Here is a 119,799-nt window from a genome sequence, read left to right as displayed (position 1 = left end):
CTCAAACTTATATCCCCGAGACAGAGCAGCTCACTCCACTGACTGAGCCAGCCAGGCACTCCTACGTATTATCATTTTGATTGTTTTGTTCCTCTCTAAATCTTTGTTATCCCCAATTTCTTTTTCTCCATAAAGTAGGAACTGGTGCTGTAAGTCTTCTGCCCTGTTTAGGTTGACCAATTTTTAAAACGTTTGAAAATCGCTGGTAAATGAGTAACAATTGCTCACAACTCCCTGTCTGGGGTTTAGCACAAATCAGGCAGGACTAGCCTTGCTTCTACTTCACTTCGCCATCAGCCTTTGCCCTCCTGGGTCAGGAAACCTGAAAATAGGGAACACTAGAGTCACTTTTCAAGAGTTCTCACTCAAGAGGCGGTGTTGGTTCTAAGACTCGCTAGAGACTGTTAAGATAATGGAAGGATGTGGTCCTCAAACAGAAATAGAGTGAACCATGGAGAAAGCGGGCCTGGCAGGTCTCGGTTTCTAGTCCGTTGACCCTGGCATATTTCAATGTCAATATGTTGTTATATACTCCCCCAGCAATTTTTTCTCTCTACTAGGAGTGGCACAAAGGTAAAAAAATTTTCGAATGAGCATGATTCATTTCAAAAAGAATATTTCTGAGCAACACCAGTTTCAACATTGAAATGAGTTAATGAAGAAAGTGGAGAGAGATCTTTAAATGAACAGAAACTGGGGCACCTGGGTGGCTCAGTTGTTAAGCGTCTGCTTTTGGCTCAGGTCATAACCCCAAGGTCCTGTGATGGAGCCCTGCATCGGGCTCCCTGCTCAGTGGGAAGTCCGCTTCTCCCTCTGCCACCACCCTGCTCGTGCTTTCACTTGCTCCCTCTTCTCTCAAGTAAATAAATAAATAAAATTTTTAAAAACAATTAATAGGCATAGTTCCCTTTAACCACAGGGGTGAGGAACCTATTGACATTTTTGATCTCTTTTAAATTTCTGAAAGAGAAGGAAAGAACAAGAGGAGGGGGCACCTGGGTGGCTCAGTGGGTTAAAGCCTCTGCCTTCGGCTCAGGTCATGATCCCAGGGTCCTGGGATTGAGCCCCGCATCAGACTCTCTGCTCAGCGGGGAGATTGCTTCCTCCTCTCTCTCTGCCTGCCTCTCTGCCTACTTGTGATTTCTGTCTGTCAAATAAATAAATAAAATCTTTTAAAGAAAAGGACAAGTGGAATCAACTACACAAATTATAGTTTTGCTAAAACTGGAACAATTCAAGCCACAAAGTGAATAAGGATGGTACTGGATTTTAACCCAAAGAATGAAATATATTCACAAATCCATGCTAATAAAATAAATAAATAATCAAGTAAGTGAATGGGAGGAAAAGGACAGCTCTTCTCTACAGTAGAATTCTAATTAACAAAAGTAGAAGGAAAGCAAGAAACAGAAACTCACCACTAGACAAACCCCACTGTAATCCTTGTTGGAGACAAGATCCACCGATGACTGCTAAAATGAATGGGTGAGAAGTTTACATAGTCTCGAAGCATCTCCTCTAAGATATTTATTAGCTACAAAGAGAGAGTCACTTCATGGTGGAGACGTCAGACAGAGACCACCATAACCAAGTGACCCAGGCCAACATCTCTGGTAATAAGACATACCGCTATCCATATCACGAACCGAAGAAATGATGTACTAAGAAAAACACAACCACGCTCCTGCCAAAAATGCAGTTTTAGTCATGAGGAAACCTAAGACAAAGCCAGAGGGGGACACTGGACAAAATAACTGACAAGGAGACAGAGACTGTTTTAGGCCGCAGGAGACCGAGGGGAAGTAACATTCACATATCCCCTGGGATCCTCCCAAGGGTCCTAGACTGGATGCTAGAACATAAAAGGGCCACTGACCAGTGTCAAAACCGGTGCCATGTACAGAAGGCCTTCAGGCTAATGGCGCTCCGCCCACGCTGGGTTCCTGTTCTGACAATCGTGGTCTGGTTGGATAAGATGGTGACTTGGGGGGTGTACGGAAACTGTACTATTTTTGCAACATTTCCTTCAGTCTAAAATTAATTTAAAATAAAAAAGGCTTTTTTTTCATGGTTTGCTCCCTGACCATTGCTGTCCAAGCATTGGATCCCGCTGGGGAAATCCCTGGGACCACAGGCGTCCTGAACACGCGGAAGTCCGTTCTCAGGTGCTGGGTTGGATTCCAGGGAGGATAGCCTGAATTCTCGAAGCCCAAGGTCTTAAAGAAATAAAACTTGGGACGAAGAATGTCAACATGAGTCGTCGCCGTTCTTCATTTTATTGGGCGCTTCCAACGTGCCAGGCGCTGTGCTGAGGGCTACATGCGTGCCATCTAATTTTATCCTCAGAATAAACCTCTGAAACAGATGTAGATGTCACTTTTGGGCAAGAGGCTTGAATGATGGGAACCCCCACAGAGCCCCCAACCACTCTGGCTGAATACAGACAGGCCCATCGGGTGACCCACCTCAAGATACCCATAAGCCCCAGCTGACCAATGGGTTACTTACACCCGGACCAGAAAAGGAGAATTCCATATGTTCCCATACCTCCTCACCCTCTCCCCTTAAATTCAGCCCCGACCCGCTGCCTCGTACCACACCACCCCTCCTCTGGTATTCTGCCCTCAGCTCCCTTGCGCTGTCTTCAATAAACCTTCAACTTCTTTGTTCTGCCTCCAGTGAATTCTCTCACCTCCCATGCTGCTGGCTTCCCCCCAAGCGGGTGCCCCCACATTTGGGGGCCCCCATCTGTTCAGGAGAGATAAAGAGATTGCTAGTATGACTTCTTAAAAAAATGAGACCCAGTGGGGCGCCGGGGTGGCTCAGTTGTTAAGCCTCTGCCTTCCGCTCAGGTCGTGATCCCAGACCCAGATTCCTGGGATGGAGCCCCACATCAGGCTCTTTGCTCAGCAGGAAGCCTGCCTCTCCCTCTCCCACTCCCCCTGCTTGTGTTCCCTTTCTCACTGTTTCTCTCTGTCAAATAAATAAATAAAAACTTTAAAAAAGAGAGAGACACAGTAAATTAGTTAATCAATTAATTAAATACCCAGAAAGGAGATGACTTTCTTAAGGTCATTTAACTAAAAATCGTTAGAGGCAGAATTTGAACTCGGGCTTGTGAGATTTCAAAGTCCACTACTTATAGCTACCAGGCTACACTTTAACTCCAGGAGGAAAAAAAAAGACAGGAAAAAGGCTACAGAGCACAGCTCTGGCTCTGTGTTTGTTTGGGCTATCGCTGGCCCAGGGGATTAAACAGAGCTCTCTTAGGAGAGAGGTGGATAATGAAATGACAAGAAAAAAATACTCCTTTCACCGAAAACTTCATCAGACCTGAACTAATTTAACAATCTAATTAGAGGCAAGTCTCCTATCCAGCTGTGTGTACAATCGTCCCCCACTGCTCTACCTTCCCGAGCAAAGAAGGAAAAATTGTAACTTTCTTCTTTAACTCCAGAAAATTGTTCTTTTCCAATCGTATCCAGTTTCTTCTGATCCCCGTTTCCCAGGTTTCTCATCGGATCCTCAGAATACACAGAGGAGAGTTTGCAACATTTAGGTAACTAGCCTCAGCAGGAAACTCCTGGCTGATGAACGGTGAGCGATAAGGGGCTCTGACTGAATGGAGGAATTCTCAACATAGCTTCGACACCCTCACACGATAGCCCAGAGCCACGGTGAGAGATTAGGGTAGAGGGACCACGTGTAGAAAGAACAATTTCAACCTCTGCACAGTCTTTTATGCTGAACATTTTTCCACAGTACTGCAGGCGTTTATTTGTGATGGGCAAGGGCGTACATCAATGCCCTGATCACTTAGCCGATGAATATGGAACTAGAGACGCGCCCATGATCTCACCTCTCACAGCTGAGGACTTTTTCTTCATCCAGAGAGGGAGAGGGAACCCAAAAGAGTTTGCTCTCAGAGGCCGTGGCCCCAGCTTCTCACTTGCCCTTTCCCCTGTTCTCAAGCCTCCAAACAAGTAGCCCTACCCCAGCCTTCACTCTTGTTACATCTCACTCCAACTCCCCCCATTAAGAAAAAGGAAAAAGAAATTTCTAGAATAGACTGACATCATTTGGCCATTTTCCTCTCAATTCTTCTAAGATTCAATATGTAAAATCTTCTGAATCAGAAATCACAAAGCATTACCAGAGAGTCTGGAGGACAGCTTGTTTCCATGGGCCTTGTATCAGCTAGGAAAGAAAGGATTAAGAGAGGATGACCTCCCTAAAGGGGTTTCTGCAAATTCTTCTTTGACACTAAGAACTCAACCACTCTAGGAGGTTGTCAGCTTGTTAGAATGTTTACCACTGTGGCCCACAGCCATGTGTGTAAGAATCTGGTCCATGCACTCCTGCCAACCTTGCTTCCCTCTCCTTTCAAACACGGTCCTCCCCTCCCATCAAATGCTTTTTCTCAAAGTCTCGCCTGGTCTACTTTCCCACATTCACTCCAGATACTACCTGCTCTTCAAGACCAGCTCAAATCCCACACTTTCCATGAAGTGTTCCTCAGAACTGGACTTCTGTGGCAGCCTATACCATTTAAAGATTTATATATTTGAGCGCGAGGAAGAGTGAGAGAGTGCGAGAAAGAGCACGAGTGGGAGGGGCAGAGGGAGAGCGGGAGATCCAAGCAGACTCCCCACTGAGCGCAGAGCCTGATGGGGGGATGGATCTCAAGATCCTGAGATGGGGACCTGAGCTGAAACCAAGAGTCAGACAGTTAACCGACTGCGCCCCCTAGGCGCCCCCAGCTGTCCTTACCATTTAATTCAACAATCTCTTGTGTGTGTGTTTCCTAATCAGTTTCAGCGCAAGAGTTTGTGAAGTCCTTAAGTGGGAAGAAGAACTTCTTTTTCTCTATTCTCAAAGAATACATAGTGTTAGGCACGCGGGAGGTTCTTGATGCCTACCTGCTGGCTGATCCACTTCAGGGAAGCAGGTGTGTAACTGGGAAAGGAGGCAACCGGAGGTGGATGGAGATTTCTTCCCAGGTGCACAGCCCGGGGTGTTTTTCAAGGCAAACTTAATGCCATCAAAATCTGCAGTGTCTTTCCCACAGCAGATGTTCATGAGAGGTGGAAATCAGGAGGATGTGATCCTTCCCTAGAAAGTGATTCCTCCTGGAAAAAAAAAAAAAAAAAGTGATTCCCAGCACTGACTGTACATCAGAATCACCCATAGGGCTATATGAATTTAAATATAGCTATATTTAACTACATAGATATAAATAGATATATAGATATCAATCTATCTAGCTATATACACATATTATATATGTAATATACATATATACATAATATACATGTAATAATATACATATTATCTATAACATATATAAATTTATAGTCAGGGTCCCATCTAAGAGATTTTGATTTGTTCTTCTGAATGGGGTGCGTTCCAGATAGTTCTGTATTTTTAAAGCTGTACAATGTGATCCTATTGTGCACTGACCCTGATTCTCACAAAGATGATCTTGATTGAGAACTACTGCATCTGAAGAAGGCTACCCCATCAAAACCTACCTCTAAGGGATATAGAGACGGACAGGCAGACAGACAGATAGATGTAGATACAGACAGATTCCTGTGCAGATGTATCTACCTATCTATCTACACCCCAAGAAGCTAAGCTACATATGCAAACCATTTCTAAATAGGAAGACCACACACTCAGAGTCCCCTCTCAAATCACATCAGTCTTAGCAGGTAAGGACCCATTATCTTCACTCTTAACCTTGTTTGCCCATTGGAATCACTTGGGAAACATTTTTAAAATTGCTGACGCTTGGTTCCCAACTCTAGATTCTCATTTCATTGTTCTGAAGTACAGCTTGGCCATTGACTTTTTTTTTTTTTTTTTTAGATTTTATTTATTTGAAAGAGAGTGAGAACTCAAGTGCACATGAACAGGGGGAGGGGCAGAGAGAGAGAGGGAAAAGCAGGTTCCCCGCTGAGCAGGGATTCCGACTTAGGGCTCGGTCCCAGGACCTGAGATCACAACCTGAGCCAAAGTCAGACCCAGCTGAGCCACCCAGTCACCCCTTGGCCATTGACTTTTTTTTCTTTAAAGCTCCCCGGATGATTTTTTTTTTAATTAATTTATTTATTTATTTGACAGACAGATCACAAGTAGGCAGAGAGGCAGGCAGAGAGAGAGAGGGAAGCAGGCTCCCTGCTGAGCAGAGAGCCTGATGTGGGGCTTGATCCCAGGACCCTGGGATCATGACCTGAGCCGAAGGCAGAGGCTTTAACCCACTGAGCCACCCAGGCGCCCTCCCCGGATGATTCTAATGGGCAGCACAAGCTGAAAACCTCTGTAGCCAAAATCCTCTCGCTGCAGCGATCTTATTTCTCATTCCACCCTCAAGAAAGATGTTCTGCAGCTGGCCTTATATTTGAAATCTTTTTGAAAGCCATCCTCAGCCCTTTCTTCTCCAAGATAAATAACCCCAAATCCTTTCATCTTTTCCAAGAGCTCTCCTTCCTTACTCCACCCACTGTTTTCACTGCTGTCCTCTGGAAGCTCTCCAGGCTCATAACATCTCCATGAAGCTGAAGTGCCCCAAGTGTCCCCGTGATTCCACCATGCCCTATTGCCATTGACCCATTCGGGTTGTGTTTGCGTCAACAGTGGCTCAGTTCTTGGTTTCCACCAAACGAGAAATCCAGCAATGGAGGAACTCCACATACACACCCGCAAACTGAGGAGCAGAAGCCCAAAGAAGTGACTGTTGAAATCAGGTGGTAAGTCCTACCAGGTGATCAATGGCAGGTGCATTAAGGAGGCAAAAGGAAAGGCCATAAAGGCAGAAGGAGGGAAGAGCAAATTTCAGTGCGATGGAAGAAATGGATAACCTGGAAGGCAGAAGTCCAAGATCTCTGCAAAGCAGAGGAGGCACAGATATAGCTATGGAAAAACACAGCTTAACAGAGAAACACCTTCAAACCTGGCGATTTCATGTGAACTCAAGCCAGCATCTCCTTCTCCCTCCACCTGTCCATTCATCATCCCCCATAGTCTCAACACACCCCACAAACCAGACAAAGCTTTGCTTGGTAAACAAATATTTATTGTACAATGGTGTTTAATTAGTAACATTAGAAAAAATAAGGTGGAACTAGGCTGTTTATACATATTTCCCTGACACATTTTTCATGCAAGCATTAGCCATGTTTTAGAACTGTTTAGAACATGTTTAGAAATGATTTAGATGCTATTGTATTAGCACTAGAAGCATGGAAAAGTTGACATTTGGATGCCTGGAAATGTTAGGGCTATGTCATTCTCAGACATGATTTAGGATATATGTATATATGTGTATGTATGCATAGAACTTAAAGCAGAATATTAAGTATATCCCAGAAAAGAACTGCAAAACAACACAGAAAGCCAGCACTGACTCATGCCCTTGCTGAGGTATTAAAAAGCTCTCCAGGTGATTCCTATAAAGGAATCACCCATCAGTAGCACAGATGGAAATCTTACTACCTTCAAAAGAAATTACTATTAATTTACAAACTTGGGATGGGAACTTTTAAAAGTCTGAATTCTTCTAGTCCCTTGTCTCTTATCTTTTATTACCACACTTCAAGAAGCCAGTTTACAAGAAACTCCCAACTAAACCATCCCTAGGAACAAAATAGAAACTCTCAGGGTATTTAGGAAAGATAGGAGTGTAATTACAATGATGAGGGAATCCTCACATTTCCATATTTGTGAATGAAAATTAGGAATGGAAAGTACAGCAATTATTGCTCACAGCCTCCGAAAGCACGAGGCTACAGAAGACAAGAAAATGCATGGAGAGGAGGCAAATTTGCAAAGACTCTTAGCTATGCATCCTGTGAATCTTATGAATTAAGAAATCCAAGGAGATTTGACTCCTTCCTCCAGAATTACAGCTTAAAGATTAAAGAAAATGCTTTGCGTAGACATTAAAAAGGATAGGAACAATCTGGAATGTGTTCAGAAGAGAACTACCAGGAGGGTCAAGGAACTCAGAACACATAGGAATAGATGTGATGTGATCTGGAGATTTTTACTGCTCTAAGAAGCGGAAAAGATTTGTTCCACTGAATGCAGGAGGAGATTGGCCAAAGGGTAATTATAATTACTTCAAATTGCAGCAGTCTTATAGAAGTTAAGCCCAAGTGAAAAAACTACTGCTTTTCTTTCTCATGAACATTAGAAAAACAAAGCCATTATGCTTTTCTTTTTCAATCTAACTTGAATAGGAAAGTACGGAAACTGTGAATGTTGCTAAGCCTAAGGAAGTCAGTTTCTTTTCTCAGGCATGTCAGTCTTAAGCTGATGCAGCAAATTACTCACCCTCAGTGTGTGTGTGTGTGTGTGTGTGTGTGTGTGTGTGTGTGTGTGTGATAGACAGATGTAAGGTGCCCCCCACACAATCACTGCCTCTCCCCTTGAGCAGGAGCTGGACCTCTTAGTTCTAACCAACAGATCACAGCAAAGGTGACGGGACATATGTGATTAGGTGTACATGATTACATAAGACTAACATCTGCGGGGTGCCTGCATGACTCAGATGGTTAAGCATCTGCCTTCAGCTCGGGTCATGATCCCAGGGTCCTGGGATTGAGTCCCACATGAGGCTCCCTGCCCAGGAGGGAGCCTGTTTCTCCTTCTGCCTGCTTGTGCTCTCTCTCTCTCTCTCTCTCTGACAAATAAATAAATAAACTCTTTAAAAGAAAGAAAAGAAATGCAAAGCCAATGCTCAAGTATTTTGAAGAGTGAATGAGTATGCAGTAAGAAACTTAAGAAATGTAGTTGACAGAGGAATAATCTAAAGAAATTTGTCATTTCTCACACCAATTAATTCAGGATGGAACAAAAATTTAGTATAGACAATAAAACTAGAAATGTAGTAAGCAAAATCACAGAGGTATTTTTATTATCTTGTAGAAGTCATTCTAAGCATGTCAGGAAAACCAGGAATTATAAAACTAAAGAAGTTTACATCATAAAGTAATAACTTTTATAAAGTAAAAAATAGTAAGACTAAAAGACTAATAACAAAGTCATCAAAAATTTGCAACACAAGACAAAGAAATAGTGTCCTCAATATACATAACTCTTAAAAATCATTAAGATTCCATATGATGCAAAACTATACAGCCATTAAAAAGAATACAAATCTGGGGGTGCCTGGGTAGCTCAGTGAGTTAAGCCTCTGCCTTCAGCTCAGGTCGTGATCTCAGGGTCCTGGGATCGAGCCCTGCATCGGGCTCTCTGCTCGGCGGGGAGCCTGCTTCCTCCTCTCTCTCTGTCTGCCTCTCTGCCTACTTGTGATCTCTCTCTCTCTCTGTCAAATAAATAAATAAAAAATCTTAAAAAAAAAAACGAAAAAAGAATACAAATCTGTATTTTAGTCTTATACGAATGCTCTTATTAAGTAAAAGAAGCAGTTACAAAGCAGCAGAGTGTGACCTCATTTATGTAAAGCTGTACATATTTGTGTATATCCCTATATAAATATGCACAGATAACTGTCAGAAAGTAAATTTGGTTAAATCTTAACAGTAGTCATTTTTTGGTGGAGGATCATTTTTCATTAATTCTTAATATTTTTCTTAAACAAATGTGCATGTACCATTTTTAATGTTTTTAAAATTTTTATAAAGATTTGGGGTTCCTGAGTCACTCAGTCATTAAGTGTCTGCCTTCAGCTCAGGTCATGATCTCAGAGCCCCAGGATCCAGCCCTCCATCGGGCTCTCTGCTCAGTGGGAAGCCTGCTTCTCCCTCTCCCACTCCCCCTGCTTGTGTTCCCTCTCTCGCTCTCTCTGTGTGTCAAATAAATAAATAAAATCTTTAAAAATAATAACAAAATAAAATTTTTGTAAAGATTTTATTTGTTTGTTTATTGGAGAGAGAGGAGTGGGGAGGAGCATAGAGAAAAGGACAAGCAGACTCCACGCCGAGGGCAGAGCCCAGTGCAGGGCTTGATCTCATGACCCTGAGATCATGCATGGCCTGAGCCATAATCAAGAGTCAGACACTTAACTGAGCCACCCAGGCACCTCTGTGCTATTAGGAAAAAAAAAAAAAAAAAAAAAACACACACACACAAAACAAAAATAAAATAAAAAACGGAAACACATTTTCTTCAAAACATTTTTGGAAGTACTAGTGCAAAAATCTATATTGGGCAGAGAAGTTAAACAGAAAACATTTCGTGAAAAAAAACACCAATGTGAAAGACACTGAAAGGAAAACAAGTTCATGGATGGGATCAATAGCAGTATGTTTTAGTCATTTCTGGAGACTACATTATCTCAGGGAGAATGCTCCTGAGATCACCTCTGTCACTGGTAATTTACAAGCAAAAGGGAGAAAAGCAGACTAGACATGTTTTAAAATAGCTTGGGGGAAAGCATGGGAATCAATTTTATTTTTTTTTTAAGATTTATTTATTTATTTATTTGCCAGAATGAGAGAGGGAGAGAGAGAGCACAGGCAGGGGGAGCGGCAGGCAGAGGCAGAGGGAGAAGCAGGCTCCCGGCTAAGCAAGCAGCCCAATGGGAGCTCAATCCCAGGACCCTGGGATTATGACCTGAGCCAAAGGCAGATGTTTAACCAACTGAGCCACCCAGGTATCCCAGCAATTTTAATTATGATTCTAAGAAGTATAAAAGGAAAATAATAGAATGGTCTATTAAGTTCCATTCAAATTAATGATCTTGTCATACTAGTGATGGGTGAATACACTGGCATAGGTGGGAGACACACACATGAAAACATGTGAACTATTCTTATTATACACAGCCCTTAAAAATCATTAAGACTCCCTATAATGCATTTAGAAATGTGGTTCTGAACCTTTGGCTGCATAATTAAAATCACCTGGAAACTTTTTTTTTTTTTTTTTTTTTTAATCCTAATGCTTGAGTTTAGAAAAGGCAAAGTTATGGAGACATAAGTAGACTGGCGACTGCCGGGAGTTGAGAGAGGAAATGGGATGACTTTGAAGAGGCATTAAGTTTCTTTTTGGGGTGATGGAAACATTCTAAAGTTAGACTGTGGTGATGGTTGCACAATACTGTAAATTTATTAAGAGTCTTTGACTTATATAAAATAAAACAAGTGAATTTCATGGTATTCTATCTCAAAGAATCTGTTCCAAAAAATACTGGCGCCTGGGTTCTACTCTAAGACACTCTGATTCAACTGGTTTGGGGTGGGAGTGGCAGGGATGGTTTTCTAAAGCTCTCCGGATGATTCCAGTGTGCTACCAGGGCTGAGAACCACCAACTCAGTTCTAGGAGACCACTTTAGAGAATTACTTTCCTGTTACCAAGGCCAGATTCTTTGAGATAAGGAACAGACAGAGCTTCGGACCACCTCTGGTTTCCAGTGTACGTGTCCAACTGTGCAAACGGAATGTTAGTCATATCCATCACAAAGTCCACTATGTTGGGGTGACACTACACATCTAGTTTCACCTTTAGAATTGTAGCTTGAAAGCTAAAAGGATGCTCTGAATATGTATTTAAGATGGATACGAAGTCGGACTTCGTTCAGATAAATCCAATGAGTTTGAGTTTGAAGAGACTCAAAGTCATAGCACATGAGAAAGAATTAATATTAAGCCAGAAGATTGACAATGAGGGGTGGGGAGGTAAAAATAACGGTCATTGTCAAATATTGAAATGCTGCCAAAACAGAGGCAGTCAAACTAATTTTTCATATCCTTAAAGGAATCAGGATTAAAGTATGAAGCTACAGGAAGATGGATTTTAGTTCTTTATAAGGAAGATCTTTTAAAGATTCCCTTTATTTTTTTTAAAGATTTTATTCATTTATTTGACAGAAAGAGAGAGATAGCAAGAGAGGGAACACAAGCAGGGGGAGTGGGAGAGGGAGAAGCAGGCTTCCAGGGAGCCCGATGTGGGGCTCGAATCCAGGATCCTGGGATCATGACCTGAGCAGAAAGCAGCTGCTTCATGACTGAGCCACCCAGGCGCCCCTATAAGGAAAATCTTTACAATAAACTTTTTCTAAGCATTGTGCTAGAAGCTGGAGATACAAATATAATGACTATGATGCAGTTTAGTGGTTCTCAAATTTTGGCAAACATCACAACAACCTGGAGGGCTTGTTAAGATGCAGGTTTGGGGCCCTGCCCCCAGGGTTTTGATTCAAAATGTCTGGGGTAGGGCCCAAGAATGTGCATTTCTAAACACATTCCCAAGTGTTGCTGATACTGCTGGTCCAAAGACCACAATTTGTGAACCACTATATAATCTAAAATGCTATCAGCTCCATGAAAGGACACCTAAATCAGATTAGGAGGAAAGGATTAATCTGAAAGACTCCTCAAAAGAGTTTTGGGGATGAGCTGAATTTCAAAGAATGAGGACTTTTCAAAAGACAACCATAGGTCCAACATGGAGTCTCTTGTGTCAGGCCAAATCACCGAACTGGGACTTAATACCTAACCTAATGCAGTTTCAGCCTCCATCAGAGAAGTAGTCATAATCAGTCAGTCGGGAGTTTTCTGGTGAGCATCAGTGAAGTAATCTGTCACATGGGCCCTCTCTATCCCCCACTCCCCAACAGAAGATATAGTAGTCAGCTTGAGACCTCCTGATCTTCCTCCTAAGGGAAACTGTTTGACCTTCTCTGAAATGCTCCTTTCTTTTCTTTTGCTAATAACATCATTGCCCCACCCTCCTTCCTATAGAAAAATTTCCATTTTGTACAGGTCCTCGGAGCTTCCCTCTAACTTGGCTAGATAGGATGCTGTCCTCATGAATCATTTAATAAGCCAATCAGATCTTCACATTTACTCAGTTGAATTTTTGTTCTTTAATGGGAGGCAATGTGGATGAGGGCATGGCAGCTCAAACATAGAGTTCGGTATACTGAGAGATAACAATATATACGGAGGAACAAAGGCACAAAACAACATTCACTCAAGTCATTTATTGAATGCTTGCCATATGCAGGGGGTTCTTCTAGTTGCTGGGTACAAAGAGATGAAGGAAACAAAGCTTCTGGCCTCACAGAACTCATAAGCAAATATAATACATATTGCCAAGTCCCATAAGGGAGTAGGACAAGCTGTTGTGAGAGAACAAGGGGCCTCTGAAGAGGTAGCGTTTAAACTGGCATCTTGAGAATGAGAGAGCTAGAAGAGCATTCCAGAAAAGGCTTAGGAAACCAACATCTGTGTCTGAAGCAGTGACTTAGGGTGTGTGCGGAAAGAGATGAGCTTAGAAAGGCAAATGGGCAGATTCCATAGGACAATGTAGGTTCTTTTTTAGTTTTTTTGTTTGTTTTTTTCATAGGACAATGTGTTGAACAGACTGGCTCTTTAGATAATTCATTCTAGTAATTTGCAAGATTAAACTAGCTTGACCAGACTAAAGACTAGTGCAGAAATCCAGGTGAAAATGGAGGAGAGCTTGAGTAAATGCATCACAATGGGAACAGAGGAGATAATTGTGTAGAGGAAGGGAGGGGTCAGAAAGAATATAGGATGGTTTACAGAATTTTGGCTTGGGCACGGAGCTTTCTTTTGGAGGGAATAAAGAAACAGAAACTGATTCGGGAGTGGGAAGAAAAGTTTGGTTTTTGACACAATGAGTTTAAAGTGATTGAAATAATACAAATAAAAACGCTTACCAGACAGTTAAGGAGCAAAAGAAGGCAAGCATGGGCAGGTGATACTGATTTGGGAAAAATCCAAATAAAAGTAGTAAGGGGTAACTGGAAGTGAACTAGGGCAACCGAAAAGGGTATACATAGAAGAGCCTCTGATGAAACTACTTTAAGATGTTGATGATATAGGTGACTAGGGAGACTCAGAGCTCTCCTTAGCTTCCATTTGCTCAAGTAGGTGTTAGGAGGGCAGGCCTCTGCTGAGGGAGGAGGTGGTGGGTGGAGATTTGACCACAGTTAAAGTTGGAAGTAGTCTTTAAAAATGGAAGGGCTGCTGGACCACTGGGGCTTGGAGAGCCCACCTACGTGAGTCCATTTGTGGTGTTACCAATCAGTGGTGTGTACTCGGTAGTATTCAGCAGCCCATGAGGGCAAAGTCAGATGGCTGAAACGATCCAGAAATCGGTTCTACAGGGCCAGAGTGATGGGGAAACACCATGAGAAGATAGGCCACGCAGCCTAGGCTAAATGGAGAAGATAGAGGGTGGGATATTCAAAATAGTCTGAATATTCCCTCATCAGAGTGAACTGAAGATTGGAAAGAGAAGAGCGACTGGGGGTTTCTCGAAGTCATAGAGTAAATATACCAAGAGGAAGAGATCAAAGGACAAGATGTTAAAAATCAGACTAGTATTGTAAGGACCTATTTAGAAACTGTCCCTGCTCCCCTTTCCCCAAGGGATTTACTTGGAGACAAGTCCCAGAAACCAGCTTCAGGTAATAAAGCCCAGATACAAAGGTGGGTCAGGCCAGGTGGAGACATCTTATCAGTGGGGGGGATGCATACTGTCTCCCTGGTTACCAAGGAGTATGGGCCCCGCCCTTTGGGCGCCAATCCCAATCAAGGTGTAATACGCTGGTTCAAATGTCTACTAGGGTAAATTGTAACTCAATTGGTCACCTAGCATCACTGTGGAGTTTCCTGTGTGTGTTACAATCTCATTGGCCACCTGTGCGTGGCGAGGCCCGACCAAATGGCCTTTGCCCTTAAAAGCTAGTCTGTGAAACAGAGAAGGGTCACCCTCTCTTGTAAGAGGTGCGGCCCCAAACGTTCGGTTAGATTCTTGATGCTTGGCACGAAATAAAGCTTTGCTTGACCTTCGCTTTGTGTCAGTCTCGCTCCTTTAATCACGGACCCATTTATTGGGGCATAACAGTATGACTAAGATCCTAGACATTAACATTTCAGAAGTAAGGCTTTTAAAATTGTTTTATTTTTAGAGAGAGGGAGAGAGAAAGAGGGAAGGGGGAATGGGAGAGAATCTTAAGCAGGCTCCGCAGCCAGCATGGAGCCCAATGTAGGATTCGATCTCAGAAACCTGAGATCATGACCTGAAGGGAAATGAAGAGTCAGATGTTTAACTGACTGGGCTACTCAGGCCCCCCAAAAATAAATTTTTGAGAGTCCAAGCTATGGCCTTAGAATTTGTTTGCTAAATGGAGTAAAAATGATTATTGGAGGTGGAGGTCCAGAAATGGTGAAGTCATCCATGATCAATGATACTGCCCAGAATAATGGTAGGGATGAAGGCAGAGAGGCACTTGAACCATCAAAGTCCTCCATAAATGTAAAAGAATAACCAGTGATGACAGTAATGAGGATAGATGGTGGTACAGCTGAATATCAGAGGCCTCAATGTGTGGCAGTGGCAATCAGTAACAACGTAAGCGCAACAGCCCTTATAATCTACCAGTTCACACCTTGTAGTAGTAAAGTGAGAAAATGAGCACCCTCAACTTGAAATAGCCCTAAGGTAATGTAGCTGAGAGCCAAGTTCCACTTAATGAAAAAGTAGGGAAGTTCACAAAATAGGGAAACCAGAGTCTCTATTTTATATTATATATATATATACACACACACATATATACATATATAATATATAAAATCTCCATTTATATATATATAATCTCTGCACCTAACATAGGGCTTGAACTCACAACCCCAAGAGAGCCACATGCTCTACCAACTGAGCTAGCCAGGTGTCCCTCTATAATGCAAGAAATTGGAAGAAATGGCCACAATGGGAACATGAATTGGGGATAGTAGGTAACAGCAATGGAATACAAGGAGAGAGGACTGATGACTGGATAGGCTTCTATCATTTCTTTCCTTCTTCCTTTGTTTTCTTTTATTGTAAGTAGGCTCCACACCCACATGGGGCTTGAACTTAAAACCCTGAGATCAATACTTGAGCTGAGATCGAGAGTCAGACACTTAACCAACTGAACCACCCCAGCACCCGCCCCCTCCGGACACCAATTTTAGATGGCAGTAATGAATTACAAGGATGAGAAGCCAAGTGTGTTAAACCAGCCTTAATGTTCCAACTGGAACTCTGATGTGTCTATGACAAAATAAATAGAAGCACTGAGCCCTGATCAAGACGAGGTGTGAACGGTTGTTCTGGGTTCCAAAGAGTATTAGTGATAACCATCTTGTGTCTCAACAAAGCTTAGCCCCCAACTCAAGAGGATGGCAAGGTTAGGCCAGAAAGAAGACTAAAGTAGCGTACCAAGACTGAAGACCAGTGAGTGACCTACTGGTTTCAGCACAGTGCAGCCTAGTAGGGAGAGGGAAGAGGCCTTTGCTTTGAGTGGTGGAAAAAATATTACTAAGACCAAATACCAATTCAGGAGGAGGAGTGGCACACTTAGGTCCGTCAAAACGTACCTGATACTCTCACCTTCCCTCCGCAGAGTTGGGCACTGGATAGAACAGTGAGGTGCCAGTCTTGGTGCTTACAAAAAAGTGCCTGATAAGCTCTGCAAAATTCAGACCCAAGTGAAGACTATGGGTAAGCTCTAATATGTAAGTGACTAAGTATGTAATATTTACATTTTCTAAAGGAATACTCACTGTAGTCTGTATATTCCCTCATCAGAAGTACTGAATAGATCTATCATTAAATAGGGATTTGGACATGTCCAAAGTCCATCTGCCTCTTGAAATTCTGTAAAAAGTTTTAGTAGGAAACATCCTTAAAAACCGTCATCTGTCTCATCCTCTCTTAAGGGGAGGAGCTATAACTTAAATGTCTTTCTATTCACACAAACTAGCCTGCACATGGTAGAAAACCCAGTCTCAAAAAACACTAATAGAAGGGCGCCTGGGTGGCTCAGTTGGTTGGCCCACTGCCTTTGGCTCAGGTCATGACCCTGAAGTCCCAGGGTCCTGCATCAGGCTCCCTGCTCAGCAGGGAGTCTGCTTCTTCCTCTGACCCTCCCCCCTCTGATGCTTTCTCAATCTCTCTCAAATAAAAATTTTTTTTAATTTTTTAAAAGATTTTATTTATTTGACAGAGATCACAAGTAGGCAGAGAGGCAGGCAAAGAGAAAGGAGGAAGCAGGCTCGCTGCTGAGCAGAGATCCCGATGTGGGGCTTGATCCCAGGATCCCAGGATCATGACCTGAGCCGAATGCAGAGGCTTCAACCCACTGAGCCACCCAGGCGCCCCTCAAATAAAATCTTTTTTAAAAAGCTAATATAAAGTCATATACAGAGCTAAAACCCATTATTTATTTGACTCCTAAATCTTTGTTCTTTACTTTATGTAATTCTAAAGTCCTCATCTTTTTGAAGTTTTTGTTCATTTGTTTTTGTAAACTACAAACAATTCTGACTTCATATTCTGAGGAACCCACCAGGGTTCCTTAACACAAGGTTTACGAGCTGGATCCATTAAGCCATTTTCTAGACTTCCTGTGGTGCCTTGTTTCCCATTAATAAGATATTCAACCTAGCTCCAAAGAAAAGGTTAGGAAAAATCTTTGGTAAAGAAATTTCATGGAACTTTACTATATGGAAATGTGAATTAAATCTTTCTTCCTACTAAAAGTAGTGCAGAAATATATTTCAAAGAATAAGTAGGCAAAAAGGAATAAATTCCAAAATCATTCTAAATTCATTCATATAATATAGTTTTTCCTGTGTTCTCTTTTCTCTCCTTGTATCAAGTGCTGACTTCCCAATTAATGACTAATGGCCAAGATTCAGGCTCTTCAACTTATTCATATCAACCACAACGCTAAGGTCCCATGAAATATTTGCTACACCGGGAGGATCCCACATAATTCTTAAACAAAATTTGTCACTGTATGGAATTTCAGGGGTCCTCTTTTGTTGGTAAGAAAAATATTTTCCAATTTAAGAGATAACCAGATTTTTCCCCCTCCTTCCCACCAATTTTCCTCACCAATACATACATATACACAGTCACATACTTCATATTTGAGGCCAATTTCACAGAAAGCAGAAACATTTTCAGCAACGCCTGCATGACCTGGTAACGTCAGCAATGAGTAAAAAATGCAATCTCTAAAGTCAGCTGCAGTTTGAACTAGTTTAGAGCATTAGGAGACCAAAATATAGTACTTCCTCATTTTCCCTCTATTACTGGTTTGCTGCAAGGAACAAACTGCTCAAGAATCACGGGCCGGAAAATGTCCGTTGGTCATCGCTGGATTCTTGCTGAAAACAGAGGAGAACTGAAATCTTCTGGAATCACTTCTTCCACTTCACACTTTCTGAAAACACTGTTCTCAGGAATAGGGTAAACACACCACTGATCAAATTATTTGAGGCCAGTATTTTATTTTATAGAGAGCAATTGCAATATTAGAAACTGCTTTGGCACAGGTTGAAAGTGGCTCTCGTATACTTGCCAGTTTTCCCCAGGTTCAATACTCATGACCAAAATTGACCTTTACTTGGTTACCATTTAGAGTTGCCACCAATGTAAATGACAGAGTAGGGGGGAACCTGAGCACACACACAAAACTTTTTATTTTTTCAGATGTAATGCAAATAACCGTATCTAATACTCTTTCAGAAAACAAAAGAAATGGAAAACATGCTCAAAAAACAAGAAATCAAGTTATACTTTTCATAAGGCACCACCAAAAACCCTGGTAAATTAGAGTCCGTATTATATTTAAGTGTCTCACTAACAGGTAAATAAATATGTAAGAGGATAATCAATAGAGGGTCTTGAGGTTTACAAAAGACATTCCTGTTCAGACATCTTGGAGTATTGCAAAAGTAAGAATAAGCAGGCTCCATCTGAACCCGGCATCTCCTTTCCCAGTGCACATTATTCATTGCATAGAGGTGACTGGATATGATCCAGGCCAAGAGAAGACTGCAATTCCAAAACATATTCACATCCCATTCCTTCCTTCTCATGTTTTGAGTATCACTTGGCACATCCATATCCAAAGAAGTAATGATATGATTTAATTTTAAAAAGGGGGGCAGGGTTCAAAAGGTAAAAGACAAATCAGTTGCCTGCTTTTTAAAATTTAGCTTAACAGACCTACTGCAAAAGCAACTTTCTACACGCATATGAAGCTAGTTCCATATGTAAACCTTTATTGAACCTGGTTTATGTGGGACTTTAACAGCTTAATTCTTTCACAATTCACAATTTTTAAATCCCACTCCAAATTGTCACTTTCTCCTTTAAAAAGTAGATAGTCCCATCGTTTGAAAGAAGGGGTTTCTCAATTTCTCCTTTCATCTTCCCATTTTAAGTACTGGCTGATGATCTCACAAATGTACTACAGAATTAAAATATCGACAAGCAGGGAGTTTCTTTTATGTGAACTGAAACTGTATCCAGGATCTTAAAATTAAGAAAAGCAAATAAACTGACATTTTATTGGACACCAAAGACAAAAGCAGAGAAGAACAGAAGTGAAGCACAGGTAAAATTATTCTAATCTTACAGGTCTGCTAGCCTTTGCTAAGATTTTGATTATTAAATAAGTACATGGTAGGCAATCACAGATTTAATGCTTGTCTTCTCAATTATTCAAAGTATGACATACAGTAATTTGTAATTTTATTGAGGCACAAATTTGAATCATGCAGTGCAAAGGTGGTTTGCAGCAACTCAGGAAGGGAGCCTTAGCATCTAAATCTCAACATGGCTTTGTTGCAGTAACTATCAGTAAGTAAAATAAACATTCGTGGGAAGAAAATGTCCCCACTTCTGCCAACAAGAAAGCAAACTACTAATGCTATAGTTGTAAACTTGGGGATTTGCATAGCTCCAATGACCTACCCCTTTTGAGAACGTTAAAGACTTACATAGCATTTTTTTCATTTTTCTTTCTATAACCTTCCCCAACATAGTTATAATGAAGGTAGTAAGAAATACCTTTGATAGAATTAATATAGAAGTTAAAATACCAATGGTGGAAATTTGCAACTTTGGAGAGAAGGATAAAGGAACATTTTAAATCAAGTTTTAATATAAAATGTTATAACATTGAAGAATGGAGTAAGTTGTAAGTAAGTAATTTCCTCTAACTGAAAACAATGTTTTATATCAGGACATCAGCATGCCTTTAAATAGATGAGTCTTAGTTCATGAATTCCAAAATTACAGACTTGTGTATGTTCATTTTTCTTCCTCCCTCCCTCTCTCTCCCTTTTTAAATTTTTTTAAATTAATTTCTCTTATCTGTTCTTCTCAGCCTTGGTCAAGAGTCAGACCAAATCCTTTGTGACTTAAAAATAAATACAGAAACGCTCATAGTATCAACTAAATGATATATTTAAGTTTCAAAATACCAGAAGGTAAACAAGGAACTACTCATGGGGGAAGACTGCCTAGCATCTCTCTCTCACATCTCCAGCAGGTGAATACCACATTAAGGACATAAATTATTCCCTAAATAGCCACCTATATCCATCCACCATACTCCAGAAGCAGAGCACCTTAGCCATCTTTCTCAGCATCTTCATGCCCCTCCACTGATGGCTGAGTAAAGCTAACAGGTGACTATGAAGAAAAATTAAATATTTTTAAATGTAGTCTACCCAGGCAGCCATCACTTAAAACTGCAATTTTTTTACTCACAAGTATTTGAAGATCTTTACAGAGAGGATGAAAAGGCAAACAATATTGTGCTTTCTTTTATAACCAGATGAAATTTTTAACTAAGTAATATCTTCATACAGATTGGCAAAATGAAAACTTATGAAATTGGTTAACAGTTACTTTGCAATATCCACTGAAATCTTAAATCATATACACACTTAAGATGAGATCATGCACAGTGACACTTATGAACCTCTTAATAGGTCAAAATACTAAAAATGTTATATAAGATTAAGGGAAGAAAGACTAAAAATTAGGTAGTATGAACCACAGAGAATGCATTTACAGAAACTGGGTTTTACAGGAAAGCTTTTGCTTTTTTATAGTAAGATGCCTTTTGAGTTAAATCTCATACCCACTCAAACTGTAACTGGACAGTACATTTCACTTCTAGTTACTAGAAGACATTTCTTTAAAAGAGATTAGGGCCAAAAGGGAAAAGCTGTTCTCTAGGCCCACCTTGCTCCTCCCTTTTAAAAAGAAAATCAATGAATTAAGTCAAACCACAGATTTTTAACCAAAATAAAGGGACACAGGATAGTGAAGACCAAACACTTCTTTCAGGGTTTTTCTTTTCTTTTCTTTTTTTTTTGTCCTTTAAAAAAAGATGAGTCCCCCTCTAATAAACATTTCCATACAGCTTACCTAACACCTTAACAAGAATAGAGAACACAACAGGAGGAAAGAGGACACAGCACCATAGTTTCAAACATTCACATACAAAAACAAAACAAAACAGCCACCACAGAAATAGTAGGACCAAGTTTCCCAACAGATAGGGACAAGTTCTAACACACAAAGGAAATGTAATTATCTATTTGAACAAAACAACATGGAAAATCTGGTCAGGCTAGGACGGATAAGGAAGTGCTAACTCCTTGTACTACAAGGAAGGAATGGGATTTCTTTATTGAAAAGCAAAAAAGAGAAAGCAAGCCCCCAAATGGATTTTTGATGCTGAAACTCTGTCATATGCTGCTGGTAACAGTAAATATATATATTTATATATTCATATATGTGTATTAAAAAAGGAAAAATAATCTATTTATAGAACAGTCAGTAGTCAGAGACATTTAGAAAAAAGTAAAAACAAGTCCTTTTTTCTTTTTTTAAAAATGGATTTACTAAAACAACTTTATCACCCAGAGGTGCTACAACCCCACATTCTCTGATGAAGCCATGGTGTTATTCAACAGCATCTGCTGTGGGCCACAATCAGAAATTGCCAGTGTTGGAAATAGCAGACATTGGGGTCAGGGCTGCAAGGCAAAAAGCTGTTATTTGCTGGTCTTGCTCATGGCCATGCCTGAAGCCTGGTGGTATCTGGTATACTTGTGAATGAAGGTTTCCCCGAAAAGCATGCATCACTGTGTCTCAGTAAAACATTCTGACTTGTCTTCTCTTCTTTAGCAGGAGCCTGGATCCATGTACCTGCTCGTCTCTAAAATGCAGACCCAAGATAGCAAGACTTCTCAAAGCCAAAAAAGGGCTCCTTGACTTGAAATGAGAAAAGCTCTTCTTTGCAGAATCCAATCTAGTCAGATTTCTGAACTAGAGGACATACTCCTCTCCTTGGGAAGATAAGGGGATCTGCCTCTCACTTAGGGTTTTCTTCTTGGTACAAACACACAAGTAGCTCGGATTTAGACTCTGGCTACTATCCCATGATTAACAGGAGTAACTCTGGCCCTGTTGCTCCCATCGTTGTATCAGTAGGGCATTATATGCCAGGTAACAGCAGAAGGGGAGTGGTACTCTCACTCCTCTCCAACTGTCCTAAGGAGGGCCAAGTCATTGGCACTTGTAGATGGTGCTGCCGCTAGGCTGTACTCCACTAACTAATACCAACTGGCCATGAGCCACATCCTACATGCCCTGCTAGCATCCCAGTGTATTAATGCCAACAAGCATTCCAGAGCTCAATCACATGTCTGGCTGTAAAGTAACAAACCATACTCAGAGGAGACAAATTGAAATATTGGCTGCTGTACCAAAGACACCCTCTGCATAGATGTGTTGAAGAGAATGTACATCACACAGTCCATGCAAAGAGGAAGTAAGCTAAAAGGACTTCCTCTGAAGGCCATTCGTCTTTGGAAGCAACATTCTGAGTGGATCTAAACCACTCTACTTGATGACTAAGGTCTCAATGTGGTCCATTTCTCCCCATGTCCCAAACTAACCCAGCAACTGCTAACTGGTCTCCTTAAGATCCTCCATTGGTAGTTTGTAGCTCATTATGTAGGAAGGAGGTGGTGCTTGACCTGGGCTATCTGGCCCTTGCTTCTTTGCACAGTTTATACAGATGTAATCTTCATTTTCAGCCATTTCTGGAGATACACCCACACAAACTTGATGAAACCACTCATCACAGCCACCATCACATTGTACCCAGTCTACCTGTAGGAGACAAGATTGGGGAATGTTTAGGTTACATAAACATTAAGCCTAGGGGAAAAAAAAAAACAACAAACAAAAAACAAAGAGCTTTCTTGGCTTAAATGATAGCAAATAATTGGGATATTTAGAGACAGACAATGACTTCTTATGGGGCTACTTTTTAAAGATAGAAATTGGGAAGTTAATACCCCCAAATTCTATTTTACCATAATATGTCCACAAAATTGGGCCTCTTAGGTACTCCATTACCTCATAATTACCCGGGGCTCCTTTTGAGGCAGAAACATATTTGAGAAAAACTTGACAAAAAAGGAACTTCTAATAGAGCAGCCAAGTAGTTTTAGCTAATATTAACAATTTCTAGGCTCTAAGACAATGCAATTATCGATCAAGAAAGGAAGAATACAACAATGTGAAGGCAATCCTGTGTATTAGCTTTATTTCAAAGAGATAAGCCAAAGTACTAAGAGCATTAAATACCTTTTTAGAAAAGCAGTCACATAGGCCACTTTTAAAACTAATATTTTTTATTCTTCTCTTCTTCCGTTACAAATACAACTCCCTATAAAAAGTTAGCAAATATCAGAGGTCAAATCTTACAAATTATCCAATTAAAACAGTCAAAGTCACAGGTCAATAGATTACTCTGGGGTTTCAAATTAGAGTCTGTATTACTGATAGGTCAGTAGTGGACACTAAGCAAACTTTGACCCTCCAGAGAATATTGTGATTATAGGAGGCTAGACAGAGACTGTAGTTTGGTGACTTTAAGCCTTGGGCCTAGAGATAACAAGAAGGTGATCTGGGTCTTTTGTATTTGGAGGGTGATTGTTGGTAGTTTTTATAGCTGATGTCACAGCAGATGAGAACATTTAAGATTAAAAGAGCTACTCCTCAGTATGAAGTGGATCGTCTCACTAGCAACTTACAAAGCCACTTACAACACTGAGCTCCGCCAGTTTTCAGAACAAAGAGGCATGAAAGGGTATAATAGGTACCTCAGTGCAGCTTATGAGAAAGAAGAGGAAGGAGGTTTTGGCTAGGTAAATAAGTGTCAGGGAAAGGGAGTAGTTTCCAAAATTAGATAAGAATTATCAAAATGATGATATTCATATTAGTGGTTTTATGGTTGTGATATAGCATGGGAAAAATCATTGGTCAAAATAATCTTTCTGCTTCTATTGTTCCTATTCTAGAGTTCCAGATCTTAAGCGATGGTGTTGTGCCAAATGAAGACTACTGAATTTAGTCACAAGTTTTGAGTTCTGATATGTATGGTTTGAGGCTAATAATTTAATCTCATTAAGGCTCAATTTCTTCATCTGTAAAATGGAGATAACATCTTGTTTACAGGATTACTTAGAGAAAGAAATGAAATAGTATATGGCAAAACAGCAGTTCACTGCCTAGGGTACTGGAGGCATTTTTTAAGATCATGGTTTCATGGCTCTCTCATTACCTTATCTTACACAAAAAGCATTTTGCACCTTGAATTACTGCCTACAACACTGTTTCTCAAAATGTGTAGAGCACTTGCATAGAATTACCTATTGTGTTTGTTAGAAGTGTGGCTGAGACCCATCCCAAACCTACAGCCTCAGAATATCTTAGGGGTACAAGCCAGAAGACTACATTTTCAGTCAGATTCTAGGTAATTATATATCCTAAATCTGATCTTCCCTGGCACTCTGTGATACTGTTTGCTAGTAAATTCACAGCCATTTAACAACTTGTCCTAAAATAAATTCTTTTTTTGTTCTGAAGTTGTTTATGTAATATTTAGCTTCTGAAGTCTGTGTAGTAAAGAAAATTGATCAAAATGTTCCTATTGCAGCAAACTAGTATGTGCAAGACAGAAAGGGGAGATAAACGACTTCTGGGCAACAAACTAAAAATACAGGTAGTACAGCTATGAAGATTTACAAAATGCCAATCTGACGGTAAGTGCTCTGGCTCTTTGAGCTGGTCAAGAGAACTGGGAAGATGATCCGTTTCTCTGAGCTGCCCAAATTTCAGATACTGCCCTCTTTATGATGCCACCCTGAACCAAGAGACAACTCTACTCCTACCTTCAACCCTCTTACTCCAGTCCAGTCCTCAGTCATGCTAATCCACAGAATAAGAAATCTCCTAATTTATCACTTATCTGCTGCCAAGAAAAGCGGTTCCATGTTTCTTAAAATCTAATTCTTCACTACACTTACTGGCTTCCAGGTTTTCTCAAATTAAATCTGCCAACCTCTCTCTCGCAAGTAAGGAAGACATGCTCTCTTTTGTGATTTTGGCTAGAGATCCATTCCTAAGCCTAGCTCTCCCACCATTCCAAAAAAGTATAAACTTTTCTTGAGATATTCACCAGTACACAGATTCTACCCCAGCCTACGGATTACGTAACAGTTCACTTCAATAATCGAGCAGGGGGAAAAAAAAACAGTCCTTCCAAGTATCTTTTTTTTTTTTAATCACATTCACATACTAACAACCAAATCCAGTGCTATTTTTGTTTGAAAAGGCCCACTGGATCATAAAGCAAACTAAAGTCTGGAATGTCAACGGAATCCACTGATGATTCTGACACAGGGGCAACAGAGTATGCAGTGGCCTGAAGACACAAGAACACAGAATGTGGCTGACTGCATATTGAGTTCTAACAGTCACTTCCCCTTTCATTATTTTTGAAAGATCTACTTACCAAATCACAAAAATAATTATTAAAAAACTTCAAAGCTATAAGCTGTTCAAATCTCAAAGGATAAGAGATTTATAAGTATAGTACAAACAGGCTACCAGCTCGATTTGGGGAAATTTTAAAAAAGAAGTATGTTAAATACAAGAAATAATGTTAATTTGGCATGTTTTGCTATATGGTTTGGAATTTACCCTTAAAAATATCTTGTTCACTTTGCAGAGCATACTACTGCACTGGGGAAAAAAAGAAAGCCTGGAGATGTAGTGATATTCTTAGCTTAGTTCCCCTTACTGAGCTTTTATTATTTTGGAATTCAACTCTACTTCACCAAGATTCCTTGCAAAAAACAGATACAAAAAACTAAAACAATTTACTCAAAGTACAATATAATAATGTTCAGAATCCCTGTGTTTATTTTTTTGGTGCTCTCAACATTAAGGGACCAAGCTTCCTAGCCAGCCCAAGATTGCTATTTCCCAAGACACAGGAATTTCACTGCTAAAATTAAGAAAATCCAGGCAAATTGGAACAAATGGTTAGCCTATTTCCACATCACCATAATTTCTGTGTGTGTGTGTGTGTGTGTGTGTGTGTATTACACACTCACTCAGGGTAACCCAACCTTTGATTATCTGTGCTTTTATTTTTTTTTAAGAGTTTTTTATTATTTATTTGACAGAGATCACAAGTAGGCAGAGAGGCAGGCAGAGTGTGAGAGGGAAGGAGGATCCCCAATGAGTAGAGAGCCCGATGCGGGACTTGATCCCAGGACCCTGGGATCATGACCTGAGCTGAAGGCAGAGGCTTTAACCCACTGAGCCACCCAGGTGCCCCATGATTATTTGTGCTTTTAAAAAGAGATATGAGGGCGCCTGGGTGGCTCAGTGGGTTAAGCCGCTGCCTTCAGCTCAGGTCATGATCTCAGGGTCCTGGGATCGAGTCCCGCATCGGGCTCTCTGCTCAACAGGGAGCCTACTTCCCTCTCTCTCTCTCTCTCTCTCTGCCTGCCTCTCTGTCTACTTGTGATCTCTCTCTGTCAAATAAATAAATAAAATCTTTAAAAAATAAAAATAAAAAATAAAAAATAAAAAGAGATATGAACTAGTAACACAAACACTATAGCTGAGACATCACCATGAAAATCTTTTAAAATGAAAATGACTAACAATAAATGTGAGAGACACAGGCTTATAAACTTAATCTCTATTTACCATCCCAAACTTCTTATGGAAGTGGTAATGGGTATGGAAAAGGCCCACAGGAAGAGTTTGGTTTAAAAAAAAAAAAAGGAAAAAAGTCTATTTTCCTAAATAAGATGATTAAGTATTTACTCTAATACAGAAAAAAAGTTACCTAAATGTTAGCTTGAAAGAGTTTGTTCCTTCAAGTTAACTTGTTTTACTCTTGGTAACAGTTAAGACTGAATGAAAGGGGCAGACCTCAGGGAGAAAAAGATTCTGAACCTTAAAAACTAATTTTTTGAAAATACTCCTTATCATTTTATTTTTTTTTAATTAATTTCACCTTGAGGTTAATTTGACAATGATGGAAGAGACAGTTTTGTTTTGTTTTTTTTTTTTTAAAGCCCTTTACAGTATTATTCTGATAATGTTTTTCTTTTCTCTTTCTAAAACATCCTGAAATTGAGCCTACATATATTCAGGTAGCCCTTCAAAGTCTTCTCAGTCTGCACGTTTTGGGGTAAAAGTAATAGTAATTACTGGTTAGAAAAATGGTAAATGTACATTTACCTAAATATGAATAAACTCAATTAGTTATTTTTGCTGCATGACATTTAAAGAGCATAGACTTCTCTCAAAACATTCTTATCATTTTGTTCTGAAGATATGTGTCATGCATGTTTTCTTAGAGAAATACTATACTTCACACTGAGAAAGTTGTAAGATTCTTTTACAAAGCAGTTAAAGAAATACACCTTTTATTTAGTGAAACTAGTGCTGAGAACAAACCTAGAGAACCATAAATATTGCAAAACAGCAACAATAGGCAGAATGTTTACAATTTGAAATAATTTGTTTAAAATTAAACACATTATAGAAATACAACATTTACTAAGTTTCTTTTATGTAGGATGATGACAGGTTAAGATATACCTTTCTCACTTTTGTATGTGTTTTAACAGTTTGAAACAGACATTTTATCTGAATGTTCAGCTAAGTCTCCCTTTGTTCTATTAAGAAAACTTTGTAGGTTTTTAAAAGAATACCTTTAATGTTAGGAGCAAATCTTAAGGCTCATTTAAAAATAACCATCACATTTTAACACTGCATTTTGTTAGCAAGTACTTTCATAGAGATTATCTCCTCTTATTCTCAAAACCCTGAGAATATGCAGGGCATGTGTTAACAATTTCATAGCAGATGAGGAAAAAAAACTTCCTGTAGTGTTTATATGCTACAGGAAGATAACAGATGACCTGAGCGATATTTAAAATGCTGAGCAGAGGAGAGGGAAAAGATTACTAAGTGAAAAGGTGAAAAAAGAGAGAGCAAAAGGTTCATGATGGATATAAATATTGTAGGAAGGATGACAGGAAAACTTGAAAAAGAAACACCACTTCTTGCTGCCAGTCTGATACTACCACAAAATCAGTTAGAAGAGAAACAATGGGAGAAGGTTCTGCCAACACTAAGCTGCCAATACTTCAGCACCCAAAGAGAAAACAGCCTTTCATCAGCCTCTTTACTGAACAAATTCAGATGAGAATAAATTTAAAATGAAAGAAAAATACAAACACATATATAATGTAGCTACTAAAATACTTTAAAAATGTTTATAAAATAGAAACATATTTATGAAATCAATAAAGACACAAAAGTGAAAGACAGTATGACATGATATAAAATAAACTATATGGAAAAAGGACTAGAAGAAAACACACTAAAGTATGTATAGGTATTGTCCCTGGAAGGTTAGACTATGGGGATATGCTTCTTACCAAAATATATTCATTTTCCAAAAATAAGTGGAAAACATTTAGTAAGTATAATTTAAATCTAAGTGTCATTTAGTTTTGGAATGTGTTTTTGTACTTACATCTTAATTATCGGTAGGGTGGGGATATTAGTGAAGAAAACCTGGTCTGGGAGCCAGGAAACCTCGGTTCTACTTTTGGCTTTGTACTACTTAGCACTGTGACTTTGGTCACATCATTTATCTTCACTGAGTCCTGGTTTCATCATTTGTAAAATGAAGACCCTGAACAAGGTGACCTCGTCAAGCTCTAACAAGTATTTGACTGAGGAGGGAAGTAAGGGAGTACCGATGCAGTTATATTTATTCTGTTCATATATTCAAATTGAGGAGGTAATAAAATTTTAAATATCAAGTGGTAAAATGGGCAAAATAAAATTAAAACTATGAATTACTAATCTTGATGGGAACCATAACAGATGTCTCCAGTCATTCAATGAACTGGGATTTTTCATAAAATCTATCCATCTTTCTCAGAAATTCTTAACATCAGTACTACCTAAAGAACGGCCATCATGTAGTAACTATACTTAAAATTTAGGGCCGAAACTTTTAAAATAATATCTTCAAAGGTCTTAATTATTTTTTGCAAGGTGTCTGGAAAAAATCTCATTCCATTTTAGAAGAATGCAGATAGGCCTGAGTGTGTGTAAGACACAGACCAAAAGTGAAGCTTTAACCCCTTAGTTTTAGGTCTTTAGAACAAAAATTTTAACACAATTTGCCAGAGCTCTTAAAACACTGGCTCAGAATGTTTTGAGGCCACCGTGACGAACTAACTGACAAGGTATTTAGTTCTCTGAGTCACCCTACAGGGAAGGCGAAAGGACTCAAGGACTACACTGAACCCCGCTATGCCAACCACACATGAAATGCACGGCCACCCAGGGTTATCACTCAGCTTCTCTCTGCTCTGGTCTTCTTATGTTCGCCAGGTACATGATTTTTAAAGCACAACATTTCTACCATTAAGCACACTGACCTAAGAGCCTCATAATGAAAAACAGTTTATAGAAACTGTAGAAAACATATTCTGCTGGAAGCCCAAATCCTGGAATCAAAACCAGATTTTCATGACATCAGGCTTCTGTCTTGCGACTGCTGCTCCTTGGCCTCTCCCCCAGGGGGTGGATACAGTTAGAGCTCACCTTGTCCTTGCAGGGCCGCTGGCAGTTCTGTGCGGCACACACGGCATTTTCGTCATCGGACTCCTCCGCTCCAGACCAGTCGTACTTTGAGGGGATGTCCAGCACCTTTTTCTCTCTCTTCTTCTCAGTAGTTTCTTTCACAAGGTCAACTTTGGCTGCAGCAGCCTTCTCCTTCTTTTTCTTTCTCTCTTCTTCCTTTGCCAATTTCTTGGCCAGTTTATTCAGCTCCTTTGATTTTTCTGCACTTAGTTTTAATTTCTTCTTTTTAGGTTTATCCATTTTCTTTAACTCCTTGGACTTCTGTTTTCCTTCTCCAAAAAGTTGTTCTACTTTTTCTAACTTCCGTTTCCGTTTCTTCTCTGAAGAGTCTTTTCCTTTTATTTTTAATGGTTTCTCTTCCATGCTGTCATCCTTCAACAATATCAAATTAGAAGGAATTTTAAAGCAAGACATTTAAAAAAGTTTTATTCTCTTGTAGGAGGTACCTTGAATAGACAACTTCATAGAGACAGAAAGGACAAGAGAGGTTACCAAGGGCTGAAGGAAGGAGAAATGGGACTTATTGTTTAATGAGTGTAGGGGTTCTGTTTGGGATGATTCAAAAGTTCTGGAAATGGACAACTGCAATAGTGTAACACTGTAAATGCCATTAGTGACAAGTGAACTGTATATTTAAAATGGATTAAAATGGTAGATTTTATGTTGGGTACATTAGAACACAATAAATGTTATAAAGATATTTTAAAGACATTTTAAGAAAACAAATGTAATAGGGGTGCCTGGGTGGCTCAGTGGGTTAAGCTGCTGCCTTCGGCTCAGGTCATGATCTCAGGGTCCTAGGATCGAGTCCCGCATCGGGCTCTCTGCTCAGCAGGGAGCCTGCTTCCCTCCCTCTCTCTCTCTCTGCCTGCCTCTCTGCCTACTTGTGATCTCTCTCTGTCAAATAAATAAATAAAATCTTAAAAAAAAAAAAAAGAAAACAAATGTAATATTCAATAAAAACAGAAAATAAAGAAAAGCCTGTAGAAAACATGTGACTTTAGCTTAACAGGGAAAAAAGATCATTGTTAGCCTATATCAGTATATGTGTAGCACCTCTAATTGAGATAAAACATACATATAAAGCTAAAAGTATTAAATGTAATAATTTTCTTGGTCTTCAATTAGCATTACGACAGTTCTTTATTAACTCATAATTCCCAATGGCTAAGAAGTTATTAAAATTGTTGGCAAGACAAAAAACTGTATCCATGATCTCACTACATATAGTGACTCTGGCAAGGGCTAGAGATGTTGACGTGACAAAGCAAAAAAAACCCTTATTTTTCAATTTTCTAACATTGTTCCAATTTCTACTATCTGCTGATGTAATACACATTAAAATTTAAAAAATTTTTGAAGATTCTATATTTATTTGAGGAGGGGAGAGAGGGAGTGCATGAGATTGGGGGAAGGGGCAAAGGGAAAGAACCCCACACAGATTCCCTGCTGAGCAGAGCCCAGTGCAGTGCTGGATCCCATAACCCTGCGATCACAACCTGAGCTGAAAACAAGAGTCAGGATGCTTAACTGACTGAGCCACCCAGGTGCCCCAGCATTAAAAATTTTTCATAGTGAAAGTGTGTCTAGCACACTTTCAGAAGAACAGGAGGAGGTAGAAAAAGAAATACTGAAACATGCAAGCTTGATAATTAAATACCACTTGAGAATTCATTTTGTGACATATTTGAGACTGAAAAATCTTTGACGAGAACCTAAGAAACTGCAGAATGCAGAACCCTGCATTATAAATGTCTTAAGTCAACCACATCTCGAACTACGTATTTACCTTCTCAATAGTCTGTGTTTGCTTATGTGTAAAATAAAGAGGATCAGATGAGATAATGGATGTGAAGAAAACCCTTGGTATTTTGGAAAACAGTATCTAAATCAGGCTACCTTTAGTCTGAATTCCAAACCAAAACCTAACTATCATCTGCCAAGTGTATCTGTATCAACTGTTGGTGACACTGTATCATTCCACTGCATCAAAATAAGAAATGGAAAAGAATAATGAAAAGAATACTTGAAGTGAAATGCCCGAGTTGGAATCCAGGTCTTTCTGTTTTTAATAAATGTGTGGCCTAGGCAAGTTTCCACATCTCTGACCCTTTATTTCTTAATATGTAGAAAGAGGTCTATCCTTTTCTCTCACCCACTCAGGATTATTTACACTGAGGATAGAATGAGATCATGGATATAAGAACACTGTATAAACTGCAAACTGCTCTTTAAGTATTAATATATGAATGCAGACTTTCTTTCCCACCCCAATCTGCTGTTTAACCCTCCCCTCTTGTTCCCTTGTGCCTCCCCTATTTAGCCCTCCTCTTGCCTTTTTTTTTTTTTTTTTTTTTTTTTAAAAAACACTGAATTTTCTTCCACCTTCTTTTTTGGGCCTTTCAACAGTGGGAGTATGGGCTAAGGAAGTTGTTCCTTCCTTAGGAGAAAAACTAAGAGTTTTCAGTATCCTCCATTCTTTTTAGTGGAAATGGTGTTTGGTTTCCCCCCCCAAAATATTACATAAAATTGCAATTAGACCATAAAGCAGAATTACATTTGGCTTAATAGGAAAGGAGGACAGCCATAGCACTACCCACTCAGCCATCCCCATCCTGGCTAATGTGGCACCTCCAAAGAACCAAGGCATTCTAAAAAATTTTAAAACCACTATTTAAGTAAGCTTTAACTCCTTGCCTCCATGATATGCAGGAATCTGTCTTCAGAGGGTGGGTGTGTGGCCTGCAAAATCCGCCAAATGTGTTGAGTCTCATCCAGAGATACTTCTAGGAGATCTCCAACCATCATAAGTTCTTCTAGCTGGGCTTTAGCTCCAGGTGACAACTCTAATACTGGAGGTTCCAAACTTCGGGGCACCAAAGGGCTCTTCCGAGGTTGTTTCCTTGGGGTGCTAGAACCTTTCCAATAAGACAAAACAAAATAAGACAAAACAAAAAATGAAAACCATGGAAAAAAATGTCATGTTTCGAAAGTAAGTATTTAAGAGAATGGTCCCTCCTCCTCTAGTACTTACTTTAGATATCTGAATTCACTATATCCATATGAAAGTGAAAATGAAATCTTCAAAAAAAAACAAAACAAAAAGATCCAGAATTCTAATGCCCACTCTAAAAAATTAGTTAAGAGTAAAAAATTGGGGGGCGCCTGGGTGGCTCGGTGGGTTGAAGCCTCTGCCTTCGACTTGGGTCATGATCCCAGGGTCCTGGGATCGAGCCCTGCATCAGGCTCTCTGCTCAGCAGGGAGCCTGCTTGCCCCCCTCTCTCTGCCTGCCTCTCTGCCTACCTGTGATCTCTGTCTGTCAAATAAATAAATAAAAATCTTTAAAAAAAAAAAAAATTGGTCCCTTACTGATTCTTTAGTCTGTGACTAACAGTGGAAGGAGAATGGGAAAGAATATCTTATTTTCTCTCCACTTTAGAGGGATCCTAAATTTTACTATGAAAAGAGAAACGCCCTTTACTTCCCAGACATGTGACGTAAAGCAGTGTGATATATTTTCAATGGGGAAAAGCAAAGTAGACATATGAGGGCAATTATCTACCAAGGAAAAGAGGACCTCTCTAACACTTGAAACTTTCCAAAACAAGAATGAATATTCTCAAAAAGCAACAAGTTCCTCGACAAGTGGTAATGAACAAATAGAGGCCTATCAGAGATTTTATATAAATAGAGATGGCATTAGAAGGCCTCTAAAGTTCTTACTAGGATTCAATAATTCCATGTAACTTTTTTTAGGTTACCACCTAGTAACATAAAATGAACACAGAGACTTAGCTTTTCTTTTTTTTTTTTTTTTAAGATTTTATTTATTTGACAGACAGAGATCACAAGTAGGGGGAGAGGCAAGCCAAGAGAGAGAGGGGGAAACAGGCTCCTGGCTGAGCAGAGAGCTCGATGGGGGCTGGATCCCAGGACCCTGGGGTCATGACTTGAGCTGAAGGCAGAGGCTTAACCCACTGAGCTGCCCAGCACCCCAAGACTTAGCTTTTCTTAATCAAAATTGCATTTTCAGGTTTTACAAGCATTTCATGGCCAGGATGTACATTTAAGAGGGATTCACAGTCTGGAGCGCCTGGGTGGCAAAGCTGCTTAAGCATCCAACTCTTGATTTTGGTTCAGGTCATGATCTCAGGGTTGCTGAGATCGCGCCCGGAGTCAGGCTCTGCCCTTGGCATGAAGTCTGCTTGAAATTCTCTCTCCCTCTTCCTCTAGCCCCTCCTGCTCCCTCTTTCTAAAATAAATAACCTTAAAAAAAAATTTAAAAAGAGGGATTCATAGCATTGATTAATAGAATGTTTTCTCTCCTTGGTTTCAGGTATATCTTTTTTTTTTTTTTTAAGATTTTATTTATTTGAGAGAGAGACAGAGATAGCAAGAGAGAATAAGAGCAGGTAGGAGAAGGAGAAGCAGGCTCCCTGTTGAGCAAGGAGCCCAATGCACGGCTCGATCCCAGGACCCCGGGATCATGACCGGAGCTGAAGGCAGACGCTTAACCGACTGAACCACCTAGGTCAGGTATATCTTCTTTACACTGTTTGAAAGGGTAATACCTTGAGAACAACTCTTAGAAGCTGAAGAATAAGCATGTTCCGCACAGAATGAAGGTGCTGTCCACATGTGAGTGACCACCTCTTCAGACTTGATGGGAATTTCTTCATCACAAAAAAGATTGGGCTCCAGACTACTGGAGGACTTCACGCTGGCTGTGTCCTGAAGAAGAAACAAAGAAGGAAAAAAAAGGGGAAAAAAAAAAAAAGAGGAAACGAAGAGGGGTATTCAGAATTAGAAACACTTCATTTACCCTGTGACAAGGCCCTAACTGCAGGCTTTCAGGCTTGTAATATACTAAAAATATGACCTTAATGGAATACTACCAGCCATCAAAAAACTGAAATCTTGCCATTTGCAATGACATGGATAGAACCAAAGAGAATTATGCTAAGCAAAAATAAGTCAATCAAAGAAAGACAGTTATCATATAATCTCACTCATATATGGAATTTAAGAAACAATGCAGAGGATCATAGGGAAAGAGAAGAAAAAATAAGACATGACAAAATCAGAGAGGGAGACAAACCACAACAGACTCTTTTTTTTTTTTTAAGATTTTATTTATTTATTTGACAAAGAGAGATCACAAGTAGACAGAGAGGCAGGTAGAGAGAGGGAGGGAAGCAGGCTCCCTGCTGAGCAGAGAGCCCGATGTGGGACTCGATCCCAGGACCATGAGATCACAACCTGAGCTGAAGGCTTAACCCACTGAGCCACCCAGGCGCCCACCACAACAGACTCTTAATCATAAGAAACAAATAGGGTAGCCTGAGTGGGTGGAATGGATGGGGTAAGTGGGTGATGGACATTAGGAGGGCACGTGATGTAATGAGCACTGGGTATTATTTAAGACTGATGAATCACTGAACTCTACCTCTAAAACCAATACATTATATGTTAAATAACTGAATTTATATTAAAAAATTAAATTAAAAAATTTTAAAAATATGACCTTAAAATTAAATGCACAGTATTAAATAAGACAGAAAATGCCCACAGTGGGGGGGAATGGTGGAGGGGGTCAATAATGACTACAGTTTAAGTCAAAATGGAAATAGTAAACCTCAAAAACAATCCAGAGATAATAAACCTATAAGAAAATTACTACTAAATAATCTACCTTCTACAGTCTACAACTAAAAAAAACTTCTATACTCCCAAGTTAGAGAACCTTGACACTTTTCGGACTTAGGAAGGGAAGAAAGGTTTAGATGTGACATCTGAAAGACACAAATCATTTAATCCTCTCTAAAGGTTTTCAAGCCTAGAGGCTTATCAATTGCTCTTACAGACTTTTCTTTCTTAATACAATGAAAAGCCTAACTGACAATATTCAAATTATATACTTCTGACAGCTTTAATTAGTTCTCAGATGATTCTCCCCTACAGTTAGTTTCCAGAAGCTCACATGTAGAGTTTTAATGGTGGAGCGCAATCAGGAAGACAGAAATCACCGGCCTTTCAACAAGGTTAATTTAATGAACTGGTTAGATGTATATTAAAGGCTTGAAAAGACAAAAATAGCACCGAGCTAACACCAAGAAAAAGTTGTCAACCCTAGAGTTTGAGGTAACAAAGGGAAGAAGTGGGGTTATTAGAACCTACAAGCTCAGAGAAGAGGCACTGCAGAGATGGGAGCCAGATCTCTAAGAAGGAAGTGTTGGCCAGTTCGTTCTGCTCTAACGGAACGTGATGTGGTTGGTTTCAGGGATGTGAAAAAACAACTACAAATTGGACCCAGTTCCCACTGCCAGAGCAAAACAAAAAGAAAAAGGAAAAAAAAAAAAACCAAAACATGCAGTTCAGATGATGACACAAATAGAGAAAAATAAAACATGGGAAAGATCACGTCCCTTCTCACTATTCAGGCGTTTTAAATATTTTCTAATGTCCTCTACTGGCAGAAGACAGGCAGCAGGCAGAAAACAAATGTGGAGAGCAGAGTTGGTTGGCATAGTGCAACCCAGGTGGCAGCTCATTTTTTGTATGGCGTATAAGGTAAGAATAGTCTATGTTTTTAAAGAGTTGTGGGGAAAAAAAAGATATCCACTAGGGACCATATGTGGCTTACAAAACCTAAAATATGGGGCATATGTAGGCTCAGTGGGTTAAGGCCTCTGCCTTCGGCTCAGGTCATGATCTCAGGGTCCTGGGATCGAGCCCCACTGTCAGGCTCTCTGCTCGGCGGGGAGCAGGCTTCCTTCTCTCTCTCTGCCTACTTGTGATCTTGGTCTGTCAAATAAATAAACAAAATCTTAAAAAAACAAAACAAAACAAAACCTAAAATATTTACTAAGCTGTGTGTGTGTGTGTGTGTGTGAGAGAGAGAGAGAGAGAAAGAGAGAGAGAGAATATACATGCACATACATATACACTATAAAAATATATTACTGCATATTAATGTGTATTGACATATATACATTACTTCACAGAAAAAGTTTACCAGCCCATGGTGTAGAGCCCCAGTACCAGCATCATAAAGCAAAGTACAGAAGTCTGAGTAAGGAGAGGAGCCAACACCTTCATGACTAACAAGACACCTGATTCTCTTCGTGGGGTGCAGAAGAAGATCTGCTATTGTGAGATGATCCTTAATTAAATAGGATACTTAAAAGGTTTTATAAGAAGATTCTGGAAGACAATGCCACTCACTGAGAATAGCAGTTCCCAGTCTTCTTCCCTATTTAAGAACTTAAGCCCTAAAAAGCAAGAGATGGAAGAGTACTTCAGTTCTGTCCTACTTTCGTTCCATAGCTTTTTCTCAGCGACTACAAGTGTCTCTTCTGACTTTGACTCTACTCATTTCGTTGTTACTCATACAGGGAACTTTCTGTTAAACTTCCAAAACAGAACAGACTGTGATCAAAAAATAACGATGGAAAATAATGATAGCTAAAGAGAGATTTGTTAAAAAAAAAAAAAAAAAATTACTTCCCCAACGTGAAGCTTGAAAAGTGAACATGTACAATACTGACTTTGGTAAGTTAAGACACACCGTTAACCAGTTAACCATCCATGACGTGAATGGAACTAAAGAGTATTATGCTAAGCGAAATAAGTCAGAGAAAGACAGTTACCATAGGATCTCTCTCAAATGTGGAATTTAAGAAATAAGGCAGAGGATCATAGGGAAAGAGAAGAAAATATAAGACATGACAAAATCACTGAAGCAATCACTGAAAACACATAAACAAAAAGAGCTATAAGGCAAGAAGTCAATAAAGGAAATGAAATCAAACATTACATTTTTTTTTCAGGTAACCCAAAGAAGTCCAACAAAGGAACAAAAAACAGAAATTAATAAAAAATAAACAGCAAAATGATCAATTTAAACACAACCATGTCAACAACTACATTAAATGAAAATGAACTAAATACCCACAATTAAGAGAGACTGTAGTATTACTTAAAAAATAAAACATAAAAAAGACTCAACAGCATTATACAAATGCATACAGATGCAGAACTACAGTTCAGAAAGGACCCTACTATATATACTATCTTCAAGAATCACATTTAAAAAAAAAAAAAAAAAAAAAAAAAAAAACCCAGATAGGCTGAAAGTGAAAGAACTGACATACAACAAGCTTAAACAAATTACTCTCCCTAAGGAGGAAATTATAGTTCAGTCCCATTAATAGCAAACATAGAAGAAAGGTAGAATGTACTCTTGGTGAGAAATGTGTTTTATATACAGATCTGTCACTCTATCTTATCTGGTATTATGCTGGACTAAACTCTTGAATAAAACTGACTCTATTTCCACCAAAGCTCAAGCAGTCCAAGCATTAAAAAGGGTGAAGAGGAAAACCTAAAAGAATCTAAGTGTTTTATTTGCCTTTCTCATTTTTTTAAAAAGATTTTTATTTATTTGACAGAAAGGGAGAGAGGGAACACAAGCAGGGGGAGTGGGAGAGGGAGAAGCAGATTCCCCGCTGAGCAGGGAGCCCAATGCAGGGCTTGATCCCAGGACTCTGAGATTATGACCTGAGCCGAAGACAGACATTTAACAACTGAGCTACCCAGGAACCCAACCTTTCTCATTTTTAAAAGAAGCAATTACTAGGTTGCAAGAAAGAGCTTCTCGGGAGAGAACAGCTACTACTGTTGCATATCCTCCTTTCTGATGCGCAATTCTACACATACATGCATTTGCAAAATACAAACTGTGATACGGATGGACAGTTTCAGTAAAGGGAAATCAATATGCCCTAAAAGGAAATGATCACATGAGTATGTGAAAGGGTATGCCAGCCACACATACAAAAGATCCATGACAGACTTTCCTTCATTAAACATATATTTTCCTAAGTAATGATTTTCCTGATTCAGTGATGATTCAGTGATGATTACAAGATACTACATGCAAATGAAGTAATCCAACAACATAAAGCACAAATTAAGTGCTATGATAACTAGGATCAAATGACTGATTTTATGAAACAAGATGGGATTGGGAGGGAGACAAACCATAAGTGACTCTTAATCTCACAAAACAAACTGAGGGTTGATGGGGGGAAGGGGGTTGGGGGGGTGGGGTTATGGACATTGGGGAGGGTATGTGCTATGGTGAGTGCTGTGAAGTGTGTAAACCTGGCAATTCACAGACCTGTACCCCTGGGGATGAAAATATATTATATGTTTATAAAAAATAAAATTAAAAAAAAAAAGACTGATTTTATTTTTCTATGTAATTACCTACTCTTCTTCCTAAACGTTAAGGGTTCTCTCTCAAGCCAAGATACTAAATTCAAACTATTTTAAAAGATGAATTCATGGTTATAATCAGGGAACTTCATACAAACGGAAAAAAAATCACCAAATTAATTGTAACTAAATCAGCAAATAACATTTTTATTTATTTATTTATTTATTTATTTGACAGACAGAGATCACAAGGAGGCAGAGAGAGAGAGAGGAAGCAGGCTCCCCGCGGAGCAGAGAGCCTGATTCGGGGCTCGATCCCAGGACCCTGGGATCATGACCCGAGCCAAAGGCAGAGGCTTTAACCCACTGAGCCACCCAGGCGCCCCAGCAAATAACATTTTAATTAATTTTTAAAAATATCTTTAACCTACATCAAGGTAAATGTGACCTTGAATTATCCTTTTTAAAAAATTTAAATTCAGGGGGCGCCTGGGTGGCTCAGTGGGTTAAAGCCTCTGCCTTTCGGGTCGGGTCATGATCCCAGGGTCCTGGGATCGAGCCCCACATCGGGCTCTCTGCTCAGCGGGGAGTCTGCTTCCTCCTCTCTCTCTCTGCCTGCCTCTCTGCCTACTTGTGATTTCTGTCTGTCAAATAAATAAATAAATAAAATTTTAAAAAAAAATTTAAATTCAGGGGCACCTGGGTGGCTCAGTGGGTTAAAGCCTCTGCCTTCGGCTCGGGTCATGATCTCAGGGTCCTGGGATCCAGCCCCGCATCGGGCTCTCTGCTCAGTGGGGAGCCTGCTTCCCCCTCTCTCTCTGTCTGCCTCTCTGCCTACTTGTGATCTCACTCTGTCAAATAAATAAATAAAATCTTTAAAAAAAAAAATTTAAATTCAGTTAGCCAATATACAGTACATCAGTTTCAGAAGCAGAATTCAGTAATTCATCAGTTGCCTGTAACATCAAGTGCTCATCATATCACGTGCCCTCCTTAATGCCCATCACTCAATTACCCTAACCCCTCCAGCAACCCTCAGTTTGTTTCCTATAGTTAAGAGTCTCTCATGGTTTTTCTCCCTCTCTGATGACTTCTCATTCAGTTTTCCCTCCCTTCCCTTATGATCCTCTATGCTGTTTCTTATATTCCACTTATATGAGTGAAACTATATGATAACTGTCTTTCTCTGATTGACTTATTTCGCTCAGCATTAATACCCTCTGGGTCCATCCACACAGATATAAATGCTAAGTATTCACTCTTTCTATATATCATAGATATCATTATATCCCATTATATGGAATATATATTATTTTTATATATATAAGATTTTTATATATTTATATATTTTATATATTTATATATAAATATAATGATGTGTATGATATATATTTTATTACATACCCTATATTATATATGATAATATAGGATATGTGATATTATATATATCATATATATAATATATATATATCTCACATCTTTATCCATTCTTCTGTCAATGGACATCTCGAGGGATATATATATATATATATATAATTTATTGATGGATATATATATTATTGATGGATATGTTATATATATTTATTATATATCATATATTATATATATTATATATATCATACATACATATACATTTATACATATATATATCACATCTTCTTTACCCACTCGTCTGTCAATGGACATGTCAGCTCTTTCCACAGTCTGGCTATCGTGGACACTGCCGCTATCAACGCTGGGGTGCAGGTGCCCCTTCGGGTCACTACATTTGTACCTTTGGGGTAAATACCTATTACTGCTATTGCTGGGTCACAGGGCAGCTCTATTTTTAACTTCTTGAGGAAGGTCCAAACTGTTTTCCAGAGTGGCTGCACCAGCTTGAATTCCCACCAACAGTATGAAGAGGTCCCCCTTTCTCCACATCCTCACCAAAATTTGTTGTTTCCTGACTTGTCAAGAATTAATTACCCTAAGTCTTGCACCTACCATTCTTCTATTTTTCTAAGCTGTCAAATATATTGCTAACACTATAAATTCCTAATTCATATTATAAAGTCCCCTCCTACCAAAGGAGAGCTCATAAGCTAACACCACTATATAATTTTCATTAAAAAAAAGATTACTCTGTACAACCATATCAAACCATAGTTTTGATCCCTAGCCCTAAAATCATGTAATATTTGTGATGTTTTGTTTTCATAGGTTTCTAAAATGCTTCTAAAGTCCATCCCATTTAGCAATTCTAGAGTACTGGTTGATACTTAATGTGCTAGAAAGAGAACCACCCAGATAAGGCCTCTAAGCATAGTAAATGGGCAATTCTAGTATTAGCGAACTTACATGTGGCATGGGCTGCATTCCTGTCCAGCCGCTTCTTTAGAACTTTACCGTAACAGGATAATTCAAGTTTTAACTTTGCTCAAGTCTTTAATTCATAAAACTAAAAATCCTTCGTTAAAACATTCCCAAGATCCATTTTTATCTTGAGAAAAATATTTTACAGCAGATAGTTTACAAGCATCTATGACAGATGGTATTAATGGTTAGAGACACAAATTCTAAACAGTTCAAAGACTAATATAAAACAGATCAATGGATTAACTGTAACCTGACAGAATTTCTGCCTAGATAATGATGTTATTACTATAGGTAGAAGACAAAGCACCTGGGCCTGACACAAAATAATAAAAGGCCAGTAGGATCTAACACAAAACAAACTTGCCAAAACCAGTGTAGTGTCATTATTAAAAGAATCACAGTGAGGGCAAATAATTAGTTCTAGCTGCTGCTGTAACTCTGCAAATTTGAACCATGGGCCCATGTATAACTCATCTCTAAATAAGACATTCTATCTTGCACCATCCAGATGAGAGATCAGAGCAAGACTCAAAGCATAGCTAGAATGGGATTCTTAATACATAACTATACAGACTTTAAGAACCCAAAGGAAACAAAATACTGAAATGAGCCGTGAAAGCTTTCAGTAATCTAAATGCATGATTTTTCTAGTCCCTTTAGGCCACAAGGAGTTACAAGGTAAAGAAAATAAACACAGATTTTTTTTAAAAAACTCCATCCTTTAAAAAAATTGTTTTATCAGTCTGTATTCTGCAGGGCTTAGAAAAAAATGCCATCACCACAAACACAGGATAAATAGACTAGCTTTCTCTTTTACTTTCAGGCTTCAAACATCAGTGTTCAGTACTTTTAACAAGCCCGGTGATCAGGTATGCCTGTCCATTAATTACCTTCATGTCATAGCCATATGTCTCCCGGATATCTTCATCAGAATCCGTTTCTTCATCATCATAGTCCATTGTTTGTCGAGGGGAAGAAGATACACTGCTCACCACCCGGTTAAAAGCAGACTGCTGGAAACTAGGTAAGTGTCCCTAAACAACAAACAATTCCAACATGAACAGAGGGAAAAGCTAAATAAACAAGGGTAATTAATGTGCACTTAAGAACACCTAAATGTAATGAACTTGCAAGGTGACCAACAGAATTCAAGAGTTAGTACAGATCCAATTATTTGGTTATGATGCCAAGGTCTGTCTCAATGGTATTTCCAGGTTAATGATTCACTAAAATGACCTAGGTATATACCCGAAGAAAATTCTGTAGGCGTATACAGAAAGATGTTATGGATAACATAGCTGCTGGCAATTTATGTTTTCCTAGTCAGCTGGTAAAATATATTTGATTTACAATTTATACACATAATCTCATGAAATAAAAAAAAGAAAGAAAACCCTAAACTTGCCTGTAAGTCTGGATTAGCAGCTGCTTTTTGGAGTTCTGCACTGATGATCTTTTCAGTCTTTTCTCGAGCTGCCTGCTCCACCATGCGCTGGCTCAACACAGACAGTTTGGCTAGGGCAGAGGACAGTTCATCTGTGGCTAGGGCCTGCCGTGCTCTATCTTGCCAACTCATAGCTCGTTCTGTCAAACACTGCAGGGCCTCTCCTTCAGGCAAACGTACAGGCAACTTCTGAAGAGATACCAGGAGTGAAAGAATAGTCTCTAACCTCGGCCTTCGAGACCGCATACAAAGAGGGCAAAGGAATTTTACTTCTTTAGCCTGCCAGCTAGACCCTTTTTTCTGGGAACCTGATTTAGGAAGGGGAACACAGCTGTTATGGAACCAGTCTTTGCAGAGCTCACACTGTAGCATAAACCCACTGGCTGTCTTGCGGCAAATGCAAAATTTTACTTCTTCTATACGGTCCACCATTGTCATCTTGGCTAGGTTGGCTGCTCTGAGGGAATGCATAGCTTCAATCTCTTTTTGTTCCCGTTCTTTGAAAACTGCCACCTGTACACAACAAACATTTAAGAGTCACTGAAAAATAGTGCAAAAATGCCAAATCCTCTGAGAGATCATCTGCTGAGAGATCATCTCCACACTCTGCCCTCATTATGACAAGCACTGTCGTTAACAAACAAACAAACATTTATCAATCATTTCCTGTAATTTGGGTGCAAACATTCCTCATCTGTGAAATGGGCGAAGTGCTGCCATATTTGGCAATTTCTATCCGCAGAGTACCGAGAACTCTTCTGTAGGGCACAGTACAAAGATAATCTGCGTTAGAATTAAGCAACCTAAGCACAAAGCCTGGCTCTTGTACTTACAGATGGTTGGTCTGGGGCACAAGTTTCCCAAATTTCAGTTTTCTGAAACATGAGGATACCAACCAACCCCATTTTGTTGTTTTGAGGATTAAATAAGGTAACACATGAAAGTGCCTAACTTGGTGCCTCGCACAAGGTTAACACCCAATAAATATTACTTCTCATCCCCTTGTAATTCCTTCCCTGGAGATAACTTCTACACAAATCAATTTTTATTTCTTTCTCAACAGCTTCTCCAATTCACGCAGAAGTAGACTAACAAAGTCTGATGGCCAAATAGAACAAGGTTTTATGTAATTCATTTAAAAAAATAAGTGAAAGTAAACAAAATTTAATAATCATGAACACTGCCAATGCATTTTCTTTTTTAAACTGATAGCACTGAAACAATTTTGAAATAATTTCCAGTTCTATTCATCTGACAGGACTGACTTGATAGGCAGGCTCCCTAATAAATCATTTCCACTGGCCTCAAAATGGGATCATTTGAGGATGCCTGGGTGGCTAAGTCAGTTTAGCAACCAGCTCTTGGTTTCAGCTCAGGTTGTGGTCTTGGGGTCCAGGGATCGAACTCCACATCAGGCTCCCTGCTATGAGGGAGAGTCTGCTTCCCTGCACTCTCTCCCTCTGTCCCTCCCCCTCTCACTCAAATAAATACATCTTAAAAAAAAAAACCCAAAAAACCCAGGGTCATATGTAGGCAGAAACATCATATCAAGTAACTTAATGCAGCAATTCCCTACTGTTAAATAGGCCCAGGCCCAAACTCGTTTTTTATTTCTCTTTATATCCTCGGGCTCCTAGTCATCTTCACACATTCCTCCTCCTCTCCAAAAACACCCATCATTCTAATTAGTTACAAGTATTTTCTTGAGCATTCACTATACTGTGAATGAGACTAAGAGAAGGGAGATATTTTAAATAGCAGCTGGTATCATTAAATAGATATAATTCCTTTTAAAAGCACAGTATTAAATGTCATAAAATGCTGTTAAATTCTAACCTGGTAATCACATTCCTAAGAGCCAAGTATATGAAAATAATCTGAAAAAAGGAAAAGACTTTATAAAGAAGTTCACTTTATATTATCCATAATAGCAAACAGTAATAAAGTATTTGATGTATCAGAAAAGTGTTCAATAAATTATGGACAATCTGATGGAATATTAGACAACTATTAAAACAATAAACAAGAACAGAGATATGGAAAAGACAGTTTCACAGGGAATGAGCACACTAATAAACTTGGATTATAAATATATAAAAATGAAATATTTTACTATAAAGCCAAAGATAAAAGTAAAAATAGTTAAGAACATAAAACCAGCGAATCTAATAGCTTTAAAGAATTCTGTATTCACGATGCAGACTCAGAATGCATGACATAATTTCTTACCACCATAGCTGTATCTCTGGTTTCCTCCAATCCTTCCTCCAGATCACTCAGAGGCTCAAGGTCCAGATCCTTTTCTTTTTCTTTTTCTATTAGTTCTTTTACTTTTTTCCTCCTGTTTTTACCACTCCCATATATACCAATGTCAGTCCGGGGACTCAGCACCTACAAAAATAAAACCAAACACTGAGTCCTGGCTTTTAAAAAAATCTTAAAACTGAAAATAATAAAAAGGAACCATTTACTGACCACTCATCTTGTCCTAGGCACTTTCTTATGTACCTTCTACACAAACCTAATGCAATCCTCACAACCACCTTCTTTTGTAGGTGTATCACCTGTATTTTACAAACTGGGGAAATGAAGGCTTGGAAAGGAAACAACTTGCCCAAGGACACAGGGTTAGCAATTAGAGAGCCAGTTCTCAACATGAAGTACCTTACTCCAAAGCCTATGCTCTTTAACTACTAGGGCGTCCCGACTGCTCAAGATGAAAAGGGTAACACATATAAGATATTTCAAGGACAGAATCCATTAGTAACAGAGATAAGATCCAGGCTGATTCTTTTCTGGATGCAGTACAAGATGAACTGCAGATAAGTCTGCCTAAGGCAACAGATTTCCAGTCAACATTTGGTATCACTTAGTAAGAATCACTTATAAAACCATGACCAGATAAATTGAAAACAACCTTCACAAATGAAACTCCTACCTAAGGGTACTAAATTACTAACTGTTCTTTACCTGCAACAAGGTATGGCTAGAATTCTTCTTAAGGAAGGTCCTCCCAGTCCGTTCTCTCCATGCCCGAGCAGCTGCCACTTGTGATTCTACCTGGGGTAACGCGTCCAGACGCACAGGGATAGGTCGCCCTTTAGCAGATAAGCTCTCCAGCTGCTCTAAGTAAGCATAGTTGCTGCCACTCTGAAACACAAAAGTGCATTCTCACATGACTTGCACTTTCTTATGGGGTCTAGTGATATTGGTCAGAAGATCTTACAAAGAATTTAGTGTTGAGTTTTTTTTATTAAATGTTGTTCTTTAAACCTAGTTCTACCTCTTGAACTAATAGAGCTTCCAATGTCCTTTTTAAAAAGTCTGAAAATTCATGCTGTCAAAGATTTTTATTAATCAACGAGGGAGCCAGTCAAGATGTAAAAATCAGTTCAAAAGATAATCTAAAGAAAAGACACATAGGGGCATCTGGGTGGCTCCATTGGTTGAGCATCTGACACTTAGTTTCAGCTCAGGTCATGACCTCCTGGTTAGGAGATCAGGCTCCACGTCCAGCTCCCTGCTCGGCAGGAAGTCTGCTTCCCCTCTCCTCCGGTGACCCTCCCCCATTCACACACACTCTCTAAAATAAATAAATAAATCTTAAAAAAAAAAAAAGACATTTATAAATACAATCAGGAAATTTGCTAACAGATGGAAACATATTTAATATCATATAGGACAATTCATCTTCTCTACCATGAAGAAATCAATTGTTTCATTATAAATGTCTTTCTACGGACACAATTCATTTGTATTACTATAATTTTTAAATAACTGACAAAGTTGTAAAATAGCCTGGTCAAAAAAAATCCACAGCATGCACTCATAGAATAAGATGATCCTGGAGAGTTCTCCAGAAAACTTCCAGTACCCCACTAAGAGGACACCCATAATTTCTTTTGCCTATTTCAAAGGCTTTCAAACTTTTCCAATGATTACAGAGCAGTATTTTGGTGCTGATAACCACCTCCATTTTATGTTATATAAATACAGATGAGAACAGATATTTGCCTAAGTCACAATGGTTTAATATTTCCATATAATGAAATTACTGTTTTTAGAACTATTACTGCTTTAAGTTTACTAAAGAAATCATTATAAAGAGGTGAGAGGGTTAACAAGTAATCCATTTCAAGGATGTGGCAAGAACACCTGCAGTGGGTTGGCAGCCAACAGGCAGTAATTCAGAGTAATACCTCAGACTGGATGAATCTCCAGGCAGAGCCTAAGAAACTGTATACATGCCCTTAACATTCATTGTTACTAAGAAGCCCTGAATGAGGGAAAGGCATAGTTACATGCTATAAACAGATAGTGCAAAAAAAGGTTATTTCCTATGTTAACTGACTCATTTGCCTATAAATTCATTTTGAAAGTTATACTGGAACATTTGGAAAAACAGGCAAAATACTTAAGTGATTTTTTTTTTCTTAAGTAGGCTCCACACCCAGTGTGGGGCTTGAACTCACAATCCCGAGATCAAGAGCCACATGCTCCACCAACTGAGCCAACCAGGCACCCCAACTTAAGTGAATCTTCAGTAATGATAATGGGAAGGTTCTAGCCCTAAGTGATATTACAATGGCATAATTAAATCACTGTGGTACTAGGATTAAAGAATAGACAGGTAAAAGAAAGCTCAAATAGATACAGCTGAGAAATACCATGTTTACTGCTATCCCTTCTTGTACCCAACTATAGCTATTTGACTACGAAAGACCTTCTGGCTAAGGCTTGACTTAGCCTGTTCCCAAGCTCTGTATCTTAAAGAGTATGCCTGTCAACAGAAGTTGTCCACTTACTTAGATCCTATGAGTCAAGTCTTCCCACTGAAGGGAGGGCTTGGCGGAGGACAAGTCCTTCAAAATTACAGAGGAAACACAAGACAGCCATCTTGTAGACTTGGTCCTACAGTCATAAATTAACAGCCAACTAAGGGTTATCAAATATTTGAGGACAACCAACCTCCTGAAATGGGTTAAAGATGAAACAGAGAATGGGGTGCCTAAGTGGCTCAGTGGGTTAAGCCTCTGCCTTAGGCTCAGGTCATATCTTGGGGTCCTGGGATCAAGACCTGCATCGGGCTCTCTGCTAAGCAGGGAGCCTGCTTCCCCCCGCCTGCCTCTCTGCCTACTTGTGATCTCTGTCAAATAAATGAAAAAAATCTTAAAAAAAAAAAAAAAAAGATGAAACAGAGGAGCTGTCCTGATGAAAACAAAGATAATTTTTTTTCTTCCAATATTTCTTAAATTCAAGTTAGTTAACATATAATATAGTACTGGTTTCAGGAGTAGAATTTAGTGATTCATCACTTACAGAGAACACCCAGCGCTCACCACAACCCATGCCCTCCTTAATGTCCATCATCCATTTAGCCTATCCACCTATCCACCTATCTCCCCTCCAGCAATCCTTAGTTTGGAAAATACAGATAATTTTAACAATAGTATACAAAGAGCAGAACTAAGAAGCTCCCAGAAAGAGTTAACTGAAAATAAACTAAAACAGAAGTCATTAGAACTTGACACCTAGAGTATGTTCTTTCTTGGGACAGCAGAGAGTTGGTTTCCTTTTCTTTGGATATAGTTCTACAATAAAGAGTTCATACAAAAAAAAAAAAAAAAAAAAAAAGAGTATATACATACTCAATACTGAAATGCTGCAAGGTTTTTATAATTCAGAAGGTATGTTATATACTGTTTTAAATTAAAATATATAATACATGTCTTTCTGAGTGCCAGGGTACTATCTTTACACCCTCCCCTCACATTTCTACTCCCAAACACCTAGAATAATATCTATTATAAGTGTTATGGTGTTCAGTAAATATTAATTTCATTTTCTTTTTTCTGCCTATTTTAAAATTTATTTGCACACATGGCAAAGATTCAAAGAATACAGCAGGGAATAAACTCCCTATTGCTAAGAATTAAATAAATAACTAATTCCGTCATCTTTCATAGCAGGGAGTCAAGAGAAACAAGTAACATTTAAATAGGTAATATTTATTTTGAATGACAGAATCAGATGGAAGAACAACTGAATTTTAAGTACCATTATTATGGTTATTCTATTTTAAAGAATTAAAGGCTTAAAGGATTCATCTGTGAGATAGCCATTACCCAAATCGTAGGATAATTCAAGAGACTCCTTACCTGAATAGCTTCCACTTTAGCTGTCCATTCTCGAGCTTTTTGTAATGCTTCTTTCAGGGACAATACATTGGGTAGAAAGGCTGGAATGTTTTTGGCTTCATTAACTATGCTTTCTAAACTTGCCACACTGTGCCTTGGTCTTAAAAAAACCACAAAGACAGGGCAGATGCATAAGGAAAAGTCAAAATGCTACTAACATTTAAATAACATTTTAGAACATGCAGAGAAATTTCATATATATGATTTCATTTAGTTCTTATCACAATCCTGTAAGGGAGGCAAAGCAGCTATTACTTTAATTTATTTTATGTATTTTTATAAATACATAAATATAAATATATATTATATATTTTATTTATATATATATTTATATATATATTTATATATATTATAAAATAAATACATTTATTTTAATGTATTTAATTTACAAATAAGAAAACCTTAACTCAAAAATCAATTTTTTTCCCCCAAATCATTTAATACAGTGAATGGCACAGCTCAAACACTGATTCAGAATTAGTCTCAGACACCTTACTCTTTCCGCTACACTAAATTGCTCTATGTGGGACGCCTGGGTGGCTCAGTTGGTTGGACAACTGCCTTCGGCCCAGGTCATGATCCCGGAGTCCCGGGATCGAGTCCCGCATTGGGCTCCCAGCTCCACAGGGAGTCCGCTTCTCTCTCTGCCCTTCTCCTCACTCATGCTCTCTCTGTCTCTCTCTCTCTCAAATAAATAAATAAAATCTTTAAAAAAATAAAAAAAATAATTGCATCTATGTTAGTTCTCCACAATATCTGAAATTGTCAGAGATGCGTGTCAGACAGCAGTGTGGAAAGCAACAGTCTAGGAGTCCAGGAATAGTCTCTAAGTCCAGGAATTAATTCAACCATATTCAATACCACCTAGTTAAAAGATGAATAAAATAGACCTTATCCTCAATGAATCAGAATACAAGATAAGAATTAAACTTGTACTGGGGACAAAGAGCAAATCATTTTAGGTTTACTACTATGGGAAGTTGTGATTAATTCTGCTTAAAGGAGCTGAGACAGGCTTTGAGCCGAAGCTTAAAAAAGAAGTGTGATTTTCTCAAGTGAAAGGTTAAAGGAAAAAAAAAAAAAACAACCCAGGAATATAATGAACAAAGACATGAAGAAATGTTTTAAAATAAGTTAAAGGTCCAGGAGCGCCTGGCTGGCTTAGTGGGTACAGCATGTAGCTCCTGATCTCAGGGTCATGAGTTCAAGTACCACTTGGTGGGAGGGGTAGAGATTATATCTATTTTTTAATTTAAAAACTAAAATCTTAAAAAAAAAAAAAAAAAAAAGTAGTCCAGTGTGAGGATGGGAGTGAGGTAGGAGCAGGAGTAAGAGCAAGAAGTAGGGGAATTTTGACAGGAAAGAAAGATGCAAACAGATATAAGAGATTTTGAGAGCCATGAATTTCGCCATGGAAGCAATAGGAAGCTACTGAGGGTGGGCACAGTTTCATTATCCATGAATCCTACCATGTGCTAGGCACGGTGCTAGGTTCTGGAGAGTATTAATACACAGGAGTGACAGAGTGACAGAGTGTCAGAGCCCTTGCCTCATTAAACATTTTAATCTTGTGGTGTTAGAGGGGGATTATTCATAGTACTGTTAAGATGCTATCAAAATATAATAGCAGGGGGACCTAAACTGACTTGGCAGGTGATGGAAGGATTCCCAGAAGTGACGTCTAAGCTTTCTTAGCCTTTCTGAATAGGAGTGAGTCAGGAAAGCTGGGACCAGAAGCTGGGTAGGAGTATACCACAGGGGATGGGGAGAAGGGAAGAGTGTTCCAGAGGAGAAAATGAACACACGCAAAGGCCCAGAGACAAGAAAGAACATGGCATGTCTGAGGAAAGCAGGGTGATCACTACACTTGAAACACAGAATGCAAAGGAAGAATAGCAAGGGATGAGGCTAGATCCTTAAGCAAAGGGCTAGATTACAAGATAGCCTTATGAATTAGATGAAGGACTCTAAATGTCATCCCCAGGGGAATGGGAAACAGTGAAGGGCTCTAAGCAAGGGAGTGAAAAAAAACTACACCTGTATTTTAAGAAAATACTAGTTGCAGTGTAGAGAATGGGTGAGAGCAGGGTGAGGTCCCAGAGCCTGTGGCTATGATTTAGGCCAACTATGACAGTACCCCAAAGAAGAATGAAAGTGAAAAACATCAAGGAAATATAATCAACGTGACTTGGTAGTTAACTAAGGTTGAAGATATGGAAATGGAAAGGAAAGGTCAAAGGTAATTTCCAAAGCTTGTTTAAAGGAGAAAAACAATGGTTTAATTCAAAGGAAAAAGGAGCAAAGGACGAGATGATGGGAAAGAGTTAATGAACCCAATTTTGGATATGGGGAATCTGAGGTACCAACAAGACATCCAATGGAATTACCAAATAGGCAGACAGTATCTACGAAAAATATCAATGTTATAGATAAGAATTTGGAGTTAATCAGCATACTGATGGCAAATGGAGCCAGAAAATAAGAAGAAATTTCCAGGGAGATGTACAGAGTGAAAAAAGAAGTGGTCTAGGCCAGAATCTTGAGGAAAGACATTATTCAAGAGGCAGGCAGAGAGGGCCAAAAGCAGAGGAGGAGGATATTGAGAAAACAGTGGTCAGGAATTAACCAATCCAAAAGGCCAAGAACACTGTAGATGTGTTTCAGAAATCTAACTTTGACAGAAGTTAGAAAACAAAAAAGATTCCACTTTCCACTCTCCCCACCAAGCCCTCTCCCTCTATTTTCTTACTAATTTTATTTTCTTCATGACACTAATTATCTGAAGTTCATTCAAACATTCATTCACTCACTTATTCACCTGTCTCTCCCCACTAGAATGTTGGCTCTATTGTACAGCAGGGACTTTGTGGGTCTTTACCCCTACTATCTCTATTGCACTTAGAAATAGTACTTGGCATGTAGTAGGTACTCCATAAACACTGAATTGCAAAGATTAAGGGAAAATACAAGAACACCATACCTAGGTCAGTGACAATGGAGTTGAAGACAGATACGAGAGACATTTTACAGGTGAGCTCCTTAAAACTTAGTGACTGGTAAATGTGGAAAATGAGAGGAAAAAAGTATTCAAATACTACTACCAACACAATCTCATTCTGCAGACTACACTAAGCTGCATCAGGTGTATCAAATCAGGTTTTGCATTCCAGTTATTTAGCTTTTCCCATTTACTACACTCCTGGAACTGCCATGAATAATTTGAAGGTTTCAAACAGGAAAAGCTATGGATACATTTTAGTATGTATTCCCCATGACAACTAGACAGCAAAATATCCAGCAAAAATATATCCAGCCTTTTCTCGGTTAAACAGAACTGTATTCGTTATGTAACACAGCTCAAATCTCTTTATTTATTTATCATCTCTCTGGAGGTCTTACAACGGACTTTTTTTTTTTTTTTAAGATTTTATTTGCCAGAGAGAACGAGAGAGAGAGAGAGAGCAAGCTCGAGCAGGGGGCAGCAGGCAAAGGGAGAAGGAGACTTCCCGCTGAGCAGGGAGCCCAATGTGGAACTCCATCGAGGACCCTGGGATCACAACCTGAGCCAAAGGCAGATGGTTTACTGACTGAGCTACCCAGGTGTCCCAACACAGCTCAAATTTAAAGCCTTTCCCACTTCATTCCGAAGTCTTTGGGTACTTAAGTACTTTGCCAGCCACTTATTTTTGTTGCAGTTGACAGGAAAAGCTGTGTTATATAGTTACTAACTATGGGTTTTAAGTATGCCAGGTTCCTCATCCTCACAAGAGAAATTATAGATCTTAATTTTAGCTGAAGAAATACTTTCATAAAGAACATTACAGTCTAATTAGTTGATAAACAATCAAGTACGGTGAATGCTTTACTGAAATCTTGCAAATCCAATGAGGGTACCAATGCTAATGCAACTGTGTAATGGTCTCCTGTCTTTCTTGCTTCCCCTTTCCCACTACTTTCCTACATAAATCCTTACTCAAATAAAGCCCATTTAACTTTGTTGCCTAACACACCCTATATATTCTTTAAACTTATTAGCTTGATCTTTCTTACTCCCCTTCCACTCAACCCCACTCACGCTTCAAAGCTTTACCTAAGTTCTTTATTTTCTCTCAAGCTTCTCTCCTGACCACCAAAGCTAAAAATGACCTCTCCTCCTCTGAATTCCTATAGCATTTTTCTGTACCTTTCAGTTAACAATAACATATTGCAGTGAGCATTACATTTCTTAGCTCTGAACTATAGTATAGGTAATGGGAAGGTTCTAAAAATACTACTTTGTTTCACTTAAACTACTTAGCAAAGTACTCTGCACAAACATGCACACAATATTTGAAACTGTTTATATGCAGACTTATTTGATAATTTAGTGACTGGTCAGCAAAGGCATAAAACATCTAACTAAATATTTAATGAAACAGATACTTATGTTCCTCCTTCAGTTCTACCTTAGTTATTAAAGTGGCAACAGTCACCAATATATGTGTTCACCTTGCCTGTAGGCAGACCTTAGCCTTTTCTTCCCATCGCTCAGAGACTGTAAGGAGCTCCTGTAGTTCAGCCATTGCCTTCTCCACGGCATGGTGGGGGGCCAACCCCACCCCAGAGTCTATCAGTTTCTTCATGACATCCAAAGTGACCTGTTGTGGATCTGACAGGGTCAGTCTTACTTCATCCAACCATCGAGCCTGCTGTAGTTCTTGCTTTAGTCGGGCTAATTCAGGTAGCTCCACATAGAGACTAGAGCCCATGTCTATCAACATCTGAAGTTTGGAAGAATCCGGGGTTTCATCCATCATGGCCTCTTGAGCACGTTCATGAAACTCTTCCACATCATCCAGGAGATTCTGAAAAAGTAAAAAAAATAAAAATAACAAATTTAAAAGATACAAAATGAGTATGGAATAGATATAAACTCAGGCAAACTATCAAATTCTAGACTAATAATTCTAATCCAATAATCCAATAGCACCAGATATACTAGTTAAGAACATAATTATGCTTCTCTGTAATTACTTACACACTTACTTTTAAAATATGATTAATTCATTCAAACAATATTTAATGACTGCAGACTACGATGCAGCCACTGTTCTAAGCACACAGCACTGAAACAAACGAAGTCCTTGTCTTCAAGGAACATATACACAGTCAGACACTGCATATAAAATGTTTCAGTTAATTTTAAGTGCTGTGACAATAAAACAGGGCAACACAATAGAGAATGACCAGAGAGGCGGGCATATTACTTTGCAACGGTGGTCACAGGAAACAGATGAACTGACACTAAAATGAGGAGCTAGAGGTGAGACCCATATGAAGACCTTAGGAGGAAGAGCAGTTCAGGCCGGGCGGATAATAACTGCACAACCTTTCACAGAGAAATGTCTTGCTCTAAAGTGGATGATGGGAAGCAAAGGGGAGAAATGCAGTTTAAAAATAAGCAGAGTTCAGATTACATAATGCCATATAGATTAGGAGTTTAGATTTCATTCCAATGGTTTTGGGGAAGCACTGGAGAATTTTAACCACAGAGAAGTGATATGATTTGATTTACATTTTACATGATCACACTGGCTACCAAATGAAAAACTGTCAGGGACAAGAGAAGAAAAAGGGAGAGGAGTTAAGAGGCTATTACAGTAATCCAAGGGACAGAATCTAGCAGTTCAGAGCACAGTTTAAGCAATGGAGATGATGGCAAATGGTTCACTTCGGGAAACATTCTGAATATTCACACTTGTTTAGAGACTGGATGTGGGCTATAAGGGAAATAAAGGAATCAAGGATTTGATTTACTAAAAGGCTTTTAAGATGCCTTTTAGTCATAGGCAGAGTGATACAACTGGATAAGCAGAGTACACAACTGGATGTACAAACCAGTAGGAGAGAACAAAAGCATTGAGAGCTGGTGATCTGGGGATCAATAAGATACAGGTGATATTAATGTCACTGAACAAGTAAGATGTCAGGATCTAAAAAAAGAGCTGAGACTCCTAATATACTCCAACACTTAGAAGTCAAGCCAAGGAGAAAACAAATGACAAAGAACACCAAAAAGAAGGAACTGTGAATGAACGAAGAAAAAGAGAACGTGTGATGATGTCACAGATGTTTAGAGAAGAAAGTTCTCTCAGGAAGGAAAGAGTGGTCAAACTACTAAATGCTCCCACGACATAGAATAACATCAGAAACATAACTGATACTGGAATTTGCACGCGGATAACCCCCCCCCCTTTTTTTTTAAGATTTTATTTATTTGACAGAGAGAGAGTGCACACAAGCAGGGGGAGTAGCAGGCAGAGGAAAAGTGAGAAGCTCAGAAGCAGGCTTCCTGCTGAGCAGGGAGCCTAATGCGGGGCTCGATTCCAGGACCCTAGGATCAGGACCTCTGCCCAAGGCAGATGCTTAACCAACTGAGCCACCTAGGTGCCCCTAAGCTGATAACCTTGATAAAAACCATTTTAGATACCCTGTCCATGGCCAAATCACAAACCACCACAAACTACCAGAGGATTACTAACTATGCTGATTAATATATTTGATATATACTTTTTAAGACTACATATTCAAGAAGCCATCAGGGCCCTAGTAATTTCAGAGCTCACATTTTTAAAAGCTCATGAACTAGTAACTTACTGATACATTCAGGTTCTTTTAACTATTTTCTTGCATCTCAATTACATCTGTGCTAAATGAGGATTCCGATCTAAAATCAATGTAGGAAAAAATTCTAAACTAACTACCTTGGTTCCAGAACTTGAATAGGAGAATAAAAGGCTAAGAGCAAAACCAGGGGTTCTTACTGCCTACTGAAAACCTTCGAACAGCAGCATTTATGTGATAAACGGAACAAAAAGCTAGTCTAGACATACTATTTTGTTTACCCAAAACAGAAACCCATACTACAAAGGATATTACCCAAGAAAAGAATGTAATACTCCACCTTTACTTGTCGAGCTTGGCTGATGACACATGGAAGACTAAAAAGTTGTTGGACAAAGGCCTTCAATTCTTCCACTGTCAGTTTGGTCCGAGTTCTCCCACTATCTGGGCTCTGCCTGATATGAAATAATATTGAGACATAAGTAAGAAAAATCCATAGTCACCTGATAGCAAAGGAGCTTCTAGTCTCTCTAGAATTCTCACCCAAGCAATCCCAGAATACGAATGTTTGAGAGGTTCTACTGTAATGGCGATCACTTCCAAATTAGGTTTTTACCTCATTAGTTAATGACTCAAAGATTTAACTCTCCAAGTTACAGTTCCTCCAATCTTCCAAGTATTGAGCACTTTAAACAATCAATAAATTCCTCAGAGTAAAATACTATGTTTATTATTAATAAAACTAAATCTTCTACCTCAAAAAGCTTAAAATGTGGAACAAGGGCCTTTAACTTGGCTAGGGGACGATAAACCCCTCTGAAACGGATTCGGAATGGTATGTATATATACATTTTTCTAAGAAGAGGGTCCCTATGCTTTAGCCAGATTCCCCAAGGGGGTTAGTGACCCAATGACAGGTGAAAATTCCCTGATCAATGCTTCAAAGAAAAGTTCTCTAATCAAATGGTAAATAAAAAATGTACAAAGTAATTTAGAACCCAACATGAAGGGCCATAGCAAAAGCCCTTCAGGAAAGTGTTGGCATGGATACAAAACAGTACCACAGAAAATTTAGCACATGTGAATTCCATTAAATCAAGGGTGCATACTTCTACACTTCTTAATTAATACAGCCTCTCCAGCATCCATCAAGGTTAGTCTTTGCTGCCACCTGCCTTCAGCATGTAGTATCATTTATTTATTTACAAATATTTATTGCACATCCAGTATTTGCAGGACACTATTCTAAGCACAAGAAACAGAGCAATGAAAAAGGATAAAAAAGTCTGCAACATTCTAGTCTAGAAGGTGTCTAGTGGGACTGGGAAAGAAAGGAGGAGATAATAAATAAACCAGTATATCGGGACGTGACAGGGCTAAGAGAAAAGAGCAGGAAAAGAATAAGAAGGCTGCAGTTTTATAAAGCGTTGTCAGAGAAGGCCTCTTCAAGAAGAATGTGTCAACTATCTGAAAAAGACCTGAAAGAGGCGAGGGAACAAGCCACTTGGACATGATGGAAGAGGGCTCGAAGAGCAAAGAAGTGCGAAGGCGCTAAGCAGAAGCATGCCTGGTGTTAAAAAGCTCAAAGGGGAAGAGGACTCAGAGTGGAACAAGAAAAAAGGGAGAGCAGTAGGAGAGAAAATCGGGACATAATTGGAGGGAGAGAAATGACCACAACAAGAGGTCAAAGATATACAGGGAGGGGCCAGTTACACTTCTGGCTTTTACTCTAAAAGAAAAGCAAACAAGCAAAACAAAAAAATGCACAGGAAACCACTGGAGAACTCTTCTTAGTCTTACCTATGCTTCTGCTTTTTGCTCAGAAGCAGCTGAGCCACAGAAGCGCAAGTCTCAGCTTCCTTCACAGCATCTCTGAGTTTTCTGAAGAGATCATTCTCTGGGTATTTCCTATCCTCAGCATCTTCCAGCATTACTCGTAATTCAATCAAATCTGTAAAAACAAAGCTACATACTATGACCACAGACATAAAAAGCCATTTAAAAATACTCACCAACCTCTCTCAAGTTAGTCATCAAGTTAGTGGAAACACTGCAGCTGTGAAAATCTCACCAATGCAACAAAAGCTTAAGAACAGGTGCCCATTCCTAACCCTTACAGACAATTTCTCTCCAGGAAAGTAATTCCTCTTTCTTACTAACCTTTAGTGGCAGTCCACTGGTAACAATGGCTCCCCAAAATACGTATCTACTGTAAGTTAGCTGTCTGTCCCATTTTATATTAACCATTTATGTAAAAGAAAATTTTCAAATAGAAAACTATCCTACCTACTAGTTGCAAATCCCATATGAAGCCTACAAGTTTCCCTTACTGGAGGAAAAGCACATAAAACAAAATAAGGCCTCTTTCAATGTGTATGCACACAAAAGCTTAACCTTTCTTGTGGTTGAAGTTGGCAGATAATGCTTCTGTAACACGGCTGACCCAAGTGTCATAGGACTGTGCCCTGACCTTCACACCATACAGCAGAGAAGGGAGGTCCTCTAATGGGTAGCGGTATCTAAGCACAAAGAAAAACAAAACAAATAAACAAAAAACACAGAAATTAAAAACGTTGCAAACCAACAACAACGTTAAAATAAATTTTAAGTAAAATCAGCTTAATAAATGACCAAGGAAATGGGGTCTTAGATCAAAGCCACTCACAGAGTTTTAAGGCAGGGAGAGACAGGGAACATGTGAAATCAATTGATAAAAAAAAAATCTAACATTAGTTGCCAAGTTTAGGGCCAACTTTAAAGGACTGGTCCTCAGCAGGGAAGCAGAGACAAGGAAAAGTTCCCAGTGCACACGCAGGGAAGGGGAATTAGAAAGAACAGTGCACTCAGTTTTAAAAGAAGTAACAAGTTTTACAAGAACCTTAAGGATACCTAAGACATTTCTTCTGCATGGGGCAGGGGCACAGATCAGCTGGATGGTAGAGACACACGAGGCGTTCAGGATTACAGGAGCATGTGAGAGCAGAGAGAAAACACGTGGTTCTGCACGCTGAACACTGTCGCTCATCATCAGGAACAAGTTCAAACACTTCTTCTTCTGACATCAGGACACCCTGAAAAACAATTCATGTCACTACATCAAGTCTTTATAAGCTCTCAAGCATCAGAACTTAGAGTTATTAAATTTTCTTCTACAGGTAAATCTGACTTAAGATATAAACACGAGGGGTACAATGGCACATCATCAAAATACTTTCTAAAATTAATCATTCTTAATTTTTTTAAAATGGGAAACATTAAACCTTTGTGTGCAAGAATACACAGTTGACTGATACACTATTTTTTAAATGCAGGGAACTTACTACAAAGGTCAAAGCAGTCATTTTTGAGGAGAGGGAGAGAAACTAATCGGGAGATAATTTTGGAGTGGCTAACAAAGTTCTATTTCTTGACTAGAATTGTGATGACAGCAAAGTTTACTATATAACAACTCATGAAGCTATATATTTTGTTTCATGTGATTTTGTCTTCTCCTTAAAGCAAGAAAAACATCAATTAAAAAAATTTTTTTTAAGATTTTATTTATTTATTTGACAGAGAGAGAAATCACAAGTAGGCACAGAGGCAGAGAGAGGGGGAAAGCAGGCTCCCCACCGAGCAGAGAACCCGATGTGGGGATCCCAGGACCCCAAGATCATGACTTGAGCCAAAGGCAGAGGCTTTAACCCACTGAGCCACCCAGGCTCCACCCCCCAAATTTTTTTTTTGTCCCAGGGATAATATACCCTTGAATCTTGAATATAAATACATTAGTAATCAATGATCTCAAAATAACATGGATATATACAAATATATGCAAAGATAAAGTAGTAAGAATTACTTCAACTATGCAAATCAAAATATAATCTACTTCAGCAAGACATCAAAAAGAAAATTCAGTCTGCCAGCTTAAGAAAATAAGAGCATTTGAAGTGCATTTTATAAAGACTTCCATTTAATATACAAGGGTTCTCTTTAGAGTCACTACTTGTGTAAGCAAGGTACTTATGAACCTAATTTCCCTATGAAAGCAAACTGTTTTCACTTACCCAAGGTAAAAACCCAATTAATTTATTCACTGGCAGACACAATTCAGTTCTTACAAAACAGATCTTGTTTTTGATATTGGTTTTAATCTACATGTCTCTTAACCATACACCCGTATCTTCCCATTTCTGATATTAGCATTTAATATTTGCTTTAAAAATTATTTCATGTAGGGAAGCCTGGGTGGCTCAGTCAGTTAAGTGCCTGCCTTCAACTCAGGTCATGATCCCAGGATCCAGCACCAGGCTCCCTGCTCAGTGGAGAGCCTGCTTCTCCCTCTGCCTGCTGCCTCCCCTGCTTGTGCTTTCTCTCTCTCTCTCTCTCTCTCTGTGATAAATAAAATAAAATCTTTTTAAAAAATTATTTCATGTAAAAATGGTTCCAAAATGCACTGCAGGTATTTTTGAGCTTCTAAGAATTTACACAGCTTCAGAACAGCTGGCAAACAGGACATTAATACATCAAGAAATCTGGGGCACCTGGATGGTTCAGTTGGTTAAATCGGCTTGGGATTCTCCCTCTCTCTGCCCTGAGGCCCCCACCCCCTGCCACTCACTTTCTGTCTATCTGTCTGTCTCTGTCTCAAATAAATTTTACACCAAATCCTAAAGTATGCTCCAGGAACCCCTAGCCCTAGAAGATACTCTGCAAAAAAATTAAATTGTCTATGGGAAAACGCTATATATTACCCATATCACTCCCAATTTAAGAGATTAACAATGAACACCAGCATATCATAGAAGTTTTACAGTAAGGAATCATTACTTCTTTATCCCCAAGTAATTTTTTATTTTTTCTTTTTGAAGATTTTTAATTTATTTGACAGAGAGAGAGTGGGCAGAGAGGCAGGCAGAGAGAGAGGAGGAAGCAGGCTCCCCGCTGAGCAGAGAGGCTGACTCGGGGCTCCACCCCAGGACCCGGGGATCATGACCTGAGCTGAAGGCAGAGGCCCAACCCACTGAGCCACCCAGGCACCGCCCCCCCAATTAGTTTTTTCTTAATCTACCATTTCCCAAGCTTTGCTATCACAGAACAATTTTTCCTTATAATACTTTTCAACATTACATAACTCAGAAAATTATAAATTATTAGGAGGGAACAGAGAGAAGAAAAAAAAGATACAAATTAAAAGGCTATTTGAAATAATCAAGGTGAGAAAATTAAGGAATGAAACCAAACGGTAGCAGTAAAGAAAAGGGGGGTGGGGGTGGAATTAATGAGACACTGCCCAAATAAAAACTTCAAACAAGACAGCAGATGACTGTGAAAGAGACGGATGAGTCAAGGATCGCATCAAGTTTTTAAAATAATGATCCTGATACTTACTGGCAATTAGTAAAGTGGTCTGTGAAAGGGTAGATGGAGAGGAGATGATATTCTATCTCAGATGCTGAAAGTAAGATGACAAAAAGCTAAACAGAAATGTCTCCCAGGGAAACCTGGATTACAAATGGGTGACTGGACATGACACCTTTTTCAGAGTGACAATAATTCCTGTGTTTCCATAAACTAGGAGGAAATATCAAGACCTGAGAAATGAAACCACAAGGTAGTAATTGAAAAAGAGGTAAAATCCTAAGAAAAGCTAAGAATTCCTTGTAAAGTAGCACTAAAGGAAAACAATAAAAGGTCCAAGGCTGCACCCTGCAAACACTGGCAATTGAAGATGAGGAAAATAATTAAAAGTGACTGGCAAGGGGCACCTGGGTGACTTGGTTGAGAGGCTGACTCTTGGTTTCAACTCAGGTCATGATCTCAGGGTCCTGGGATGGAGCCCCAAGTTGGGCTCCATGCTCAGCAGGGAGTCTGCTTATGGATTCTCTCGCTCCCTTTCCCTGTCTCTCCCCCAGCTTGTTCTCTCTCTAAAATAAATAAATAAAAAAAATTTTTTTTTTTTAAAGTGACTGCAAGTGTTATCAGGTGCAAGAAACAGTAGGCAAGTGTTAGGGAAAGGAACAAAGAAGCAAAATGTAGTGCAACAAAGAGGTCATGGGGATAAAAGACAAAGAACAACTAGATTTTGGCAATAAAGTCACTAGCAAATTCTGAGAATTTCAGAACGACAGTGACAATGATGGGATAAAAAGGAAACAAGGGCACTAACCACAGAAAAACCACTCGAGTTTTTTGGTAGGAAAAAAATGAAAACTTTCTTCAAGATAGGAAAGACAAGGGCACAATATGCAAAGAAAGGGTTGAGATTAGAGTCTCAAGGGCATAAGAAGAAGTTGAGTTTATAGGAAAAGAGTCCTTAAAGAAATGTGATCAAACAATAAATAAAATGATCAAAAGATGCAATACTCAAATTACTACAGAACAAGGAAAAACGATACCCCATTAATAACAAAGGTTAAACCTGAAATGAGACTATACCACAAAAACCGACTTCATGAGTCTCCACCAATGTACAGGCAGACCTTGGAGATATTGTGGGTTTTGTTTCAGACCACAATAATAAAATGAGTATCATAATAAAATAAGTCAAATGAACTTTCTGGTTTCTCAACACATATAAAAGCTATATTTACCCTATACCGTAGCCTATTAAATATGCAATAGTATTATGCCTAAAAAAGCAATGTATATACCTTAATTTAAAAACCCTGTATTGCTAAAAAATGCTCAACATCATTTGAGCTTTTCACTGGTGGAGGGTCTTATCTCCATGTCACTCGGGCTGCTGCCTGATCAGGGGGATGGTTGCTGAAGGTTGGGGTGGCTGTGGCAATTTCTTAAAATAAAACAACAGAGTCTGGGACACCTGGCTGGCTCAATTGGTAGACAACAACAACAGAGTCTGCCACATCAACTGCCTCTTTCACGTGTGACTTCTCTGAAGAATGCAATGCTGTCTGATAGCATTTTAACGCACAATTAGAACTTCTTTCAAAACTGGAGTCAATCCTCTCAAATCCTGCCACTGCACTATCCACTAAGTTTATGTAATATTCTAAATTCTTTATTGTCATTTCAATAATCTTCACAGCATCTTCACCAGCAGATTTCATCTCAGGAAACGACTTTCTTTGCTTGTCCATAAGAAGCAACTCCTCAACTGCTCAAGTTTCATCATGAGATTATAGCAATTCAGTCCCATCTTCAGGCTCCACTTCTAATTCTAGTTTTGCTACTTCCACCATCTGCAGTTATCTCCTCCACTGAAGTCTTGAATACTCAAAGTCGTCCATGCCAAGACTGCAATCAGCTTCTTCCAAACTCCTGTTCATGTTGATATTCAGGCCTTGTCTCATCTATCAGGGATATTCTTAATAGAATCTAGAATGGTGAACCTTTTCCAGAAGGTTTTCAATTTATTCTGCCTGGATCCGTCAGATGAATCACTCACTATCATGGCAGCTACAGCCTTACAAAATATGTTCCTTAAATAGTAAGACTTTTGGGGTGCCTGGGTGGCTCAGTGGGTTAAAGCCTCTGCCTTTGGCTCAGGTCATGATCCCAGGGTCCTGGGATCGAGCCCTGCATCGGGCTCTCTGCTCAGCGGGGAGCCTGCTTCCTTCTCTCTCTCTGCCTCTCTGCCTACTTGTGATCTCTGTCAAATAAATAAATAAAATCTTTAAAAAAAAAAATAGCAAGACTTTTAAAGTTGAATTACTCCTTGATCCACAGGCTGCAGAACAGATGTCCTGTTTGCAGCATGGCAGAGTAGGTCTAGACCATTTGTAAACAAATGTGCTGTCATCCAGGCTTTGTTGTTCCAGTTACAGAACACAGAGTAGATTAAGCTAATTCTTAAGGACCCTGCTTTTCAGAATGGTAAATAAGCACTGGCTTCAACCTGAAGTCATGAGCTGTATTAGCCCCTAACAAGACAGTCAGCCCCTCCTTGGAAACTCTGAAGCTAGGCATTAATTTCTCTCTAGCTAACAAAGTCCTAGATGGCATCTTCTTCCAACAGAAGGTGGTTTCTTATACACTGAACATCTGTACTTAGCGTAGCCACCTTCACCGACTTCAACTAGATCTTCTGAATAAACTCGTGCAGCTTCGACATCAGCACTTGCTGCTTCACCTTGCATTTCTGTGGTATAGAGATGACTTCTCTGAACCAACCTCTGCTAGCTTCACGAACCAAACTCTGCTAGCTTCAAACCTCCATAGCTTCTTTACCACTTCTAGCCTACGTAAAACTGAGGAGTTAGGGCCTTGCTACGGATTAGGCCTTGGCATAAGAAAATACTGTAGCTGGCTCCATCTTTTATCCAGATCACTAAAACTTTCACCACATCAGCAATGAGGCTCTTTTAGTTTCTTATTGTTCATGTGTTCATTAGAGTAGTACTTTTAATTTCCTTTAAGAACTTTTCCTTTGCATTCACAACCTGGCTAACTCTGGCACAAGAAGCCAAGCTTTTGACTCATCTAGGCTTCCCACATGCCTTCCTCATGAAGCTTAAGCATTTTTAGTTTCTGATCGAAGTGAGAGGCATGTGACTCTTCTACTTGAACACTTAAAAGGCCATCGTAGGGTTATTAATTGGCCGAACTTCAATACTGTTGTGTCTCAAAGAACAAAGAAGCCTGACAAAAAGAGGAATGAGGAAATAGCCAGTTGGTAGAGCAGGCAGAATATATAAAACATTTATCTAATAAGTTCACTGTTATATAAGCACAGCTCATGGCACCCAAAACAATGACAACAGTAACATCAAAGATCACTCATCAAAATGACCACAACAAATATAATAATGAAAAATCTGACCAATTAAAAAATGGGCAGGGGTGCCTGGGTGGTTTAGTGGGTTAAGCATCTGACTCTTGATCTCAGTTCAGGTCTTGATCTCACGTTTGTAAGTTCAACCCCCACATTAGGCTCCACCACTCCACCCCACCAAAAAAGGGCAGAAGACATGAACAGACATTTCTCCAAAGACACAGAGATGGTAAAGAGACACATGAAAAGATGCTCAACATCACTTATCAGAGAAATGCAAATTAAAACCATGAGATATCATCTCACATTTATCAGAATTATTAAAATTAAAAATACAAGAAACAAGTGTTGGCAAGGACGTGGAGAAAAAGAAACAGTCATGCACTATTAGTGGAAATGAAAACTGATGCAGCCACTGTGGAAAAATACGGAGGTTCCTCAAAAAATTAAAGACAGAATCACATCGCTTCTCGGCCTTTTGGCTAAGATCAAGTGTAAAGACAGAATCACTGTATGATCTAGTAGTTGCACTACTCGGTATTTACCCAAAGAATATGAAAACACTAATTTTAAAAGATATATGCACCCCTACGTTTATTACAGCAGTATTTATAATAGCCAAATCATGGAAGCAACTCAAGTGTTCACTGATAGATGAATGGATAAAGACGATGTGGTATATATACACTGGAATATTACTCATCCATAAAAAAAGAATGATAACTTGCCATTTGCAACAATATGGATGGATCTAAATGATATAATGCTAAGTAATATAAATCAGTCGGAGAAAGACAAATACCATCTGATTTTGACACTCATATGTGGAATTTAAGAAACAAAACAAAGAAAAAAAGATAAACTAACAAATCAAAAAGACTCTATTAAGGGTATTCCACTTTTTTTTTAAGTAAGCTTTATACACCCAGCATGGGGCTCAAACTCATGACCCTGACATGAAGAGTGCCCCAGATTCTACTAAATACAGAGAATAAACTGGTGCTTACCAGAAGGGAGGTGGGTGGGGAGGATGGGTGAAACAAGTGAAGGGAATTAAGAGTACACTTATGGTGATGAGCACTGAGTAATGTACAGAATTGTTGAATTGCTATATTGTACACTGGAAACTAAAATAACACTGTATATTATGAGATAACTAAAAATTAACAAAATAAATAAATGATATAAAGTAAAAAGTCTGAAATATTGTGAGAATTACCAAACGTGACATACAGACACAAAGTGAGCAAATGTTGTTGGAAAAATGGGACCAATAAATTTGCTTACTGCAAGGTTACCACAAACTTTCAATTTATAAAAATCACAGTATTTATGAAGCACAATAAAGCAAAAGTACATTAAAATGAAGTGTACCTATGCTTAAATTTCAAGCTTCAACAGACACCAGGCAATGGGAAAGGAATTCCCCCCCTTTTTTAAAAGATTTTTTTAAGATTTTTATTTATTTGATAGAGAGAGATCATAAGTAGGCAGAGAGAGAGAGGAGGAAGCAGGCTCCCCACTGAGCAGAGAGCCCGATGCGGGGCTCGATCCCAGGACCCTGAGATCATGACCTGAGCCGAAGGCAGAGGCTCAACCCACTGAGCCACCCAGGCGCCCCTAAAAGATTTTATTTTTAAGTAACTCTACACCCAACATGGGGCTCAAATTTGCAACCCCAAAATCAAGAGTCACACTCTACAGACTAAGCCAGCCAGGCACCCCAAGGAATTCCATTTTAAATAAACATACATAAAATGAATAACCTAAGTTTCCACTTTAGGAAACCAGAAAAGGAAGACCAAATTAAATCCAAATAAGCAGAAGAGGGGCACGGTGTCTGGGTGGTTCAGTTGGTTATGTATCCAACTCCTAATTTTGTCTCAGGTCATGATCTCAGAATCATGAGATCAAGCCCTGTGTTGGGCTCTGTGTTCAGCGTGTAGTCTGCTTGAAGTTCTCACTCTCCCTCTCTCTCTGTCCCTCACTCTGCCTGTACTCTCTCTAAAATAAATAAATAAATAAAATCTTAAAAAAAAAAAAAAGAATTAGAGCGGAAATTAGTGAAATGTAAAAAGGGAAATGAGTAGAGAAAAAAATCAATAAAACCAAAAGCTGGTCCTAAGAAAAGGTCAATGATGCTGATAAGCCTCTAGCTGGGGGAAAAACAAACAAACAAACAGGACACAAACTACTAAAATCAGAAATGAAAAAGCAGACATTGCTATAGATCCCATGGATACTGAAAGGATAATGCAAGAATACTATAAACAACTCTATGCCCACAAATTTCATGACCAGATGAAATGGACCAATTCCTGGAAAGATAATCTGTCAAAATTCTCTCTCTCTCTCTCTCTCTCTCTCTCACACACACACACACACACACACACACACACACACTTGCAATATCTTAATAGCTCTATACATCTATTGAGGAAATCAAATCAATAGTTAATAACCTTCCAAAACAAAAAACACCGGATCCAAATGGGTTTATTGGTGTATTCTACCAAACATTTACAGAAGAAATTAAGCCAATTCTCTATACTCTTTCAGAGGACAGAAGCAGAGAAAACACTTAACTCATTCTATGAAGCCAACATTATCCAGCTACCAAAACCACTACAGGCCAATATCCCGCATGAACATAGATGCAAAAATCTTCAATAAAACTAGCAAGTTGAATCCAACAATATATATTAAGAATTACATGACCAAATTAAGTGGAATTCATCCCAAGTATGCAACAATTAGAACTTTTCAAAATTAGAGTCAATCCTCTCAAACCCTGCCACATGATTCTATCAACAGATGCAGAAAAACCACTTGATACCCATTCCTAATAAATTTTTCTACTAAGATCAAGAATAAGACAAAAATGTTCCCTCCCACCACTCCTTTTCAACAGGAAGGCCTAGTTAATACAATAAGACAAGAACAGGAAATAAAAAGGATACAGACTGGGAAGAAAGAAACCAAACCATCTTTGTTCGTGGATCATAAGATCACCCATGCAGAAAATCTGAAAGAATTGACAAAACACTCCTGGAACTAATACGCAATAATAGCAAGGTTACACAGATACAAGGTTATGATTCAATTCAACCTCTTTCATTTTTTTTTTTTAAGATTTTATTTATTTATTTGAGAGAGACACAGTGAGAGAGAGCATGAGCAAGGAGAAGGTCAGAGGGAGAAGCAGAGTCCCCATGGAGCTGGGAGCCCGATGTGGGACTCGATCCCGGGACTCCGGGATTATGACCTGAGCCGAAGGCAGTCGTCCAACCAACTAAGCAATCTCTTTTCTATATACCAGTGATAAACAAGTGGAATTTGAAATTAAAAACAAATTACTATTTATATTAGCACCCTCCAAAAATGAAATACTTAAATATCCAACAGAATACGCACAAGAAAGAAAACTACAGAACTCCTATGAACAAAATCAAAGAAGAGCTAAATAAATGGAGAGGTGTTCCATGTTCAGTGTTGTCAAGATGTCAGTTCTACCCACTTAATCTATAAATCTAGTACAATCAAAATCAAAATCCCCACAAGTTATTCTATGGATATTGACAAAGTATTCTGAAGTTTATATGGAAAAGTAAAAGACTCATAATGGTTCAATACTGCAGAACAAAGTCAGAAGACTAATACTATCTGACTCCAAGACTTAGATAAATTGTACACATGAAACTAAACTGTGTGCCAAGTATACTCAAATAAAAAATCAATAAAATTTTTAAAACATTATAAAGCTACAGTAGTAATGAAGATTACATGGTATTACGAAAGAATAGACAAATCAATCAATGGACACAACAGAGGATGTAGAAACAGACTCACATAAATACAGTCAACTGATCTTTCACAAAGAAGACAACACAATGAAGCAAAGATATTCTTTTCAATAAATCATGCTGGAACAACTGGACATTCACATGAAAAAAATGAAAGGCAATCTGAAGACTACACACTGTATGATTTCAACTATACGATATAAAGACAAAACTACAGAGATAGTAAAAAGATCAGTATTTGCCAATGGAAGGGGGCGGCAGAGATAAACAGATGAAACATGGAGGAATTTTAGTGAAGTAAAAATACTCTATACTATAATGATGGATACATGTCATTATATATTCATCCAAACACAAAGAATATACACCAAGAGTGAACCGCAATATGAACTATAGACTTTGGGTGATTATGATGCGTCAATGCAGGTTCATCAATTTTAACAAATGTACCACTCTGGTAGGAGACACTGATAATGCAGAAGGCATTACATGTGTAGTGATGGAAGACATATGGGAAATCTCTATAATCTACCCTTTCCCTTGTTTTACTGTGAACTTTCAACTACTCTAAAAAGACAGTCTTATTAAAAAAATTAATAACCGGGTACCTGGGTGGCTCAGTCGTTAACTGTCTGCCTTTGGCTGAAGTCAAGATCCCAGGGTTCTGGGATGGACCCCCAAGTCAGGCTCCCAGCTCAGCAGAAAGCCGGCTTCTCTCTTCCCACCCACCCTGCTTGTGTTCCCTCTCTCATTGTCTCTCTCTCTGTCAAATAAATATATAAAATCTTTAAAAATAATAATAAATAGGGGCGCCTGGGTGGCTCAGTGGGTTAAAGCCTCTGCCTTTGGTTCAGGTCATGATCTCAGGATCCTGGGATCGAGACCCACGTCAGGCTCTCTGCTCGGCAGGGAGCCTGCTTCCTTCTCTCTCTCTGCCTGCCTCTCTGCCTACTTATGATCTCTGTCTGCCAAATAAATAAATAAAATCTTTTAAAAAGATAAATAAATAAAGATGCAAAGTCTTTCCCATGTTTGGGGTGCCTGGGTGGCTCAGTGGGTTAAAGCCTCTGCCTTCGGCTCAGGTCATGATCCCAGGGTCCTGGGATTAAGCCCCACATCGGGCTTTCTGCTTGGCAGGGAGCCTGCTTCCCCCACTCCTCTCTACCTGACTTTCTGCCTACTTGTGATCTCTCTCTGTCAAATAAATAAATAAAATCTTAAAAAAATAAATAATAATAAAAATTAAAAAATAATAAAATACAAAAGGCTAATAAAAAATAAGCAAAGAAAACTTTTAAGAATACAGATATAACATGAGAATATTAACTATATCAAGTCATACATTCATTTTTCTCAAAAAAATTTTTAAAAAAACCAAAAAGATTCACTTTTATCTTGTTCTTTCTTCTTCTTCTTTTTTAAAGGTATTTATTTATTTGAAAGAGAAAGCATGAGCGGGCAGAGGGACAAAGGAAGAGGGAGAACCAGACTCCCCACTGAGCAGAGAGCCCACCTCGGAGCTTAATCCCAGAACCCTGAGATCATGACCTGAACCCAAGGCAGACACTTAACTGACTGGACCACCCAGGCAACCCTCTTGTTTCTTATCACAGGTAATTCAAATTAGAAAAAGAAATCTGACCATTTAGCAAAAATTCTAATTTCCAAGGTAACATAAACTCTTAAAAATAATTAGCTTAGGGGCACCTGGGTGGCTCAGTGGGTTAAAGCCTCTGCCTTCGGCTCAGGTCATGATCTCAGGGTCCTGGGATTGAGGCCCAAGTCGGGCTCTCTGCTCAGCAGGGAGCCTGCTTCCTCCTCTCTCTCTGCCTACCTCTCTGCCTACTTTGATCTCTGTCAAATAAATAAAATAAAATATTTTAAAAAATAATTAGCTTATAATATTAATATTTACATCATTTGTAATATGTATAGCTTTATACAGCTTTATATAGCTATATATAGCTTTGGTTTAAAGATTTTTCCCCCATTTATGCCCATAAAAACAATGGTGAAATTGATTTTTCTTTTACTTTTCAGATTCAAATTCCTATCTACCACAGTATTTTTCTTCAGCTTAAACCTTTATTTCCTCAAAACTCTTCAAATCTAAGACAGCCCATTATTTGAAATTCTTTTAAAATAGACAAAGTCCTTAATTTTGTGATTATATAAACTTTTCTAACTGAAAATGGTGTTTTCAAGAAAATTCTGATCTTACTGAAAGGAAACAAGACTTCTGTTATATTCTACCACTTGGGATATGTCAAAAAATAAAGTGTCTTCTCAACCTACCAATTGTTCTTATTATTCTTGGTTACTTGGTTATTAAGTTAGCTAAAACCAATTATGCCAAAACAGGAGATCTCAAGTTAGTAATCTCATAAGTGGGCTTGAAATCGTAAGTGACATATGCAAGAAAATAAACTTTGATCCATACTTCATTCCACATACAAAAATTAAACTTGAAACAGACCATACACATAAATGTATGAGCTAAAACTAAAAAATTTCTAGGAAACATAGGAGAAAATCTTCATGATCTTGAGTTAAAGATTTCTTAGGTATAGCCAAAAGCCACGAGCCATAAAAGAAAGAATTGATAAACCAAAGAAACTCCTGTTCTTCAAAAAAATACTATTAAGAGGGGCACCTGGGTGGCTCAGAGGGTTAAGCCTCTGCCTTCGGCTCAGGTCATGATCTCAGGGTCCTGGGACTGAGCCCCGCATCAGGCTCTCTGCTCAGTGGGGAGCCTGCTCCCCACACCCCCTGCCTGCTTCTCTGCTACTTGTGATCTCTCTCTCTCTCTCTCTCTCTCTGTCAAATAAATAAATAAATAAAATCTTTTTTTAAAAAAAATACTATTAAGAAAAGGAAAAGACAAGCCACAGATGGGAAGAAAATATTTTCAAATCACCTATCTGGTAAAGAATCTGTATCTAGACTATATAAAGAACCCTCAAAATTCAGTAAGAACCCAAGTTTTAAAAGTTGGCCAAAAGATCTGAACAGAATCTTCCCTCAAAGATATACAGACAGCGGGGCACCTGGGTGGCTCAGTGGGTTAAAGCCTCTGCCTTCGGCTCAGGTCACGGTCCTAGAGTCCTGGGATCGAGTCCCGCATCGGGCTCTCTGCTCAGTGGGGAGCCTGCTTCCTCCTCTCTCTCTGCCTACCTCTCTGCCTACTTGTGATCTCTGTCAAATAAATAAATAAAATAAAATTTAAAAAGATATATAGACAGCAAATAAGCACCTAGAATGTACTCAACATCATTAGTCATTAAAATTAAAGCCACAATGAACTACCACAACAAACCTAATAGAGTATCTACCTAAAGTTGGGAATGCCTGGGTGGTTCAGTTGGTTAAGTGTCTGCCTTAGGCTCAGGTCATGATCCTGGGATCCTGGGAACAAGTCCTGCATCAGGCTCCCTGCTCTTGGGAGCTTCTCTCTCTCCCTCTGCCTCTCCCCCCAGCTTGTGTGCTCTCTCTCTCTCTCTCTCACTCTCTCTGTTCAATAAGTGAATAAAATCTTTTTTAAAAAATCTGAAGTTAAAATTCCAAGTGTCAGGGAGATTGCAAGACAAGTGGAACTCTCATATTCCTGGCAGAACTGTAAAAACTATTTTGGAATACAGTTTGGCAGTTTGTAGAAAAAATTAAACATACAGATGTCATATGACCCAGTCATTCCAGTCCTAGTATTTATCCAAGAAAAATGAAAATATATGTCAACACAGAAATCTGTTCAGAAATGTTCACAGCAGCTTAACTGGTAACAGGAAAAAGTCTAAAAACAACTAAAATGTTCATTTGTAAGTGAAGATATACTGTGGTATATCCATACAAAAAATACTCCAACTACTACTCTTGGCAATTAAAAAGAATAAACAATTAATACATAAATGAATCTCAAAGTATGTTAAGTCAAAGAAACTAAACAAAAAGTATAAACTGTATGACTCGATTTAAGTAAGACACTTTTTAAAAAGGCACAAGAAAGAAAGTAGATTGGTGTTTTCCTGGAAGAGGGTGGAGTGGGAGTAGTGAAAAGGGGGAATGGGACAAGAGGGAAGGATCATACAGGGGCCTAAGAAAATTTTTGAAGGTGCTATGTTCATTAACTTGATTGTGACAAAGGTTTAGTTTATTTTAGGCATTCAAAATCCCAACACCTGTGGGGATGGTATGGCCACCCCGCTGCCCAGCCACCATCACTCTAAGAAACTCCATCAGAAATTCAACTGGCTTCCAAACTGGGGGCGGAGGGTGGGGGAAATCCGGGGGGGGGGGGGACAAAACAGATCAATCTACCAATCCACTCTGACAGTTGGAATCACCAGAAACACAACTTTTACTCAGTTCAAAGCTCAGAGTAAAGGATCTGAACTTTCTTATTTAAAGAAATAATACTATATGTAAAAGGTTTAAAAAAGAAATATATCTAAGAAATTCTACATGATAGGATTCCATTTTTTAAAATCTAGAGGTGACATAAAGATTTCTAAAACTTTTCATTTTGTAGAACCAAAATAGCAAGAATAAAAATATACCTTCTCCAGGGTGCCTGGGTGGCACAGTTGGTTAAGCGCCCAACTCTTGATTTCGGGTCAGGTCTTGAGCTTGTGAGATCAAGCCCCGTATCAAGCTTCGTGCTCAGCAGCAGAGTGTACTTAAGATTCTCTCTCCCTCTCCCCACTCCATTGTACACTTTCTCTCTCCCTAAAATAAATAAATCTTTAAACACACACACGCACACATGCGCGCGCGCATACACACACACACACACACACACTTACTCTCTCCCAACGTGTGATTTTTGTGTTCATCTTCTAAAGGAATCAAAGATGAAAATGGATTCTTTCTACAAGTTCAATTTTTAGTATATTCCATGAGCAGTATCAAATAGAGAAAATGTAGTCCACAAACTCACCATTTGTACAACAGACTCTCTTAATCTTGTCTCTTCTTCAGTCATGAGAGTCAATTCTTTGCACACCATGGCAGCCAGCCCCACATCTAAGCATTCTGGATCTGCTGCCATCTTGAAAATGAGTTCTTCATGGGAAAAGACACAGTGACGCCTTAGCCGTCGGTAGTGATTGACACACTGACGTCCAATGGGCAACTATAAACAAAATTGTCAAATTAAATTACTTGCTTATAACATATCCCAGAACAAAAACCAGTATTTAGTCTACAGCTCCTCTGTTTTATTACCAAAAAAGGCAGAGTAACAAATTCCATTTGAACATAAAAGGAAATGTAAATATAAAATATTTATGGCCCAGCAGGAATTTCAAAGGCCTTCCCACAGAAAATTTCTATAATTTGAGATGCTAAGCTTCTAGCCTAAGCTATTGATTTTCTACTCATTATGTAAAACAAGAAGTACAGTTCCTTGATACTTAAATGAAAAAGCAAACTCTTTTAGACCACTTTAACATAAGCTGCCTTTAAAAAATAAAGAAAAAAACATTTAGGTAATAAAGGGTTAAGTAGATAGCTTCAGCATGGAAGTTTCCACAGACCAAAAAGCAGAGATGTTATTAAAAGTTTAAAAAAAAAAGGAGAAAGAAAAGGGGAGGAAAAAAGCACTACTTCAACAATTCACATTAACTTCTATTATAAGAACCAAACCAAAAGACGGTTTATATAAAGCATCTAGAAATTCTTTTAAAAGTATCAGTCTGGTCTAAAGAGAATCCAAGTGAAATCATGAGATTATACACTTTATTCTCCGTAAGTGAATAAACAAATCACTAGATGCTCACTTTTCATAAATCAGATACACCTTTTAGGATAAATTCTGAAAACTTTTTAACCATCAAGCTTTAAGCCAAATTATGATACTGGTTATACTATATAGGCACACCTTGGAGATACTGTGGGTTGGGTTCCAGACCACCATAAATAAAGTATCACAATAAAGTGAGTAAAATGAATAATTTGGTTTTCCAGTACATAGAAGTTATGTCTACATTATACTATAGTGTTTAGTGTGCAACAGCATTATGTCTAAAAAAACAATGTACACAACTTAATTCAAAAATACTTTCTTGCTAAAAAATGCTAACCATCACCAGAGCTTTCAGACATAATTTCTAACCACAGATCACCAGAACAAATAATAACAAAGAAGTTTGAAATATTGCCAGAATTCCCAAAATGTGATACAGAGACATGAAGTGAATAAATGCTATTGGAAAAATGGTGCCAACTGACTTGCTCTCGACACAGGGTTGCCATAAGCTCTCAATTTGTAAAAAATGCAATTACATGTGGAATGTAATAAAGCAAAGTGCAATAAAACAATGTATGCCTGTACATAAAAACAAACACATATATGCACACACACTTCCTCCCTCCTATCTTTCCCCAACTTCTACCCTTCTGTCCAGCAGAAAAACCTGGGTAGTTTAAAATGGGAGTTTTAGTTTACATTTGAAAACTATGACATAAAAGAGAAAAAATAAGAAAATGGACCTTTAAGAACCTTGAAGAATTCACCTCCATTTTGAAAAAGGCAGAAGATAATCAAGGGAATTACATTTTGAGAATATAAGACTATCTCTAAATCAAACAATATTTCCATGCTCTTTTTTTGTTTTTTGTTTTCTTTTTTATGTAGGCTCCACCCCCAGCATAGAGCTCAATGCAGGGCTTGAACTCAGGAACCTGAGATCATGACCTGAGCCAAAATCAGAGGTGGATGTTTAACCAACTGGGCCACCCAGGCGCACCTACTCTTTTAAAGAAACAATCTTTCGGAGTGCCTGGCTGGCTGAGTCATTAGGTGTCTACGTTTGGCTCACGTCATGATCCCAGAGTTCTGGGATGGAGCCCTGCATCGGGAGGGGGAGAGGGGGGCACACAGTCCCTGCTCAGCGGGAAGCCTGCTTCTCCCTCTCCCACTCCCCCTGCTTGTGTTCCCTCTCTCACTGTGTCTGTCAGATAAATAAGTAAAAATCTTAAAAAAAAAAAAAATCTTTCCAAAGAAAATAATAATACTGAACTTAGGCATTATCCTATTAACACACAACTCTTCCATTTCCTAATTCATAAATATTACTTGTTAAACATTTTTCATATAGCTTATTAACAATGGCAAGAAAATATGAAGATCTTAATTATTATAATCTGTAAAGAAGCCACATAAAATAGAACTGATTATCCGCTGTGGCTTATAAAAACTTAGTACCATCAATCACCATATTCCAAATCTAAAGCTGCTATAATTTTTCATATCTAGCACACCCTTCTTTTCAAGAGTTTCAAGGATTTCTACATATATCATCTCACTTGTTTGAGGTTATTAAGAGAATCTTAGTGTCTTCACATACAAGGTAAAAAACTTAGGCACACTGAAATTAAGAGAGTTGCCAAAGGCCACATATCAATAACAGCAGACACATTAAAGGCAGAAACCATCTCGAATTCATTTCTGAATTATCTTTATTTCCTACACTACATCCAGCCAAGAAGTAAATCATAAACATTTTAATAAATGTTAGCTGAATTTTAAAAAATAGACCTCAAACCCAAGGGAAAGTCCTAAGCTCAGTCTTGCTCATACTGCTTCCTAAGCCTAATAATGTTTCAAATTACTAGATCAAATAAGATTACTCATCATGTCATTCATTAACCAAGGAAACAAATATCATGAAATCATGAATCATGGAATTTAATAAATTAATGTGCCCACAGAAAACATAAGACCCAGTATTACTAAAAATATCTCCCCCTTGGGACACCTGCGTGGTTCAGTCGGTTGGCATCTGACTCCTGATTTTGTTCAGGTCATAATCTCAGGGTCCTGAACTCAACAAGAGATCAAGCCACATGTCAGGCTCTGTGCTCAGCATGGAACCTGCTACAATGATCTCTTCTCCCTCTGGGTGCTCTCTCTCTCTCTCTTAAAAAATGAAAACAAAATCTCCCCAAATATTGAGAGGAGACCAAAAAAGATCACAAAATGAAAACTAAAGTCAAAGAGTGTATTATAAATTTGCAGTCTTTTCCCAACCAACATGACAGAATCATAACTAGTCACTTTTTGATATCTACCTCATACGAAAAAGCAAAATAGCAATCACTGGCACGATCATTTATTTTATTTTTTAAAAGATTTTATTTATTCCTTTGAGAGCAAAAGAGAGCACGAGCAGGGGGGAGGGGTAAAGGGAAAGGGAGAAACAGACTCCCTCCTGAGCAGGGAGCCTGATGCAGGACTCGATCCCAGGACTCCAGGATCATGACCTGAGCTGAAGTCAGAGGCTTAAACGACTGAGCCACCCAGGCACCCTTGGCATTATCATTTAAACACAAGTATATCCCACAAGAGATCTCAGTACTATAGTTACTCTTTAAGTTTTTTTTTAAAGAAATACAAAAAAACATAAAATGGTAGGAAGAATAAAATCACTTAATTGTCTATAAGAAGGGAAGTAATAAAGGGGTATTTTAAAATAAAAATCCGAGTTATATACTTGAAAATACAGGTAAAATTAATTCTTAAAAAGATCCAGTTGTCAAAAAAAAAAAATAGATCTAGTTGTCATTATAAAATCCTTAAGTTGCTCAGAGAAGGCAAAGACTAGAGGCACGACAGTCTCTCAGAAAAGAAAGATTCAAAAACTAACAAGTGCTCATTTAAAATTCAAACAGGGGACGCCTGGGTGGCTCAGTGGGTTAAAGCCTCTGCCTTCGGCTCAGGTCATGATCCCAGGGTCCTGGGATCGAGCCCCACATTGGGCTCTCTGCTCAGCGGGGAGTCTGCTTCCTCCTCTCTCTCTGCCTGCCTCTCTGTCTACTTGTGATCTCTATCTGTCAAATAAATAAATAAAATCTTTTAAAAAAAATAAAATAAAATTCAAACAGAATGGGGAAAAAGAATGAATGGATGAGAAGTAAAGAACTATAAAATCTTCCAAATAAAAATTGCAAGGGAAACTCTAACTGAATTTTCTAAATTACAACACCCATTCCAGTCTCTACTAAAATATTCATGAGGGCGCCTGGGTGGCTCAGTTGGTTAAGTGACTGCCTTCGGCTCAGGTCATGATCCTGGAGTCCCAGGATCGAGTCCCGCATTGGGCTCCCTGCTTGGCAGGGAGTGTGCTTCTCCTGCTGACCTCTCTCTCCTCATGCTCTCTCTCTCTCTCTCTCTCTCAAATAAATAAATAAAATCTTAAAAAAAAATAAAAAATAAGGTATTCATGAATCCTCCCCTCCCCACCTAAGCAAATATGGCCACTAAGATGCATTTTCCAGGGGTGTTAGTAGACGTACAACAGCTACTTGCTATAGAACAGACCCAGTCAGCAGTACAGAAGTTCACAGCTTCAGCAAAGTTGTAGCCCTGGTTAAATCCAGAATGATAGGCACGAGGAAACGTCACAACAAACTCTCCAGCACACTGATTGGTCCTGTACACCTAAATGCAAAGTGGGAACAGGGATACAAAACAAAACAAAAACAACAAAAAAGAGGAAGAGATTTTATCAGTCACTTTCAGAGGCATTTTCTAAAACTATAAACAGGAAAGCATTCACCTACCCATATCAGAAAATAATATCAGGGTTTAAGAAGCAGCCTGAACTCTTACCTTCTTAAAACAGTCACTGATAACAAGCTACAATAATTCACAAGAAGTAGCAGACAGGGTGCCTGGGTGGCTCAGTCATTAAGCATGTGCCTTTGGCTCAGGTCATGATCCCAGGGTCCTGAGAGAGAGCTCATATCGGGCTCCCTGCTCAGCCGGAAGCCTGCTTCTCCCTCTCCCACTCCTGCTTGTGCTCCCTCTCTCCCTGTGTCTCTCTCTGTCAAATAAATAACTAAAATCTTTTTTAAAAATAAATAATAAAATAGTCATTGACTTAAAAAAAAAAGTAGCAAATTCTCAAAAAGAAAATGTTACTCTCACTGGGCTACTAATTTCTGAAATGTGATAAAATTTTTACAATTAAGAGACTTTTTCTTTTATTCCTTTCATCCTTATGTTGTCAATAACATTAAAAAATGGAATTGCCTCCTACTCTTGGATATTTTTTTGGAAATTAGGTAATTAGTTCACATGTTATATGGTGATAACCCCAAAATCAGTTTTCCTGGATTCCACTTATTTTTATGATAAGATTATGTCTTTATTTATTTTAGAGAGTGTGTGTGTGCCACCCAGCCACCCCAATACTATGTGTCTTTAGAAAAATCCCAGATTCTAGTATAAATTCACTCTGCCTTCAGCTCATGTCATGATCCCAGGTCCTGAGATCAAGCCTTATATCCAGCTCCCTTCTCAGTGGGGAGTCTGATTCCCACTCTGCTCCTCCCTGCTGTGGGCGTGCGTATAAGCGCTCTCTCTCACTGTCCCTGTCTGAAACAAGTGAGATCTTTAAAGACAAAATAATACTGGGTGCCTGGGTGGATCAGTCAGTTAAGCATCCAACTCTTGATTTCAGCTCAGGTCATGGTCTCAGGGTCACGAAATCAAGCCTCACATCAAGTTCCATGCTCAGTGCAGAGTCTGCTTGAGATTCTCTCTCTCCTTCTCCCTCTGCCCCTCCCCCCATTCATGCTTGCACACTCTCTCACTCTCTAAATAAATAAAATCTTTTTTAAAAAGGTAAAGCAGAAAAGGTATTCATAGTATTTGATTATCACATATTAAAAAAAAAAGCTGTGAAACCTTTAATGAAATATGATCTCCAAAGGATAAGTATTAGTTACAAGTATCACTTAAAATACTTTACACTCTGACGAAACAAAGATAATGCAGATAATAAATAAGAGAATATTATTATATACACTAGATAATAAAGAATGTAAGATTTTTGTCAAAACCAGGATATAAAGGTTTACTGAAAACAGAAGCCTATTCAATAGGTAGCTATACATAAAGTAAGATTAATACTTTAAAACACCTCTTTCTTGGGGCACCTGGGTGGCTCAGTGGGTTAAGCCTCTGCCTTCAGCTCAGGTCATGATCCCAGGGTCCTGGGATCGAGCCCCGCATTGGGCTCTCTGCTCAGCAGGGAGCCTGCTTCCCTTCCTCTCTCTCTACCTGCCTCTCTGCCTGCTTGTGATCTCTCTCTGTCAAATAAATAAATAAAAATCTTAAAAAAACAAAACAAAACACCTCTTTCTTACCAAGAAATGTTGTTCCCTTCAGAATATAAATTGTAATTTGGCTAGAAGATGAAATCTTTTGCTTCCAGTTATAAAACAAAAGAAATGTGTTTCTGTCTAATGAAAAGCTAACAGAACCTTAAAATGAAAATACTAAAAGGAGGGCGCCTGGGTGGCTCAGTGGGTTAAGCCGCTGCCTTCGGCTCAGGTCATGATCTCAGGATCCTGGGATCGAGTCCCGCATCGGGCTCTCTGCTCAGCAGGGAGCCTGCTTCCCTCTCTCTCTCTGTCTGCTTCTCTGTCTACTTGTGATCTCTCTCTGTCAAATAAATAAATAAAATCTTAAAAAAAAAAAAAAGAAAATACTAAAAGGAGACACAAGAAGACTCACAGGCACACCATGCTCCATCAGTACATTGGGGTTCATGATGGTGACTAACTGATGCAGGAGATCAGGCTGGGACTCAAACAACTCAGGAGCCAGCTCCCTCATCACCTCCTCCAGCTGTTCGGCAGCATGAGATGGCACACCATACCATGTCTTTGGCTCCCCCCTAGCAAAAAGAAATAATTGTTTAGCTATGTGAGCATGTTACCAACGAGGCCAGAGTCTCTCATTCAAATCCACTGAACTATAATTAATTTTGTCTTGTTCCATGGTCACAGATTATAACCCTGAATCTTGGCAAACCAATTCATGAATCTGTTCATAACAGGAGGTAAGGCAAAGTATATAAATACGTAGACACATACTTATCACTACTATTAAAATTAATTCTAAATCAACTTAATTAATGCAATTCAAAGGACACGAACTCTTTAAGGTGGATCAATAAATAGTTTCTTCAAATAGGAAAGGCACTATATGAAAAATAAACATCATTCCAAAGGATACTAACATACTACCTTATTTCCTAAGTCCCCTGGACATTCCGATTATCCCCGCAATAATCAAACTTGAAGTCAACACTCTGTAGAATACCTTTACATAACTCCACTAAGTTGAATTTTAATATCCAAAAAACTAAGGCAAGGGTAGAAACTGTTGAAACCTTGAAAAGAGTTCTATCTACAAATCTTAAGAACCAAAAACTTGGCATCATTAATGCACTAGACTTTAGTGAACTAGAGTTCATTTATGATATGATGCTGTACTTCTAGGAAATGGACTTAGTGAGTCATAGTATTTATAAAATAGCTGAATTTCCTAATCCTAATACAATCCAGTGCTGTCTCCAACAGAACTTACTGCAATAATGAGAATGTTCTGGGGTGCCTGGGTGGCTCAGTGGGTTAAGCCTCTGCCTTTGGCTTAGGTCATGGTCTCAGGGTTCTGGGATCAAGCCCAGCATTGGGCTCTCTCTCAGCAGGGAGCCTGCTTCCCTCTCTCTCTCTGCCTGCCTCTCTGCCTACTTGTGATCTCTCTCTCTGTATCAAAAAAATAAATAAAATCTTAAAATAATAATAATAATAATAATGAGAATATTCTATATCTGTGCTGGCCAATACACAGGGCTCTAGTCACCAGTGACCATAAAGTACTTGAAATGCTTCCTGTAACTGGGGAAGTACATTTTTAATTTTACTTAATCTTAACAAATTTAAAAAGCCACATGTAGCTAAGAGTTATCATATTACACAGCACAGTGATAAAGCAGAGAAATAAAATCACTACAGTTTTCCAATACTGCATAGTGTGATTTTAGCAGTATTTTCCAAATGGAGAAAATCATTTAACTGATGGCATGATAATTTACATGGGCAAGTAAATGAAAGCTGTGGGAGAGGCACAAAAAAATTCAGCCAAAGAATTTAATAAATATGCACATAACAGGCATTTTTAGGGAAAATGGCATTAAAAAGAAAAAATCTTTTAATAACTTCCAATCCTGGGGCACCTGGGTGGCTCAGTGGTTAAAGCCTCTGCCTTTGGCTCGGGTCATGATCCCAGGGTCCTGGGATCGAGCCTCACGTCGCGCTCTCTGCTCAGCAGGGAGCCTGCCTCCTCCTCCTCTCTCTCTCTGCCTGCCGCTCTGCCTACTTGTGATCTATCAAATAAATAAAAATCTTTAAAAAAAAAAAAAAATAACTTCCAATCCTGAAGGTTTAGTCAGATCTCAATTATACATACTTTTTTTTAACTATACATACTTTAAGATCCTACCTTGCATATCAAAAGATATACCAAGGTAATTTCCCCATATACCAAATTAAGTATCACAAGGCCTAAAACTGCAGGCTCTGCTGCATGCTGCATGTACATACTTTAAAAGGGAAGGTGTCTGAGATATACATACCTTTAGGACCTTTTTTTTTTTTTTTTTTTAAGATTTTATTTATTTATTTGACAGACAGAGATCACAAGTAGGCAGAGAGGCAGGCAGAGAGAGAGGAGGAAGCAGGCTCCCTGCGGAGCAGAGAGCCCGATGTGGGACTCGATCCCAGGACCCCAAGATCATGACCTGAGCGGAAGGCAGAGGCTTAACCCACTGAGCCACCCAGGCGCCCCCTTTAGGACCTTCTATGCTTCTCTATATATTACCCTCCTTTGGGTAGGAATAATTTTAAATTCAGTTCTTGCTAATGTATCACCTAATATCATTACACCTTTAAAAAGATTCCTAAGCATGTAACAAAAATCATACATACCAGTGTAAGTAGTTGATTGAGTAACTCCAGTGATCTTCAATGTGCCAGCAGAAAGAAGAGAAACACATTCCTACATAGAGCCATGGCACCTTCATACCAGAGATGTCTACATTAATATGTGCAAGAACAGACTGCTCTAGGACAGGCATATTATTCAAATTCCAACCAGAAAGCGCATATTCCTATCAAGAAAAAAAAAGATATATATGCAAGATCAAAAATGACAAGTGCCCAAATTCCAAGGGAGTCTTCAAAAAAAGTAAAAAAATGTATGTAGTATTTATAATAATCTAGTCCATCTGTGCTCTTTGCTCTGTAACACGTAACTCATGTAACTATCTTATCCAGGTGGTATTCAGATTTCCCTTTAATTATTTCAGATCCCTCTGGTTTATTCTGAAGGATATAAGCATTTTTACACTATTCCTCCCTAGCTTACTGGTAAAATAATGTGAGACTCATTTTAATAAGTCAGTATTATATTTCTATTTTACCCCCAGGAGTGTAATTTCCCAAAATGTTTACCACTATGTTTATAGAATGGTGTCAGATGCTATGAAAACAAAAAATAGTAAGACACATAATCCTGTATTTATGTCAACACCAAAGACTAAGATGATATAGAAAGTTACCACTGCCACCCTCACTACAAACACATCCAGAAATATTAAACAAATTATAACAATAACGAAAACATCTGTTTCACAGATGAACTCAGAAGAGTAAAGAATTCCCAGTTTCCAGAAACAAAGAAAGGAATGAAAGGCAGAATGAAAAAGGAAAGCTATTGTCTGAGTTTTCATTAAGGTTTCTAACTGGACCAGACACTAAGTTTCAAAACCCTACCCTTGAAGCCATGTGAAGTAAAGCCTTAAAGTGCTTATCATCCTTGTGGAGAGCAATTCTCAAAGTGGGGTCTAGGGAACCTAAGACTATTTCAGGGAATCTGCAAAGTCAAACTATTTTCATAATAACTGTAAGATGTTATTTGCCCTTTTCACTCTCATTCTTGCAGGAACATAGTGTGAGTTTTCCAGAGGATACAGGGATATGTGACATCACAACAGACTGACAACAGACTGGATGCAGAAACAGGTAAAGAATCCAACTGCCTTCTAATAGGAGGTTGATAACCTGCTGAACCTGGATGCCAGGTACTGGAGGGAAGAAGGGAAATTCCTTATTATGTACACTTTCATACATTTGAAACTTTCTATAATACAGAGTTGAAAAATAAAACCTGCAAAGTAAGGGATTTAACAGCCAACGACAACGGTGAAGAGAGAATGTGTCAACTAGAATTCAGATTTGAGAGTATCATCCATAATGTAGCACAAAACAATGAAAACTATATTTGTGATTAAGAGTCGCAGAAGATAGAATAAGAAAGTCCGGCACAGGTTTAAGTAAGAATTCCATTAAAAAATAAAGGCATGTGATTCATACCCTCAACAGGCTTTTTAAAGAAAGCTTTCAGGGGTGCCTGGGTGGCTCAATTGGTTAGGCGTCTGCCTTTGGCACAGGTCACAATCTCGACCTGGGATAGAACCCCACATCAGGCTCCCTGCTCAGCGGGGAGTCTGCTTCTCCTTCTCCCTCTGCCTCTCACTTTCTCTCTCTCTCAAATAAGTAAAATCTTAAAAAATAATAATAAAAATAAAAAATAAAAGAGGCTTTCAGTTATTTCTTAAGATTTTATTTATTTATTTGAGAGGGAGCAAAACACAGTATGTATGAGTGGGGGAAGGAGCAGAAGGAGAAGCAGACTCCCTGCAGAGCACAAAGCCTGACTCAGGGCACAGTCCCAGGTACCTGAGATCATGACCTGATATGATGTCAGACATCTAGCCAACTGAGCCGCCCAGGCACCCCCAAAGCTTTCAACAATTACTACTCCATATGCTTTTTAGTTGGTTGGTCAGCTGATTGCCTGAAAACATAATGAATCACTTGAAGAGATAAGGCCTACATACAGAGTTTCAAGACAAGGCTGTATAGGGACACCTGAGTAATTCCTGAGTAATTCCCTGCTCAGGTGGGGATCCGCTTCTCCCTCTCCCTCTGTACCTCCCCCAGCTTGTGCTCTCTTTTGCTCTCTCTCTCTCAAATGAATAAATAAAAATCTTAAAAAAAAAGAAGACAAGGCTGTATATATTAAACTCCAAATACAGATAAAAGAGCAATTTCTTTAGTTCTTCAGAGGACAATAGTATTCAGTATGGGTTTGCATCATTAAGAAAACTTCTATGAAAAGGAAGAAGCGGAGTACAGCTTGGAAAAAATAGATAAGCTTTCACAGTAAATGACGGAGGGACCAAAAATATACTGTTCTGACAGGTGAAAGGGAAGAATAGAATAGTCATGCTCAGAAATACAGGAAATAAGATTAGAAGAGAAGAATCTTGGACCTTTAATCTTATGTTTCAAACTAAGAAGCTTGGATTTTATCCTATGTTCAGAAAAGAAATAAGACAGAATTTGAAAAATGAAACAATATAAACATAGTATCTTCAGTATTTTTAAACCTTTGATTATGGAAAATTTTAAACCACTTTTAAACTTTTAAACTACTTTTTAAAAAAAAAAAAGTAGACAGAATTGCATACTGAACTCCCAAAGACCTTTCGACCTTAAAATTTTAAATAAAAGCAATAATAAAAAAGATTGCAAAGAGAAGCAGTAAGCAGAAAATGGCTACCATAACAGGCCTAAGACTGCTTTTCTTCAAAGAGCCTGCTTAAAGTTCCATCAGCTGGCATATGCAGACTTACATCATCAACAGTTTCCTCCACTAATACAGAGTGATTCACAATGCCTAGGCTATACAATGAGGTTTACATATACCTGCTTTCCTTCTGGGAGTCTGGGGTGTTAGTATGTGTTGAGTAGAGGATGCCTTCATCACCGGCCTCCAATAAAAACCTTGAGCACTAAGTCTCTAACAAGCTTCCCCGGTAGGTAAAACTTCATACACACTGTCAATTTGATACTAGCGCAACCTGTGTAACTCCATTGGGAGAGGACTCTCGGAAGCTTCTACCTGGTTTTCTCTGGACTTGGACCATGCATCTTTTCCCTTTGTTTATTTTGCTGTGCATTCTTTCACTCTAATAAATTATAGCCATGAGTCCTCCCAGAAAAATCACTGAACCTGGAGATGGTCTTAGGAAGTCCCAACACAAGTGGTCATTTATGTAAAACTATGGTAATCATCCCAACATGACATGATAGGACCTAGACAAGGATGGTGGTAGTGGGTATGAAAAAGAAGCCAATCCTATAGAAAATAATGAAAAGTGAATTAACAGGATTTAATATGCAGCAAAGACAAGAAGGAAAAAAAAATGTTCCCAAGGTTTCAAGTCCTATGCCTCTTTTTATTTCTTAGAAGCTCTGTTGGCAAGCACACTGTACTCATAAGATAAATACATTAACTTTGGAAGTACTTTTCTAGTAAACTATGATACCAGAGAAATATGCTATCAGATATCAACAGGTAACCCATATAGAAGTTCAACATAAATGTACAACTCCTGGTGAAAAGCTGCAATTATCTACTATTCTAATACAGTAACTTTCAGAGAGGAGTAATGAACTGATATAAGTATTAAAAAGTCTGAAGTGTTTGTTTTTTTTTTTAAGAGAGAGAGAAAGAGAACATGTGTGGGGGGCTTGGGGGGATGCCACAGAGGAAGAGAGAATCCTGAAGCAGACTCCCCGCTGAGCGAGGAGCCCAACTCAGGACTTGATCTCACCACCCAGAGATCATCACCCAAGCTGGAACCAAGAGTCGGCCACTCAACTGACTGAGTCACCCAGGCACCCCTAAAAAGCCCAAAGTTTGGGGCACCTGGGTGGCTCAGTGGGTTAAGCCTCTACCTTCAGCTCAGGTCATGATCTCAGGGTCCTGGGATCGAGCCCCATATCGGGCTCTCTGCTCAGTGGGGAGCCTGCTTCCCCCCCACTGCCACTTGCCTCTCTGCCTACTTGTGATCTCTGTCAAATAAATAAATAAAATCTTTAAAAAAAAAGTCCAAAGTTTTATACACATTGTCTAATTAGTCCTTAAAATCCCTTTGTAATAAACAGGTTCTCTCATTCCATCTTACAACACAAAAACAATATCCTAAGAAAAACATAATTGCTTAGAAAATAAATAGCAAATCCATGACCCAGTCTCTGCATACTATGGTTGATTACTACCCAGCATTTCTGCACATTCTTTTTTTTTTTTTTTTTTTAAGATTTTATTTATTTATTTGACAGAGACACAGTGAGAGAGGGAACACAAGCAGGGGGAGTCGGAAAGGGAGAAGCAGGCTTCCGGCTGAGCAGGGAGCCCAACGTGGGGCCTGATCCCAGGACCCTGGGATCCTGACCTGAGCTGAAGGCAGATGCCCAGCAACTGAGCTACCCAAGTGCTCCCCTACACATTCTTATAAGAAGGTAAATAGAGCAAAACCAGAAATAGATAAATGAATATTCATTCAAAACTCACACATGGAGGATTATTTACATTATTAATATTAATCACTGAGGTTTGACACTGAAAACAATCTTTAAAAACTCTATGACCTTGTCTCTAAGATTAGAAGATATAAATATCCATTCAACAACTTAAAAATTCAAAACAGAAATAAAATTCAGAAAAAGGCAAAAGTTATATAATGAAGCCTCTTCCCAATAATTCGGTAATTGCCTACCATTTGGCAATGGAAGGGTATAAAGAAATTCAGACTGATGCATCTCTTTATGTTTATACAAACCAGGTCTGATTCAGTGATGCTGAACCATCCCTATATAATTTATGTTCTCCATCTACTGTAATCATTCTCTTTCTCCTTTGGTAAAATCTAGTATGTATTCTCTAGTCTCTATTATCCCAACCTGATCAATGTAACCCGTACTCCACCTTCACAGAAAGAAAAAAGTCAATTAACGAGACTAAAATAATTAAAAAAAAACAAAAAAACAAAAGGCACTCGCAACTTTTGATCATAAAAATGAAACAAAATGAAAATTTCACTCAGCACATACTAAAAGCTCAGATATTGGTTGGCATAATAACACGATGAGATGGTACCATGAATAAACTGGGTAGGTAATGCTATAAAGAATTAGGATGGACTGGATAAGGCCTGAAGGGACTCAAAAACAAAAAACAAAAAGGGTAAATCAGGTACAGACCATGTAAGTAGTATACACCATTTCTGTTTAAAAAAGAGTATGTAAGGGGCACCTGGGTGGCTCAGTGGATTAAAGTCTCTGCCTTCGGCTCAGGTCATGATCCCAGGATCCTGGGATCGAGCCCCACATCGGGCTCTCTGCTCAGCAGGGAGCCTGCTTCCTCCTCTCTCTCTGCCTGCCTCTCTGCCTACTTGTGATCTCTGTCAAATAAATAAACAAAATCTTTTTTAAAAAAAGAAAAAAGAGTATGTAAGGGGTGCCTGGGTGGCTCAGTCAGTTAAGTATTCAACTCTTGATTTCAGCTCAGGTCATGATCTCAGGTTGTGAGATGGAGGCCCCCATCGGGCTTCATGCACAGCAGGAAGTCTGCTTGAGGTTCTCTCCTTATCCCTTCCCCCTCTGTGCACTCTCTAAATATAAACGAACAAGTCTTTAAAAAGTATTTAAAAAACAAGTAAGTAAAAAGGAATATGTAATTCTGTATGTGTGATGTATAAAGGCTTATGTAGATAGATATCTGGAAGAATGCACTAGAAAATAAAATAGAGTCTTCCTCTGTCACACTAGAGACTTGGGTAGGAGGGGTACTTTTTTTTAAGATTTTTTATTTATTTACTTGAGAAAGAGTGCAAGCAGTGGAGGAAGGGAAGGCAGAGGGAGAGGAAGAAACAGACTCCCCGCTGAGCAGGGAGTCCAATGCAAGGTTCATTCCCAGGACCCCAAGATCATGACCCAAGCCAGAGGCAGATCCTTAAATGAATGAGCCACCCAGATGCCCCAGGAGGGAGATTTTTTAATTGTGAAGAATTTCCAGCAGTGGTTAATATGAAGAGATTGGGCAATTCCCCTCCACAGACAACAAAGATAAATCTGGAAAAAGTTACCAAAACCACCATTTCAAGGCACTAGAAATAAAAAGGAAAAAAAATTGAGAACCATTTACTGTTAAAAGACTAAAAGAAGGCTGAATAAAAACGTTCCCAAATAAGCAAAGACTGAAAGAATTTATTGCTTAGGATACCCACACTACAAATAAAAGCAGTCCTCCAGACTGAAAGAAAATGAACCCAAAAGGCAACCTGGATCCCACAGGAATAAATGAAGAGCATCAGAAATGGTAAATTTGTGAGCAAATGTGTAACAAGGTGTATGTGTATTTTTTCCTTTTCTCTTTTTTTTAAATGTAAAATGGTTTAAAGTAATAATTATACTGCTATGTTTTTGTATTTATACATGCACATACAATGTATAACAATACACAAAAAGATAGTAGGAAACGAAGAGACATTGTTTCAAAGTTGTTATATGCACCAGAATTAAGTCAATATTAAATGAAGTAGGCTGCATAGAGATGTACATTCTCAATAAAACCATTTAAAAAAATGTATAATTCTTAAAATCACTAAATAACTAAAAAGTATCCAACCAAACAAAAAAACTGGAGAAATTAATATGGTATTATAAAAAATATCTGTTTAACACTAAAAAAAGGCCACAAAGGAGAGATAGAGGAAGACATACAAAATCACAAAATGGTGGACATACATCAGTATCAATAATTATGTTAAATGTAAATGAACTAAATAATTCCAATCAAAAGACAACCCTCAGACTAGGTTTAAAAAAAGCAAATCCAGTCATATGCTGCCTACAAGAGACACACTTTAGATCCTAAGGTAAAAACAGCTTCAAAGTGAAAGAATGGGAAAAGATATACCTTACAAACAGTAATTTTAAGAGAACTGGAATGGCTGGATATACTTTTAACTATATACCCTATTGTACTATGTAACCCCTTTTTTGTTTTGTTTTTTTAACCATGTGTAACTCTTTTAATAGGAAATAAAACTATTAATCACTGCCAATTATAGAGGGAGAGAAAAAGTAAAAAGAACCAAAATAATGAGAAAAGGAAATGATCATCTTAATTCAGCTTTGTACATAGAGGTTTATCACCAATGCGACAGGATTCCATTGTACGTTACAGCTTAAACATATTTGAAAACCTACCTGGTCAAGTACTGAAAGAAACTTAATTTTGGACCTGTCAATGAAATGTAATTTTTTAAAAAATTCTTAAAAATAAATTAAAATTAAAATTAAAAAGTACTCTTAAAGCACCTTCTAGATTCTCAAACAGAAAGAGGCAAAATTCTTTTAACTGGAATCATAGTTTTAAACTAATTAAATTGGTTTTAAGATGCAAAGGTAACTTTGTTTTAAATTTCTTTTAAAGCTTGAGTGCTAGTACAAAGCTCCAAAGGAAAGGACCCAAGAGGGTTACCCTAAAGTTAAATTTTTAAAGATACTTTGAATGTATTATTTTTAAAACTGAAAATTACTTATAATGTCCAAATCCTACATAGTTAATATTTTAAATGAACATAAGCCCGTAAGATTAGAGAAAGGTAGTTTTCTACTATGCAAAGACTGAATCAACTTGGAGTAAGTGTGAATTACTACTCTCTGCTCTGCACCTCTTCTTCTGGCAGCATCTTTCTCCGACCGTCCTTTACAGGAAATCCACTTCCAAAGTCTTTTGAGGAGATATCTGCTCCATACTCTACAATAACATCTTCTTCAATGCTGCTCACCAGCCGCCAGAATTCCTTTTCTACTAGTTCTGTAGGAACCATCTACACAGGGAAAACAAAGATTACAGATTACTAACTCACTACAAGCATAACCTTCTAACACATTATATGCCTGTCAAATGAACACATACCCATGATAAAATGAAAAAATCCTATTTCCAGAGCAAAAAAGACCAGGGTCCTAGCTCTTCCCACTAAGGACAGGGAAAAGCTAAAGACAAACTAGATATTGAGAAAAACATAATAAACTTGCACTGCCTTTTTGTGTAAGCTATTTCCCAGCTAAGAAATATAAAGATGACCCAGCAAGCACATCAAGGAGGAAAAAGGAAATGCAAAATTCAAGGCTGAATTTTAATAGCTTTGCCAAATTTTTTGGATAGGGATTTTAAAAAGCCCAAGATCCCCTAGGAAAAGCAGCAAACTTCATATTACAAATAACCAAGCAGAAGGAAAAACAGTCATATACTTCATGTTTTTCTATAAGATTACTCACAGAAGGCTAATAAACAATTCAAAGATCAAAGCAGATTTCTCAACAGGAGAGTACACAGTGCCACATTAGTGAGTGAAATAGAAACAGATGTCAGGCCCCTTAATCTTCAAGATTTAATATTCTATCATCTTTTTCATGCCGTCCGTTTTTCCAAAAAATGATGAAAGCAAACCAAAAGCTTTAGACTCAGATAAATATATTCATAACTCCCCAAAATGACCTAAATGACAGATACTCACATGAACTGGCATATTGAAATAATCAGACTTAAAATTATCTGCCATCTCTCCAAAGCTCTGAAGTGTATACTCTCGTACAGCTTGTTCAAATCCAAAGGCCTCTCGAGGTTTATTACATTCCTAAGAAGAAGAAATACCTAAGATTAACTCACTGAAAATGAACTAACAAAATAGTAGTATTACCTTCTTTGATCATTTCCCTAGGTGAAGCAAATCCAATCAACCTTAGACAGCAAAACAAGTATTAATTACTTGCAACACAGAATCAGGAAATAATGTTCTAGAACCTCAACTACATTTTCACAGCCTTCCATAAGGAAGGTGGTAACAAGACAGCTTCAGACTCTGGAGTTGACATTAAGCTCTGGCACCAAAACAAACACTGGGAGAACTACTCCCATGCCATGAAGTCCAAGGATACCTACCATTCTCAGTTTCTCAGTGGATTTAGCTACAGAGAAAATAAATGTTCATGGATGAAGAAAATATAATGGATAAAGGGATTTCCACTGGATTGCAAGAATATCTAGCTATAGGAATGGCTGTTTCATACCATCAATCACCCTGACCAGTATATTAACACAAATTCTCACAGCAGAACTGCTGCTGAATCATCTTACCTTGAGAATAATAACTCAAAGCTCTGAATACACCCACATACAGCCCAGCCAAGCCCTTCCCTTCCATGTCCTATCACAGTATTTTGTTAAAATAAGTAAACAAATTAGGTATTTCGGGACAATAATGTCTTTGGACATTAAGAATAACTCAGGATTGGGGCGCCTGGGTGGCTCAGTGGGTTAAAGCCTCTGCCTTCATCTCGGGTCATGATCCCAGGGTCCTGGGATCGAGCCCCACATCGGGCTCTCTGCTCAGCAGGGAGCCTGCTTCCCCCTCTCTCTCTGCCTACTTGTGATCTCTTGTCTGTAAAATAAATAAAATCTTTAAAAAAAAAAAAAAGAGTAATTCAGGATAGTAAGTAAAAATTAAACTAATAGAACCATCAGTTTATCTGGTAACATGAAAACTGGATGAATCCTAAGTTCTAGAGCTTCATGTCTGACTCTTTTTTTAATTAAAAAAAAAAAAAAAAACAGGGGCGCCTGGGTGGCTCAGTGGTTTAAGCTTCTGCCTTCAGCTCAGGTCATGATCTCAGGGTCCTGGGATCGAGCCCCGCGTCAAGCTCTCTGCTCAGCAGGGAGCCTCCTTGCCTGTCTCTCTGCCTGCCTCTCTGCCTACTTGTGATCTCTGTCAAATAAATAAATAAAATCTTAAAAAAAAAATAACCTACAGTCTTTCTTCATTTTTATTATTTTCCAAGAATACTAATCTGAATAAAAATATCATCCATCTACATCAACAAACAGAATTATCTAACTAATAGTAAAAAAAGAACTTACAAAAGGTAAGCTGCCGCAATACAATTATTATATTCTCATTCAATTTTGCTCTTAAAAAATCCCAGAGACTTTAAACATTGAAGAACAAAGTAAGAGCTTTCAATGGATTTACTGTATGTGTTACGTGAACATCACTGTTGTTAATTAAGAAAGGACCTGTAAAATTTAGGCTTGTACCTCGGCAACACACTTAGGACACCTCCAATCTCCTTTGGGCACATCAGGTAGTGGGGGAATTAAACAAAATGTATGATAGCTGTCATCACATCCATCACACAAAAGCAATTTATCTTCATTATTTCCCCGACCACAAAACATACAAACATAGAGATCAACCTGTTAGAAAACAAACAAAATAAAATAAAAGTCTATTTTCTATATTAATAATATTAAATTTTTACCAGGAACTCCTTAATTGAAACAAACAAAATAATGTACACTAAGAGCACACATAACTTAAATCCTGAATATTTTTTAAATGACTGTATTTAGACAACTTTTCATAAAACTTCCTCAATTTCCTCAGTGCTTCTCAGGCAAGTTAATAAAAGCGTATCAAGTTATCGGAATAAAGAAACACCACAAATCCACGTTACTTGAAAGTCAATTATATAAATAAAATACACCATGTCATCCTATACACAAACACTCTTCAGTAGAGAATGAACACTGAGCACTGTCTACAATACAGCTCAAGAATTTACAGATTCATATTCATTCTCTCACTCACAAGGTATATGTGAGTATAACTCAGGGGAAGAGTCAATGTAAACAGACAAAGCAGGGTTCACATTACATTAACGAAAGCTGCGACTTTAGATTTACCATCTAGTCTTCTAACCAAACGAACTAACTAAACGGCATACCAAAATACAGCGAGATAAAAAGTGCAAAACTAAAAATAAATCCTTTCCCTCCTGACACATCTCAGAACACTTACAAAGTTAACAGAGAGAGTTCCTTTCCGTTGTCTCATTTGCATGTTAAATGCGTCTGACCTGTTGGTAACTTTTCGTCTTCGGGAGACCTCATCTTGAAATAAAAATAGTTATATAATAATAGTAAAAACTAATGTTGAGAGCTTACTATGGACCAGACACTATTTAAAATAATTTATATTAAATCTCAAAAACACTATGAGGTAGATATGCTATTATCCCCACTGAAGATAAACAATCTAAAGTCTAGAGAAGTTAGATAACTTGCCCAAAATCACACAGCCAGTCGGTGGCAGATCTGGAAATCTAACCCAGGCAATCAAGCTCCAGAGAGCTAAACTACTAATTCTATACTGCCTGTATGTAGTGTTTATTAGGGACTAATTTGAGACTAGTTTTAAGATCACTGCCAGCCAATACAATAGGTACGAGAATGAAAAAGATAAAGTGCTTAATTCTTAGAAGCACTTTAGAAGGTTCGTTATGTATGTAGTGCGTCCTATCACAATGAATGTTTTTAGAGTGATGGGACAATATCATCTGACCCTCCAAAGTTCTCGTCCACAATCTGAATTGTGATATAATTTCTCATATCATGAAAAGGGTAATAATACAACCCGTGATTATAGTATTTCATTAAATTCATATACATTAAAAACAAATCCAATACAATCTTTATAGAGTTTTAAAACTGACACGTATATAGAGAGAATAATGGAACTTGATCTCTGCATTAGCAATTTTACTGAGAGTTTCAAACATACTAAAGCTGAGAATACAAGGCTTTCTACAAACATAGAGTTTATTTAAATGAAGTGTCATAATATATCAACGCAATTATGGAAAAATAACAAAGTCAGAATTGGAATTTTAATCATAAGCTCTCCACAGTAAATTTTGATACTAAAGGTCAGAAAATCCGATCCTTAAATTTAAAAGTTATAAGGTATGGATCACCAGGTGAGAATCATTCATTTCACCTTTCTCTCCTAAACTAGCCTTTAGAAATGACAAATTTCTGTCACATATTAGACATGGAAAAGGAAAATTTCTCTCTTCCAAATATTACAAAAATTCAATAAAATATGGTTCCTCAAGCCTTAAATTCAAGATTAAATGCCATAAAAGGTGATCCGTCTAGGAACCACATTCCAAGTTTACACTTAAGAAAATCCCAAGGCAAACTTCAATTCAAATATTATTTGAATCTTATTAGAACCATATGGTTAGACCTTATTTCTTTTCGTGACCGAATAAGAGATTTTTACCTTCTTTATCTTTTGCTCCCACTGCCAGGCCCACGACCTTAGGCCCAGCCCCAAAAATTCGAAGTTTCTTCAGTTCCGTGTTTCTGTTCACTTCTCCAGATTCTGACTAAAAAAATAAATACATAAACAAAACTCCATTATCTAATCATTCTGATTCATACATTTACTTTCTTACCGAGAAAAGTTTCAAGATCCTCTTCAATATGAAGAAAAAAATATTTTATTTTTGCTCTCTAAATCCACTCACCGCCTCATTACAACAACTGGATAGTCACCCAGCTTCATTTCCACAAAAGCAAATCTATCTTAATTAAAACCACAGTTGTCAATTAGGTTCTGTCCATAGACAAATGCTACTGGTTATAACCAGTGTGCTACCGGTAATAACAGAAATTCTCACTTCTACCTTGATAATGGACACCCATCTTTGATCAAAAGGCAATATGCCCATCCTATTAGATGAATAATGATTATCCTAAGCCAATCATGCCATTTCTCTTTGTTAGTGATGACCAAGCTAGGAGTAGAAATGTTAATCTGGTCTGGACCAATGAAACATCTTCTAGAAGCCTCTGGGAAAGATTTTTGTCTCTAATAAAAGAGAAAGCTTCTCAAAGAGTAATAAGCCTTTTACCCCAACCTCCTTCCCTACTGTTAGGAGATGAAGCCTGGTGAAAGCACTGCACTGGACTCTAGCAGCCACACTGCAGCTAAGAAGAGATCTATTACCCCCACACACTGAGGAAAGCAAAGTAGAAAGATGGAAAGAGCCCAGGCCTTTCATGGCAATGTGCAGTTGTTGCGTCAACCCTAGAACTACCTATTTCTGGAAATCTTATGTGAAAAATGTGTCCTCATGTGAAAATTGTGTTCCTAATGTTTAAGCTGATATCATCTGCAACTCTAGTACTTGAAGATGAGAACATCCGGATAGTTAAAGTGTTACACCATGAATTCAAATGAACCATATACTCTGAATGTACACTAAGTAAATAACTAAAACTTATTAAAAAAGAGTCAATAAGAATAAAAATGAATCAGGATAAAATACAGACTTTGTAAGTCTATGATCATTTAAGAATCAACCAACGAAAACAACATTTTAATATGTTTAAAATTTAGTAGATGAATTTAATTATATTAATCAACCTCTAGAGTCTGAGGATAATGACATGACATGACATGACACTATACATTCACCACTATTAATGCACAGTACATAAGAAATCCTAACATACACTAAGCAGATACTGTGTGCCATAAAACATACAGTAGCAGATACTATTGTACCATACCATTTTAATCAATTAATCCTCACAACCTTTCCAGGCCATAAAGTTCCAAAAAGTAGAAATAATAAAACATTATCTGATCTTAATGGAATAAAAGCTAGAAGTAGCAAAAATAAAAAATAAAAAGACCGGTCAGAAATCTTTAACTTCCTATTAAAAACTGGTAACAACGGGGCACCTGGGTGGCTCAGTGGGTTAAAGCCTCTGCCTTCGGCTCAGGTCATGATCCCAGGGTCCTGGGATCGAGCCCCATGTTGGGCTCTCTGCTCTGCAGGGACCCTGCTTCCTCCCCTCTCTCTCTCTGCCTGCCTTTCTGCCTACTTGTGATCTCTCTCTGTCAAATAAATAAAATCTTTAAAAAATAATAATAATAATAAATAAAAATAAAAACTGGTAACAACAACAACAATAAAAGACTATAAATCAGAATATCCAGAATAAATCAAAGCAGTGATCACAGGGAGTTTTATAGTCTTAAGCATCTCAGTCAAAACAGAAGAATAGAAATAAATTACGTTGCGAACTCAAAAAACGAGGAAAAGAGCTACAACATAAACCAAAAGAACTTTGTGATGCTAGATTAGAAATGAAATTATCAATCCATTTCTGAAAATATAAACTCATAATGTTTTTAAATTTTATTTCCCAGCACTAACCACTAAAAGGACCTACAAAAGCAATGGCATCCCAGTAGGAACAAGCACACCTTGTGCTCAGATCTTGGTTAATGAATATTATTTCACACTAAAATGAACCAGAATTCCATGTAGAAATGGCTGATTCCAAGGCTAAAGCAAGGCAAGAAGACAATGAGCCTTTTTGTGCTAAAACAAGTGCTCAAAGAAGGATGGAGTCAAGTCAAAAGAGTATCATGAAGCAGCTTGATGGGGTTCCCATTAGCCAAATTTGGAACAACAGGATTATCAAAAAGGAGTAAGAGATGGTAATAAATAATAAGACATTATATTTTTTTAAAAATCATGATCTATAGTGACTATAGTGGGGGAGTCAGTCATGGTTCCACAGGTACAGACATTTGTCGAAATTCACAGAACTGTACACTTAAGATATAAATGTTTTACTGTATGAAAAAAGTATCTCAAGAAAGTGTGGGAGAAGAGTTCTCCTTTAAAGAAAAATGTTAACAAATATAGAAAATGACAGAGCTAGAAAATCACCCAGCTTGCAACCACCAACATAACTAATTCAGGTAAGGATCATCAATGAATGTGAAAACACTGGGTAAAACATAACTGGAAGACAGGTTATTCACACTATCTTACAGTGTACTCTGATTACTTTTATTACAAAGAGAATAAGTATAATGGAAATCTGGCTCAAACTTAATGTCACCAATAATGAGACATACTGGGGCGCCTGAGTGGCTCAGTGGGTTAAGCCACTGCCTTTGGCTCAGGTCATCATCTTGCGGTCCTGGGATCGAGCCCCACATTGGGCTCTCTGCTCAGCAGGGAGCCTGCTTCCCCCTCTCTCTGCCTGCCTCTCTGCCTACTTGTGATCTCTGTCTGTCAAATAAATAAAGAAAATCTTTAAAAAAAAAAATAATAATAATAATAATGAGACATACTGGCATCATGGGCTTCATACTAATATATAAATGTGTTAAGGGTCTAATAACCCTTCATACAGACAAACTGTGACTCCAGGTTTCAAAAAGCTCACTAGTGAGATCAAAGATGAAAAAAACAATCATTGCAGGGGTGCCTGGGTGGATCAGTTGGTTAAGTGTCCAACTCTTGACTTTGTCTCAGGTCATGATCTCAGGGTTGTGAGACAGAGCCCTGCATCAGGCTCTGTGCTCAACAGGTCTGCTTGAGATTCCCTCTCCCTCTGCCCCTCCCCCCACTTGCATGCACTTTCATTCTCTCTCTCTCTCTCTCTCTCTCTTTCTCCAAAATAAATATTATTTATCTATTCTTTAAAAAAAAAAAGAATAAAAACAAGAGTAAAGCAAGTGATGTGATAGAGATAAGAAAGGGGAATAAGATAACTTCTGTAACTTCTGTTTCTTGTTTAAAAGACTATCGGATGGCTGTACTTGTCATGGATACCAGGCTAGAAAATAATAAAGGAAAAACAGATTTAGAGAAGATGGTCATGTTTGAGATTTACTGAATTCAGCATACCTGCTGTGGCCACCAATGGCCACCAATATGCACACACACATCTTTGGTAAACACAAAAGAAACATGAGTGTTACAACATAGGAGTCTTGAGTGTACAGGTAGTAACTGAAATCATAGGGTAGATAAGATAGCTAAGGAGAGCAAAGATAGGTAAAGACTTATAATCACCATGTAAAGGGCAATAGGAAGAGAGAACAAAGATAACTGAGGAGAGGTCAGAGTGAAGAGGATAACCAGGAGAGAGGCATCACGGGAGCCAAAGAAAAATCAAGTTAACTGAATTTCAAAAAGGGGAGTCAACAACCCTATTAAATGTATATATCCTCAAAGATGAAAAAGAAATAAAAAGTCCTTAGCTTTTGACAATTATTAACTCAGTGGTAACTTGGGTGGTGCAGTTTCAACAAAATAATTTAGCTCAGTGTCAGATTACAGAGTACAAAAGCTAAACCGATACTGAGGAAAATGAGACAACATTGACTGTTTATCAAGAAACTTCATGAAAAGAGGCAAGGAGTAAGGCACTATCGAGGAAGGGAGTTTTTGTTTTAAGATGACAGAGACTTTAAACATGTTTACATTGGGGGTAGGAGGAGATTCAGCAGGCAGAGGAGGTAGGAGAGAGAGATCTCACAAGTGATGTATTAAAATCCCTAAAGAAGCCAGAAAGGACAGATGTGGGAGGATTATCCTTAGAGACAAAGGTACCTTTTGCCCACAGAAACTGGCAGAAATTCAGAAGGAATACCAACAGTTCTGTGTATAGGGCAAGAAATCAAAGGAGTGGGGCGCCTGGGTGGCTCAGTGGGTTGAGCCGCTGCCTTCGGCTCGGGTCATGATCTCAGGGTCCTGGGATCGAGTCCCGCATCGGGCTCTCTGCTTGGCAGGGAGCCTGCTTCCCTCCCTCTCTCTGCCTGCTTCTCTGTCTACTTGTGATCTCTCTCTGTCAAATAAATAAATAAAATCTTTAAAAAAAAAAAAAAAAAAAAAAAAAGAAATCAAAGGAGTTCTACCAGAAAGCCTTTCTCTTCTTTCTGAAATTGAAGAGTAGGAATGAGGCAGACCAAGCAATATAGAAATTAAGGACAAACTGTGAATTGAACAAATTCTTCACTGAAAAGCCTACAGTAAAGAAAAAAAAAAAAAGAAAAAGAAAGAAAAGCTTACAATGGTTCTAGTTTCTACCTGGTATCAACCAATCTGACTACATTACCAATTATTCCAATGAGTAAAAACATTCTATATTGTCCTTTTCTTATATACAGGCAATGAGCAGCTGAGCTTTTTTTATGGCTTCAGAAGGAACAACAAAAGAACTTTCATCCCAAGGGGCGCCTGGGTGGCTCAGTGGGTTAAAGCCTCTGCCTTCGGCTCAGGTCATGATCCCAGGGTCCTGGGATCGAGCCCCACATCAGGCCCTCTGCTCAGCGGGGAGCCTGCTTTCTCCTCTCTCTCTGCCTGCCTCTCTGCCTACTTGTAATTTCTGTCTGTTGGGTAAATAAATAAAATCTTAAAAAAAAAAAAAAAAAAAAAAAGGACTTTCATCACAAGTAGTCAACTGAAAAGAGGAGCAGGGCCAGCCACCTGGGGCAACTCTTAGTGAGTCACCAAGTCAGAGACTACTAGTGTTCAAGTGTTCAGGTCTTGAAATAGAATCATCACTATATACCCAATGATGGTTAGAACTTTTGAGATCAGCCACAGTAACAAAAATCACTTAATGACCAAACCAGAGTTTACTAATTTATAATGGTTTATAACTAAGAATTCTCATTATGCTGAATATAAATTATATTATTATAATGCAATAAAATACTTATTTAATTATGAATTACCAAACAATTTATATTACATATTGGTAACTTACTAATAAAGGAACATAAATTTATAATTCACTTTCCAGTGAATTTCCATTAAATTCACATTCTCCATCCAAGACACCTACCTTTCTGTTATCAAAGTACCTAAGAAGCTAAATTATCATGGAGGAGATTTAAGGAGCAATTCAGAGCAAGGAAAGCAGCATCTTACTGTCCCAACCTACAGACCTATCTTTACAACAACTTTAAAAGCACACTTTGAAGACCACAAATGAGAATGGGGAAAGGAAGATAGGGCAGGTCCAGACAAGAAGAAATTAGGGCATTTTTCTTCTGATGAAATTATTTTTGGCTACAAGAACACTATAGAGGTTAACATTGGAATGGTTCAAACACTAAAATTTATACTCCAGCTTTTAAAGGAATGAGCGAAAAATAAAAACCACCCATTCCTACTCCTCTCATTTCTGCTAATCATGAAAATAAAATATACTACAGTTCATCAGCATGTCTCTAACACTGGCCTTACAGTACCCAGAGTTACCCTCTGATTTGTCCTCCTCATCAAAACTGTTCAAAATTAACAAAAAGCTTTCTAAATCGAATCAGACTGAATTTTGCAATTTCCTCCTTGTTCATCTTAAAGGTAAATGAAAGACAGGTCTCTTCACATTCTAAAGAACAACAGTATGTGAATGCCTCCAATAACCACATAATTGTTCTGCAGTCAATGCACTTAAAACTCCTATTAAAAATGATCCATGGAAGTTGATACCTGAGACTTGACACGCCTTGTTCTCTTCGGCAGAATGTTCATTCTTGTGCCTGGCTCTGGGGAAGTTTGGACATCAGTGCCAAGAACCTCAGGCTCTACTTTTTCCTTAAGATCTAAATTAGGCATCTGTATACCCTAAAGAATCAGAGCACAGAAAGAAAGCAGGTTCACTGATAAGAAGTAAGATTGGAGAATCAGGAGAGAAATAATAAATTTCCAATAAATCCCAAAACTACGTGAAACCAGATGACAATTCTACCCAGCAAATCCATCTACAGATTCAAGACAATCCCTATCAAAATCCTAGCAGGCTTTTGTTGCAGAAACTGAGAAGTCAATTTCTAAAATTTATGTGGAAATGCATGTTCTTTGGAAATTCTGAAGAAAGAAGAAGGAGTTGGAAGACTAACACTACTGGATATCAAAACTTACAATACTCAAGACAGTATAGTACTAGTGTTAGGGCAAATATATGACCAAAGAACAAAACAGAGACCAGAAATAAACCGACATTAATATTCAACTGATTTTCAACAAAGGTGCCAAGGTAAATCAATAGGAAAAGGGGAGTCGTCTTTTAAACATATGATACTGGTACAACTGAATATTCATATACATATACATTTCCCCTCCCCCCACAAATGCACTTACACTTTTACCTCATACTTTACAGATACAAAAAAACAAACAAAAAAACTCAAAATGGATCTAGACCTAAATATAAAAGCTAAAACTATAAAACTACTAGATGAAAACAAAAAAGTATCTTTGGGGACTTGGGTTAGGAAAAGATTTCTTAAATATTTCTTAAATATGACAACAGAAGCACAATCCATAGAAAGGGGGTAAAGGAAATTAATAAACTACTCTTCAAACAGACACCATTATAAAAATGAAAAGATAAACCACAGACTAGCAGAGAATATTTGTAAAATCATATACCTAATAAAAGACTTGTATCCAGACTACATAGCAAACTCTTAAAACAAATGTAAGATGACAAACAATCCAATAAAAAAAATATCAGAACAGACACTTCATCAAGAAGATATACAAATGGCTAATATGCACATGAAAAGATGCACACCACTGGTCATTAGAGAAATGAAAATTAAAACCACAATGAGATACCACTACACACCCACTAGAATGGCTATAAGCAAAAAAACTGACAATACCAAGTGTGGGCAAAGACGTGAAGAAACTGGAAGCCTCTACATTACTGGTGGGAATGTAAAATGGTTCAGCCACTTTGGAAAACAGTTTGGCAGTTTCTTAAAAAGTTAAACATAAACTTACCATATAACCCAGCAATTCCACTCCTAGGTATCTACCCAAGAGAAATGAAAACATATGTCCACACAAAGACTTATACATGAATATTCATAGCATTTATTCATAATAGCCATAAACTGGAAACAATCCAACTGTCCACCAACTGGTAAATGGATAAACAAATATGGCAGATCCATACAAGGGACTATTATTCAGCCATAAAAAGGAATGAAGTACTAATACAGGCTAAAACATAGATGAACCTTGAAAACATTAGGCTAAGTGAAAGAAGCCAGACACAAAATTATACTGTATGATCCCATCTATGTGAAATTTCTACAAAGGCAAAAAACTACAGAGCCAGAAAGAAAATCAGATGTTTATCTGAGTTTGGGGTTATGAACAGGAAACAACTACAACCAAACACAAAGGAACTTTCTGGGCTGATGGAAATATTCTAAAACTGAGCTGTGGTGATTACTGCATAAATGTATAATTTATTAAAGCTTACTGACTATGTATCTACAATGACTGAATTCTACAGTATGCAAATTATAACCTCAATAAAGCTATTTAAAAAATACATGAAGTCAAGAGGAAGAATTTTTCAAAAAGCTTAAGTCAAGAGAATTTATTTCAAATAAATAAGAAAACCACCTTCATTCCCATTGACCTTTATCTTGTAAAGCACCAAAAGTAGCTGCAATTTTTAAACCACACCTTGCTACCCCAAATTTCGGTACCCAGAGAAACCTTTTTAACTTTCTATGCTTAGCAAACTGCTACCTTGTTACAGTGAACACAGTCTAACATTCATATTTGGAGGACTGGATTTATCCACTCCTGAAAACAAAAAATGATGCATCTCACCATAAGGCTGACACCAGACTGGAAAAGTTCATATGGGTAGAGAATTCTTTCATAATGTGACTTCAAAAGAGACCCAGTTCCTTTTCCTGGCAGATATCCCAAGCGACTACCCACTTTAGACCATTTCTTCTCTTTTGTAACCATTTCAAAACCTCCTTTGCTGGCAACGATCTGAAAAGAAAGTAAAAATCATTTAGAAAAAGAAGGCAGATTCATGCATTCTGACTCTGTATCTTGCCTGCTAAACAGAAAAATTGTTCTGAGCTTAAGAAATTAGATTTCTAATTTCCTTTCCACATACACCTGACATTGAAATTTGTCAACATTTAAAGCATGAAGTAAAGAACGACTTTCAGAAGTTTTAAACTCTACTATTTAACTAACGTTAATGTGCCTATTTTCAATGAATTAAACAGTTTTATGTACTCCATATCCATAAGGAACTCAAAATATAAAATAAGAATTAAAACAACAGGGACGCCTGGGTGGCTCAGTTGGTTAAGCAGCTGCCTTCGGCTCAGGTCATGATCCCAGCGTCCTGGGATCGGGTCCCACATCGGGCTCCTTGCTCGTCAGGGAGCCTGCTTCTCCCTCTGCCTCTGCCTGCCATTCTGTCTGCCTGTGCTCGCTCTCTCTCCCTCTCTCTCTCTGACAAATAAATAAATAAAATCTTTAAAAAAAAAAAAAGAATTAAAACAACAAAAATAAACATAAACATAATGTAAGTTATATAGCATGAAATAAACATAGGAAATGAAATTGGGAAATGTACCAAATAACTTAGAGAATTTTAACAGAAATGTCAAGGAAACAGTGGATTCAGAGACTATTTTGGAAAAGGCTATAATTTTTCAAAAGAAGTTTTACATGGAAGATTACAAAGGAAAGATGGGGAAAGATCAGATTACAGTGGTAGACTTACTAGAAAACATAAGTACAGAATGTATTAACATAGGAAGAGTTAAGATAAATTGAACAATTTGGCTGAATGCTCACATCAAACCAGGCACTATATAGAACATACATATATAAAGGTTCTCTATCTTTCAGAAACTGATACTGTACATCTCTCACACTCTAAAATACAGGCAGTGTTCAGGTGACTGATGATAAAATAAAAAGGACTGTGACATAGTTATCTGAACTCAAAAAAATATTTGAGTGTACACTACTGCTATTTCTCTTCATCAAAAAAGTTAAGAGAAGGGTGCCTGGCTGGCTCAGTTGGTGGAGCATGCAACTTGATTTCAGGGTTGTGAGTTCAAGCCCCACACTGGGCATAAAGCTTACTTAAAAAAAGTTAAAAGGAAAATTAAACATAGAATTACCTGACTCAACAATTCCACCCAAAATAACTAAAAACAGAGAGTTAAACAGATACTTGCAAACCAATGTTCACAGAGGCTTTACTCACAATACTCAAATGCTGGTAACAATGGTGGAAAAAACCCAAAGGTCCATCAAGAAATGAATAAGCAAAATCTGATATATACATATAATGGAATATTATTCAGCCTTAAAAAGGAATGAAACTAATGCATGTGACAACATGGATCCTTGAAAACATTATGCTCAAACACAAAAAGATGAATATTATATGATTCTACTTATATGAAATACCTAGAATAAACAAATTTAATAGAGGAAGTAGAATAGAGGTTTTACCAGAGGCCTGAAGGGAGAGGGGAAGTTCTGGAAATGAAGAGTAGTGATGGTTGTACAACATTCTGAATGCACCTGAAGTCATTAAATTGTACACTTAAAAAACGGTTAACTGTTATGTTATGCATATTTTACCATAATTTTGTATAAAAAGGCTAAGAACATGGACTGTGGAGCCAGATTTCCAGAGTTCAAAGCTCACTACTTAATAACTGTGTGACCTTGGGTAAGTTACATCATAATTTGCACTTTGGAGCCCTATTATTAAAATATTAATAATAGCACTTACACCTTATTATGAGGCAGTTATAAAGAAAAATGAAATAAAACACGAAAAGCACCAGGACAAAATAAGCACAGTGTCAACATTAGCAGTGTTATTATGTCTGTGTGTATAGGCATGTGGGGTCTGTGCATGCTGTAAATAAACGTTTTCAGCTCTTGTACTCCACAGTGCTCTTATACACAAAAACGAACCTATACCAAAGCAAAATTTCCCTCAAAGCTTGGTGGGAACACGTAAGTTCACATGCACAAAAGTTGAACATATCTCTAATTCTTTAGCTTCTTTTAGCACATCCTCAGAGAAGCCGTCTCTGTTAAAAAAAGACTTGCCAAGGAAAAATTATAAGAAGAAAAAAGTTTATTTTTCCAATCTCGTAGTGTAGAGGAAAACACAATAAGGGTGTTTTAGAGGGCTATCTGGAAACAAGTGCATGAATCAGGATGCCTTTCATTCACATCTTTCTAGCGCTTCTATACTGTCAGGTACTATTCTGGGTGCTTGGGATACACCTGTGAATAAAACAAAGATCTCTGCCCTCATGGTGCTTATATTCTACCAGGAAAAACACCCAATAAACATAGTATGTAAATTTTAAAGTGATAAGTCCCCTAGAAGAAACTTTAAAAAGCAGTTAAAAGACCTCACACGTGAGGGTTTAACCAAAGTACAAATGGTCACAAAAAAAGTTCATTATAAAAGTGAAATTTGAGCAAAGACTTCTTCAAGGTGAAAGAGTTACCCAAGCAGATATACAGGGAACCGTCAGAGCGCAGGCTCCATCTCAGAAGTATACCTCAAATGTCTGAGGAACAGTAAGGAAGCCATGTGGTTGAAGCAAGTGGGGAAGAGTCCAAAAGAAACAGAAGCTCTCTTAGTAGTCTTCATTATACGATACATTTATCACCATTACATACTATTCTAGTTTGTATGTAAAGCACCTTAAGTTAAATTTCCATTAGTAATGATATATCTGCATGGATAAAGTCATGCTATACCACCCAGTTAAGATACTTACTGGCATGCAGCTGTGAAAATGACAGCCAGCACAGTCAGAGTACGGCTAAGAAATAAGATAAAACTATCTCACAAAGAAAGCAATACTGTGACTTTGTCTTCGTGCATATAACACTCTAACAATCTAACAGGGCCTGATACTATAAAAACACACAAAACTTTACACTTATTTTTCTTCAGCTGACAGATTCAAGAATTATCATGTATAATTTCAAAATATAAAAACCATTTACTCCTAATATTTTACCATGAAATATATCACACCGTTATCACCAGAAAAATATCACTTGTAAGCCATGTCCTATAAAAAGGTACATGACATGCAAAGATAAACTGAACAAAATGGAAACAAGCCCTTCAATCAAAACTTGAGCAAAAAATAATGTCAATCAAGGCGAAAATTTCCATCCAATGTAAAACTAAGTCTGGCCAGTAGAGGACAATCTTAACAGAATTAAGTAGTAGTCTCCTACTTAAAACCTCCCTCTCAAGCCTCCGCTGAAAAGATAGTTAAGGTACAAAAAGGCATAGGACCAAGAGAAAGCAGATACATTAAGTGATAATCTAGCAGGCAAGAACAAAAACCAACCAAGCACCTTCAACAGAAGAAAGCCACGGAGAAGCAGAGTCTGTAAAGGCCTAAGAAATGGAAGCAGCAGTCCCTTTAAAATCAGAGATGGCGGGGCACCTGGGTGGATCAGTCAGTTAAGCATCTGCCTTCAGCTCAGGTAATGATCCCAGGGTCCTGGGATAGAGCCCCAAGTTGGGAATTCTTGCTCAGCAGGGAGCCTGTTTCTCCCACTCTCTCTGCCTGCTACTCCCCCTGTTTGGGCTATCTATCTCTCTGTCAAATAAATAAAATCTTAAAAAAAAAATAAAATAAAATCAGAGACGGCAATAAACAGAGAACAGGACTGGTTGAAAACCTGTATAAAAGCAATTAGACCTCCTCCAGTCAGCACAGCCAGGCAACTATTGCTCTCTAACCCCAGGACAAGACTAAAGATTTACTCTCAGGAGTCTGAAAAGAAGGAACTCTAACCATTGTGAAATGTGTAAGCCTAATGATTCACAAACCTGTGCCCCTAGGGCAAATAATACATTGTATGTTAATAAAAATAATTCAAAAAAAAAAAAAAAGAAGGGACTCTAACCTAATAGAAACAGGTAAGCAAACTTAGGATCAAATACTCTAATAGTCTAGAATCAAGTTATCAGTCTAACATTTAACTAATAAAAGTTCAGAAAGTGAGAAAAGGTAAGTGGGAGATATAATTATCAAAGAATACAAAAAATACAAGAAAAGTTGTAAGACCTCAAAGACGAGTTCAGATAAGAAAACTTAACAAGTGGGGAAAGGAGTGGGGGGCGGATAGGGTGGCTGGGTGATGGACATTGGGGAGAGTATGTGCTGCGGTGAGCGCTGGGTGTCATGTTAGACTGATGAATCACAGTCTTGTACCCTTGAACAAATAATACATTATATGTTACTGTTAAAAAAAAAAAAAAGGAATTAAACATACATGCCTGAGTGCCTATACCAAGTTAAAAAAAAAAAGAAGAAAAGTTATCAAGTGCAATCAAAGTATTAAATGAGATAGTGAACATTCTCTCCTCAGAAGTGATTTCATAAAGAAAGGTACAGGAAAGCTATGAAGACAGCAATAGTTTGGGTATAAATGGAGGAAGACAACATGGCACATTACATGGAGTTAAAATTGGATCTGAGATCGAGGGCTACCACAATTTTGCTTTTGCCTGGAAAGGTTTCCTGCAGTTGTGCCACTGAGAAAGATAGCAAAAAGACTGAAGTCTTAGGATCACTGACTGGAATGATTCACAAATTCCCTTATGATGACCCTACTTACAATAAACTTCATAAACACTTTGACAAAAATAAACCGTACTTGATCCCAAAACCAGACAAAGACCCCATCAAAAAAGAGAGTTACAGACCAATATCCTTGATGAACACTGATGCAAAAATTCTCACCAAAATACTAGCCAACAGAATCCAACAGTACATTAAAAGGATTATTCACCACGACCAAGTAGGCTTTATTCCAGAGCTGCAAGGTTGGTTCAACATCCACAAATCAATGTGACACAATATATTAATAAAAGAAAGAACAAGAATCATATGATACTCCCAATAGATGCTAAAAAAGCATTTGACAAAGTACAGCATCCTTTCTTGAACAAAACTCTTCACAGGGTAGGGAAAGAGGGTACATTCCTCAATATCATCAAAGCCATCTATGAAAAACCCACAGAGAATATCATTCTAAATGGAGAACTGAGAGCTTTTCCACTAAGGTCAGGAACACAGGAGGGATGTCCATTATCACCACTGCTATTCAACATAGTAATAGAAGTCCTAGCCTCAGCAATCAGACAACAAAAAGAAATTAAAGGCATCCAAATTGGCAAAGAAGAAGTCAAACTATGACTCTTTGCAGATTATGTGATACTTTATGTGGAAAACCCAAAAGACTCCACTCCAAACCTGCTAGAACTTGTACAGGAATTCAGTAAAGCATCAGGATATATCCATCAATGCACAGAAATCAGTTGCATTTCTTTACACCAACAGCAAGACAGAAGAAAGAGAAATTAAGGAGTCAATCCCATTTACAATAGCACCCAAAACCATAAGATACCTAGGAATAAACCTAACCAAAGAGGCAAAGAATCTGTACTCAGAAAACTATAAAGTATTCATGAAAAAAATTGAGGAGGACACAAAGAAATGGAAAAAAGGTCCATGCTCATGAATTGGAAATGTCTACGCTACCTAAAACAATCTACATGTTTAATGCAATCCCTATCAAAATACCACCAATTTTTTTCAAAGTAATGGAACAAACAATCCTAAAATTTATATGGAACCAGAAAAGACCTCGAATAGCCAGAGGAATGTTGAAAAAGAAAGCCAAAGTTGGTGGCATCACAATTCCAGACTTAAGCTCTATTACAAATCTGTCATCATCAAGACGGTATGGTACTGGCACAAAAACAGACACATAGATCAATGGAACAGAATAGAGAGCCCAGAAATAGACCCTCAACTCTATGGTCAACTAATCTTCAACAAAGCAGGAAAGAATGTCCAATGGAAAAAAGACAGTCTCTTCAACAAATGGTGTTGGGAAAATTGGACAGCCACATGCAGAAAAATGAAACTGGACCATTTCCTTATACCACACACAAAAATAGATTCTAGGGGCGCCTGGGTGGCTCAGTGGGTTAAGCCGCTGCCTTCGGCTCAGGTCATGATCTCAGAGTCCTGGGATCGAGCTCCGCATCGGGCTCTCTGCTCAGCAGGGAGCCTGCTTCCTCCTCTCTCTCTGCCTGCCTCTCTGCCTGCTTGTGATCTCTCTGTCAAATAAATAAAATCTTAAAAAAAAAAAAAAAAAGATTCCAAATGGATTAAAGACCTCAATGTGAGAAAGGAATCCATCAAAATCCTTGAGGACAACACAGGCAGCAACCTCTTCCACCTCAACTGCAGCAACTTCTTCCTAGAAACATCACCAAAGGCAAGGGAAGCAAGGGCAAAAATGAACTACTGGGACTTCATCAAGATCAAAAGCTTTTGCACATCAAAGGAAAACAGTCAACAAAACCAAAAGACAACCGACAGAATGGGAAAAGATTTTTGCAAACAACATTATCAGATAAAGGGCTAGTATCCAAAATCTATAAAGAACTTATCAAACTCAACACCCAAAGAACAAATAATCCAATCAAGAAACGGGCAGAGGACGTGAATAGACATTTCTGCAAAAAGACATCCAGATGGCCAACAGACACATGAAAAGTGCTCCACATCACTTGGCATCAGGATAATACAAATTAAAACCACAATGAGATACCACCTCACACCAGTCAGAATGACTAACATTAACAAGTCAGGAAATGACAAATGCTGGTGAGGATGCAGAGAAAGGAGAACCCTCCTACACTGCTGGTGGGAATGCAAGCTGGTACGGCCACTCTGGAAAACAGCATGGAGATTACTCAAAAAAGTTGAAAATAGAGCTACCCTACAACCCAGCAGTTGCACTACTGGGTATTTACCCTAAAGATACAAGTGTAGTGATCCGAAGGGGCACGTGCACCCGAATGTTTATAGCAGTAATGTCCACAATAGCCAAACTAAAATAGAGGAAGATGTCCATCAACAGATGAATGGATAAAGAAGATGTGGTATATATATATAATGGAATACTATGTAGCCATCAAAAGAAATGAAATCTTGGCCTTTTTCAATGATGTGGATGGAACTAGAGGGTATTATGCTGAGCGAAATAAGTCAGAGACAGACAATTATCCTATGATCTCCCTGATATGAGGAATCTGAGAGGCAACATAGGGGGTTTGGGGGGTAGGGAAGGAAAATAAGAAACAAGATGGGATCAGGAGGGAGACAACCGTAAGAGACTCTTAATCTCACAAACCAAACAGGGTTGCTGGGGGGGTGGTAGGGAGAGGGTGGTTGGGTTACAGACACTGGGGAGGGTATGTGCTATGGTGAGTGCTGTGAAGTGTGTAATTCACAGACGTGTACCCCTGGGGCAAATAATACATTATATGTTAATAAAAAATTTTTTTAAATAAAATGTAAATTTTATTAAACTTTGTTCATTATGAAATGTTCAGCTGGACTTTAAATTAGTGAAGGTTCTAGACTTTCATTTTAAAGATGACAGATGACGGGGCACCTGGGTGGCTCAGTGGGTTAAAGCCTCTGCCTTCGGCTCAGGTCATGATCTCAGGTCCTGGGATCGAGCCCCGCATCGGCTCTCTGCTCAGCAGGGAGCCTGCTTCCTCCTATCTCTCTGCCTGCCTCTCTGCCTACTTGTGATCTCTCTCTCTGTCAAATAAATAAAAAATCTTTTTTAAAAAAAAATAAAATAAAAATAAATAAAGATGACAGATGAACAAAGATGAAACATCAAGGAACATATGATGTCCACCTGTTAACTGTTTAAAAATGTGATAAAAAGCAAAACAATAAATAACTAAACAAACATGTATGTATAAATGAAAAACACATACTAATGCATATACCACTGTGAAATCTCAAGGCACTGGGAATAAAGATTAGATTCTGCATCCTCAAGAAAAAGAAAGCCACATAGGAAGGAACAAGAATTAATTTAGCATCATTCTTCTCAACAGCAACACTAAAGGCGGAAAGATTATGGAGTAAAGCTTTCAAAATATTAAAGGAAAACAATTTAAAATTTAGACTTCTAAACACTAAAGTGTAAGAGTACAACACTTTGAGATGAGCAAAAAATTTATATTTCATTCATCTTCTTCATGAAACTAACAGAAGAAATGCTTCACCAAAATAGGAGGAAACCAAGTAATATGCACTTGAAATAAGGGGAGAGGGAAAGGGAGTTCCCAGAACAGTAACAGCAACAGGAGGTTCCAAGCTGACAGCTGACCTTAAAAAACAAGGAATATGGATTGGAGCAGGAAAAAAGAGCTCCAAAGGAATGGCCCCAAGAAGAAAATGAAACTAATAGATTACCTGACAGGTAAATCATGTGGAAAGATTTATACTGCTGCTGGAAAATCTGAAAATAAATTTTTGATGGTTACAAAGAAAACTTACAAAATGACCACAGGGAGGGTGATTATTAACTCCAAGGAAAATAAAAATTGGTATAAGGAAAACAATCATAGCATACTATAAGGCTCAGGTACAAATAATATTTGTATTTACAGGCAAACTAATAAATTTTGATTAATAAAGAACTAATCTAGGACACTTGGCTGGCTCAGTTCATGGAGCATGCAACTCTTGATTTGGGGGTTTAAAAAAAAAATTTGATCTAACTACACTAGAATAGAACAGGGGCAGTAAGAAAGGATTTAGGTTTCTTACACCCACTCTCCATCTCTAACAGTAGAAAATCAGTGTATAATATTTAAAACTGAAAAGTGAAGAGCTAGCATGAGTACATTATTTGGAAATATAAGGATCTAAATCAGAAACAGCTAAAAGAATTGAAAGTAATTAGTTCTGAGGACTGGGAATGGGAGTGGAGAGGTGGAGAGGAAGAATGTTAGTTTTTATTTTAAGCCTGATATTTTACAAAATATTACACTGACCAAAAAAGTTGTTTGTTGTTTTTGAAGATTTTATTTATTTATTTGACAGAAAGAGAGAGAGACCATGCACAAGTAGGCAGAGCAGCAGGCAGAGGGAGAGGAAGAACCAGGCTCTCGGCTGCGCTGGGAGCCCAATGTGGATTCTGATCCCAGGACCCTAGGATTGACCAGAGCCGAACGCAGCCACTCAACCAACCGAGCCACCCAGGCACCCAACCAAAAAGGTTTTTAAGGGCTAGAATGAATGTTCCTTGCTGCACTGATTGTAAACAGTAATTGATAATTTTAAAACTCCATTAAATTATAGACATTCCAAGTAACACTTTTTATTATTAAAAATAGTAAGACAAAATTATAATTTAATCAACAAGGAAACCATCAAAATGAGAATTTAATGACTCAGACTGATGAGTGAAAATTTGTTTCCCATTATAAAGCAGTGGAAAGCAAAGTGTTTCAAAATCATGTCTATAATAACACAAACTCCAGAGATGATAACCAGCTACCAGCCAAATCTTTTAAGTTTCAGTATAAAATTTAATATAAAATTTTTAAAGTGGGGCGCCTGGGTGGCTCAGTCGTTAAGCGTCTGCCTTCGGCTCAGGTCAGGATACCAGGGTTCTGTGATCGTGCCCCGCATTGGGCTCCCTGCTTGGCAGAAAGCCTGATTCGCCCTTTCCCACTCCCCCTGCTTGTGTTCTCTCTCTCTCGTTGTGTATCTGTCAAATAAATAAATAAAATCTTTAAAAAAATTGTTTTACAGCATTCTAACCTGACACTAAATTTAAAATGTATCACAAAAAATAGCTTAAATATGTTTGTCTTGTTTTCCCTTGAAAATGAAATCTCCAAAATTAACTCTATAATTTGAGTAACAATTTTATTTCAAAGCAATGTATCAGAGGATATGAAAGACCACACAGAAAGATATTTTCAAAGTTCCTCAGATAATCAAGCTATCTTCACTCACAAATCAGAAGGATCATATATTTTTATTTCTATATCAACAAAACATGTTTTCAAGGTAATTTTTTTTTTAAGATTTTATTTATTTGACAGAGATCACAAGTAGGCAGAGAGGGAGACAGAGAGAGAGGAGGAAGCAGGCTCCCTTGTGAGCAGAGAGCCCGATGCAGGGCTCAATCCCAGGACCCCGAGATCATGACCTGAGCCGAAGGCAGAGGCCCAACCCACTGAGCCACCCAGGTGCCCCATTTTTCAAGGTAATTTAAATGCTGCTGCAGATCAGTTAGTTCTTTTCACGTTAGGAAATAAAATGTTACAAAATTAACATGTTTAGGTAAAAATTAATCTAAACTCTTCCCTCTTAAGTTTTCAACTCTTACTCATTCTGGATAATGCTGGCTTCAGTTACCCATTAACACTACTTATAGCTATTAATACAATGGATTCATATCACACATGAGAATGATGATGTGAATTTCTTTTAATGTAACAAATTTTCAATTAAGAAACAGAAAACAGATGACAAGGTCAACAAAAAACATTATACACTCAACACAAGATAATATTAACAGATTGGCATCATTTCTCTTGCATATTGATTATCACAGAGCCTACTAATTTGCCATTAAATATGTTAAATCTTTTTTTTTTTTTAAGATTTTTATTTCTTTGTCAGAGAGAAAAGAGCGAGCGAGCACAAGCAGGGGGAGCAGCAGGCAGAGGGAGAAGCAGGTTCCCTGCCATGTGGGACTCGATGCCAGGACCCCGGGATCATGACCTGAGCCGAAGGCAATAGCTTCACCCACTGGGCCACCCAGGAGTCCCTAAATTTGTTAAATCTTACTATAAATTATAAAATAATTTTAAAGATAATTTCAAAATTTTTCATTTACATTTCATGGTCAAACACACAAATCCTGCCCAGGAAGGAATGTTTTCCATCAAGTTTATTAGAAATTCCTAATTTCATAGATTCATTAGCATCTGCTCCAATTTCTTTTTTTTTTTTTTTTAAAGATTTTATTTATTTATTTGACAGAGAGAGATCACAAGTAGGCAGAGAGGCAGGCAGAGAGAGAGGAAGGGAAGCAGGCTCCCTGCCGAGCAGAGAGCCCGACACGGGACTCGATCCCAGGACCCTGAGATCATGACCTGAGCCAAAAGCAGCGGCTTAACCCACTGAGCCACCCAGGCACCCTCTGTTCCAATTTCTAAATCAAGTACAAGCCTCACCTTGCTCAAAGCATACAGATCCAGGATTTTTCTCTCCACCACTGGAATCTTCAAAGTAGATCCTTGGAGTTCCCAAAATTTTGCTAATTGATCCAAGAAGTCCAGTCTCACTCTGGTCATTGCCTAAGATTATTAGAAAACAGAAACCAGAATTAGGAACTAAATTATGATTGAAAATAAATCAGCTTTACTTAACAAAGGTACTCATTTTTCTAAAGAAATCCAAAGACCTCATTATTGCTTAGCCCAACCCCCAATAAAGAAACAAAACGCTTGTAATAAACTTTATTCACTAAGGCCAAAAATCACTCTAATATATTAGAAATGTTCTTATATTTTATAAACCAAAGCAATTTTTTTGTAATAGTTGGCTTAACTTTTAGCTAACCAGAAAATGTAGTAAATTGGATTATTCTGTTTTTAAGCATTCTATCATCTCATCCATAGAAAATATGCCTACCTCAGATACAGCAATTCTCCACCCTACTGATATTAAAATCCTTCATGTATCTAATTACAAGAGACTAAGGGGAAAAAAGGATTAAAATCCCAGAAAATAAATGTCTCAGAAACATCAAGAGGAAAAAAAAACTTCACCATGACATATTAAAGCCTCAGCTAGGTAAGATTTCTCTTTTGTACTCTGAAACACTTTTCTACTACACTGAAATATCTTTCAACAACCCAGCAGAGAGGTATAACAGCAATATTTAAATAGATTTCAATCTAGAAAATTTAAGAGAGACCAGTAATACTTAAAGAGACATGTTAATAAATCAGATTAACAGTCTTGGAAAAGTTCTGTTAAAGCTAAAAATAACCTTTGAAAACCTTTCTTAGTATATGTGCTGCCGAAGCGAGCACTGAAAACCTTTCATAAAATATTAAAACATACTCTTCCAAGACCCCAAGAGAGAATCTTTCAACATTAACATAAAATTTTAGTAGAATATTAAGTGCTAAAGGAAGTAGAAGTTAGAATTTCAGGATCTCAAAATTTAAAAGAAAAAAAGAATTCCAGGTCTCTGCAGGTAAGCAATGGATATTTCCACTATGAAACACATAGCTAGAGAGTGTTTTCCGTAGTCCCAGTTAAGTGAAAAAAAAACTGTTAACAACTACTTTTTACAATTTGATCTCAGCCCAGGTCTTGATCTCAAGGTTGTGGGTTCAAGCCCCATGTAGGGCTCCACCCCAGAAGTGGATCCTATTTAATAAGGAAGAAAGGAAAGGAAGGAGGGATGGAGGGAGGGAAGGAAGGAGGGAGAGGAGAAAAAAAAATGAAAAGGGAAAAGAAGAAGAAACCTCCTTCCATTCAATCCCAACTAACATTAATTCTAAGCCTGGTACATGAGTTGCTCAAAGTTCTCGGCTAGAGCCCGACATTAAGAATGAATCAGGAGGAGGGCGCCTGAGTGGCTCAGTGGGTTAAGCCTCTGCCTTCAGCTCAGGTCATGATCTCAGGGTCCTGGGATCGAGTCCCGCATTGGGCTTTCTCTCAGCAGGGAGCCTGCTTCCCCCTCTCTCGCTGCCTGCCTCTCTGCCTACTTGTGATCTCTCTCTCTGTCAAATAAATAAAAAAATAAAATCTAAAAAAAAAAAAAAAAAAAGAATGAATCAGGAGGAAGAAATCTTGATGTAACACTCACCTCAAGTTCATTCAGGCGCTGGACTCTGGGAGTGAAACGAAAACTTTTTACTTCACATGCAAATGGAGGTTGCCAATCCTAAATAGAAATATATACATATATAAATATATATATATATTTTTTAAACATACTGATGTATAAGCAAAGAACGCATTATTCACTCCCTTAGTTTAAGGGGATGAATAGCCATAAATCATAATGAAAACAAGTCAACTTTAAGTATTTTTCATTGTAGAAATAGAGTAGTATTTTTCAGATGAGATATTTTCAATATTACTTATCTCCAATCACTCATCTCTCATATTCCATTATTAAAATTATTTTACCTATAAATCCTCCTCAAATTGCACCAGTCCCATTATTTATAAGCCACATTTATGTTTTCCCCAATCACTCAAGTGGAATGCAGTGAACTCATGTATCACAACAGTGTCTAATAAACATCTAAGTTTACCAAATTAAAAACAAAACAGAATCTGAAAGAAACTATAAAGGGTAAAACTGAGGATTAAAAAGTAATTTTTTAAAGTATTTATATAATTTTTTGAAGTACTTATATAATACATATATAATCTTTTTTTGTTCATGTGTAATGTGACACAGCACTTCACAGTCTATGTTACATAAATGTTTTGTTCAAAGCCTGGTTTCTCAGCATCCAAATATTTAAAAAAAAAAAAAAAGTAAGCAAATCCACAGAACAAGGGCAATTTCCAGATTGGAGCCGTGGTATACTGAAATGATAGCACAATTCAAGTAGGGTTCTAGAAAACGTATTTTGATTTGGCCTAAATAAGAGTAAATCTACCTAAAAATGTGAGAAGTAGTCAAAAAAATTTTCTTATCTTGGAAACTAAAGAACTTCACCAATATTGAAATTAAATTCTGCTTATAAACAAGATTTATTTTTAATAATAATATAACATACAAAGAAAAGCTATATTATTTCAATCTTTTAGTAATAAAAGGCATATACACACACACACACACATATATACACACATACATACACATACACACACTTTTTTTACCTGAAGGTACCCTAATACAATTTCTACTTCATAAAGGCAAGACAGGAGATAAAAATATGGTTTAGGAAAAACTTCAGTCTTCAAGTTTTGCCAGTATTAAGTAATTTTGATAGCTAAACAGTTAAACGAAGCTTTAGGAAGATGGCAATGCACATCCCATCAATTACATAGCAATCAGTTTTTAATCTTTTGCCTGTGATTAACAATTTATAAATCTTAACCGGATTCATTAAGCACAAACAGGTTTAGCAGCGTGTCTGGGTTTTAGAATCAAACAGACTGATCTAGGTTCAAAATCTACCTTGCCACTCACCCAAGATCATACATTTGATAAGTTATGTAACTTATTCCGACTTGTCTCATCTGTAAAATTAGATGTTATTTACCCACTAAGGTTTCAAAGAATATTAAGTGAAATACTCTGTAGGTGCTAAATTAGCTCCTGCTCCTCCCTCCTATCTTAAACTCTCCTTATTCTCTAGGGTGCCCACCACTTGTGGTTGTCTGTGGTGAGAGCAGACACTTTTTAAAATGCAACACGGAAAACAGTACTTCATCTTTTATTCTGATTAGTAAACAAAACACAAAGCAAGGAGTCCTTTTAAGAAGCGCGGAAGGCAATAGTTCACAAACTTTATTGTGCACTGAGCATCATCTAAGAATACGTGCTGGAAAAGCACATTATAGAACTTCCACATCCAGAAATTTATTCTAGTCTGAAAAGGGGCCTAGAGATATGCATTTTAACAAGCATCTGGTTGAGCCTTGTGCAAGTGGACCAAGAATAGCATTTGGAAAACGCTGGTCTAACGGGTAAAGAAAAAAACCCTTTTGACCTTGAGCAAATCACACAACCTCTTGGGGCACTAATTCCCCCAAAGGCGTAGTCTTGGCTTTCCTTGCTTTAAAGATGGAGGATTATAAAAACCTACAGGCGAACAGTAATTTGCAATAATTGCAATTCATAAATCTTTGAATCTCGGTTCCTTATGTCAAAAGATTCAACGTTTTCTTCCACCTCTATTGTTGACTAATTCCTCTTAAGCCACCAAATTCTAAAATAAATGCTTCTCCTTTTCCCCTGGGAAGCCTCTTTCATTGCGGCAACAGAGTCTAGGGTTCTTGTTTGGAAATACCATCTTAGGAGACAACTAGATCTCAGATTACCGTTTAAGAAACCTTACCCTCGAGATGAGGCCTGCAAATATTTAATAAATTAAGCACTAATAGAACTTGGATAAAAAGAAAAAAGTAAATGCAAGGGCAGTTTTTACTATAGCACCATAATGAGAGAGCACAATACAGGAGGGTAAGAAGTGTCATGCCCTAACACTTCAAACGCCATCTCGGCCAACGAAAGGCCTGAAGTCTTTTGTTACCCCTGCCTACAATCAAGAAGAGAAGTACCAGCTCCCAAGTTCTAGGCGGAAAGGCCCCTGGACACCACTCTCGCGTTTAGACGTGCCTATCACATAAAACCTGCAAAAGAAATCAAGGCAAGAACATCGAGAAACTTAGCTTCTAGTTGTTGAGAAACAAGAGAGTAAATATGAAAGGGCAGAAGGACCCGAAAAGTAAAATTAAAGCACTCTCCCTGCCCTCTCTCCTCGGACTCCGGTACCTTGGGCGGTCGGATTTTGCAGATGCCGGTTTTTTCCGCCAGAGGCCGGATGCGGCCGATAAAGCTGAGCGGATCCGTGAATTCCTCCCAGCTGGGCTCAAAGACTGGGCACTCGGGAGGTGGCACAAACTCCGCCGCGTAGCCCCCCGACCCCACGCCTGCCATGGCAATACCCGGAGGACCCCCGGGGGGGAGGAGGCGGGGAACAGGTGGAGAAAGGCTGGCTGAAGCCCTCCGAACCCTCTCACGTCTCTTGACAGCGGCCAAAGCTCATCTTCTCGGACAAGAACTGCTCAACACAGGAACCCCACAATCGCTTCCTCTTCTCGTTTGTTATTGTTTCCTTCGGGGTTTTTCCTCTCTGGGTCAGGACTTTTCCGGAAGTTAAGGTACTGTCAAATCCCTCCGCCACCACAGAAACAAAATCCCTCCGCAGCAACGCGACGCCTCGTCGTAGGGCCTTTCTTCTTCCTCCCTTTGCCGGCAGCCGGGTGTGGTTCCTAATCTCCTTGTCTGCGATAGTTCTGCGCTGTCCGACGGCTTCAAGCGGCAGACCCCGGAGGTTCCACGAACGTTCCTTTAGGAAAGAGATTGCTGAGAGGAAAACTGCCGGAGCTCAGGGGAACACACTCTTCCGGCGCGGAGGAATGTGTAATGCCCCAGAGGGCAGAGGTTCTGCTTCCGGTGAGGAGGGTTCTGTTCCCCTTTGTGTACAAATGACACGAAAACCAAACTCAGCCAGCCCTAGGCGGTACTATCTCCCTGCCCGGGTACCGCGGCGTGTTTTAACCTTCCTGTCTAATTCCACGTAACTCACTTTTTCGGCATCTCTTTCTTTAGTCTTTTGATTGTTAGTCTCCCTTCTGAATACTCTCACTCGGCCAATTTATAGCCGCCTCATCTCCATGACAACAGGTTCAGGTCGAATCTAACCCCCCAAATCCTGCCAGCCGATTTTAGCCATCATCTAGGAATTGCTTTTCGTGCACATGGAAGCAACCGCTCTTGACCTTGTTTTTCCGGCAATTGATCCCAAGTCATCTCAACAGCAAGCACTTCACTCTGCTACCACACGCTCTGTAAACCTTTGTCAGTATGCTGTAAAAGCTATTGCAACCTTCTGATCCTGTTTGCCAAAAATTTCTATGCCAATGTACATCTCCACTTACTCCAAATTGTGGGCAAATAACGTAGAAAGAATTAAAGAAGAAACCATGAAGTGGTAGTTCCAGTATTAAATATTTACTGGAAGGAAGACTTCCTTTCCAGGGCTTTTCCTCATACTCCCTGGGAAACCTCAGCTACCCCAGGACCTAAATTGCCTACTATAGTTGATGATTTCCCAAACTGTATTTCCAGCCAAGATTTTTCTTTCGAGTTACAAACCAATACATCTCGCTGAATACTAGATAAGCCCACTTGGTTAATTCAAGTACCTACAGTTTTTTCAGTGTTTCCAGTTTCCATGAATGACTTCATCCACCTACTCAGCTGCCTGAGCCAGAAATCCTCGACTGCTCCCTTACTATGCATAATCTAGAGACTGTGTCACCTAAAAATCTTGAATTCACCCATGCCTCCCTATTCTCATTATCTCTATCCTAATTTAAGTTCTCTCCCACCTGAACTATGATAGCTCAGTTCTTACCCCCATCTCCAATCCCATTCTACTCTGTAGTCAGATTGCTTTGTCTAAAATCCATCTTACTCCCAAACTTCACTTGCTATGTTTCTCCATATACCACACCAAGAGTTCTGTGATGGCTTTAATGCACCATGCTTTCTCTCATCTCTGAGCCTTCACATATATGTTTCCTCTGTCTGAAATATGTTTTACTCTCCTGGTCCCACCCCACAGTTTCATATATCTCCTTTCTGACCTACTCCTCTTTCTCTCTCTCTTTCTTTCAAGATTTTATTTATTTATTTGAAAGAGAGAGAGCAT

General features: G+C 38.3%; 1 protein-coding gene across 1 annotated transcript; it reads right to left on the bottom strand.

The window, feature by feature from the left end:
• Positions 1–18,228: 18,228 nt before the first annotated feature.
• Positions 18,229–118,501, bottom strand: LOC111159667 (lysine demethylase 5A). The gene is made up of 28 exons (XM_022522216.1): positions 117,855–118,501; positions 115,203–115,280; positions 113,554–113,676; positions 102,264–102,434; positions 100,119–100,253; positions 94,085–94,190; positions 92,819–92,910; positions 92,056–92,214; positions 90,479–90,598; positions 89,627–89,785; positions 81,963–82,144; positions 79,705–79,867; positions 77,503–77,622; positions 73,120–73,314; positions 58,557–58,738; positions 58,062–58,186; positions 57,468–57,618; positions 56,008–56,122; positions 53,553–53,908; positions 49,026–49,164; positions 45,838–46,017; positions 45,097–45,258; positions 42,829–43,380; positions 42,314–42,457; positions 34,418–34,577; positions 32,543–32,763; positions 29,807–30,217; positions 18,229–22,975 (listed from the first exon to the last, which is right to left on the bottom strand). Exons 1-28 carry the CDS (start codon positions 118,017–118,019, stop codon positions 22,769–22,771), a joined length of 5,073 nt encoding a protein of 1,690 aa, XP_022377924.1. The 5' UTR covers positions 118,020–118,501; the 3' UTR covers positions 18,229–22,768.
• Positions 118,502–119,799: the final 1,298 nt, after the last annotated feature.

Source organism: Enhydra lutris, unplaced genomic scaffold, assembly GCF_002288905.1.
Source record: "Enhydra lutris kenyoni isolate GAN:26980312 unplaced genomic scaffold, ASM228890v2 scaffoldscaffold69, whole genome shotgun sequence".
Taxonomy (NCBI): Eukaryota; Metazoa; Chordata; class Mammalia; order Carnivora; family Mustelidae; genus Enhydra; species Enhydra lutris.
This window is presented reverse-complemented; position numbering and strand designations above follow the sequence as displayed.

Coding starts and splice junctions, on each gene's coding strand:
- LOC111159667 (XM_022522216.1), bottom strand. CDS start 118,019: ATGGCAGGCGTGGGGTCGGGGGGCTACGCGGCGGAGTTTGTGCCACCT. Junction 42,458..42,828: donor CTGCTAATCCAGACTTACAG/GCAAGTTTAGGG, acceptor TTTGTTGTTTAG/GGACACTTACCTAGTTTCCA. Junction 22,976..29,806: donor AGCGGCCCTGCAAGGACAAG/GTGAGCTCTAAC, acceptor TGTCTCCTACAG/GTAGACTGGGTACAATGTGA.